At 45.1% G+C, this 144179-nt stretch overlaps 4 protein-coding genes across 4 annotated transcripts; 1 reads left to right on the top strand and 3 right to left on the bottom strand.

Annotated features, from left to right (window-relative positions):
- Window positions 1-38844: 38844 nt before the first annotated feature.
- LOC146185587 (MKI67 FHA domain-interacting nucleolar phosphoprotein-like) lies at window positions 38845-65466 on the bottom strand. The gene is made up of 6 exons (XM_084606509.1): window positions 65344-65466; window positions 64918-65052; window positions 62373-62481; window positions 58599-58810; window positions 55085-55420; window positions 38845-39020 (listed from the first exon to the last, which is right to left on the bottom strand). Exons 1-6 carry the CDS (start codon window positions 65386-65388, stop codon window positions 38940-38942), a joined length of 918 nt encoding a protein of 305 aa, XP_084462635.1. The 5' UTR covers window positions 65389-65466; the 3' UTR covers window positions 38845-38939.
- On the top strand, window positions 50915-52897 carry LOC146185588 (uncharacterized). Its single transcript, XM_084605808.1, has one exon. The coding sequence runs from the start codon at window positions 50915-50917 to the stop codon at window positions 52895-52897; it is 1983 nt and encodes a 660-aa protein (XP_084461934.1).
- Window positions 65467-76165: 10699 nt separating the features above from the next.
- On the bottom strand, window positions 76166-104934 carry LOC146185586 (aminopeptidase N-like). The gene is made up of 22 exons (XM_084607870.1): window positions 104602-104934; window positions 103784-104044; window positions 100360-100709; window positions 99076-99231; window positions 97522-97624; window positions 96751-96871; window positions 96184-96338; window positions 95622-95735; window positions 94154-94288; window positions 92947-93012; window positions 92373-92438; window positions 90783-90949; window positions 89752-89843; window positions 88514-88644; window positions 87928-87983; window positions 85676-85823; window positions 82607-82686; window positions 80939-81055; window positions 79769-79936; window positions 79060-79209; window positions 77645-77726; window positions 76166-76345 (listed from the first exon to the last, which is right to left on the bottom strand). Exons 1-22 carry the CDS (start codon window positions 104932-104934, stop codon window positions 76166-76168), a joined length of 3231 nt encoding a protein of 1076 aa, XP_084463996.1.
- A 21034-nt stretch (window positions 104935-125968) lies between these two features.
- LOC146185585 (uncharacterized) lies at window positions 125969-137199 on the bottom strand. The gene is made up of 7 exons (XM_084607868.1): window positions 137022-137199; window positions 134893-135032; window positions 134343-134416; window positions 133079-133182; window positions 132057-132110; window positions 130792-131224; window positions 125969-126138 (listed from the first exon to the last, which is right to left on the bottom strand). Exons 1-7 carry the CDS (start codon window positions 137197-137199, stop codon window positions 126030-126032), a joined length of 1092 nt encoding a protein of 363 aa, XP_084463994.1. The 3' UTR covers window positions 125969-126029.
- Window positions 137200-144179: the final 6980 nt, after the last annotated feature.

Below are 144179 nucleotides of genomic sequence, written 5' to 3'. Positions count from 1 at the left end.
GGGCTTCTTCACTACTGCTGAGTAAACTTTTCAGATATGACAGACTTTTTAATAACTTAAAGCTTTGTAGGCCACCACGAGTAATATTCATACCAGTGTTTATATTCTAAACTGCCATTCTCATCACTGCTGCCGCGCTAGAAATTTAGGCGTCGCAAATGAGAGTAAACGAGAACTCGATGGAGGCGTAGATGGGCTCAGCCTTGGTAAGTGTGAGGCTGGCATACACGAATACACATTCATTGAATCCGCATCTGCTCCGTGCAAGCACTGCACCAAGATCAGTACCACTGTAACCCGCGTACTTAATCCGGGGGGGGGGGGGGGGGGGCGCAGAGTTGAAATAGCACAAAACGAAAGTGACCGCGACGAAGTGGCACAAGGTGTAGGCGTCGTCGCATGCAGGTGAGCAAGCTTAAAAACTGACATTCATGGCAGGCTGTTGAGCCAAATGGTGCGCCAGTTGATGCAAAGTTGCGAGTAAAATTCCTAAAATAAGAGCAGAGCCTACAGGGATCTGCGTATAGTCTCTTGGTGGAGGAAGGTTTGGAAAACACAGTCGCGCACGAAACTTGGAGAAGTCGGGGCGCACGTCGTTTTTTAACTCAACGTGGCCTAACATCGTGAGCTCACGGACAGCAAATGTGAACTTTTTAAGTTTAACTGCAGAGTCGGCGTTGGTCAGAAAGGTCAAGACAGGCCCGAGGCGACACAGATGCGACTCGAAGTCGGGCGAAAAGATGACTATATCGTCCTGATAGCACAGGCACGCCATCCACTTGAGGCCACGTAAAAGTGTGCTCATCATTCGCTCGAAAATAGCAAGAAAATTGCATAAGCCGAATTGCGTGCCAGTAAACCCGTAGAGGCCGTCAGGGGTCACAAATGCGGCCCTGGCACAATCTGAAGTCAATAACCAGAGCGCAAATCGAGCGAAGAGAGCTCCGTTCCTTGGAGGCAGTCCAGAGCGTCATCAGTGAGGAGCAGAGAGAAGGTAGACGTCTTTTCTCACATTATCGTTAGTGCGACAGTCATCGACGGAAAATCGAACGGAGCCTTCCTTCTTTTGGAGCGAAAGCTTCACTGGGCTAGCTGCGGCGCGTTTCGCTTACGCCGGTGTTTGGCCTTCATCCGCGTGCCTATAGCTGCGTCTGCTCGCCACACGGTTCTTTTGCACGGAGCGGGCGGCGCCCCATTTTTCTCCGCTGCTTCATTTCTTCTACATCGCAAACTTGCTTCTTCTTTCTCACGCACCTTGAAAACTTCATTCGTACCGGTACGTATGGCCGGTCTCCGCGGAGCTCCACGCGTGACGTCATCACTTAGCTATATGCCTCTCACTGCGCATACGTGGTCCTCTTCTGCTGCTGCGCCGCAGCGGGGTACTATATAAGCCATGGAGCAGACGCTCACTTGCGAAGGCTTATACCTACGCTGAGAATTGCGGCGAGTCTGTAGTGCTATGCCATTGATGAGGCAACAAAGCGTAGTGCGAGTGTTCGCTACGGCTCACCTACAAGCCGAATCTATCAACATCATGCCAACATTGCTCGCCGTGAAGAAGTGGCACGCAGGAAAAATGAAGCTGAGAGAGCTAAACGAGCGACGGAAACTCCTGAAGAGCGAGAATAAAGACTTGCAAAATGACGACGCAAGGTGGCGGAAAAGAAGGTGCGACAAGAACAACACAATTAGGTCGCATCCACGTCTACTACAGCTTTCGCTTTTTATATTCTGACTTAACTGAGTTAAGCTACTACCATGTTTTTACGAGGTTGTAGAACCGGTGAGCTTAGTCCATGGGCTGTTAGAGGGCTACAAAACTCCGCTTTGAAATATTTGGACCACCTGTTCTTCAACACCTCGTCGTTCTGTGGGGGAGCACGATATGGACGCTGTCGAAGAGGCGCAACACTGGTGTCAATGTGGTGCTAGACAGTCGACGTGCGCCCCATACCTTGTTGGCGGCATTCGTATAGGTGGAGTGAAACTTTTCAATAAGCGCAGGAAGCTGTGTTCGCCGAGGTGAAAGAGTGGCGTTAATAGCGCAAAGGAATAGGTCGGTTGACAGCGGGACAGGCGCAGGAGTAGGCGGGCCGAATGTGTCAACGTCGAATGGCGGGTATTCTGCGGCGGCATCGTGGTTGAAAACAGAATCGAAATGCTGCACGCTGCCGACGCATGCGTCGCGGCGCAAAGCGAAAGGGCTTGCAAGAGGGGTCCAGAACCACAATGCGATGAGGCCTGTGGATATGGTGGGCAAAAAAGTATGAGGCGGCGTGAAGACGACACTTGCATCGCGAATAGAATCACAGAAGAGAGGCACAATCATGAAATAGCAGGCAGGACTATCGCTGCTATTGGCGGCAAGAGGTTTAGCAGAAAAAGAGGCATCGCAATGTTTAGCGTCAGGTCCAGAAATGGGAATCGTAGACAGAGCGCGAGAGCAATACAGAGGGCAGCATAGAGTGAGATCTCGCGGAACCTGCAAATGCAGCTCGCAGCCTTGACCGCCTAGTAAAGAGCAGAGACATTAGTCTGCCAACCAAGATCCGTATAACTCGTGGTATGGTCTCTCCAGTTGTGATGTATGGATGCGAGAGGAGCGCCGAAGAATTGACGCGTTTGAATTGTGGTGCTGGCGGAGACTCTTGAGAGTTCCTTGGACTGCCAGAAGATCAAATCAGCCGGTATTGTCGACCATAAACCCTGACTGCTCATTGGAGGGTCAAATTCTAAAGTTAAAGCTCAGCTACTTTGGTCATCTGATGAGAAGAGAGGAGTCGCTGGAGAAAGATTTGATGTTGGGAAAGGTTGAGGGTCGCCGGAGAAGGGGTAGGCAGCGAACGCGATGGTTAGATGGCATCCTCGAGGCACTGCAGATGAAATTATGTGATGTTAGGAAGATAGTGAGAGACCGGAAAGCGTGGCGTGATATGGTCCATAGGGTCACGAAGAGTCGGACACGACTGAACTGAACTGAACTGAACTTTAGACAAACTGACGCCATCTCCGCAGAGGAAGGACGGTCGTGTCCCAACCAATGCTGTGGTGGCGCCACAATGCTACTTAATATGCAATGTTACTTGATGGGCTGTTGCTGTCGCCTTGGCAAGCTTCACTGTCGGGCGCTGTTGGAGTTTCGCTACCATTCACTGAGTTGTCATGAGCGGTTGATAGATTGGTCGCATAGATTAGCAACATCGTGCAGATCGAGCTAGGGTGAAGGATGCCGAACGTGACTGAACAAGTGGCCAGGGCTCGCAGGTGGAGCAAAGGTCGTCACGTCTAGCTACAAGCGTCTACCCTGAGCGGTGGATAAACATATCGTAAGAAGCTAGCGATCACCGAGGTATGGGCGCGCTGATTGCAACTCGTTCGTGAAATATGACAAGATACTCAAGTACGGGTTTTACTAGCCTTAGTGGTGCATGCACCACACAAACACGCCAGGTGGACTAGCCTAATGAGAAACCCGGAAAGTATAAACCACAAAACAGTCATTATCGAAAGCGCGAGGGAAAAGCTACTAGCGCTCGATCATCCTCCGTTTTACAGCATTACACTTTTACCATTCAAAAGGAGTTTATCAGTTCTCGTCGTTTCCATAACGTTCATTCTAAAATTTTCAATGGGGTTAGAACAAACTTGAGAAGCATGAGACCTCACAACGTTTCATTTGTGCAGGAGATAAACTAAAACCGAAATTCAGCGTGAAAACTTGCTCGGTTATCTGTACAATTACATTAAAACAAAGAACGCGACTTCTCCCACTGAGCCTGCACAGGCCACAATTTTTGGCGGCACCAGCTGGCAGCATTCCCGTCTCCCAATACCAACTTCGTTGCAGTGCAAGAAATATACAGCTTCGATACAATGCGCTACAACTAAGCTTCCATAATCCCCAAAAAGCGCGCCCTCTGACGAATCTTTTTCAACACTGAGAAACTCGTACTGACCGTTGGATCTTGGATGTTGCATATAGGTTCGCTATTCCCTTCCCTCCTGCGATTTCCCTACATGTTCAATATCTTGCTTGTCTGAAAGCGCCACCTTAATGCAGAACGATTATTTTACACTACTGACTATATAATTAGGAATATCGCTTCTCACTACGCCCCCCAATCCTCCCTTTTAATTCCCGAGGAAACCCTTGCTTTCCGCTGTAAACAGAATGACGAAAAGAGTTTCGTAATCTTTTGAAGACGCTGCAGCATCCAGAAGGACAAGATTAACTTAATGATATCCGCACGAAACAAGAAATGATCCAGGATTCAGTTCTTCTTGCTTGCACTCCTTGTTTTGTTCGCGATCATATTCGCGCCAATTTCGTAAGCTCCCAGCCTTGGCTACGGGAACCTTCAGTTTTTTATCCCAAATCCTTGAAGCTGTGATGGAAGACTGAGTCAAAGGAAGACTGGCGGAACAAACAGATTCCTTCCTGTGAACCAATTATTTATTTATTTGAAAAGTGTAAGGGTATATATTAGCTTTACAAAGCATATTTTAAAAATACGTTGCAGAAACTTCTACGCTGCCTGTCTGTGAACTGCGAAGGCATTCGTTTTGATACGGCTCAAATCACTATGCACACAACCACGCAATTAGCTGATTTTAAAATGTTATCAAGTCCATGTTTTTGTTGTGGCGGTTTCGAGAGCGCGCCATTGTCGAGAGGCTTCCCACATCTGTTACTGGCGTCATGTTCCTTCCCGAGGAGATCCTCTACTGTGGGTGCTGGTCGCTTACGACTACCCACCTTGTCTAGCATGACACGTCATATCAGCATGGCAGCGGCACACCGACTATCTACGCGTGTTTCGCACTCAGTGGGCAAGGACCTTACATATATTGCAATCTGGCTGAGGCATAGCCAAACAATGCTTCCCATTAAAACGTATGTGTTCTTGAATTTCGGTGCACGATAAAGAGGCTCATATGGCCGAAATTATTTGGGAGGCCTTTGCTCAACGTCCACTCATGCCCCTGCACTGTTTCTTTGGAACTTAAAAAAAAAAGTGATGAGGTCTTCGTTAAGCCGAGTAGAAGTGCGAATTCATGTATCTCTAGACCATGTGACAACTGACGTCAATTATATGATCGTCTACAGGTGACATGTAGTTGCTGGCATTGATATTCAAAGGTAAAATGTCGCCCTGAGGTGGCCCTGGATAATAATACGCACGTTATTCTCTTTGCAGAGCTTGGGTATGGGTAGGCTGTTGCTATGCTATATATAGGTGACCCAACAACGCATCTCCAAGGTCAAGCAAGCCACAGCACGGTTGGTGCGGTTTGACCATGTGAAGTAGTCTTTGCACTAAAATCCATTGACTATTAACCCTCTGTTAGCAAACTCGCAGCTCTCATTAAGGGCCGCAAAGGCCAAAGGCAGAATTATAGTTAAGTTGGTGCTCGAGCTATATATTATCCCTTATCTCTGTGCCCGGCGTGAAAAAGTTATTTCTTAGATTATTTCTTCGCTTGCCACATCGTTACGGTCCATCGATCTGAGCCCGCTGTCAAATCATCTGGGGCCGCTGAGCAGATGTGATGGCAGCGGCACTTCCTTAATTTCCTTCTCACAGTTCTGATTTTATGCCTTTCATTTATTGTAATCGAACATTTGGTATTAAGCTATGCCACTATTTATTCTTGCTCATTATTCTTCGGTTGTGCGTTTTGTTATAAATGCACTGCTAAATTCGTCGGATGACGTCCTTATGCATCTTGCTCATCATCACTTTCTCTTCATCCGACAGTAAATGAGCAAAACGAAGATTAAATCTCTCGTCACAAGACCCGGGTCAATTTCCGGCCTGTCATCCTGCCTTGGTTATCGGTTTTCCTCACTCGCAGCTCGCACACATACGCGAGTAAAAGAGAGGTAAAAGAAATCGATGGATTGTGGAAATCAGCTAGGTAAAACTTGTGTCAGCACATCCATGGAACATCGATCCGGCAACGTCGAGTGCTGTGCGCAAAACGTTCGGATGGTGTTCGGCGCTGAGGGATTAGAACCCTAGAGTGCTATAGGCACCGATGCCTGCCCTATAAGCACCGGTGCCTGCACCAGCTTCTCACTCTTTTGATTGTACAGGAGTGCGCGGATAGTGCGTACGATAAAGAAGATCTTGCATGACTGTATGTTTTCTGAAAACGAATTCTTGAGAACCAATTGGGCGACATTGAAAGCTGGCCGACGAACGGGATATCCACGATAGATAAACTCGCGGACAAAATCGTGACATCATGATAAGTCAGTGGAAAATCGGCTGTCCAAAAGATTTCGCGCAATGAATTAAAACATTAAATCAGATGGAGGTCGAACTCTCTACATTAGGGTTGCAGGAGTCAGCATCATTTGCAGCACCATGTATGTATGTAAATTGTGGGATTAACGTTCCAAAACAACACATGTACTCTTAGGAAAGCAGGGGATGCTCCGGAATAGTTTAGGCTCCTGAGGTAGGTTATTTTACGTGCAATCTGCACTTTTCTGACTTTGGTCTGGCCGCAGGTACGAATTCATCTTCCTTGTGTGTGATGTGTTCATGACCATCTACATGCGTCTGCATAAAAACCCAGAAAGAACAACGCATTGGCTGTCGACAGCCGGCTCGTGTTTCTTTGTTATTCGTAATCCGCATTAGATTTTTTGCCAAATATAATCATCGCCCGACTTTTTTATAGCTGTCGGGGAATAGTGACACGGTATCACGTGCTACACGTGACTCGTAACTGTGTCAACAAAAAATTAAGTCTCAGATGGGACCATCCTTTGTTGGAGATACATCTGTGTATTCGCACTTTTCTATACTGGACAAAGCTTGCGGTAACGGGTTGACGGATATGTATAGCGACATGTTCCTTGCCTCTCCAGCCAGCTGCTGGAACAAACTTATACTAAACACGTACAATACTCATATCTCATACAAATATAATGTAACGTATGAGAAATATATGGCATTATAAAACATTTCTATGAGTTTGGTATGAAAAAATCTGTATAATGTTTTTGTGACTCATATACCTTATTCACTAGATTAAAATTGAACAAGAATACAAAATTGAGTAGAAAACATCAGGCGAGCAAAATAATGCAAGCGATAATACGGAAAAACTTTATAAAAATAAAAAAATAAACGACATGCTCTAAATGAACTACACTGAGCATAAGTGGCAAATAAACAAAAGGTGGAGAAAAACAGAAAGCAAAACGAATTACTGGGAGGCGAGCGCGTGGAAAAGTGGCTACTGCAGATTCAAATGGTCAGTTAGTAGCTACCTAAATTTGGAATAATTAGATTCTGAGAAAATGCTTTCGGAAAGACTGTTCCATCTTCTATGACAATGGGGAAGATTTGTTGATGGCGTTCGAAGAACCATGCAAACTCTAGCGATGGATCCGAGTCGGCGCTGGTGAGATGAAGAAAAAGCTTTATACACTATTTACAGGCATTTATACAACGAGTTCGGGTCTGGGGCTGAAAGCTAACATAGCCATACGCGACGCTCATCGCGCACTGACGGCCGGGGAGATTCCGCCGCGTCCGTTCTCTCAGGGGGCGAACTGCTCCCGATGGACGCTAGTGACGAACTCTCTCTCCAGTCTCGAGCGGAAGCACTTGAGTCTCTGTAAACCGAGAATCCGTTGACGCTCAAATGGTCCAATCCGACGGCAGCACTTTCGCAGGGCCAATGGGAGAGCTTGCTGCGCTCTTGATTCAAATATGCCGCGGAGCGAGAAGTGGTCACCGCCTGGGCCACGGCGCCGATCGAAGAAAGGAGCACGTAATAGTTTTCCCGCAGGGCAGCAAAGTTAAAGTATAATTTGTATAATTAAAACAGTGTAGGTTTCAGACGAAACGCTGAGGATTCGATACGGAGAGATTATTTCACATTATTAACACTGAGACGAGCTGTACGTTGGTAAGTTATGAAGCGTGCAGCACAATTCTGGATGGCTTCGAGCGTTTGAGTCAAGTAGGCCTGGTGGGAGTTTCATACTGCCAAGGAATATTCTTTTTTAGAGCGGACGTGTGTTTCATAAGCTAGCTTTTGTTGGGTGGAGAAAGGGAAGTGTTCTGCAAGTCCTGGCATAAAGTTTCGTGACGGGACCGACACAAGTTAATTTGTTCGTTATTTGGAAACCGCCTGTATGAGTTTGACAATGATAGCACCGCGGAGTTGAGGGAATAACGAAAATGAATAATGGAGCGTTCATGTGAAATGCGCAGGCATTTATATTTAGAAATGTTTAACTGCATGAGCCAGTCGGGGCCACCATTCCTGGATTCTCTTTAGATCGTCTTGTAAAACTTCTTGATCGGCATGTATTATTGGAAATGCAGCGATAAATGACGCAATCGTTTGCCAAGAGGCGGTCGAGTGACGAAATTCCAGAAAAAGTGTGTTGACGCAGAAGTATATGAATTAATTTTAGACAGGATGCTTCCTTCTAACAGCTCCAGTAAATGTTTACCAGCCAAAGAAAGAGTTTTTTTTTTTTAAGGCGAAAGCCTGTAGTGGCTCATACTGTCAGCGTCCGTCTGGTCACACTATATATCTGTCAATCAAATGACGTCATCAAACAAATAAAAATCATTTCTCCACCGGGAATCTAACTTCTGGCCCTCGGATCCTAAGCCGAGCGCTTTAACCCACAGCGCCACGCCCGGGATCGTGAAAAGCTTATCATACTTCTGCTTCTCTACTGTGAGGTTGATAGTAGCGATGGCAATGCCGCTGCAGATAGTGATGATTATGACGGTGCATTTAGTTGATAATGATAATGAGAACAAACGTGATGCACCCTGTGCACCAGCAATACTCAGGCTATCGCATTTCTGTAGTGTAGATTGAACAGTGCTCTCGGAATATATATATATATATATATATATATATATATATATATATATATATATATATATATATATATATATATATATATATATATATATATATAAGCAGATCAATTAAGGGGAAATGAGGGTGCTCGTGATAATACATGAAGGAAAGTAGCCAAGAGTCGGCGAGGCCAAGCAAAGCGTAGGGGATGTTACTTTATGTCCTTTTTTTTTAATGTTTACTTGGATATTCAAAGAAATTAGTAATGTAATCTTGTTTAGGGGAAGATAATTAAACACAAAGTAGCAGAAAAAACAACGTGCCGATGGTGGGAACCGAACCCACGACCTCCGAATATCGCGTCCGGTGCTATTCCAACTGAGCTACATCGGCCGCTGTCCTCCCTGCTACTTGCTTGGGTATTTATGTTGTCTGTATACGAACCTTGAGAGTGTTCACCAGCGCCACCCTCAACCATAGCGGCGGACGTAGAACGTCCTTTGTTACCGCCAGCGTCACGTAGAACGTGATCAAGAGCGAGGGCGAAAGCTGTGCTAGAACCCTCTTACGCTCCCTATGGCTTCAAGACTGCCAGAACCGAGACCCCCGTAAGCTACAAGCAGATCAATTAAGGGGAAATGAGGGTGCTCGTGATAATACATGAAGGAAAGAAGCCAACAGTCGGCGAGGCCAAGGAAAGCGTAGGGAATGTTTACTTGGATAATCAAAGAAATTAGTAATGTAATCTTGTTTAGGGGAAGATAATTAAACACAAAGTAGCAGAAAAAACAACGTGCCGATGGTGGGAACCGAACCCACGACCACCGAATATCGCGTCCGGTGCTCTTCCAACTGAGCTACATCGGCCGCTGTCCCCTCTGCTACTTGCTTGGGTATTTATGTTGTTTGTATACGAACCTTGAGAGTGTTCACCAGCGCCACCCTCAACCATAGCGGCGGACGTAGAACGTCCTTTGTTACCGCCAGCGTCACGTAGAACGTGATCAAGAGCGAGGGCGAAAGCTGTGCTAGAGCCCTCTTAAGCTACCTATGGCTTCAAGACTGCCAGAACCGAGACCCCCGTAAGCTACAAGCAGATCAATTAGGGGAAATGAGGGTGCTCGTGATAATACATGAAGGAAAGAAGCCAACAGTCGGCGACGCCAAGGAAAGTGTAGGGGATGTTACTTTATGTTCTTTTTTTTTAATGTTTACTTGGATAATCAAAGAAATTAGTAATGTTCTCTTGTTTAGGGGAAGATAATTAAACACAAAGTAGCAGAAAAAACAACGTGCCGATCGTGGGAACCGAACCCACGACCTCCGAATATCGCGTCCGGTGCTCTTCTAACTGAGCTACATCGGCCGCTGTCCCCCCTGCTACTTGCTTGGGTATTTATGTTGTCTGTATACGAACCTTGAGAGTGTTCACCAGCGCCCCTCATTTCCCCTTAATTGATCTGCTTGTAGCTTACGGGGGTCTCGGTTCTGGCAGTCTTGAAGCCATAGGTAGCGTAAGAGGGTTCTAGCACAGCTTTCGCCCTCGCTCTTGATCAGGTTCTAGGTGACGCTGGCGGTAACAAAGGACGTTCTACGTCCGCCGCTATGGTTGAGGGTGGCGCTGGTGAACACTCTCAAGGTTCGTATACAGACAACATAAATACCCAAGCAAGTAGCAGGGGGGACAGCGGCCGATGTAGCTCAGTTGGAAGAGCACCGGACGCGATATTCGGAGGTCGTGGGTTCGGTTCCCACCATCGGCACGTTGTTTTTTCTGCTACTTTGTGTTTATTTATCTTCCCCTAAACAAGATTACATTAATAATTTCTTTGATTATCCATGTAAACATTAAAAAAAAGAACGTAAAGTAACATCCCCTACGCTTTCCCTGGCCTCGCCGACTGTTGGCTTCTTTCCTTCATGTATTATCACGAGCACCCTCATTTCCCCTTAACTGATCTGCTTGTAGCTTACGGGGGTCTCGGTTCTGGCAGTCTTGAAGCCATAGGTAGCGTAAGAGGGTTCTAGCACAGCTTTCGCCCTCGCTCTTGATCACGTTCTACGTGACGCTGGCGGTAACAAAGGACGTTCTACGTCCGCCGCTATGGTTGAGGGTCGCGCTGGTGAACACTCTCAAGGCTCGTATACAGACAACATAAATACCCAAGGAAGTAGCAGGGGGGACAGCGGCCGATGTAGCTCAGTTGGAAGAGCACCGGACGCGATATTCGGAGGTCGTGGGTTCGGTTCCCACCATCACCACGTTGTTTTTTCTACTACTTTGTGTTTAATTATCTTCCCCTAAACAAGATTACATTACTAATTTCTTTGATTATCCAAGTAAACATTAAAAAAAAGAACATAAAGTAACATCCCCTACGCTTTCCCTGGCCTCGCCGACTGTTGGCTTCTTTCCTTCATCTATTATCACGAGCACCCTCATTTCCCCTTAATTGATCTGCTTGTAGCTTACGGGGGTCTCGGTTCTGGCAGTCTTGAAGCCATAGGTAGCGTAAGAGGGTTCTAGCACAGCTTTCGCCCTCGCTCTTGATCACGTTCTACGTGACGCTGGCGGTAACAAAGGACGTTCTACGTCCGCCGCTATGGTTGAGGGTGGCGCTGGTGAACACTTTCAAGGTTCGTATACAGACAACATAAATACCCAAGCAAGTAGCAGGGGGGACAGCGGCCGATGTAGCTCAGTTGGAAGAGCACCGGACGCGATATTCGGAGGTCGTGGGTTCGGTTCCCACCATCGGCACGTTGTTTTTTCTGCTACTTTGTGTTTAATTATCTTCCCCTAAACAAGATTACATTACTAATCTCTTTGATTATCCAAGTAAACATTAAAAAAAAAGAACATAAAGTAACATCCCCTACGCTTTCCTTGGCCTCGCCGACTGTTGGCTTCTTTCCTTCATGTATTATCACGAGCACCCTCATTTCCCCTTAATTGATCTGCTTGTAGCTTACGGGGGTCTCGGTCCTGGCAGTCTTGAAGCCATAGGTAGCGTAAGAGGGTTCTAGCACAGCTTTCGCCCTCGCTCTTGATCATGTTCTACGTGACGCTGGCGGTAACAAAGGACGTTCTACGTCCGCCGCTATGGTTGAGGGTGGCGCTGGTGAACACTCTCAAGGTTCGTATACAGACAACATAAATACCCAAGCAAGTAGCAGGGGGGACAGCGGCCGATGTAGCTCAGTTGGAAGAGCACCGGACGCGATATTCGGAGGTCGTGGGTTCGGTTCCCACCGTCGGCACGTTGTTTTTTCTGCTACTTTGTGTTTAATTATCTTCCCCTAAACAAGATTACATTACTAATTTCTTTAATTATCCAAGTAAACATTAAAAAAAGAACATAAAGTAACATCCCCTACGCTTTCCTTGGCCTCGCCGACTGTTGGCTTCTTTCCTTCATGTATTATCACGAGCACCCTCATTTCCCCTTAATTGATCTGCTTGTAGCTTACGGGGGTCTCGGTTCTGGCAGTCTTGAAGCCATAGGTAGCGTAAGAGGGTTCTAGCACAGCTTTCGCCCTCGCTCTTGATCACGTTCTACGTGACGCTGGCGGTAACAAAGGACGTTCTACGTCCGCCGCTATGGCTGAGGGTGGCGCTGGTGAACACTCTCAAGGTTCGTATACAGACAACATAAATACCCAAGCAAGTAGCAGGGGGGACAGCGGCCGATGTAGCTCAGTTGGAAGAGCACCGGACGCGATATTCGGAGGTCGTGGGTTCGGTTCCCACCATCGGCACGTTGTTTTTTCTTCTACTTTGTGTTTAATTATCTTTCCCCTAAACAGATTACATTACTAATTTCTGTGATTATTTAAGCAAACATTAAAGAAAAAAAAAAATAAAATACCTAAAAGTACCATCCCCAACGCTTTCCTTGGCCTCTTTCCTTCATATATATATATATATATATATATATATATATATATAGAAACAAATAATTACCGGTCCGTATCAGAATAGGAGCTAAATTCGCCAAGGAAAAACTATTTCTATATATATATATATATATATATATATATATATATATATATATATATATATATATATACAGAGATGGGCATTTGACCTCAAAAAGTGCAACCTCACCTCAACCTCAATAAAAATTTCCTGACCTCACTCAACCTCAACCTCATGCTTTGAGGTTGAGGTTTGACCAGGTGACCTCAGCTCAATTTTTCTGATGCCACCACCGACCTCACTCAACCTCACCTCAAACTCAAAGTGTGAGTTCGAGGTCGATTGCGCGACCTCAAAAAAAAAAAAAAATTTTTTCCTTGAGAACACTAACTATAAAACGTCAGGGCACAAGTTCTGCGCAGTGACACGCCAGAATGATGGCAGAAATTTTAAATAACATTGAATATGATGAGGCTTACTCGTAAAGTAAAAAAAAAAAAGAAAATTGAAATGAACATTTGCTGGCGAGGCTACTGATTTATAGCAGGCTGACTTAACGGCAGCATAATTGGTCAGTTTCAACTCTTTAAATTTTATTTTTATAAATTGTTTTGACATGGTGACTTTTGACCTAATTCCCGCTGTAATGCTTCTGCGTCCTTGGCGCGGCTGGATGCAAACATCCGAAGGTCTACAGTGAAACGCCGCACTGTGACCTCCTCTGTGACCGTGAAACAGTGTTGCCTCTATGACAAGCAAGTAATAATTTCTTGGTGAAGACATTTTTCTGCGATTTGAAATCGAATCGGATGACAACATCACAAGCAATCTAATGTTTCTTCAGTGTTACGTCTCTGTTACAAAAAAAAAAGTAGATCGACCACTTAAGTGTATATGGAAGTTGTAGTACCATAACATTCTTTTATAATAATAATAATAACTTTATCTCACCACCACAAAGTACATGGTGGCAGGATGCCTACAGTAAAAGCTGCCTCTTGGGCAGCTTGACAAGGCCACAGGAACCCAGCCGTTTACTTTGGCAGCAAAAGTAGTACATCATATTTAGAAAACGACAATCACAGAAAACTACATAAGCACATGACAAGTATTCGTCACAAAAACAAAAATAAAACCACATACATAATTATTCACATGCAAAATAAAATCACCATGTAGAATTTTTACTTTCATAATGGAGTGTCACTCAGTAGGAAATATTCAAGCAGTTTTTTGTATGGGGTATATTCTAGTGGCATATTATTGAAATGAAGGGAATTAAGGAGACGTGGCAGCGTATTTTCCAGTGTTTCACAGCCGTATGCTGTTCTGTATGTTTTAATATGCCACTTATCGATGTTTCTCATTTCGTATACTTTGTAGCTGAGTTCAGAGTTAGCCCGTTTATGAAAAAAAGATGTGTTATTAGTAATCTCGCGTTTTAAAGCGTATCGACATTCTCTTATCAAATTGACTTCTCACGTTGGACTGATCACAAGACGCGGACGGAACAAAATGTTGCCATATGCAGAGACGCTGCGCACGTAGTCTGAACGCGGCTTTTAGGAAAAGGTAAAGCGTGCTTAACTTTTGACTTTGCGATACTTTCGATAATCCTGACGAGTGGGTTGTGCTGCATGGAACAAACGCCGTGACAAATTATTGGAAAAATTACCCCCTCTTTTACATATAATTACTAACGGTGAATATGCAGCCCCAAAACAGTCCTTTTTTCATTGATGTAAATTAAAGAGAGATAATTCGCACATTACCTTGAGATGCTGAGAGAAGCTCAACCGCTCAACTGCTGGTTTGCTTGTCCACACAGCGTCATGTCGCACTGAATGCATTCCAAGTTTACAGTGCTTTTCGTTTCTTTTGCGTGGCTAATGCAACAGAAATGGCCTTCGATGTCTTTGCAATTTCGACAACTGCGCGCGTACACATCATTATCGGCATATTTAGATTTTTTCGCTATATCTGCCATAACCACATCTGCTATAACCGAAAACCATGTCATGCACCCCAGATGCTGAACGCAACAATGCGATAGACCTCGAAGAAGAAGGGCAGACCTGAGCTGGAAAGGGCGGAAACTTCCGTCATAAATTACAGCAAGTCGCCGACCACGGCCATGGCTGCGTCTCTTCGCTTGAAAAAGACGGCCACGGTAAATGGCGAAGAACATAGGATGTTGTTTAGATGCTGCCTTTTTTTTTTTTTTTTTTCCAATTTCGGGCGGCTAACCGACGCCGCTTGGGGGTGACTTCCAAGCAGACGTTCTAGGAACGATTGGTGTCGATGAGAACGTGGGGTAGAATCCTTTGCTATGGGCTGAGACACCAGCTTCTAGTCGCGGCGAGAGAAGCACGCCCACTGGAAGGATGAAGCGCGAACACTTAACCCATGCTATGGGAGTTGCTTCGTTTTTCTGCGACTGCATAACATCAGTCAAGAGAGGAAAGCCAGCGGGTGGTGAGCAGGGTGGCGACGAGTCTGCGAGGAAGAGCAGAGTTTGAACACTGACTGGCGTGTCCCCCCTGCGAAACGATGAGATGGCTGCATGGTCGACAAGCGACAGAAGTCCGCGCAGCCGCGTTCCGAGAAGCGAGAAGGGCCTGTCTTTACATTTCTTTAGACCAACAGGAATACGCCAGTCGGAGGAAGCGCACAACCAAAAGCCAAATAAGTAAAAAAAAAAAAAAAAGACTGTTGTGAAAGAAAGAATCGTTTTTTTTTTCCTTTTTTTTCTTAGGGGGAGGAGGGCAGGGGGGGGGGGGGGGTTACAATCGGCCGTACCGCAGAAAAGCGAATGGTTGTGATAAACGGGTGCACAAACGCGAGAGGGGGCACTGGTAAATGACCACACAAAACGAAAATAGGAAAGGAGGAAAAATAGGGGTGTGCAAGTGTACTGGAAAACTAAAGAGAAGGGGAGACGCAGATCTTCACTCGCGCATTCACACGCTCGAGCACCGCGTACGCATCTCGCTCTCTCGCCCACACTGCCACTGTCCTTGTAACTCTCAACCCCGTTGACAGAAACGCACTTAAAAATACCTAAAGCTCACAAACTCACAGAAGGAACCCCAAAACAGAGGCTGAGACGCGCGTATATGCAGTGGCTTACTTTCCAAGAAATGCCGAGGGGTTCCCGGGTCCGCGCTTCGTCCGCTATAGTTGAGATCGGACACCGGCTGCGGAGCCGAAAAAACGCAAGCCAGCTTACGAACAAAAGGCACGCCCGCCACTTTGGCTGCAAAAAGCTGTAAAACGGAGGGGAGGCCCTCGATAAACAAACATGTAAATGAAAAAGGCGCTAGCTCACATAGGGTATGAGAAAGGAATGACTGCAGGCAGTCGTCAGTCACTTGTTTGTTTCAAGTTTATATCATACATACATACATACAAAAAAATAATACAGTAAGAGTTGTACAGAAGAAGGTCCCGTAGTACAAGACTGTCGGGGGGACCTCCCAGAATAAAGCAAGATAGGTAGAAATGTAAAGCAAAAATGGGAAGCAGTGTAACAAGTAATTAGTATAAAAGTACAACATACAAAACAACGTTTAGAATATATACCAATAAAAATAAAGAAGATAAATATACAGATGATCAACTTCAGGGCATAGAACAAACAAAATAGCACATTCAATTGTGAACTATAACGGTTCTTCAATGATTTTGAGAGAAGGGCACATAAAATTCAGCTTTTTATGTGAGGGTTAGTTTAAAGTCTAGTGACTGAAATAATAATAATAATAATAATAATAATAATAATAATAATAATAATAATAATAATAATAATAATAATAATAATAATAATAATAATAATAATAATAATAATAATAATGGTAATAGTAATAATAATAATAATAATAATAATGAAAGAGTGGATTGCACAGATACAACCAGTCCTATTGCTGTCTTTCGCGTTAACTCGTACAATATACAATAGCAAAAGCAGATTTTATTTACTAATTCGTGGGGCGCCTTATCATCAAGCCATTCATCTCTCGTTTCTTCTGCATCCTTGATCTTTCCATATGCCTCTGTGAAACCTCCTCTCTCGGGCCGTCCTCCCCAAGCAATTCCTTGGTTGTTAGATCTTGCGCTTCCCTCTTTTCACTATTCTAGTTTTTGCAATTTTTTTTTTTTCCCAGAAGTCGGCACACCCAAGTATGTCTGGAAAGCCTTCGAGCTTGCGCAGACTTTCTTTACTTCCCAAACTCGCTCGAAATGGTGGCGGGATCTTGTTTCACTTTCTTTCGAGTTTGCAAGCATCGTCCGACCCCACTTGTTTGCCGCGCTGCACTTTACGCCCCCCCCCCCTTTTTTTTTTCGTGTCGAACACAAACGCACAGACGCAAACCGTTCGTTACGTGCGCGTTGGTAGAGCCAAAAGAGTGTACACGACAGATATTATGAAAGGTGTTTTGCTGGCTATTTTATCTCTGTGGGAAACAATAATTTCGACCTCACAAACCGACCTCACTAACTTACGACCTCACTCAACCTCAAACTCACGCATGAGGTTGAGGTTTCATTTGCTGACCTCACTCAAAAATATTTCAGGTGTGGCCGACCTCACCTCAACCTCACCTCACTGCGTGAGGTTGAGGTCATTTTGAGGTTGAGGTTGACCTCACGAGGTCGAAACCTCATGAGGTTGCCCACCTCTGTATATATATATATATATATATTCCTATTCTGATACGGACCGGTAATTATTTGTTTCTGAGCTCGCCGATGGTCAACGCCATTGTAAGTAAACAGTTGTTAGCGTGCTAGTGCTGTAGATTTATTTGAAATGTGGGGCACTGCGTTTCTTTCGTCTTCTGCACGTGAGGTTAGTACGAAGTCGTCTGCCTGCTCCCACTGGCCCATTCCCATCATTCGACGGCGGAGGTATAGCAATATTGGAAATCGCCTAGTCTCGCTCCGTTGATCACGGGTGCAGTCGCAAGGCGAGCTGTGGCCACTCGGCGCCCGAGATCGCGCGAGGGTCGCTTTTTCTGGTAATTATGCTTGCTCACTCTCCATATAAGCTGCAATCGCCAGGGAGTCGGCAGGCTGCAGTGGAGAGCAGATAAGGAGTATACAGGAGAAGATAGAACAAGGGGTCGAGGAGGGGTCTGTTGGCGACGTACAACGGAAGGGACGATGAGAACCCTGTGAAGTAGACCGTTTAGCGGACAACAGAATGTACGGCGTCGCGGGTAGGGAAGGCACGAGGCCTGGACTCACGAGGGCGTTATGTGCACCGCTGGATCGGGGCATTATCCGGCCAATGTTTGATCGGAGCCGAGTAAACGCTAGTGCTTTCCTCCTCGACGTGAGGCGCTCTTCTTCGGTCAGCGAGAGAATTCTACTCACCCCGGCTTGTGTGGTGTCAATGAATAATGTCACCAGGCGGGTTTTGGTATAGTTACCCCGATGACATGATCGTCAAGGCCAGTATACAGGAGGTTTCTCACAAACCCGGCCCAGTTGGTATTGCAAGAAGGAATGCCACCGGTAGTGTGCATGGCGTTCTTTGAAGCCGCTAACCTTTTAAACACTAGCGGATATTGAGTGTGCTAGCTGCAGAAAGGCGACGTGAAGAAGATTTTTCTTTTTTAAAAGTTGGGGGGAGGGGGGGAGTTAAGTTTGCGGGCTTCGCACAGAAGCGAGATTCCGAAGGGGCCACCAAGGTCAAGGGGCAGTTTGACGCGGGCAGATTTATGACGGTCGCGCGGGCGACCGCTTCTCGGAAGTGAGCCCAGAACACATGGCAGCGGGCGACGCCGCCGGCTCTCTCCGTCCCGTGCCGCGAGGGAGGCAGAACAGTGCAGTTAGAGCGCACAGCATAAGCGCGTGGTTGTGGGTTCGGCGCTAACTGCGGTGTCTCCCGGTTCGAGTGGAGAGGGCGCGGAGGCCATAAATCCCGAAACGCGGCGTAACACGGACCTTGGGAGAACGCGCTGTTGACACGTCTTCCCGGGAAGACGCCTGTGTGTCCCTTTGAATCCGCCGCCCGCGCGCAACCGACCAAGAGCAGGGATCGGAATGTTTAGGCCTGAGGTTTGCGCGTGTGTGTTTTTATGTATTTTCGGAACTGTAACCGTTGACGCCGTTTGTCTTTGCGACTGTTTGGCGCCTCTTGCGTAGGAGGATTTTGGAGAGGGAAAAGTTGCAGATGTATGTGTTTGTGTGCGCAACCACTCGCCGCTTAGTGCGTGCTTTGTGTGTGTTTTATTTGGCATGCGTAGGAGAGGGTATAGGTGGCACAATGATTGGCCAGCCCATTTTAAAGGACTGTATGTTATTGGCCACAGAGTGGCGTACGTTGATTGGTCAACGGACGAAACTGGAATTTTGAGCGCTAAGGAAGGAGCGCGGAGACAGTGGGGCTTGGAAGAGGGTTGGGCTCGGACGAGAGTGGAGAGCAGACGGGTTGTTCGAGAGGGAGGCTAGGCTGACGGAGGTCTCAAGGGACTCCGGCCTAAAGTGTAGCAGGAGGCCAAGGCCTGATTCTGCTAGCCTCTGACCTCAGATCGTTCACCAGTCGCAGTTAGCCCTCTGTTTGATGTCGCACCCGACGACAGTATTGTAAATACTAAGTTGTAAAAAGGTGTAAATAAACGTGTACAGTCCGAGAAGAGAAGTCGTCATCTCCGCACCGCAATGTGTCACTCAGCCACGGACGCAGCGGTGGTCACCAACACCACTCGGTACGAGCGAAGGCAGCAGAAGAAACAGCAAGAACACCTGCTGTGTAGGGAAGCCCATCGATTCACCAAGCTCTCGCACCTTTGAAAATAACTGGGGGGAGGGGGGGGGGGGGGGGGTCGTTCAGTGCGGTGTGATATGTTTGTAAAGAACAAACTAGCGCCCCAAATTAGGTTCAATTTTTCATGGTATAACAGCTAGCTTCGCATAATGGAGGGTGGAGTTTGCTTTCGGTGCTTTGGGAGCCCTTTCCATACCCCTATTTTGTGCATTTGAGGAAAATCGCAGACTAATCTATTTTTTACCCACCCACTAAACAAGAAAATAGTCTTTCTAGAAACTAAAAGTTTTGCTTGTTGGTTTACGTGATTGTTTCTCCCTCTAGCGTCCATCTACTTCTCTAGATTCTTTTTGTAAATTAGGCTGTTCCAGTTCGAAACACGCTTTTTTTTTCAGCACACCAGTGTCAGCGGTGATGTACATCGTGATACACGTGATGTGTTCATTAGCAAGCCGGTTAACTGATAATAAACAAAAACAATTATTGAGAGTTATGCCCATTCTTCGCTGGCAGGATTCTAGTCCATGGTATACGTGACATTCATGGGAATTTAAATGTCTTCGAAAATTTCATCCTCTTCGCCGCTGCAGCGCAAGCAACTTTGGCGTTGCGCATGCACGGAAATGAAACCATGCAGCAGGCGAAAGAGCGCTGGAATGCCTCACATAATGGCCCGCCTGTCACATACTCTGTTGCTGCTCACTGCTTTCAATTGGGCGATGCAAAAAGAACACGTGAAAGCCTCCCTGTTCTGTAACGCGGGGTGTAGTATATGAAGTTTCGACCTTACGTGCACGGTCGTCCTCTCGGTGTCGTTACGGACCACCACGCCCTTTGCTTTCTTCGTTACCTTCTGGCCACCTGGCCCGATGGGCCCTGCGTCTCCAAGAATATGACATCCACGTCGTTTATCTGTCAGGCGACAAGCATCGGTGCGCCGATGCCTTGTCTCGCTACCCACTACCTGCTTGAAAATTGCCAGCTTTTGACTATGAGAAACCGCGAAACTCCTGCGCCGTCTTCTGCGCGAATGCGCCAGTCACGTGACACACACACACACACACACACACACACACACACACACACACACACACACACACACACACACACACACACACACACACACACACACACACACACACACACACACACACACACACACACACACACATATATATATATATATATATATATATTCTATTTCGCGGGTTTTTTTTTTAGAGTTTGGAAAAAAAGGTACACGTGAGGCTTTCTTTATTGGAAATAAATGGAATGGGGGTTTCAGAGGGTGCTCTCCATCTTTGCAGTTCACATTCATTGCCTAAATGCGACAGTGAGTTAGAAAAATTATCTTAGTTATTAATTAGTTAATTGCAAAATAAAAGATGTCTGTGGTGCGCCAGATGGCCCGCAGCAGTATAAAAGAGGCTTCTCTGGTCTACCTCAAGTGTTTGATTTTTTAACCCTTTTCTGAAGTTAGCTTGCACACCCCGCATATCTCAACGTCATGTGTGTATATCTCAACGTCATGTCAATACGTCCTAGTGTTTCTGTTGTGTCAGGGCTGCTCCTGGCCCTACGGGGCTGGGACTGGTAGGTTACTGCCGCTTGCGTCGGGGGATAGCCTGCCACCATATTTTTATCTGGTGTAGGTCGTCATTGCACCCACTACCATTCCGGTGGTGGACGACGACTGTTGCGAAGCGCGTCTTTCTCTCCCTCTTCTTTCCCTTAAGTTAAAGTTAAATTGGTTCACAGGAAGGGAAAGGCGCAGTAACTGTCACACTTGCTCTGTGGACACCCGAACCGCGCCGTAAGGGAAGGGAGGAGGGTGGGAATGAAAGTGGAAAGAGAGAAAGAGGAGCCGTAGTGGAGGGCTACGGAGTAATTTCGACCACCTGGGGATCTTTAACGTGCGCTGACATCGCACAGCACACGACGCCTCTTCGTTTCTTTCCCTTCTCTATTTTTTCTTCTGTGCGCACGAGGCAGCGGTGGTGGCTCAGCTACAGAGCCAGTAGCAGGCCCGTGCATTTTTTTTTTCCCTCTTTCTTCAAACTCAAGAACAACTGTTGTGTCATGTAATGCCATTAAGGCTATGCGCAAAAAAAGACAACACAAAAAACAGAGGCAACGACAGGACGAGCGCAATGATTCAAGCCAACTAGCCCGACAACAACTGTTGTGTCGCATTGTTTAATCGGTTGCCATGCCGCCACGTAACAATATTGCGATATTGATTTCTCGCTTTTTCTCGCGGGGTTTGTCCGGAGCCATCCGGTGTTGTACTACTTGTTCTCTTCCATTCTTATCTCTCACTGAGCGTTTGAGGCACCCACCACTGAACGCGTGATGTTCGACAGCCACAACTGTGCGACAGAATATTGGCCTTAAGAGCTAGTTCTAGAAAAAAAAATTGACACTCTAAAGCTTCGATTGACTCTTCCAAGGACCCATAACAGAACAGGGACATGACTTTAAAACAAGATGGCTGAGCTAAACTGGTTGGTTCATGTTGGACGGAAGGACTAAACCGCGCTGACAGACGGGTACGGGAGAAAAGAAGCAGCGAATATGTATGTCTCCCCTTCTCTCTCGTCCCGTCTGTTAGAGCTGTTTCGTCGTTCCATCCAACTGGGCTTTCCATTGTTCTGTGCTTCGCTTGTCGAAACAAGAGGGAAAACTTTCCAAAACTTACATGTTCACTCCTGCGCCACTCGGTGGTAAAACAAATAACCGTAATTCCCCTATCCGGAATTACTGGTATAGCTGCAAAGTCTGTACTGTCTTGTTGGCCAACTCCGCGACAAACACGTGCCACACCCGACCATGTGATTACCTAAACTGCACACACCGCTTGCCCATATGGCTGTTCAATTACTCAGGCTTACCAGGAGAATATTCAGTTTCTACGTTATGTTTACGATGCACTACGCCCGCAGCGACATCGATTACCGCGAGAAAAGTTTCTCATACGCTGATCACTAGAAAGAAAAAAAAAAAAGAGAGACACAGAAGCTCCCACTTCGGACATTCGACATTGCCCGCCTTGTATCTTACTGTGCAGCGGCAAACCACAATAAAAAGTACCAACAAATTTGTGAAGAGCTTCCCGTCTTACCGAAGGAGAGCTACTTCAGCTTCCACTTCATTGGCTCGGCTTGGCTCGTTACGGGGCCTCGATACCGGCAGCGACTCTCGCCAAATGAACGATGCCAACAGGGCGTAATCGGATAGGACGCCGACGAACGCAGCAACCGCACGCAGCGAAAGAACATGACCAAGAGTAGGAGATCGCTAGCACACTCTTGTGTAAGGCGCCTAGCCACACAGGAAACGAAAGACGGCTAGCAATCAGCGACAGGTACACTTATATACAACCGGTCGGGGCGCGCAGGAAAGAAGCTTGATCCAATTACTTGGAGAGGCCCACCCGGCGAACAACGGGCCAACATCCCGGGATGCGGCAGAATGGGGAGGACACTGTAATGCGAGTAGCTCCTGGAAAAATAACACTGTAAGACCCTCATCGTCCTGCTGCCGGCGTGGATTACGCGGCATGCGATCTTGCCTGCTACGTGGATCCGTGCTCGTAGTTGCACGCATGCTGCAACAGATGGCGCCTGTTAATGAATTGGGCTAGGGATCCTACATGTTTCGCCGCGGCGCCGGGCGCTCCCTAAATTGGGCTGACTTCGCAAATCCATGTAGTGACCGACGCAATCTCGTTCTTGCCCCGCTTTATATGAACCCACTTTAATGGACCCCAGAAAAGCCTGCAAGGCACGCACGAGGCTGCAGACGAAACTGGACAGTTTTAAATATCATTCGATAGGTGGCTGGTCAACGTCATCGGCTGCCGAATATTTTCATATTAGACAGCCGAACTTAAAGCCAATGTAAGTTTCATCGAGGAACTTTTAAATACGAAAGCATTTCATGAACAGGATGTGTTCTCACGAGTGAGAAAGAAGATAAGCCAACTAAGTTAATCATGTCCACATCAGGACTCATACCCCCCCCCCCCCCCCTTACTCCCCTTCCTTGCCCCAGCCGAGCTTTTTTTTTTTTTTTTCAGAAAATAAAAAAAAAATCTACACCGACTTCCTGACAAGTCCGTAGTTCCTGTCTCCCATAAGGAAAGGGGGGGGGGGGGGGGGGGGTTACGGTAAGGGAAAAGACGACTGCGGTGCTGGAGAGGGGGAGGAGAAAATTGTCAACAGAGGCCGCAGGCTATAAATGAGAAGAAAATAAAAAGGCGAAGATAAAATAAATAATAAAAGGAGACAAGAAGCAGAACGAAGATAAAAATTGATAAAACTTATGAGAGCACCGCAGAATCTGCAGCAGAGAAATGCGCAAGCGTGAGCACTGCTGCTGAACACGGTATACATCGCGCGCCAGTGTCGAACACAACCAGCGTTCCGTTGAACGCACCAAACTTTACCGACGTTCTATAATTGATTTGCAGGAAAGGAAAGGAAAAGCATCTGTTAGTTGCGGAATTTTGCTGACACACGAGGCTGCTCACAACCTGGCTCGAGATCTTTACTACCGAGCAGGTCGGAATGAGCAGCCTGAGGAAGGCTACAACAGAGAAGGGCGTCTGCTGTCGTATTATGATGTGACGCAGTAATATAGAAAGCAACGTTTGAAACTACCCCATCCAGACAAGACTCGAGATGTTAAACAGATGATGGCATGGAGGCGTCTGCAAGCAGATGTTTATCCAAATCCGGTGTTAAATAAATATATATTCCCAGATTTTGAAGATGAGCGCTGCAGAATTTGCAAGCAGAGGGGCACCCTGAATCATATAATATGGGAGTGTTTGCATTCCCCAGGCAGGGCAAGCAAAATTGATAGTAGAGAAGCCTAGGAGGCTTTGATGGAAAGCCCAAACCCGGACCACCAGCTACTAGCGGTTCGACTGGCTGAACAGGCCGCCGAAATCCAGGGCCAGCATCTGAAGCGGATTCTCACCTGCCCCAAGGCGCCTGTCCTCTAGAGGGTAGGACCTGGGGTAGAAAAGAGCCTTTTCTGTCGGACAATAAAGTTGACTCATTCACTCACATATCTCGCGGACAAATCTGACAGGGGATTAGGAGGAGGGTGTTTGCTTCTGGCCCTACGGGGTTGGGAATGGTATAGCCCTCGCCGTTTGCGGCGGGGGCTCGCCTGCCACCGGCAGTTGTACCTGTTGTAGGCCGTCATTGCACCCGCGGACGAAGGCTGTTGCGACGCGCGACTTTCTCTCTACCTCTTCTTCTTTTTCTATCTTCTTTCTCTCTATTTTCTCCTCTGTCCGCACGAGGCAGCAGAGGTGGCTCTGCTACAGAGCCACTAGCAGACCTGTGCATTTTGTTTCCTTCTTCCTACAGTCGCAATAACAACAAATCTCGCCGATGCAATATTTTGACATTCATTACACACTTGTGATTACTATCACGCATTTGTTTGGCTGATTAAGTCAGAAACACACCCAGTTCCAGTCGGCGTGACGTCACATCTCTTGGACGTCGCCATAAGTTGTATGGTTATTCCGACGTCTGATTGATTTTACTTATACATTTCTGGCTCTAATTATTTAACTAATCGTCTTACTGACGTAACTTTCTTCTGCAGCATCCTCACGTCGTCATGTATTGATCACAACCATATGCTTGACTCTTATAAGAACGACACAATGGCTGCGGACACGTTCTGTACCCATATTCTGTACACGGGGCCTTGCCGATCCACTCTAGTAATGCTTTCACATTCATAAGAAGGATTCAAATGAACCAAAGTAAGGTAAAAGGTAACGTTGAGTAAAAGTAAAGTTGTGCACGTGGGAAAAGTAGCTTAACATAGAAGAGCTCATAACGGAACTAGGCACGGAATTAGCAATGTTTTCGCATTAGATAATGTAAAAAATGATCATTTCGGTATTCTGCCCCCATATTGTGTGCTATATTAAATTTGTAAGCACAAGCACGGCCACTCGATGGAAGCGCACTGTGCGCTTCCATCGAGCGGCCGTGGCACAAGAATTATGTTGCATGATATTTCTGGCGTAGCTGATGCCGCATGACCTTTTTTTACGAAGACTGGTCGCCCCAAATGCGGTTATAAATAACTTGGAATATATTGCGAGGATATGGTTGGATAGTTTAAAGGGAGTTGTATATTAACATTCAATTGCTTACTTTATTTTTATAATTATTGCAATGTTTATAGCTCTGCTTGGAGGTCTTTATCTTATAAAGAAAAAAAAAAAGCTATCGGAACATTCTTTTTTTTTTTTTTCGTTTAGAAAGTTTAATGACAAAACTAGAAAAGATACGTCTGTGCTGTGTGTTCAGGTGGTTTTTACATTAAGACGGAGGTCATGTAGGCGATAGAGCTTAAAGGGACACTAAAGACAGCCAAAGATGGTATGAAAATCTAATAAACTACATTTGGTGACACTATCGCCGCATATCCGGCAGCAAAAAATCGAATAATTGCTGAGATATTGCGATAAGAAGTTGAGGTTTTTTCTTGTTCCCGCCGGTCGAATTCAAACTGTGGCCTCCAACTACGTAGTTGGAGTTGAGTGACGCACACTATGACGTAAGCGGAGACTCCGTGATAGCTAGCGAGCCGGCGCGGCCCGCGGCGTCGCATCCCTCAAGGGCCAACTTGGCAACAGCGTACTCGCAATGACGGCCTCAGCCGAAATAAATAAAACGATGAAGAGAGTAATTTACCGAGCAATGGACCCATAAAGGAAGAAAAAAAAAACATAGAGCGCTTGTAATGCACAATACTTTACATGTTTCTAAAGCTTTTGCGCTCCTTCTTGCTGCATAAACAAACCGAGCCCTCGGTCATCGCAACGCTTCCTGACATGTTTACATACAAATAAGATTTAGTTACCAGCGAAATAGTGTCCTCGCTGCTGCGCTTGTCAGTTTTGAAGCTTCGTCGCACTTTTTTCCTTCAAGGTTTGTGCTACAGCTCCGTGTTCAGCGAAAATTACGTCCACGGTAGCAGAACATGACCGAAGTGCCGGCGCAACTACATTTGCCAGCGCTGTGAAATTCCACATGTTAAAATGGATCCAGTGCACAATATAGTGCGCATAAGCATCCAGAACATTAGTTGCAAGACGTGAGAGCAGGCAGCATGCGCCGATGATCAAGAAGTAACTTTTAGATCGGCAGCAGAAACACTTTATTGTAAATGAGGCCATGACATAAAAACTAGAAATATTTCCGAAGTGGCTGTGGCGCTGCGTAGCTGAACGGTTAACGCCGAACGTTACGGAACAAGCAGTATCGAGTTCGATTCTTGCCGCTTCTGGCGGTTTTTTTTTTTTTTTTTTTTTTTTTTTTACAAATCGATTTTTTTAACCTTATGTAGTGTATTTCTGGTGCTTCATTATTTTTAGTTTTTACTTTTTACCCGAGGCCCTTTATTTCACCGGGAGACGAGCACAACATATCGACGCTCTCCTTGGTATTAGCGGCAAGTATGCCCCTTTTGTTTACGACGCCTGCAAATAGCACGTTGAAGGTCTTGTTGACGCAGTATATTTTGGTCAGATGTGCCATGATTTAGTGAACAATTGAATGATAATGCGTTTTTCCTTCGGTACTTGGCCTATGTATGCTTTTCGTGGCGTACGTAGCTGCAGTCAAGCGGTCAGGTCGCAGTCGAAGCGGCAACGCCGGCGATTTGTTGGCGCAGAAGTGTGAACGAAGGAGTGTGTCGGCGGTAGCGGACTTCGCTCGCTTGTGCCTCCGAATGCTCAAATGGGAACCATCAAGGCGCATCTGCTGCTCCAAGCTCGTAATTCAGGCGCTGCAGGTTGAAACAAACTATCCGAGTGCGCACGAAATGCCCGAGCCGAAACATAACCAAAACTGAAGTGGGCGCCTGTGGCGCCTCCAAGTATATTTTTGTATTTGCCTTGCAACGTTTACGTTGTCTTTTCGCCGTCGTTTACGTATGATAAAAGCGTGTTATCATGTTTCAGAAAAAACGTACTACCGCATTCAAACATGCAACGTAATTCGCATTTGTCAGCCTCCGGGATCCCTAGCGCGTCACGTGATTTGTAGTTGCGAGCCTCGGCCGTTTGGCTGTGGTGGCGATACCTGTATTTCTGTTATTCTTCTTTACTACCTTATAACAGCTCTGTTTTCAATAAGAGTGGTCTTTTTGTAATCAGGAACTGGCATTCTATCGATGCAAACCCACTTCCTTTCTCTCTTTAGTGTCCCTTTAATGTTTAAACAATGATCTAAAATGAATTTATTTTCTTTTTATTTTCATTTAAAGAGGTACATTACATTGCAAAATTCAAGGCCGTGAGCATCAATGGCGAATCCCGTTTTTAAATATTCTTAGTCGGCTCCATATATTGCATGTCATACATACAGATTTTATCTCGTTGGCTTTCCCACATTGCATATTTATATAATGACGCCAGTACACGTGATAATGATGCTAAAACTATGTTAACATCTCTTACGTCATCAAATACACAAAGGCGTCTATATTTGATGCATTACACATTCAATAGACGCCATTTTCTCAACTACTCACTGCGGAAATGCCATCTTAACGAGCTTTAGATTGCACATCTTCTACATTAGGTATTTTGAACCAAGCTTCCGAATAAGAAAGCTTAAAAACAGGACTCACCTCTGGTGCTGACGGACTTCAACTTCACAGAAGAATATTGGCGCCTAAAATCAGAAATGAAATAAATAGGTAATTCTAGGCCACTGATTCAGGATCAGGAGTGGAAGCTTCGTTGTAGATGTTGCCTTGTTTGTACTGAACACAATTACACATGTGGACCACCTGAACGTCAGGTCGTTTCCCCCTCTTCCTTCGTCTTCCCTTGGAAGCGAGCAGCGTGTAACTGTCTCACTTGTTTTCAAGTGAGGCAGTTACCGCGCCTTTCCCTTGCTATAAATCATTTTTTTTTTTTTTTTTTTTCAAATGCGCAACGTAGAAAGACGCAGGTAGGCAGCACGGCCTCATTGTAGGCTTTCGCAAGTTATGCTGCATTACTTTATGATTTCCATGCCAGCCAAAGCCACCGCAAGCATTTTTGCTATGTCTTGTAGCTGAGAGCTTCCTCTACTGAGATTTACTGTACTGTAAGTCACGGGTCTGCAAATTATTCTTGAAGTGAGAGGAAGTACCTTAAGTAAAACAAGTTACCTTGGTGTAGATGGGAACGTTGTTCTGAAGGTGCGACTAGTATAGAGGCTGCCTTCTAAAAAGACTGGTGGAGGTTCTGAAGAAATATAACAAACCTTTTCGCTTAACAGGCTGCACGCCGTCAAGATTGCGGTTCTTTCGACGGCACGTTAGACTCGTGCATAAAAAAATAATAATAAAAAATGCCTGAACAAATTGGGGGTACAAAACGTTTGTTTCTTTTTGTGCCTGCCCATCAAAAGGGCTCTACCGCCACTGGTGTACGATTAAGGGAGCTCGAGTTTTACAGAATTTAACCTTAGTTACTCAATTCCTGTACCAGCGAGTATATCACGAAACAACGGTTTCTTTGGTAACACCCGCACCTCTCTACGACCACTGGTTCGCCCTTTACGGCCCTCGAACGTCGCACCCCATCACGGTTTCGAGGGCCAAAAGATCGTCTTCGCGAATCCGTTGCACATGTTAGGATTCAGATAGAAAAACAGTTATGTGCGCCGTATGATGTCAATTTGTTTTACGCTACCAAGACTCCTGTAACTCAAATGGTTGGAGCAAAATTTTTCCACCAAAGGTGATTGTAATTGGCGACGCAAACATATATTCCCGGAGGGGAGTAAGGTCGGTCGACTTCCTCTCCCTCTTCCTTATCTTCTTTATTTTCTCTTCTGTCCGCACAAGGCAGCGGACGTGGCTGAGCTACAGAGCACAAAAGCAGGCCTGTGCATTTTCTTTTCATTCTTCCTACAGTCGCAACCAACCAACCAACCTAGTATAATAGGTAATGCAGCGGTGTTTCGGGGGGTCCGGTGGCTTTGGCGAATCATGACGTCATGCATGGAGGTCCAGGTGGTGGAATCATCGTATGGGCGGTCCCGTTGTAGCTAAGAAATTATTTGCAATGCTGTAGTTATGGTCACGTGGCTTGGCCGCCATCTTGACTGTGAGAGCGACAGAGAAACCGGCAAACTAAGTAGTAAGAGCTAACGCTCTTAAAATATTCCAAATGTAGTTTCCGGGACAATGCCAGCTCACTACGCACTGTAGAAGTTGGCGTAAGTTTTTATTTCTGAGGTCTTCCTCTCGATGTCCAGGCCGCTTTAATGTTCAGCTGCTGTGTGTGTGGCGGCCCTGTGTGGAGGCCTTCTGGAAAATGGAGGCTCCTTTCGCCAAGGCTGAAATCTCCGCTAAATGCCACTGCCACTGTAGCCCTGATATGCAGCGAAAGCTTTTAGGCGTCGCGAACTAGCAATGTACTTCATGAATGTTGCATGAAGTTCAATGTGGTTACAAAACCGTGACCCCAATAAAGAGCCTTGAACAAACGCAGATGGCAACGTGACAGAATAGCGAAGCATGAGTGATTTGCCGGCGTCTATGATAACGGAACCGGAGCGCATCCGCAGATAAAGCTCAGCCTGAGCGACCACGAGAGCATCGGCGTGAGCGGCTTTCGGAGAGGCAAACAAATGCTTCGCGCGCCATATTATAAAGACGAGGCGTGGAGATACAATCGAATTGGGAGCGTGAGAAACGCGAATTCCGGGTGCAGTCCTCAGCGCACGTAATGAGAGGGCGCGGCCCTCTACGCTGGAGGAAGTCGTCTCCAATATGAAGTCGCGTCGCTCGTCACGGATATGACTTGACGGGCAACACATGTCGACGTAGCTATGTTCTTTTTTTTCTTTACTTTCTGAAGTTACAGTAGAAGGAAATTCTGGTGCTGCCCTACAACGACGCTGAGAAAACGAGGTCAGAAAGAAATAAGCATCAAATATAAAGCAGAGATTGCAGAAAGAATTCGCACCCACATAACCATCCTCGGCCACTGCTTCCTTATATAATTTTTCTGGCTGTGAAGAGCAAACATTCATTCGTCCCTCGCCGTCCAAGGAATGTATCTACATCAGTATTAGCGTACTAATGCAAAATTAATAGGGCTCGTGGGATATTGGAACATTTACCGAATATCGAAGAGAAAAATTAGCTGGGGTTTAACTCCGCCTAAACCAATCTAACCGTGCGAAAGCACTGTTTGCCATTGTTTTGCTAAGCGGATTAGTACTGAAAGATTGACCCGAGCTAGGCAAAGGGCTAGAAAGATTGAATGCACGGTATACAATTGGAGGAAGTACATATGTCGTCGATGTGTACATATATATGTATATACATACATTTTGCTGCGGACGAGGAAGACGAAGAACGAAGATGCGTGGTCAGGATCTTATGGCTTGCCGCCCTGTAACATAAAACCAGCCTTGCCTATGCGCCATAAAACCGAATACAATACAATACAATATATAAAACCAGCTCCGGTAAAAACATTCCCGGAAGAAAAGGCCCCATTTGCGAAGTAGGAAAAAATGTCCCCAAACGGGCACAATCAAATGTGCTCAACGTCGCGCTTCGCCTCCCCTACAGCACGGCTTATCAGTGATGAACTGCTTTTACCATCTTCGGATTTTACTTTACATCTATGGTTTCAGCTGGAACCTAGTCTGTATTTTGTTCCCACCGTTCCTTTTTTTTTTTTTTAATTTCCACGCGCTTCCCTGTGAAGTACTGCAATGTAGTCAAACGGCAAAACATCATATTGGTTCCTGAGCGTTCAAAACAAAAATAATGATGCTAGCAGAAAATTATTGGCAGAGAGAGGCAAGTATCTTTCTGGACCATTCTGTGTTTCAACAACATCACTGGTCGAAGTGTTCTTATTGCGATGTTTCATGCCATGACTTGCGCTGCACTGACGTGGAGTGATCTGGTACCCCAATAGCGGCCCCGTCGGCAGTTCTCTCGCCTTCGCTTTTCTTTTCCTTTTTTTGAGAGAGATAAAAGGTGCGCTGAACAACGCCTTCGCCGGGCAGGAAGCTGCGAACAGAGCTTGATGGGGCCGCAGTGTACGACCGGTTAGGGCTGGGCCTACTGTCCCTATAGTACAGCACACGTGTCACCACAGGAAGTGTGGCAGTAATTCTACACTGTCGCCATGAAAAGTGTTGACGCCCGTCACCAGAACATCTGCGAGGGTCTTCCAGTGGCCTTTCCTTAAAGAGGTGGGGTCCCCAATGTTTTTTGGGGAGTTAAAACGTTTCGTTATCTTATGGCAAATTGTTTGGCTTAGGGACGTTTTTTCCTAGCGGCGCTTCCTCGAGGGCCTTTTCTTCTGGATACGTCTTTTTTTTTTTTTTTTCGGGGCCTTATCTTCCGAAAACATTTGTTCCGGAGGTTGTTGCCTACACTCGGAGTTCGCGGGGTTCCTGGCGCGCATCGCCCAGCTGTTCACAGTCTGCCATATTCGACCCGACCGCGTCTTTTTTCCGTCCTGTCCTACGCTTTGACCACAAAACACGCCGAACTATACACCCAACCAAATGATCCCACCGACCGGAGGCGCCACCCACACAAAAGACCGCGACCACAAGAGACGACGGAGAGACCTGATCAGGACTCCACGGCCCCAAGATGCAGACCAGAGGACCTCACTGAGCCAAGAAACAGGTATACATGCGAGGACATTGTCCATGCCTTTCGATCCGTGCCTAGGCCTCAGCAGTCAGATCTTGACGACCTGTGTCCTGAAATATTCTTGGGTCAGGCTTCATGCGACTATGATCGTGGTGGCAAGCCGTTAGCTGCCTTCTCTCTTAAACCATCTATTCACGCCCATTGGCATGTCATGCACCTGTTGAAGTTCGAAATTACTCCTTGTCTACGATTGGGACGATCTCTCGGTGTTCCCGGGTAGTGCTACAGACGAGGACGACGAAGACGCGGGGAATGAACAGGAGCGCCCTTGCTTAACCAACTCTCATTATTAAAATCCCATCACCATCCGTAATGTTCCCTTGCACTGGCTTGTCTCCCTATAATAATATATGCTTGTAGCTGCCTTCAATTCGAGTAGCAGATGGATGCTAAATAGGAAGCGATATGGCATAACACCACCCTGAGCACTGCGCAGAGAACGGGTGCGGTGCAATTTTGATATGAAGGAGCGGAAATCTGCTTCCGTACGGCAAGTACGATAATAGAGAAATTTAGCAAACGGTGATCCGCCCCCGCGCGTTCCATTGCGCATGCCCAGATCACTTTGATGCCGATAGATGGCACCACATACTTGATGTCACTAAAACCCCTTGATGTTTTGAAAGTAGCGACACTCTCCTCCTTCGCGGCGCATTCCTCCTCGTTTCTCCTCGCCCGCCAGCCGCCCGCGCTGCACACGGCACTCTTTTTCACCCAAGCGCCCGCCGGCCAGCCGCGCCTTTGAACGCTGGCGTGCTTTTTAAGCACCGTTTACAGCTTCGGCAGTGAAAGTAATTCTCATAAACGGTTACCCAAGCGATTAGAATGCTGAGAAAAAATTCTGTGGATTTTTTTCTTTTTTTAAGGCACTTAATTTCTAAATATTTCCCAGAAGAAAACATTCTTCTGCGGGTGTCATTTACGAAAACCGTCTCTGAAAGGAGATGTGATGTTTTGCGGCGTGTAATCAACTAAGTAGTGCTCCAGGCATAAGTTAATGCGTATTAAGCTTATCAGTGCAAGACATCTAACGGTTTGCTAGTGTTTATGGCGGCGTACAATAAATTAGTTGTAAGTGCTGTGCAAGACGATGTGTTTAGTTTCCTGATGTGAAAGCAGGTGCATGCAGTGAGATGTGCAGCGCAGAAGTGATGGACTTAAAAAAAACTTACAAAACTGACAGTTCAAAACACAACACAAAAAGCAAGCACAATTGTACAAAAGCAATATCACGCTATGAATGAATCGGTTTTAGTGCGGCTGAAAAATGACCAACACGGTACCAAGCATGAACTGCTTACGATTTCCAGACATGTAATGAAGCCGATGCTACGTGGTGCAAGGGCCAGCACATTATTTGGAGCCGAAACTCTCCAGGAAAAGGAAATTCAACGCACGGAACGCAGTTTTCTTTAACGTTTAGTGTCTCTCCTTCACCCTTTGTCGACGTTCTGAAGTTTTTTTTTTTCTTGGTGCACTTTACCATTGAGCCCCTTCAGTTTTATGTTACAGTAAATTGAAAGCGGATTGAAATAAAAAAAAAAAGTCTTTTCTGTTGTGAACAAAATTTATTTCGACATGAAAAGCGAAATCCTCACGTTAGATATTAACTACACAGTGGCTGTAAAATTTTAAAATTTATCCCAGGCAGTGGCTTGCTGCTTATGAAAGATATTTGTTTTAAAAGTATCACATAAAGGTCCTTTGCTTCGCAAGCAATGAAGCGTCTACACATCATTTAATGCTTGAAACAGCAACGCGCATGCCAATGCTTTTACTGGCACATTTGGAACTCTCAATAGAAGATATTTTAGCCGCTTCACATTTCACTAAAATTTCCATGCGCAGTTTGCCGAATATTTTAACAATGTCTTCAAGTAAGTTATGGCAAGAAGGAAAGCATGTCTGCGAAGTTAGGCTTTGGGTAATGGCTTTTTGCACCTCCGACTCATGTACAGAATTACGGATTAGCTTTTTCTTATTAGTGCGGAAGTAGTTCTCTGCTATTTTTATCACTTCAATCACCCCTTGCGATGGAGTGGTCAAATACTGCTGGTGCTTTGAAAAGTTTTTGAGCTCTATCAGCGTCGTAGAGCTGTCTCGTTCAATCAGAGAATTATAGCAATTCTCACACTGTACTCGCTTCACAAGTTTTGAAGCAACGTAGCCTGCTAGGTACGTTAATGACTGCTCTATTTCAGGGCTCAGGTCAAGAATATCATCGGGCGCTTGAATAGCATCTGTGTCGCTTCTTGCTTCACTTGTGTCGCGTAAATGTAATAGTAAATAACCTTCCTCCTCGGAGTAGCTTCCTGATTTGCTAGGCTTCAAAAATTGACCTAGTGTTGCGTTCCTTAAGCTACATTTAAACACATATAGTCTCGGGATGGGGTTTTTGGCGCGTAATGTAGAGAAAGAAAGACAAGACGTAAAGAAAGACAACGGGCCGATGGCGGGATGGCGCCATCGGCCCGTTGTTTTTTCTTCCGCTTTACTTTTTTTTTCTTTCTCATTCAAATCATTACAAGACTGATTCAGCTCAATGTAAACTACTATAAAAATTACAAACAAAACATCCCCATGCGTCCACCTTGGAATCGTAGACTGCTCCCTCCTTTCGTTGTACCTAATTAAGGTGATTATACAATACCCGAACGTAGTTCACTGTCTACTTCAGCTCATATCTCGTGATTCCAGATTAAGGAACACTCCTTCCGTAAATTTACTAAAAGAATATTTCTGCATGGATTACACCTCGTCTAGTAAACCTGGGAAAATCGGGAAAGTGAGAGAGGTGCCTTACCTCGCACACAACGCTGCTTCTTGTCGGCACGAAGTTTTTTCTCCCGAAATAATGAAGCCATTGCTTCGTCTTCAAGCGATCCCGCTTTCTTTGAGGTACCATGAAAACTGCATAGCCATCCTCAGGCCGGTTTGAACAGTTATATGCGCAACACTGTGGCATTTGGCGAGCGCGCCGCAAAGGAAAAACAACGTGCGCAAGGTCTCCTTTGCTTGAGTGGGTGAAAAATGGCGCGCGAAGAACGAAAAGCTTCACAAAGAATGCGAAAAGCGCGCGTGTAACCATGGCGACCCCGGGGACAGCCAGAGTGACCAATTAGCGCGAAGCGGAACGCGCCGCGCGTCTGCGCGCGGCGTCGCGCAGAGGTGCTCGTCGCGCGGAGATCTGAATCCGAGTAGGTGGCGAGGAGGTGAGGAGAGGAGGTGATGCGGCGGCGGCAAAGTACAAAGCGTGGCGGTACTTTCTCTTTATCAAGAGACTTTAGATGTCACCACATTCACCTGCCGCATCGGAACCAATCAGCTCGTGCGCCCCGCCCACGAGCGGTAGAGGGTCACGGTGGTGGATCGCGGCATACTAAATCTCTCTAATAGGGAGATTGAGATTTAGCACACCTTGATCCGCAATCCGCTACCGTGATCCGCCCCCGCGCGTTCCATTGCGCATGCCCAGATCACTTTGATGCCGATAGATGGCACCACATACTTGATGTCACCACATTGACCTGCCGCATCGGAACCAATCAGCTCGTGCGCCCCGCCCACGAGCGGTATAGGGTCACGGTGGCGGATTGCGGTATGCTAAATCTAATACGCATTGCCGTTGCTACTGTTACCAGGCTTGCGTGCGGCAATACGGTAACGCATCGCCATTGTCAGGCTTGCCTATCCACATTTGTCGCACCGTAGTAGATTTCACAGTTACTGTTCCCCGTACGGCGGTGCAACTGCCTAATTAGCGCCAATCGTTCGTTATCTCCGCGACGCTTATCGTGGGTGCAAAGCAGTAATGCGATCATTCAGACATGAGGGTGGGGGGCGACAAAAGGAACCAGGACATAGGAGCTCCGTGAGCGTGATGAGCATAGGAAACGAGAACCGAAGAGTTCTAAGCCGCAGGGGTACTGACGGAAGGTCGCCGATCATGTGGTCACGCTGTCTAGACAGCTAGCATTTTTTTTTTTTCGTTGGTGTTTGCTTCGCGATTGATGTCAATTAGACTGATTCATTCGTATCGTGGATTGCTGCGGCGTGGTTCTAGCGGATTCTTTCGCGTTTTGACAATGCACCGACATGTTTCCAGGAAAGTGCAGAAGGTGCAGTGATATCGATAGCACGAAGAGAATGTGAGCTACGCTGCATTCGGATACAACTCAAGAAAACAACGGCAATACCCATCAAAGGAGGCCCTCCATCCGATAGCGTCGACCGCGATTGTTGCGGTTAATAATCTCGCGGGTGGCTTACTCTGTAGCGCTACAGCAGAAGCTAGGCAGAAAAGGGAACATGAGTCTTTGTTACAGCGCTGTGGCGTGTATTACTCGGAGTAGTGATGCAATAATGTGAAGGGGAGAGTTGGAGAGATGATCGGTAGGACCCATTCTCCACGGGATAGGGAAAAAAGCCTGTCACCTTTGTGGTATTTCAGTGTTTAGATTTTTCACGTTGCATGTTGGCAACCTATGTAACTCATTGAGTGTGCTAATAGGAGGAGGAGGAAAGGCAGGGAGGTTAACCAGTAAAAGCAACCGGTTTGCTACCCTGCACTGGGGGAAGGGGATGAGTGGACATAAAAGTTGTGAGAGAGGGATAGTTGAAGCTATTAGTCACATAACAGACACGCCACATCATGTTACAGTCATGTCATAGCAAACTCATAGTCTTTCGATTAGGCCTGTGCTTTTCATAAAGCAGAGCAGTGCCCGGGAGGCCTTCGCCGCAGACGATTGCCGTGGCCAGGGACCTAAAATCTTAGTTTCACTCAATCGGCGCCCATCTAGATGCTCCAGCGAACGGCACAGACACTGCCTTTCCTCACTGTATATTGGGCACTCACAAAACCATGTGCCGTAGGTAATATCATAGCCTCCTTTATGGCTTTATAACCTGCGGCACATGGTCATTAGCACACTCAGTTACATAGGTTGCCAACATTCAACGTAAAAAAGCTAAACAATGAAACACCACATCATCCCTTTGCAAAAAAAAAAAACAAACAAAACAAACAATCACAGGTAGAAGTCCTGAAAACGTAAGAGAATCCGTCGGTTCCTTTTAGATGGCACTCTTGAGCTCAATATCCTGTATCCGTCGTTTGCAGGGGATTGAAGTGAACTATGTGATGATCTCGCAGGCTTCGAAGGAGCTTTCGGAAATGGTTGGAAGGTGGCATCATCAGCCGGGTCTGGATCCTCCGCAGTAGGCAGGAGGCTCGACTTGATTTGTAACTCTTCTGGAACAGACACCAGCTTGGATGCATTCCAGGTCTTTCTATCCAGGCGGAACGTGTTTGGTCACAGCTACTTTAGCACCCTCAAAGGCTTCGAATAGGACAGTCTCGCCCTTCCTAAATTTGCTCTGCACCAGCTACTTTCCAATGATTTATCGACACCGTACTTGCAGATCTCAAGTGGCAGACATGTCTCGTTTAACCTTGACGACGTTGTTGTCTTCGCTCTAACGATCGAGGAGCACCTTCGCCGCCTTGAAACTGTTCTGGAAGCCATAATATCCTCTGGCCTTTAAAGAATGTGAAGTGTCACAAGGCGAAAACCTTTAATGGCTCATACTCATGGCCAATACCCTGTCCATCTGGCCATGAACATGTCACATCTTAACTAGCACTAGTACTAATTAGTGATAAGGTAATGAGAGATGACTGACTATGATGTCATCACATGGACATGTTATCATGACGTCACATCCGATCATGTCTAAAAGAAACTGACCTCATAATGATGTCGACTGGTCATGATGCTACCAGACAATTCACACATACACACACACATATATTATATATATATATATATATATATATGAAGCTAAACTCCCCGGCCGTCTGATCCAGGCATCAGTAGAGTTTCAAATTGCTTTACAGGAAAGAAAAGGCACAGCATCTGTCACAACTCTCCCTGGACATCTGAACTGAGCCAAGCCTAAGGAAAAGGAGGAAGGTGGGAGTGAAAGAAGAGTGAGAGGTGCCGTAGTGGACGGCTACGAACCGCTGCGCTATAAAGGCTTTCGCCTCATTGCACTTTAGTGGTTCAAATTGCCTTATATCAATTTTTGAATATATACTGATGGCAGTTAGGGTTCCTTGGGACAAAACCGTTTGAGAACTCATGCTGCATTGTCAAAACGCTTCTCAAGGTCGTGCCAGAGGATAGCTTTCACGTCCCCCTCTCTAGATTAATTATTTAAAAAGCGGCCGCTGCAATCAGAGCCTAATTCAAGGCCTTGAGTTCAGCGGTCGAGTGCCTAACCACTGAGCTACTATGGTGGGGCAGTATTGTCAAGGACAATGCATGATTAGATGCACAGACTTTTTCATGTGGAGGTTACCTGCACTTGTGCCAGCTCTACTATCTTTTGCATGTACCATCAACATGCCCTAAAATTCAGTCTTAACATGTTTGGGATCTAGCTTATGAAATACGCGACAACCTAATCATGCACAGGCCAAAAAAAAACCCCACCTTGGAGAAGCAGACCTTGGAGGAATGCAACAGTAATGAGTGACGCATCAGTATGCTTACTGGGTGTCCCTTTTCTCCTAATTACAACAAAGCTTGCTCAATCTGTCAGTTTTTTTTTTATTTTACTTTTCCTCAATAACTTCTTTATGCTGCTTAACAAGTGCAAAGCTCCCTATGTCTTTGCTGGTGTTTTCCTCCGTTTGGTTTTAGAGGCCGATGTAGACTTTGGAGTAACAGTCTTTTTCAATGCAACCTGCAATAAGAAAAAAAAGGGGAAGGTAAGTCTTTAAGTACAGCACCAACAACACGCACAAAAATGATGAAATGCCCCATAAATTCTTATTACCACGATACAATAACGAGTTTGAAATCTGCTTGTAAACGAAATATGCAAATTAGTGTATTCCAGTTTCACTGCAAAGATACCAAACTTGTTTTGGCTACACCGTTACTATAGAAGGGAGACAGTCAGGATAGCTAGACAGATAAACAAGAACTATGCAGTGGATATTCCATACTTGTCTAGGCCTGACCGTTAATCAGGGGTGGAAGCATACTCGAGCCTTTGGAGCATTTGAATTATGTTTTGGAGCAGGCTTCTAAGGTCAAATGCCTCTGATAATTGCAGTTTCTCTTTATGAAATACAAAATCTCCGATATGATTCCTTTTTATGCAAGTTCAATGCCTTTCCAACTTTGCAGTCATCTCTGACAAGACAAATGGCCAACAACCTGAAACAGACTAGCAGCAAAAGGAACGCTTGCTGGTGCACTTCATAACTTTACACATATGTGACCTAAAACATTAGCCTCTTTTGACTTGATAGGTTCAAATGTCGGAGTCTACCACTTCGATGCACTCAAGCAGCGCCACTAATTTGGAGGTCAGATTAATGGGCACGGCATTTCCGCTCTCTATCTTGCGCATATCCTTTTTGACCCTGCCTGTGCTGATAAATTCCTGAGCACTGGTCAGTAGTGCCTTCAGGAAATATAGATGGTACTGAAGGGCAATCTTTTCATCCTTCAGCATTTTACTTTACTTCCTCCTGCCAAAAGTTCTATCATTCTTTGCTTGAGCAATATTGGGGCTCATTTTTAACATCTTGGCGATAGCCCAGTATGGCTTCCCAACACTCTTGAGAGCCTTCCTATAGTGATTAACACCTTTGGCGTACCAATCCATAATGCTTCAAGTATAATTTTTTCTGCCATAGGCCTGACAAGCTTGTCACTGACAGAGGTTCGATGGTGAAGTGCCTGCTTGTTCTCACAGCAGAACCATTACAAAACCTCATGCAGGTTCTGCAATCTGACAAGTTTTTTAACGGCTTACAGTAGTTTGAGCTTGCTGCTCTTGCTTCTCTCTCCACTGGTGATTCAAAAGGCTGAGAGGAGGTGCTGTACCATATGCACAGTGCATTTTTTTTTTTTGCAATTAATTCCCTTCAATTGCCTGTGGCTCGCACTAAATTTACTTGAGAACAAATATTCATTATACTTCATGCTTTGCTCCCTTACAAAAATTTTATTGCATTAAGCCCCGTGCAAGATGAGTTACATCCTAGACCCCGGTGCTGTGACTTTGTTCCCGTGTTCTGCTAAATTTGATGGCAGAACATCAGGACAGCCAGAATGGAGCAAATGGAGCAGAACTTCCACCCCTGGTTAACGAGGAAGACAGGTAAGGAGCACAAGCGGCCACTAATAAAAAAGAAGAAAAAAAAATCATTTACTTCATTAGTTTTGCATACTTGCCTCATATTAATGGCAATTCATAATATTCAGCGGTGTCAAGAACTCCAGAACTTTAGCACGTCAGCGGTGTCAAGAACTCCAGAACTTTAGCACAGTGCAGAAAAGGGCTTACCCTCAACCAACCTAAGCATAAACCTTAGGGCAACCTAAAGGTATAAAACTTCCAAGAATGGCTCAATAAAATTTCGCCACTGCTGCAATGCAGAAGAGACACGACCAAGTAAATGAGCTGCAGGTCACAGAATGAGGCACTTTCTTCCTGATGTTGCAAGAACTCTTTGTTGGCCAGCATCAAAAGATTACTACCACATTCAAATAACACAGAAGCTACTTTCACTGAAAACGGAGCTTTCAGTAAAAGCAACAAAGAAAAGAAGGTCAATATTGTTATAACAGACTTGGACAATACCCAACAATTCGGTCTCTTGTTGAGGAACTCTGCCCACAGTTACAACAAACCTTGAAGTGTAACCATGCATGAGTCTATTATAATCAGCATGCATGAACTACAAACCATACATAGCTACACATGCATCAATACTTTTGAAAGAAGTTGCCACGCATTGCCTGAACTGTACAAAAAAAACTGGAAGGTATTTGTTTCTCCACCACCACAAGACGATTCACTGCCGACAGTGCACTGTTTGATTCAAAAAAAGCATCTCAAGCCTTGGATGTGCTTCAGTGCTTCAGCAGCGGAATCCTTCAACATCTTTTTGTTGCAAAAGCAACACTACGCTAGTCGTCGAGCTATTTTATGTGGCACAGCATGGGCCAAGCTGTGCATGTGCAAGGAGCCGCGTGACGTGAGAGGCAGCAGCTGGTGCGCCGGAGCCATGGTCAGAGCTGCCATTGCTGCCGCGCTTCATCGCGTGCTCCGCCGATGCTGGAGAAGTGACATGAACACAGCTGGCGCCAGATGCACATCACTCTCTCTGTCGGTTGTGCGGAGAAGAGGTGTGTGTGGCGTAAATATAACTACGGGCGCACGGTCTGAATCAACCCATTACGGAGAAAAAGAGCCTGACCGCTGCTCAGCACGTAGCCTAAGCCATTCTAAGCGTCATGCAGCCGCTGCTTTCGCAACTCAAATAGGTGTAACCGGAGCTAAACCACTGCCAATGTTTTGTCCAGTTCCTGCAGTGGCTATTATTTGCTCCATGCTAATTAAGGGGGGACACGGGTCTTAGAAACCAAAAAATCGATTTTTCTAAAACATTATTTTCGAAGTCTGCAGCCAGTTGTGCCCCTGACTGCAAAATCTTGTTCTAAGTTCAGTATTTTACCCGTACTTTTGACCAAATTTCAACCAAAATCGATGCCAAAATGGCAATTTTCCCGCGGCAAGCAGCTCTGGTTCCATGCATGCTACTGATGCCATCTTGGCCTCGACTGAAAGAGCAGCTTTCCCTCTTCAAATTCCTGCCACCGCCATTCTCGCCAGTTTATTGGCCAGAGAAAAAAAAACGCGCCAGAAAAAACATCTCAATGCGCAATCCTATTTGTTGCTTGTGGCATGTGACGTGGAGAAAAAAAAAACGCGCCAGAAAAAACATCTCAATGCGCAATCCTATTTGTTGCTTGTGGCATGTGACGTGAGGGTGTTGCCCGATGGCTGATTAGGCCTGCGTTGTCTGCATGATGGGCTCGGTCACAGCCCAGCACGAGAGGCTGCACCATTTTGTTCCTGTGTTGTGATCGAAACAATAAAAGATGCATCGGCCAATGGTGCCCAAGAAACAAGTTTGGCAAGAAAGCGAATAGTTCACGGATCGGAAAACTTCCCGAAGAAGACATCACGGGACGCACAATATGACGAATTTGCGTACGGTGACTGTGACGTCGAACCCACCGCGCTAGGCCCAACGTTCCCGGCGGCCAAAAGTATCTCCGGCGGCAGCTATGTAGGTCATGACACAGCGTTTCTGCAGCCCGGAGAAACTAAAAGCGGCAAAATACAGCGGCGGACAAGATATAACAGCAGCTCCAAATGCATTAATGGAAAGGAGGAATGATCTTCTCGCAGACAGTGCCGGCGTCCAACCAGACAACACAGCAGAACTTCGTTCTCTGTTGTGAATTTCAATTTCGCAAACTATTTACTTCCGTCACTTGTGGACTGCAAACTTTGCTGTGGTGCTCTGAAATTAATCGGAGATAAACGGGAATACGAACTTGCATTGAACTCTCTCGTGCACGAAGGCTGCGGCGCGATGTCATCAGTTCATCGCGCATCGAGGGCACTGAACGTTTTTCGCGACGTGTGCGATGCAGGCTATTATCAATCGTTAAACGGCTTTGAATGATGTATTTTCCGAAATGAATGCCACCGCAAACGTGGCAGGCTTATATGGGGAAAAAAAAAAAAACGCAGTCTGCTGCTAGTCGTGCAATCGAAAAACACAAGTGCGCGCAGCCGGTTCACAAGCTGTACGCCGAACTGAATGAGCAATTCGGGAAATATTGCAGTTTTCTATAAGAGAGAGAGACCATGAGACCTTGTCTAGGGCTTATTAGGCTTTTGAAATGTAACTGTGCAAATATTTCTTGCTTTCAATTATTAAAATTACTTTGGTGCGTATTCTGGCTTTTTCTCAGAACTGTGTTTTGAGTTGAACTACAAGTTTGCCCAAAGGATATCTAAGCAACTAGAGTAGCTGGAGCTATAATTCTTTTTGTATTAAGAAGGTGAAAGTATAATGCATGCAATGTTAGAAGCACATTTTTTATTTTCACTTTGAAATTTTTTTAATTTTCTCTTGAAATTCTGATGTAGTAGCCATGGCTGTGAATCCAAAGTTCGATAAGTTACTAAATCTTTAATATTAGTATTGTCTTCTGTTTTCATTTTTCTGCCGTGCAATAGAATTTAAAACCACCCTCACAGGAACGGGTAAGGTGACGTGTGGGTTGTTTATATTAAGGTGGTGGAACCGCACGCTTCTACCCTACGGAAATGACAAGTTTCTTCTCAGTCTCATGCATCCAAGTTTAAGCTTTTGGGTCATGACAGAAGCAGTGATGCAGAAGACAACTACGGTTAGACAAGAGTTCAGCACGGACCGTGAAACAGTGCCAAACCGACCAGGAACACCATCAAGCATCCGCCTATAAGTTTTACTTTCTTCTCTGGAATGTTTCGCAGCTGCCGCGAGCTGACCTAAAACTACAGTTGAATCCCGCCACAACGAATACCGCCACAACGAAATTTCCGCGACAACGAATAATTTTTTATTCCCCGCGAGTATCCTATAAGAATTAATGGCCTAAATTTCTCTGCACAACGAACCATTTTTGCAGAGCGTTTCCGCTTCAACGAAATTTTCGCGTTCAAAATCGAAACCGAAACTAGTTTTATTGGCGAGAAGTCCAAGTCAAATCCAAAGCCACATTAAGCATGAAATCACGTGATTGCAGTTCCGCCATTTTGGCTTTGTGTCGTGGTCGCGTTGTTCACTCGCTGCCTTTCTCTTCGACAACGACGAGTTTTCATCCGCAGGACACGATGGCAACGCAAGTGAAAAAACGCAAAACTCTTTCCCTTGAGCAAAAAGCTCAAATAATCGCCCAAGCAGAAAGCGGAAGGAAGAAAGCGGCAATTGCTGAAGACTTCGGAATTCCTGCAAGTTCGCTGTCAACGATTCTAGGCAATAAGGACAGCGTGAGAATGGCACTTGCTTCAGGCACATCCTCGAAGCACAAAAAGGTGACGCGGCCCCTCCATGAAGAGTTGGACAAAGCAGTGCATGCGTGGTTTGTGGAAGCACGAGCCAGCAACGTCCCCCTGTCCGGAAGCATCGTCCAGCAGAAAGCCTTGAACTATGCATGCCTACTTGGCATTGATGATTTTAAAGCCAGCATTGGCTGGCTAAACCGTTTCAAGGCCCGCCATAACATCGTTGGAAAAGTGTTGTGCGGCGAGTCAATGTCAGCAGACGTGGACGGAGCAGCTGCTTGGAAGGCGAGTAACATGGCCGGAATTTTAAGCAACTTCGCGCCTGCAGACATTTACAACGCCGACGAGACCGGGCTATTCTACGAGATGTTGCCGGCTAGGACGCTCGACTTCAAGGGGCAGCGCTGTCACGGCGGCAAACACAGCAAAAAACGCATCACAGTGCTGCTTTGCACAAACATGGATGGCTCGGACAAGCGTCCGCCGTTAGTCATAGGCAAAAGTGCCAAGCCGCGCTGTTTTAAGGGAACTCGTAGCCTACCTGTGCAGTACAAGGCGAACAACAAGTCATGGATGACCCGCGCTATTTTCACCGAGTGGATGATGGCATTCGACCGCGACATGAAGCGGCAGGGCCGTAAAGTTTGCTTGCTTTTGGACAATTGTTCAGCGCATCACTCCGACGAAGTCAAGCTCACTAACACGGAGCTGAGGTTTTTCCCTCCCAATTGCACGTCTGTCTTACAGCCTCTCGATCAGGGCGTGATTCTTAGCCTGAAGCGCGCTTACCGCGGGAGGTTAATTCAGCGGCTGCTTTTTAACACTGAAACCGGCCGAGACACGAAGGTGGACTTGTACGTGGCACTGCAGATTATGTCTGCTGCCTGGAGCACACTGGGGCGCTCAGTAATTGTGAACTGTTTCAGGCACGCCGGATTTGCCGAAGGTCGACCCGTACACTCTGCTGGCCTAACACCAGGCGTTACAGACGACGACGAAGAGGCGTCACCGGCTCCGGGGATCGCGGCCGCCTGGAAAACGCTGGGAGAAATAGGAACCGTGCCGCCTAATCTCGAGCTCGACGAATACATCGGCGCTGACGCTTGTGTTGTTGTTCACGAAGATGTGAGTGATGAGCAGATCATAAAAGCTGCCCGGAATGATAAGGACTCTTCCGATGAAGAAGACGACGACGTACAGGAAGCGCCGGCTGCGGCAACCGCCGTACAGGTGATGGACGCTTTTGATGTCATCAGGAATTTCGTTGCTGTCCGAGACGACGATGTTGCAATGGGTTTGCTGACCGAGTGCGAAAATCGCGTGACGGCGTTGCTCGCCGTGAAGCGTAAGCAAACCAAGCTTACAGATTTTTGGCATTAAACGCCTTTGCTGCTGCTTGGGCAATTCTTTCTGCGTTTCACGTCAAATTTTTGCGATAACGAAGTTCCGCGAGAACGAATTTTTTTTCGTGCACCGTGAATTTCGTTATAGCGGGATTCAACTGTATCCTACATGTCCTAAAGGTTACAGTTCTTATATGCAGGGTGTCAATGTCGTTCATGAGCCATCGCTTACCGATGGCCGTGCACGCGGCAAACAGCCGAGGGTATTGCGATCGTCTTTGGGGAAGGCGCACCTTCCAGTGCGTAGTGTGGAGTTCGATATATCGAACGACCGGTGAAATTGACTTCGGTATACGATGCAGCTTTCCTATACTTTTACATGAGATTTTCAAGGGGATATTCCGTGAGTTCGATATATCAAGGTTCGACTGTAGTATGAATAAACATAGTATAAATAGCTAAATTTAGCAACAGTAGTGCCAGCGTGTAGTTGCTATCACTGGTGCATTCCTGGCAAAAAATTGGCGAGGCTTAATTCTTCTAAACCTAGTTACAGAGTGAAAGCTCCGTTATCAACTATACACTTGAACCAAGTGAAGAGCAAGAGCCACTGGCCACTGCCCCAGCCACTGCTGCCACTTCGATCATGGCTCGCTTCCATGCTTGGTAAGCTTTATGGCAACTGGCTAGTCTCCGCCGAAGCAGTCACAGAAGCCTTCGCCGACGCAGGATCTCCCTCCCAATGCTGCCTCCTTCTTAAGAGCGACATGTTCCTTCTCCTTCTAAGCGAGCGGTAAGTCATTTGTCCCTTGGTCACAGCTGGCGAGACGGTTCGACACACAGCGCAGCACGTAGCAGCTGTGGCACGTTGTGCTGAGTGACGTCATGACACACCCCCCGGCGCTCTTCCAGCCTGAAAATCAAATTACTGTAAAAACCGCATATAATATGCAGTGTAATTTCGGGATAGCGAAAACAAGAAAAAAGTTTTAGTCCACATATAATGTGAGCGAAGAAAGATCAACAAAAGTATTTATTTGCACTACGTTTCGCGGTTCTGCGAGGCGTATGCTCTTTCAGATCCAATGTCACCCAGCGCCAGGAATCGCGAACAATGCCGTGCAGCTTCATGCGCCAGAGCTTTCCTTCTTGCAATGACACGTTTAATAGAAGATTTTCTTTCATCGTGGGGAGAACAGCAGCTCAAAGCTGCCCCGACAATCGTAGAAGCCACACGGTCCTGCTGCTGGTGTAAATCAGTAGGCCGCTTCCAGCCAAGACGCAGGACACCAGTGCAAGAGCTGCCGGATAGCATGTGCCATGCTTGCGCCTTTTTGCATCTAGCACCACGTGCACGCGCATGTCATGAGCATACCGCAAGTGTTTTCAGATTTGGTATTTTCGTGATTGTTGTCATCCACTGTATTATGTGCCAAGAATCCCTTGCCAGAGACATCGTTCCATAAAAACCTCATCTTGGGGTCTTCTAAACGCGTTTGTTATTCCGCATTTCTCGAAAGCACGACCGTGGGCCAGCATTGCTGGAAAAGCCCGTAAAAGACACGTGCAAAATGCCGACTGCTGCTTTTGCCATACCTTCATCGTGTGAGGTATGGTCGACCTGCTTCCGGCCACGTGTGCATTGCAAGCACTATGGTCATGCTGTGGCGGCGAGGGACAAGGAGTCAGCGTGTGGAAACCGTAACTGTCGAAACAGTCAACCGACACCATCGGTAGATGGCGCCTACTCTTGCTGGAAGTCTGATGCTGATATCATTGAATAATAGCCAGACCTGAACAACTAATTTAGACTGAAACTTGTTCCAATCATATATAACATGTGGCGGAAATCTGCCACGATAAAATCAAGAAAAAAAAAATCTCGTATTAAACACGGGTTTTTACGATATATCCATCGGTGACATTGGCGAAATATGGTGTGGTGGAGATTTATAACTCCAAAATTGCTGCCTCTCAATAAACGCTGAATAACGTACCGTTATCTCGAAACACTCACTTGGCAAGTTCATGAGATATTAGTAAGCAAGCAGCAGGAAAAGAGTGGAGAGCAGACATCGAAATTAATGTCATGAGAGCCAGGGTCGTTGTGACGTGTTATCTTCAGTGGGACCAGGTGAAAACGGCAATGACAATTGGTTGGCGTAGACAGCAAAGCATTCCAATCTCGATGAATGCCAAACAGTGTAAGCTGACCACCAACCACACCACTGCTGACATCATCATTACGTTAAAGAGGGCAAAGACAGTACAGAAAATGCCCTTGCACTCACAGCATGCCAACCAAGATCACCATAGTGTGACCCCGCTTTTAGCCTAGCGATCATGTGCCGAGTGCTAAATACCGAGTTGTAGTGCTATTCGCATTTGCACACTACTAGTTTTGCAGAGTTTACAGAGAAGACAAACAATGGCCTTGCGGCTCATCTAATAGGTGTCAGGCGCGTACTGTCACATGGTAAATTTCACTCTCGGCAGCCCTTATGCTTAAAGGGACACTAAAGAGAGAAAGGAAGTGGGTTTGCATCGATAGAATGCTAGTTCCCGATTACAAAAAGACCACTCTTACTGAAAACAGAGCTGTTATAAGGTAGTAAAGAAGAATAACAGAAATACAGGTATCGCCACCACAGCCAAACGGCCGAGGCTCGCAACTACAAATCATGTGACGCGCTAGGGATCCCGGAGGCTGACAAATGCGAATTACAGTGCATGTTTGAATGCGGTAGTACGTTTTTTCTCAAACATGATAACACGCTTTTATCATACGTAAACGACGGCGAAAAGAAAACGTAAACATTGCAAGGCAAATGCAAAAATATACTTGGAGGCGCCACAGGCGCCCACTTCAGTTTTGGTTATGTTTCGGCTCAGGCATTTCGTGCGCACTCGGATAGTTTGTTTGAACCTGCAGCGCCTGAATTAAGAGCTTGGAGCAGCAGATGCGCCTTGATGGTTCCCAGTTGAGCATTCGGGGGCACGAGCGAGCGAAATCCGCTACCGCCGACACGCTCCTTCGTTCACACTTCTGCGCCAACATATCTGCGCCGACTGCGACCTGACCGCTTCACTGCAGCTACGTACGCCACGAAAAGCATACATATGCTAAGTACCGAAGGAAAAACGCATTATCATTCAATTGTTCACTAAATCATGGCACATCTGACCAACATATACTGCGTCAACAAGACCTTCAACGTGCTATTTGCAGGCGTCGTAAACAAAAGGGGCATACTTGCCGCTCATACCAAGGAGAGCGTTGATATATTGCGCTCGCCGCCCGGCGAAAAAAAGGGCCTCGGGTAAAAAGTAAAAACTAAATAACGAAGCACCAGAAATACATTACAAAAGGTTAAAAAAAATCGATTTGTAAAAAAAAAAAAAAAAAAAAAAAAAAAAAAAAAAAAAAAAAAAAAAAAACGCCAGAGCAGTAAGACTTGCTACTGCTTGCTCCGTAACGTTCGGTGCTAACCGCTTGGCTAGGCCGCGCCACAGGAATCTTGGAAATATTTCTAGTTTTTATGTCATGGCCCCATTTACAATAAAGTGTTTCTGCTGCCGGTCTAAAACTTACAACTTCTTGATCATCGGCGCATGCTGCCTGCTCTCATACCTTGCAGCTAATGTTCTGGATGCCTATGCGCACTATATTGTGCACTGGATCAATTTTAACATTTGGAATTTCACAGCGCTGGCAAATGTAGTGGCGCCGGCACTTCGGTCATGTTCTGCTACCGTGGACGTAATTTTCGCTGAACACGGAGCTGTAGCACAAACCTTGAAGGAAAAAAGTGCGACGAAGCTCCAAAACTGACAAGCGCAGCAGCGAGGACGCTATTTTGCTGGTAACTAAATCTTATTTGTATGTAAACATGTCAGGAAGCGTTGCGATGACCGAGGGCTCGGTTTGTTTATACACAGTGCAAGAAGGAGCGCTAAAGCTTGAGAAACATGTAAAGTATTCTGCATTACAAGCGCTCTATGTTTTTTTTTCTTCCTTTATGGGCCCATCGCTCGGTAAATTACTCTCTTCATCATTTTATTTATTTCGGCTGAGGCCGTCATTGCGAGTACGCTGTTGCCATGTTGGCCCTTGAGGGATGCGACACCGCGGGCCGCGCCGGCTCGCTAGCTATTACGGAGTCTCCGCTTAGGTCATAGTGTGCGTCACTCAACTCCGACTACGTAGTCGGAGGGCACAGTTTGAATTCGACCGGCGGGAACAAGAAAAAACCTCAACTTCGTATCGCAATATCTCAGCAATTATTCGATTTTTTGCTGCCGGATATGCGGCGACAGTGTCACCAAATGTAGTTTATTAGATTTTCATACCATCTTTGGCTGTCTTTAGCGTCCCTTTAATGCCTGCTCCAGTGAGGCATTCGAATTAGACATCATAAATAATTACAACTGCCTTTGTCTTACTGCCTATTGCACAATGGAAGGTGTGAATTTCCTTTTGAGAAGTCGAAAGACCACATGACATGGCCGAGTGGGCAGGAGCTGCCTATCTGGGCAGCTCCTTTGAGATAGGAATTCTACTTGAGACCTGTGGATCTCGAGTCAGACACACTAGCCCTAGGCCATGCAAGCACATTCAAATGGTTTGGTGAAAAGGGGGGCCTTATACCTATGTAAGGTGGTCTTGCACGTAATGCGGTATCTAATCACTGTATTCTAATGAGCAAATGCGAGATAACAAAGGCACATACGCGCCCAAACTGCTCCGGATGGCAACCGCAGCCTCCACGGTTATTTTATTTTATTTGTTTGTTTGTTGTTGGAAACGAGCTACCAGCCCTCTAGCGGCGAAAATGTGCTGCATTTATGTCAATACGAAAAAGAAAAGATGATCAATTTCGAACATTGAAAATAAAGGATACTTGGCAAGTCCCTACAATATAGCACAATGCAACATTTATTAAGGGGGGACCCGGCTCTTTGGGATCGAAAATCGTCCCAAAAACCGAATTTTCAAAGTCTCCATTTTTGTGATCCCGACATGTTTCCGCACCTATCTGCAAATTTCGGTGCAAAAATACCACATATTTGTTGCCTTAGACGATTGTAAATAACTAAGTCTCCGAGCACGGCCCTTTAAATTGAGGACAAATTATGCTCGATTTCCGCCGCGTGTAACTCGGGAGCACAGGGCTCCCTCGACGCCATTTTGGTCTCGTTCGAAACTGCGCATTTTGGACTTTTTTTTGAGTCAAGCGGCAACACTGTGCATACGATGGTTGCGACAAAAAGCAACCACAAAAAAAAACACGCGACGCGCGATTTCATTGGCCAGTCAGGGCACGTGACCAGTACGGCGGGTGGTGATTGGCTCAAATGGAGTGGGTAGCCATGGGCATCTCGACAAAGACGCCATTTTGTCAAGGCTTCTCCGACGTGCAGTTCGCCATGCCTGGAGGCCCGACGAAGTTTCGCTCGAAAAACCGCTACGGACGTAAGCGAAGAAAAACGAAGAAGTGCACAAATATGTCAAGCCCACCGGAACGCGCAACGGATGCTCAGCAACCCGATATGGACTTGGAATCGCCGCAAGAACCTAACGCTTCGCCGGCTGTGCAGGACCACGTCGACAGTGCATCGTTTTGTGGCGGCTCCGGCCGCCTAAGAATGGATACAGCACTCGTGACAGCCAGCGAACTGGAAGAAGTAAGTGCCCGCGAAAAAGCTGCACTCGGAAAGCTAGATTCGACGCCTGCCACAGAAAGGAAGCTCCAGTGCTTTCAAGCTACTACCGCGGAAGCGTCGGTCGCGTCAGCTGCGCAGTATACTGTTGTGGACCTTGCCGCAGTGAACGTTCTCCTTCGTGTTGCGGCGTGCAAAGTGTGCCGAAGTGACTTGAAATTAGTGCGGGGCCACCGTGACTACGGCCTTGCTACTAAGTTGGCATTGGTTTGCGAGACCTGCGGTGAAGTTTCCTCGGAATGGAGCTCGCGGAGGGTGGAAACCGAGAAGCGGTGCAACCCTTTCGAAATTAATATACTTGCAGGACGAGCAATGCTCTCGACTGGCAATGGCCAAACAGCCATGAACGATATATTTGCCACTATGGGATTGTCCGGCCGCGGCATGCATAAAAAAACGTTTCAGCGCCACCTCAAAAACACGCTTAGGCCTGCTGCAGTGCGAGCGGCCGAGGCTGCTATGGAGCAGAGCGCACGCGAAGTGACTAAGCTGTATGAGGAACTGTGCTTTGGGCACCGCAACAACATCGCCGTGAGTTACGACGGAAGTTGGATGACGTGCGGCCACTCTTCACACATTGGTGTCGGTGCCGTCATCGAGCTATTTACGGGCTACGTGCTCGACTACATAGTCCTGAGCAATTTTTGTTTGGGATGCGAAGTTGGCCCGAAACCTGGCACAGAATGCTATGAGGAATGGAAAAATGAGCACCAGTGCCAAAAAAACACTGATTGTAAGGCAGGACAAATGGAAGTAGAGGCAGGCCTGATTTTATTTCAAAAGTCGATTGAGAAGCTCAACCTCCGGTACACAACTGTCCTTTGTGATGGGGATAGCCGGACTTATGATGCCATTACCCAGGCTGAAGTGTATGGTTTTGTGCAAGTTAAGAAGGAGGACTGCATAAATCATGTTCAGAAAAGGATGGGGACGGCACTCAGAAACCTGCTGCAAAAGCACAAGACTGAACATGGACGAAGCCTGGGAGGAAAAGGACGATTGACAGCAGACCTCATCACAAAGCTGAGTGCATATTATGGCCGTGCACTAAAATCCCATGAAGATGATGTGGAAGCCATGAAGAGGGCAGTAATGGCTACTTATTGCCATGTTACTTCGACTAATGAGGAGCCGAATCATTCATTGTGCCCAACTGGCGAAGAATCATGGTGCCGGCACAATGCTGCGAAAGCAAAGAAAGAGCCAGTCTCTAAGCACAAATATAATTTGCCGAAGGATGTCGCCATGGCCCTGTTGCCAGTTTATCAGCGGCTTTCCGAAAGAAAGCTGCTTGAAAGGTGTTGTCGAGGAAAGACTCAGAACTCCAATGAGAGTTTGCACTCTGTCATCTGGAGCCTTGTGCCCAAAGCACGACACTCTTCGCTTTTTGCTGTTGAAGCAGCTGTTGCTGAGGCAGTGTTGCGCTTCAATGCAGGGAGCCAACATGCAGTGGCAGCAATCTTAGGGGAACTAAGCATGAACGTGCCAAAAACTGGCCTCAAGAGGGGTCGAGAAAGAGATATACGCCGAAGCCGCATGTCCGGCAAGCAAGTTTCACATCTCCTGAAGAAGATAGTGAAGCACAGACACCAGGACTCCATGCACCCTGATTATTCTCCTGGGGCATATTGAGTGGTTTTGACTGTTTTTTTTTAACTTTCCAGTGAATAAACATGTTATAAAATGTTTTTCTTCGTTTTCTCAAAATCAAAATATTGGTAACGGTACATGTTTGGAGGTGCGATATCTCTGGTTCTACTTATGATATTGCTATAATTCCTTTTGCACCAGAAAGCTAAATTCATGTACAGTGCAAAAATACCAATGAATTTGTGGTATTTAATATGGAAAGTTTTCAAAAATTGCATGTTTTCTGGAGCGTCTAGGTGGTTATTTGGTCTCTGAACTTTGACAAGCTGTAAATTTGGTTAAAATGGGACCAGGACATTCAATCTTGATTTTTGCATTCTCTGTGTGTTCTAAATTGATTTCATGGGTCAATTTTTATTGTAACTCAAATATTTTTTTTGACAGCTCACCTCCAAACAAAGAACATAAAGTGCTCAATATTTTCAAAACTAAATGGCTCACACAAAATTTATGTGCATATTTGAAATCAGCACAAAAAACTGCATAAGTGGTGCAACTTTCGTCAGAATCTACCCGTAAATAAAAAAAGTTGTCTTAAGAGCAGGGTCCCCCCTTAAGAGGCAAGCGGGAAGTAAATTTAGGCCCGCCTAAATTTTATTTCTGAGATACGAGACTGTCACCACTCGACCACCCTGGCTCTTTCTGCTTGGTGATGCTGATAATCCTCTTGTGCCGATTATCCAAACGTGACCTGTGTCTTCCGAAGGAAAATAGTAACAGAACTTTGGCTGTGATTGAGTGCCATAGTTCACCATGTCGCGAAGTAGAAAACCGCTAATCCTCAGAGATAAGCTCCGAATTATCGAAGAAGCCGAAAAGAGAACGGGTGCAACAAAGGCCAGTATCGATCGTGACCTCAACATTCTGTAGTCATCGTTGAAAACCCAAAAAGGAAAGCATTTTACTAAATGCAAGTAAATTTGGCATCAAAAGGAAAGCTGTGTAGGAAGAAAAGTTCGCTGTCACGGAGGCGACTCTTGTGGAACGGGTGCGACAGGCATGCAGCTCGGGGATCTGTTTACCGCGCTTTGCTTGCGCGTGCGACTATGTTGGCGATCTGCTGGCAGACGTCGCAGCGCTCGGAAGAAAACTAATTTGTCGAAGCTGGGAAATAGCGCCGAAGAAAATTACTGATTTTTTTAAACGGTAATAAAGATTTTTTATTTCGAACCAGTTCAAAGCAATACCTGGTTTCTTTCTTTGTTAATTTGATTCGTGTTGGCTGCCACGGGCTTTCAAGGCACTCATTTGGCACAAGGCTGCGCGTCACTGCCGACATTCTTTGATTTTCAATTATACGACGGCATCACATAGTCCCCTGAAAGTGGTATAATCGAGGTTCCACTGTATTCACCATCAGCTTTTTATAGCAAGAAGATATGAAGCTCATGGCAAGAAAGTGGAAGTGATGTATGCAAAGGAGTGAAGTGCAAAAATTACAGGAGTGAAGAGGAAATGAGTAAAAGGGAAAGGAAAAGCAAGGGGCATGTGCATTCTAGATGTAGCCAATGACAGGGTGCACGTCGAAGAATCGAACAGCACAGAAAGAGGAGATACAAGAGGGAAAGGAAGTAGAAGGAGAAGGCCTGCACCAGCTTCCAGCGTGTGTTCGGCAGGGAGGGAAGGAGAGAGAACTAAAGAGCAACGAAATAGCAAATGATTCGTACTCTTGCATTCCTGTTGAATCAACCATCAATCACCGCATACATTTTTTTTTTTTTTTGCATCTCTGTCTCATGGTTATGTGTGTGTGGGGGGAGGGAGGGGGGGGGGGGAGGCAGCTGTCGTTTCACAGATTTTCGGTGAAATGGGATTAGGCATCCTTGCATAGAACCATCGAATTAAATGGGCTGGTGCAAACCACCACTTCAAATTATCTGGTCATATCAAAAACAGAAGAATAGAACCCCGCCTGTACGTATAGTTTTCCGTGTGTCGTCACAGTGCTTCCTTTCATTGCTTTACCAGCCATGCAGTTCAAATTATTGAGGTTTAAATGCACTTGACATAATAGCATTTAAAAGCGCCTGCCAGCCATAGCTGCTTTTCATTGCTCGGCATCTCACAGCTTATGGAAGCTCCGTGTTTAGTGAAAGTACTGTTCTATTCAGTATATGCTACTTCAGCTTTTAATAAGAGTCCAGGGGCGTTCCCAGGTTTAGCGCTTACCTTGGGGGTAGCAGTTAGAGTGGCAGCAGCAGCAGCAGCAGTGGTAGTAGTGCGAGGCGTCGATACCACGGGCCCCTTGCGCCTCGACTTGGAGCCAGACGAGGCCAGCAACTTAGCGGATTTCTTGGGTGATGCGGTCTGCCGGCTGGGTGTCAAGGTTTTCGTGGATGCCTTGCCATGCTTCCCTCTGTGCACTTTTCGTGCACCCGGAGGTGTCTTGAAGGTAAGGCTCTCATCGGCTGAGTCGACCACGATTGAAAAACCGGAGTTCTCAGCGGTGCTACTGGCTCTGCTCGCATCCTTGGTGGGCAGGGGCTCTAGCAGCTCACTGGGAACCTGCTCAGAGTGGAAAGTGGAAAAAAACAACACAGTGAGAGCTCGTTAGTTTGGACTCAATTCAAGCTCCTGGTTTATTATAACTAATGTCATTTCCTGTTGGAGTTTCCAGTTTTGAGAGTCAACAACGAGAGACAGAAGCATGAAAACCCACCCTATGGCCCCATGAATACACTAGTGATAAGTGCTGACCGACTTAGAGCTCACAGTAAGCTGGTGACACATAGGGGCTGGAGGAACAATCACCCTTGGCTGCTTGTTGCATTAGTCATGTTGCTGTAGACACTGTGCTTTAAGCAAATGCCTATTACATCAGCAAATCATAGGCACATCATTTTTAGTTACGAGCATGAATTAGGCATCGGCAATACATTTAATGGCCATTTTATACTGCCTACAAATGCCTATTTCGGGTGTTAGAGCCTACGTAAACCTCTTTCTGATGTTGCTGCCAAAATATACTCTATTTAGCTGGAAACACCTTCAGCAAGTAGTGCCAAACAAATATTTTCCTATTTTCTGTTATTTTATCACTGCAGCTTGTATAATTTGACTGGTAAAGCGGTAACCGACCAGATGGTGCCACATTTGGCGCCGTCTGGGCGGCAATATACAAGCAACATGCCACACTGGAAAGCAGGCAGTCGTGCATGCATGTGATTGCACATTCATGCCCTCAAATAAACGTCATCTAATAGGTCTACTGTTTATTGCTCGCATGAAGACGCCTCTTCCGCTGTCACTCATGCGCCATATTCCCTCGATCCTTCCATGGCAACAGTCGCCTTGCTCTTTATCGCATTATAAGCCAGCCAACTGGAAGGCAGCCCTGTGCAGCTCTCATCTGGATGCCCAGTGGGCCCTTGTCCAGAGAGCTTGGGCAGCTACGGCGAGGCCGACCCACATGGAGTGATTTTCCCACGGCAAACCTTGCGGACTGCCGCCCGGCAGCCGTTCGCCGCAAGATCAAGCCGGGCCAAATAGTTGCAGCGATGGCCAGGAAAACGGCCGCTCCTGCTGGCGACCATAGTGCGATGGCAGTACTTGGTGCCGCTCCGCGCCGGCTGCAGCTCCAAGTCGTGCGCGCCAACGAGACGAAAAACTTAGAAAAGTGTGCTAAATTTTGCTGTTCCCGTAAATAATAAGCCGAATGTTAATACTGAATCCTTCTTGAGGATCACTGAGCCGTACCGGATAGCTGGTATAGAAGTGACAGCTGTGATGCAAGCAAGTTTCTGCTCGCAGCCTACTGCCGCCGCTGCGGCACGGCTGCTCAGGTCTGCTTGCATGGCCCCTCCACTAAAAAGTGCTAACATATTTTTCTTTTATTATTAGATAATGGGATTGACCATTAGGCAGTTCTACAAGTAGACCATTTACTATAGCACAAAGAAATTGCATACCTTCGATGCGAAAAAAATAGGCCTACCGACGAATAGGAAGCAGCGCACGGTAGAGCACTGTCTCCGCCGTGCTAGCAGGCGGCACCCCTTGTAAAAGTCGCGTCTAAGGTACTGTAAGCGTTGCGATTTTGCCTACTTTGATGATGCAGCTGAAGCAGGACTTTTTCCGACATTCCGCACAAAAACACTTGCTCAAACCCTGCTTCAGAGAGATGTGCCTGCAATATGCTGTTGCCGTGGCATCAAATGTACTTGAAGGCTGTATACAAGCGCTGTTGGGTGCCATTACAGACGCTGCCTATTTTATGTGTTGCTCTTGAAATGCCATTTAGTGTGAAAAGTGCATTGTTGAAGCGGGCCAGCTCATGCGTTTTCTCAATCTGGCACCAACGCCACCAGCCACTAGTTTTCGCTGCATGTGGTACAGCATGGAGACGGTGCATCGCGTTCTGCCACGCCGCATTAAGCCCGCAGAGAAAGTTCACTCCATGTGGGTGGCCCTTTGGGCACCCGTACCTGGCTTAAGCAGCATCACCATCTGCGTAACTGGCAATCAGCTACACGATGGCCTGAGGCGCCGCCCCGTTACAGATCATCATCATCATCTTGACTACACCTAGTACAGGGCTAACATCCCTCCAATTATTGTGGCCTGCGTAACTGGCAATTAGCTACACGATGGCCTGAGGCGCCACCCCGTTACAGATCATCATCATCATCATCCTGACTACATCTAGTACAGGGCTAACATCCCTCCAATTATTGTGGCCGGGGGTCAATTGGCATCTTCATTAGAACCACAGTCCTTCTGCACATGAGGAGATGTTTGTCCCTATGCAACCCGAAGTGGAGTTATCACAGATGGCACTGGACAACTTGAGGCCCAAGATTCTGCTGAGCCTCCTGCAACCCACCGCGGCATCCGGGACACAGATGTCTTGGAGAGTCTGGTGAATGGCTGTGTTGGGATCCTGAGGTACCCCTCAGCCCTATAACGTCCTAAACTTCAAAGCGAAGTTCAAGTGTCCCCCTCAAATTCTGTTGCACGCCCAGAAAAGTATCCAATGGAGTAATATGCAAAAGGTCAGAAAAAAAAAAAAAAAAAACTCGACTCGAACCACAGCTTTACGTGTTCAAAGATGCAGCGCTAATATACTGTGCCACACACCATAGCGGTATAGTGCGCTTGATAGCGCTCTCATTCATTTTCATGAAACGTTCCAGCTTTGCCGCTAGCTGTCGCAGCTTGACCAGGTAGCTGCACATCATTTCAGACACTGACTGGTGTTGATATGCGTTTCCTTTGCTTTTATCACATGGTTCTTTCACTGCGCCATAACAGTTGCCACGTTCGGATCGGTTCACTCAATGAGTGGTAAAGCCTATGAGGGCTCCACCCGCCACTGCACCATGAAGGATGCCGAGGAGGCCCTTATCATTTTGGTGCACTTCTACTTCTATGCTTTCGACAGTGTGCACACAAATTGAGGGCATTGCACAAAATATAGTCATTTGCATAAAATAGAGCAACGTAATCATTTGATCCCATTCTCACTTCTAAGGTGGGTCACCAATGCCCAGTCCTTCCCCATGTCAATTTACTATCATGTATGCAGCCAATTTCAGTTTGATGGGGTCATTCGGTAATTCAAACTTTAGATTATTCAAACACTTTCTCAGGTCTCATGAAGTTTGTATTAGCGAACCTCTATCACACCCCTCCGGCAGACCGACGATTCAGCAGCCGGAAGATGTGAACTTGTGCCTTCTCTCACCTCTGGGTCAAAGTTGCAGCGCACACCCATCTTGCGTAGCCGGGCCTTGGTGCTTTCCAGCGTCGCCAGACGGCGCTGGGCACTCCGCTTCTCCGTGTCAGCCGTGCGGCGTCGGTTGTGGACAGTGCGCACCACCTCCTTGCGAAGGGGAAATGGGTAGCGGAAGTGGCGGAATAGTCCTTCGTGCACCTGCTCCTTGGGCACCACACTGCCTGCACAGTGGTTTAGAGGCTTCAGTATCATGGCTAAGCTGATACAGTGGGAACGGTGAAGACAAAGTGAGTCAGCCTGTATTGATGGATCAGTGAATTTTGATGGCAAAGAGGCTACTTTAACGAAAAAATGAAATGGCAAAAATGTGAAAGAAATGAAATTCAGGTACCACTGCCCCCGGCCGTTTTTATAAGAAAACTGAAATGATGTCATGATTACTGACACTCATCCCTGGGATTAGGCAACACCAATAACTTCCAAACACTGATGACGGAGTCAGCTCGAACAATGTGGCAGCAAAAAAAAAGAGAGAGAGAGAGAGGGAGTTCCTGTATTAATTTTCAGACACAAAAAAATGTTTTTCATTGCTGAACTAACATGCATACTGATAAAAAAAGCCACAAAATAGGTCTTTACTATGGAACAAAAATTGGGTCGAATTGCCTTCAAAGCTTCAGCATATCTTAATTCAGTTCAGGCTCAACAGAGTTTGAACTCCAGGTTTAGCAGAAGACAATTTCAGCAGCACTACAGTCAAAATTATGTTAAAAGGTGTAATTTTAAAATTCGGTTAGGCTTAGTTTACCTTAGGTTCAGTATTTAAAACACTGCATGTTCACATGCATATATATCTAGCTTCGCATCTGCTTAGCCTAACCAAGGGTCGAATGTTATTAGGTTACAGGTTCACAGTTCTTTGCATTGATTGCTTTTGTACAATGCGAGCTCTCACTTATTTCACATACCATAAACAGCTGAAGTGCTGGGAAGAGTAGTGGGTAACAAGAACTGAAACAGTGCAACATAAAAGCAGCAAAATACACCGTATGAAACACTGGTTTGGTTTGGTTTGTGGGGTTTAAAGTCCCAAAGCAACTCGGGCTATGAGAGACGCCGTAGTAGAGGATTCGAGAAATTTTGACTACCTGGGGTTCATTAACGTGCACTGACATCGCACAGCGCACGGACACCTTGCTTTTCGCAAAAAGCGACCACTGAGACTAGGATTCCATCCCACATCTTTGGGTAGAGTAGTCGTGTGCCGTAACCAATGCGCCACCCCGGTGGGGCCAAAAAAAATAAGTAGTGTTAGTTATATGGGGCTTTATGACGCATAAGCAACGGCGGCTATCATGCACCAAACACAGGGTTAGATGTCTGGATTACTTAGTTTCTATAAAAAAAAAAAAAGGCTTTCTTGAGAATTGTTAAAATTTGTGAAAAATGAATAAGCGCATGTTTTCCTAAAATCAGTGTTGGATGAAATGGGATGTAATGACTGTAAAACACAGGGATAGATGTCTAGATGCGTTGCGTATAAAATGAGGTAAAATATTTTTTTTTTGCATCTTCGAGTTATGTACATGCAATTAAAATGTGATTTACAGTGAGCTCCTCACCACAGAATTCACATAATGGTTTATCTTTATTTGTTAGTAAAAAATTGTGCGTTAGAAGTGTGTGCCCTATATGCAGACGACACAAGACTACTTCGATAAAGCGTTCCTGATGCTGACACGATTTCCATTCTCCTAATATTGGTTTAATAGAGTGCAGCTTATTGTTTGTTTCATTTCTCCAAGCAGCCTGCCACTTGGCTCTTAGTTTGCTGTGCACAAATTTCATGTAATTTGTATGTGGCATTTTGACTTGTTTTATTTTTATTGTTCTGGCTTGCGCAGCACACACGTCTGCTCTCTCATTGCCCCGAATGCCCACGTGAATGGGAACCCAGCAGAATTTTGTAGCATGTTTTTACGTCGTAACCTTGACTATGTTGTGTATGATGGTTGCTATCAGTGGCTGAACGGCACATTTGGAGTTTATTGCATTAAGGAAACTCAGTGAATCTGTATAAATTATGCTGTTTTTGATGTTTTCATTTAATATTTTTTGTACGGCACCACAAATAGCATAAGACTTGGCGGTGAAAACTGTTGCAAATGGAGGCAGCCGCATTGCATCTTCATTTTTGTCTTGTATTATGGAATAAGTAGTGTGATATACTAAAGTTCAACAGAAAGGAATATAACTTGGCAATAAAAAGTTACTGCAGAAGATGCAATATCAAAAAAAAAAGAAAGAGAGAGAGAGAGAGAGAGAGAAAGAAAGAACAAGAAAGAAAAGAAAGAAGACAACAGCCACCAAGGAATGTTCAGGTGATTTTGCAGAAAGGCACAAACAATGCAGGAAGCATGTAACTTGATGGTAGATGTGATATCTGCGAGAAGGTGGTTCCCATCTTTAAATGTATGTGGTAAGAATGAACAACATAAGGTGCTCATGTCACAGTGAGCATGAGCAACTTTGTAATCAATGCTCGGCTCAGCCGGGCTGCAGTCTGAGCAGCAATTACGCTTGACATCTATACTATGTCATTACACAGCCATGCCACGATGGAAACTGAGCCCGCAGTTCTGGAGAAGACAAACGTAAGACAAACGAAGAGGCTGTGTTCAATCACAAAGGTTTAAAATAGTTAGTAGGACAGGCAGTTACTGTTGGAAGAGCCTTCTTTGCTGAACAGGAAATAACCAATGCCCCAGCTTGCTGCAATGGTATTCCTGCTGTATTATTTCAGCCAAAAAAAGGCACTGCAACATCACACGAAAATGGCAATGAAACAGAATAAGTATGCTATAGGGCATATGGGATTTAACATCCCAAAGTAACATCAGCTAAGAGGAACGCGATATAACTGCAATAAGATCAAGCGGAATAAGACGCACACTTGGTTAAAATCTTTTTAAGCACAAAAAATATCTGGCTCAGCTGAGTGAGGGTCACTTCTGTTAAGACCTTGAGGAAAACGTCTATTATATGCACTTTGCGCAGCTCTCCTAAGTACAAGAGAACAAAATGACGGCCCTGCTGTGGACCTCTATTTATACATTTAGTTTGGAGCAAGATCTCGACTCCTGTCAAGAATGTTTATTCAAACAAAATAAACCTAGTCAAGTAGGCAGCGCACTAGGTGAAGTTGCAAAGAGCAGAGAGGTCCCATTTTTCTTATTCAAACTAAATGTATACCTTCAGTTTCCAGCAATTTTCCACGTTCTCAAGATTGAGGATGCTTAGAGAAAGCATAAAATTTTAAAGGGTTCGTCACATGACAAGTTTCTCCACGTCATCCTCCTTTTTGCAAGTGCTAGCAACCCGCCCGGAGGTTGACAAGTATAGATAACTATTTTTTTTGTACCTCATGCTTTCCTAGTTTCATTCAGTCAGTGAATGTAGTCGCCCTCATAGCTATACTGTTGCCGCCAACTAGAAACGGGAAAAAAAGCCAACACAGTGCTCCGTCCGGTAATTCCATCTGAGGAATAAACAAGTGCAGAACTACTCCCCACGCATCGGCAAAAAAAATTTCCAGGCACAAGCTACATGCAGGCTTCAAAATATTCCCATCTGTGAGCTGGTTGTGAAGGTACCACATCATGATGAAGCATAGGCATGCTGCGTTTTTGCCTACATCCTGTGTAGCTGCCGACAGCAGCGCCGCCATTGTTTACAAAAACCTGAAAATGAAAATCACATTAAGTTCAGCTTTCAACCACTCACATTTGAGGATTTTGTTGAAGAACAGGTAACCATCCATGGTGTCAGCAACAATCTTCGCTACATCTTCAGACAGAAATTCAATAAACGCATAGCCACGACTACCACCAGTCTGTAAAGTAAAATGCAATGAAGAATGAAGCACAATGACAATATCCATCGATCATAAGTGGAACAAAGCATGGTTTCACTGACAGTCAGGCTGGAGAAGAAATACTGAAAGAAAAAATAGGGCCCATCACCATAGAGATCTGGTGCAATTAACGAGTAATCTGCAATCTAGTGCATTTCATTATTTCTTTTTCTTAGTGTAATTTGATGGGTTTCTAACAAACACTCAAAACTCACATCACAGACTTCAAGCTCAGCTGCCTTTTCTTACAAGAATCATCAGCATATACTTGCCTTATATTAATAACAGGGACTCAAAATTCAACTGATAGTGTCCAATGTTTACAGTGAATCAGTTAACATGGTAACCAGTTACGCAAAGAACCAAAACTTCTCTTGAGCCACAGATCAAAGCAAGGTAACAACAATTTAAATCTGCCTGGCATGTATTTCTCTAGTGGGAAGTTCAGACTTGTATGTAATACAATACAGGTAACTGATTACTGCAATAAATTGCATTTCCTCCAAATTTGGTAGCATACTGATAACATTCTGTAAGGTATAACATTCTGCAATCCAATTATTCAATTCAGTAATAGATTAATAGTATTCAGTCCCATTTATTTTCTTTAGAAACAAGTTGTAACCTGTAGTACAACTTCAAAAATTTAAACTCAGCAGCAAACACTGGTGCAGCAAAGAATTCCCTTGCACTGAGCCATAGAAAAATGCGTAAACAGGGATATACACAAGTAAGCCTGAGTGGCCTGCGTTTGATTAGCCATGTTTCACGCTTTGCCTTTCTCATTGTAACATGACCGCATAACTTAAGAGTTCAGGCTCTGTCTCCTCAGACTTCAAACAACCGTGAAGTATGGTGTTTTGCCTAACCTTAAGGTTCTGCACAATGCCTCTGTATGATTAGACAATGCACTTTCATCTGGTGTACACACCAAGATACTTTTCAAGGTCTCTACTGATATGTTCACAAAGAAATGTGAAAAAAAAAAAAAAAAGCACAAGAAAACACTGATAAATAACTGAAGATGAAACTGATAATTTATGAGCAGTCATCATCATGCCAATCTGTGAGCTGAAACGCCACCCTGTAGCACAAAGAAAGTGAAAGATTTTAGCAGGTACTCTGTTGCAGATATAATGATTGTAGTATATCGAGAGCACTTAGGCACACTATTTGCCCTGACATCTACAGTACACTAGTAAAGAGCAGGTGAGCCAAAATTTCACTTTTGTTCCACAGCACACTGCTCCCATGCTCTGGAAATGCTTTCTGATGACTCTATTGCAACAGACTACAGACCAAGCAAGCCGAAACAGCTTATTCTTGCCCGCATATATTTGCGCCATGTTAATAAAGGATGGATTTTTTAAAAAGAACATAATGACAATTTGACCATTCATGCCTCTGCAATTATCCAGTTACTTCTCAGTTAAATGAGTTACATTTCAGATGAAGCAATTGTGTCTGTAACTGGTAACCTATTCTCTGTTGCTTGTACGAGACTGGAAGTGACAAATGCGATATGGAGTATCTGAGTTCTTTGCACAAACAGTACTGAAGCAGACACATCCCAAGAACAACACGCAAGATGCTCATGTAGACAAGCGAGGTCAAGATGACACAAAATAGAGAACACTCAGCCCTGGCACCTGCCCCTTTCAAACAATAACAAGAAAAAAACAATAACAAAGAATGAACATTTAGGCTACGGCTTCAACTATGGGTACGATGCAACAGCATTCAACTGTGGCTTCCTCGGAGGATCCTCATTTGCATATGTGCACTTTGCTACTTTCTTAATCACTGATCAGTTGTGTTGCGGCTCTATTATCTCACACATACTCCTTAGAATACAGTCATAGACACCTATATTATGTGGAAGACCACTTGACATAGATATAAATACACAACTGAGGCATACAAACATGTTTGCATAGCATAGGAGTATCTTGTGTGACTTGAGATCTAAGGATCCCCGAAGATTTGATTCCTACCCCAACCTCCCATCTCAAAGGCGACCATGGCATGTCATTTCATACTGTCACACAGCCTTACGGCCAATCAGTATCCAGCCATGTCACCTGCCAAAGGCATGCCTGTTATTTCTCACACATAACACTAACGCCGACATGCTGACGCCGGATTTTCTGGAGAAGAGGTCCTTTAACGCTATCGAGTTAACTGGATACACAATGCTGCCAGTCGATGTTTAACAAACGAGCAATGCATGCTATATTTTGAAAGAACTCACAAAAAGAGACGTGTCGTGGCGCTGTTAGAAAACCGAGCACATACTTATTTGCACAAGTACAAAACATACCCAAATCATGCGCCTATTTTAACTGTATAGCGGCAAAAAATGTCAAAGCGCAAAATACATTATGTTTTTATTTTCTACAACATCTCCTCACTTACCTTCCCACTACGCGACAGCCTCAGGTTTGTGACGGTACCGAACTGGGAGAAGTACTTCTTCATTTCTTCCTCATAAAAACCATGCGGGATATGCTTGACGTAGACGACACCGCGCCTCTGCACCTTCGGTTGTGGCTGTAACAGCAAGACGTTCGTTAAATGAGAAGCAATACATCACATGTCACGCTCACTTTTCTACATCAAGACACCAGCGGCAATATTTTGGTACCGAAATGGAGGAGTAGGACAGCTCATGTGGCAGATACTGTCATAAAATCTATTAATTTGCAATCACGTGTTGACAGCGAACACCGTCCGAAACCCCTTGATCGTAAGTTGATGCAACATGAAAAGCAAGTGAAGACTATCAAGAAGTCAGAGAGGAAGAAGAGAGCACACTTTTCAAAACTAATCATCAATACTCACTTTCTCATCCTGTTTTTTCTTTGAAATCACCTTCTTTTTGGCCATTGCCGTCTTGTAACGCTAAAATCCACGCCGCAAATGGACGCTAAAGATTGTTGCCAGACCAATCAGGCGTATCTGTCCTCTGCCTGGAAATGTCAAGACACGTCCCATAAATTTCTCATAACCTAAATTTAGGACTTATTTTAACAATATTTTACGCTTTTTGAAATTGTTGTTGCCAGGTTATGCAAAATTAAATGTATATAAGTTATTATAAAAACGGCTTCTTGGCCGGCAAGTTTTGGTTCGTTTCGTAGCAGACGACGTCTGCGCCAAGGTATTTTTTTTTTTTTTCTAACTTCATCTCGAAGGAATGAAGGAAGCAAAATTAGCATTGGCTTAGCTCTGGTTAAGCCTGAGTGATTGCGAAAGCAATACCTCCCTGGTTGCGCTTGGCTCTGCTGGTGGTTTGGCATGGCGTCGCCTTTTGTGCAACAAAAGGATTTACTCTGGACACAACATGGTTTCTACTGTTTCTTTATTCCAATGAACACGCTCTTCTACACGGCGCTGCACTACTCATAGACGATTTTTCGGCATTCAAAGAGTCCATGAAACTACTCTCGCTCACTGAACTAGAACGCCGCCGGGCTCGCGCTGATCCCCCTTTCATCCTCCCCAACAAGAACCTCTCTCTCTCTCTCTCTCTCTCTCTCTCTCTCTCTCTCTCTCTCTCTCTCTCTCTCTCTCTCTCTCTCTCTCCATTCTGCGGCATAACTGATTTATTTATAGCGCCCCGCCGGGGTGGTGCAGTGGTAAGACGCCCGACCACTGTGCCGGAGTACCCGGGTTCGAACCCGACCTCGGCGGCTGCGTTTCGATGGAGGCGAAACGAAGAGGCGTCCGTGTGCTGTGCGATGTCAGCGCACGTTAAAGATCCCGAGGTGGTTGAAATTACCCCGTAGCCCTCCACTACGGCTCCTCTTTCTATCTTTCCACTTTCACTCCCATCTTCCTCCCTTCCCTTACGGCGCGGTTGCGGTGTCCACAGAACACAAGTGAGACAGTTACCGTGCCTTTCCCTTCCTATAAATAAATCAGTTTTTTTATTTATAGGAAGGGAAAGGCGCGGTAACTGTATCACTTGTTTCTTGTGGACACCTCAACCGCACCGCAAGGGAAGGGAGGAAGGTGGGAGTGAAAGTGGAAAGAGAGAAAGAGGAGCCGTAGTGGAGGGCTACGAAGTCATTTCGGCCACCTGATGATAGGCGCGTTGCTTAGCCAACCGCTCTTGATCTGTTTCCTCGGCACGGCGGCGCCGGCGTTTGCGCGTAGCACGTCGCTCCAGCGACGCCTTGTACAACTCCTCAGACATGATTAAGCGGAGCGCGCCTGCGGCGCCCAGTTTATCCTCTCCACGGCCGGTCTCGAGGGAAAGCGCGCGCTCTTTCTTACGGCCTTCTCAATCGCCGCGGGAACAATGGGAACGTTTCTCCTTCAGTTACGCTCTCCGCCGCCGCAAGAGGCGCGACCTGCTCACTGTTCGCTCCGCGTCTGCTTCAGCGGCGGCGGGTGGCTTTTGCCTGGTTTCGAGCTGTCGCTCGCGAATTCCGTGATGAGTGCAGCCCCGAAATGAAAGAACACAGAAGGTAGATGCTGCAGCGGCATGTCGTCAACGTACTACACACGTGAACGGAGTCTTTATATAAAAAAACACTGTCGCTCAGCAAACGTTCGATAAGCGTATGACATACATTGCTGCATGGCAGCAACTTTTGTCCATTTTAGTATGAATTTTTCCCAAGCCTGTACAAGAATAGGAATAAAAAAAAACCTGAATGAGCAGTGATCACATCGAAGCTTCTGCAAGGCTAACATGACAGCATCTCGTCCGTAACAGCAAAACCGTCTTTCAGCGCTAGATGCGAAACCATCAATGTAGCACCGAAGATGAAAATAATTTCATAAAAATGTAATGCAAATTGCAAAATGCTTTCATGATATAAATTATTAGTATAACAGTCAAAGTAAACGTTGTAGGGTTGAGTTTTAAATGTTACTATAATTCATATATTAGCAAATGTGTTGTATTATAAACATCACTTTAATTTGGCAAATAAATATTGTTTTAATGAAAGTTTTACATGATATTAAGCTTATGAAAACAATCAAAAATAGTTTGATATTCATGACACCCCTTGTGCTGGAAGTGGTAAAAAAGAAGCCAATAAATGACGCAGGTGATACTCGATGCAGTGGCTTACAAATGAATTCACCTGCTATATAAGAAAGTATGCAAGAAACTTCTTAAGCGTTAAAGAATGACACTCACTGAAGACACATTTCAAGCCATATAGCGACCCTATTGAGGCTCTCTTTGGGAAAGTAAGGCTAATATGTGGAAGGGAACGACATTTGATGCGAATGCCGTAACAGCTAGCGGCACCTGACTTCATTGTAAGACGGGCGTTTCACCTGAGAGAAAAATCAAGGCACCTCGCGTCGATGCCAAAAAAAAAAAAAAAAAAATCATTTCTGCTGTGCCGCAATCAGTAACCTAGACCCTGAAGGAAGTGACATCTCCTGCCATCCCATTACCCACTGTCACATATTCCGGTTTACCTTTACGTCGCCAGATATACCGTTAAGTTAATCAACTTCGGGTGTGACGCTTGCGCTATTCCTGAAATAAGCAAAAGAAGCAGTCCCATGTGCATTCTTCTACGAGGACAATATTCTAGTGGTCTGCATTATCCGAAACCAGAGCTTGTTGTCCTATTGGACAAGTTTTATTTATTTTTTTTTTAAAGCTGACGTGCACCTACTACACACAAATGTTCTCGAAGTACTTAAGATTCTGATTCAATTAGCACTTGAGAATTCACCACTGATTTGCCCGGAAGCAATTGAGAACCGCCATGGTATAATTAAGGTCCGCTTCTTTGATATTTGAAAAATTTCTCAGAATCCTTCTTGGCAATTAATTATCCTAAGAAAGTGACAGACAGGGACGAGATGCCAATTCCTATGTGCGCAAGCCGTGCAGGAAGATATTGAGACTGAATTTTCTAGCCGCAGGTCGCATTTTGATGAATTGATAACTTTGAAGGACCATTTTTTTAGTGTTTGCCAATCTTTTAAATTATGTATAACTGTTCGTGCTCATTTCCATTATTAAAAGTTTTTTTATCTATGCATTAAACAGACTACGTACGTCTGTCATACATGTGCGTTTCGCGAGACTACATATGCATCTTCGGTCTTTCAACTAACTGATATGTTTTCAACGAAGCTAGAACAGCCCACTCCACCAGATAACTGAAATTTTAACTATATACGCAAATTTTTGTTGCTTACTCTGAATCTGAGACGCGCCATGAATTTTCGCCGGTCCTCTTTTGCTGTGAACGAAAACGGCAGCGGTTGACAAAATCTCCACCATCAGTTTGCCATGCACTTGCGTCAGGTCGCCCTACATGCACCTATTTACAGCTTTCAAAGGCACACTGCATAGCCTGGCACATTTATTTTGCTACAAAATTTAGGGGCAAAAAGTGTTGAGGTAAGTGTACCCGAAGCTTCATATTCGACCGTGCGCGGCCGCCCTGACGAAGGCGCGCGCGCGCGGATTGACTATTTTATTCCTCGTACAAGGTAAATGCTAGACGCTGAATGCGGCGTCTGTATAAACGATAAGGGGTGAAATGTCAGGACCTGCGGGTTGCAACTGATGCGGGCGGAGCGAAGAGCGAGCGCTCGTTTCCCTTGCGCGTGAGCGGCGGTAGCAGAGGCGCAGCAGTGGGGCGGTGGCGACCCCACCGAGACGCGGCGGGCGGTAGAAACAGAAGCGCGCACTCCTTCCTCCATGCGAGACCGGCCATACCCTCTTTAGTGGATGGATGGCTTTAGTGGATGGATGGATGGAATATAGGAGCGTCCCCTTTGAAACGGGGTGGTAGCAGTAGCTATCATGCTCATTTTTCTCCATATATCTTAATTATTGATTTAGAATGGTTAACTAAACCATCATTCTATTTATTAAATTTTGCTCCTACATTACTAACATTATGTCACTTCTCTGCTTTTAAGCCACCAATCTTCCAGCCGTTTTTTGCTAGTTTCCACCCCCAGTTTATTCACCCAGCCACTGTTATCTCTAAACCCCAGAGCTTCAGGAACAGTGATTGCGCCTGCATAAACTTCCGGATGGATACCATTGCATTCGAGTATAATATGGTCAATTGTTTCACTGGAGTTTCCACATACAGCACATGCGTCATCTCCATCGTTAAACTTCTTTTTGTAGCTGCGTGTTCTAAGGCACCCTGATCTAGCTTCAAAAAGTAGGGCACTGCCTCTTGAGTTATCAAAGAAATCTTCCTTCCTGATCTGCATTTTCCACTTTCGGTATAACTCCACACTCTGTTTTTTTTTTCCATCGAATTTATCCAATTTTTACATTCAGTGTTTTTCATCTGTTGCTTAATGCTCTTTATTTCTCCGCTCTTGTTACTAGTATACTTACTAGTTAGTTTCCTAGTTCTTTTCCTCCATTGTGAGTCAACGCTTTTAGGTACAGGTATTTAAATACCTTAGCTGCCCATCTGTTACTGTCCAATTTCCTCAGGCGTTCCTCATATAATATTTTACTCTGAGCTTCCCGTACTTCGAAAGATGCCCAGCCCATATCTCCCTGTACCGCCTCATTTGTAGTTTTGCCGTGGGCACCTAGTGCTAATCGTCCAACGGATCTCTGATTTGTTTATAATGTCGACTGTACCTCTGATTTTAGGCACAAAACCGCATTTCCGAAAGTAAGTCCGGGCACCATAATTCCTTTCCAAATACCCCTCAATACCTCATTCCTATTGTATCCCCACAATGCCTTATGCTTCATTATCCCGGCATTCCTTCGCCCTTTGGCCTTAAGTGATTGCTCATGCTTTCCAATGTATGCCAATCCTTCGTTTACCCATACCCCCAAATATTTATATTCTGCTACTCTAGGTATTTCAAGGCCTTGTATTTTAAGACCCTGATCAGTTGAGCCGTTGAAAATCATCAGCCCCGACTTAACTGCGCTGAAACTGAAGCCTAGAGCGTCCCCTTCGTCTCCGCAATACTTAACTAGAGTTTGCAATTCTTCCAGACTCTCAGCTAGCAGCACAATATCGTCTGCATACATCAAACCGGGGAGGCGCTGCTCTACCGCCTTTCCACCTAATCTATATGACAGGTTAAAACCTAGGTTACTGTCTTGTATCCTCCGTTCCAGGTTTATCATATAAAGCATGAACAGCACCGGTGATAGAGGACATCCTTGTCTTAATCCTTTGCATACTTTGACATCCTCCGTACTTCTTATCCCTTCCCACGTAATTTCTACTTTGTTATCTCGGTATATTTCCTGTAGGAACTCTATTATCTCATAACCGATACCTTCTTCTTTCAATATGTTCCACAGGAGTTCCCTGCTTACGTTGTCGTACGCCCCGTTTATGTCCAGGAAGGCCAAATACAAAGGTCTATTTTCCACTCTAGATATTTCGATGCATTGGGTAAGCACGAACAGGCTATAGTCTAAGCGCCTACCATTTCTAAAGCCGTGCTGAAGTTCTCCGAGTATCTTGTTACTTTCAACCCATGCTTGCACCTTTAATTTCACCGCCTGCATGGCTAACCTGTACATTACAGATGTTATGGTAATCGGCCTGTAGGATTTTATGTGCATCCTTTCTCCTTTCCCTTTATAAATCAAATTCATTTTACTCTGCCGCCAGCTGTCCGGAATTTGCTTATTCGTTATGACTGTTTCCAAAGCTTTTAACAACGTTTCCTTACTTTTTGGACCGAGTTCATTAATCAGCCTGATCGGAATTCCATCTATTCCTGTAGATGTGTTTTTAGGAATATTTTTTTCTGCCTTTTTCCAGTTTAGATTGGTCAGTTCTAAGGTGCTTTGTATTCTGCTACCTTGTGTTGCTTCCTGATTTGCGGAGATTACCCTATCGTCGCTCTTAAATGACTCGGCTATAACTGATGTAATGTAGTTCACTGCGTTGTCTCCCTTTAAACAATTTCCCTCGTTATCTTGAATCCGATCTTGCTTTCTTTGATTCTTCTTCCCTAGCCAGCTTATATGGTTCCAGAATTTTCTTGCTCCGCCTCTAGAGGCATCGTGTATATCAGCCATCCAGCGATCGGTGGACTGTCTCCTCTTCTAGCGAGCGCCCTCACGCGGCGGACCGAGGAGGCCGTCACGTGTTAGCCGCCGCGCCCAGCGAAGGAACAACTACGGCTGAAGAGACGATCGAGTTGGGGCCCCTGCTCTTCTCTGGTCGTGACGTCACGAAGCGAAGGAACGACCTCCACCGACGGCAGAAAAGTGCAAGCAATATTGCTTTCGCAATAAAACTTCATCATTGAAATAAAAGGTTGGCTTTCTCTATGAGGTAAGGGTTGGGAAGGCGGTCAGCACGTGCCTTCGAGACCAGGCGACAGCACGTGCCCAGGCGACACTGATCCATGCCACGGCTCGGGATTGAATTCTCGTCGCTGGACTTTACTTTATTCCGCGTGTCAAGACTTCAAGAGCATGAGTTCCCTGGGAGGTAGATGGGCCCAACAGTCCTAAATTATATGGTTTAATGATGCGACTTAACCGCAGAAGCGACAGGTCGTGCTAATTTCTTAATGAAGAAAGTTGGAAAATATCAATAATAATAATAATAATAATAATAATAATAATAATAATAATAGTAATAATAATAATAATAATAATAATAATAATAATAATAATAATAATAATAATAATAATAATAATAATAATAATTGGTTCACAGGAAGGGAAAGGCGCAGTATCTGTCACACTTGCTCTGTGGACACCTGAACCGCGCCGTAAGGGAAGGGAGGAAGATGGGAGTGAAAGTGGAAAGAGAGAAAGAGGAGCCGTAGTGGAGGGCTACGGAGTAATTTCGACCACCTGGGGATCTTTAACGTGCGCTGACATCGCACAGCACACGACGCCTCTTCGTTTCGCCTCCATCGAAACGCAGCCGCCGAGGTCGGGTTCGAACCTGGGTACTCCGGCACGCGCCGTAAGGGAAGAGATGAAGGTGGCAGTGAAAGTGGAAAGAGAGAAAAGGGAGCCGTAGTGGAGGGCTACGGAGTAATATCGACCAATGAATGATGTATGTCATTTTGATATTTTCTCAACACCCCAGCTGTTGCTCTCTGGAGAGTGAGCTGTGTGGTGGAGGGACGTATGTTATTCTCCCGAGCCTGTAGTGTGTGGTGTAAACTTGTGTAATCGTGATACGAGGTGAACGGCTCTCCTAAGGGCTCCAGGTCGGAGGCGACGTCCACAGTTCTGCCGGTTAATTTCTACCCGAGCGCGTATGAGTGGTATGTCTTGTTGCCTGGCTCCCCGCGTGCGCTGGCACCCAAGTGAGGTTGATTTCTCTTATTGTTCGGTTGTGTCAAGGTTGAGGAATATCTTTCGAGCAGTACTGGAGATTCTTCCTTTGATATAATTATATACCGTGCATGCCTAGAGTCGCTCACAACGGTAGTGGTTCTGATATGATCTTCGTCTCGAGAAGCAAACACGCAGACAAGAACTAAGAAACGGTTCCATCAAAAAACGAAGTAGCACGTGCCGTACACAGACGCTTTGCTGCTGATTGAGTGCAGAGGCTTTGTCGACTACGTTTCTATGTGGACGCATTGCGTGTACATATATAGCAAACAAATCTACGTGACTCCGAAAAAGATACCTCGTACTGACAAAATATACGTTGCAGTGTCATATATGCGCGGTATACGAGGTCATCTGTCACTTCGAGCAGCATCAAAACTGGTTTTGGTTTTGATGAAATACCTTAAAATACATGCTTTCGTGTTTGGGCAGTAACAATCGATCGACTCTATGCTACCTCAAGATCTTACAAGTTTGGTGCCCTATAGTTTTTCACAACTTTAACCAACTTTAACGTATAAGCAACACTGCAGTTTCTCTATTTGTACCTCACGTTAGCTACCCTACTCACCCGCCACGAAGAGCATTGTGGTGAATTATAAAGAAAAGGAAAGTTCGGAAATTAAGAACCACGCTGCCAGTGTAATTAAAACATCAAGTTGATCCAAAAAGGAAGGAATTCGGCGCATAACTCTACAATACGAGCCAATATCATTGAAAATAAAACGTGACGATACGAACAGATATTAACAGAGTAATACTAGAACAGTAATAGAACCAGTATAACGGTGAACAACACAAATGCACACAGAGGCGCTTTTAGAACTTATTCACGATGAGAAAAATAGATTATGGCATTTGCTGACCAAATCACAGTTTTTTTTTTTTTCAGCATAAAAGTAGAGGACGCATTTTCGCGGTGTACTGTGTCTGTGGAATGGTGCTAAGCCCGTTGCTAAACATAAATAGCAACGTGGATTGCACAAAAAAAAAAGAAAAAAAAAAACTGTACATAGGTTAAAATTGAATTTTTTCCTCCGCACAGTTTCGGTTTCAACTGCTGAGTGACGGCTTTGATGTCAACGACGCAATGATGTCATGTGATGCGTACAATTGCTGCTTTGTTCATTTTAATTCGCACCAACTAATGCAATCGCCCTAAATGTTGACAACAAAATAATTATCAAGCATAGATTGCATTGCAGTTTTTGCATGTCTCACGTGATATCAGTGCTGCTTATTACATCATAACAATTTTTTTAGGCTGGGCGGCTGGAACTAAAATTGAAACTGTCACCTAGCGCCTTCCGCTTTTCCAAAGAAGCGACCATCAAAAATTCTGGTGTCTATACTCCTCAGTACTTTAGTGCGCCCGTACGCTAACACTATTTCTCCGTCAGTGTTCTGCGCATGTTCACAAAGCATGCAATAACTAGAATAATTAAAAAAAAACACACAGAATAGACGCGATAGCGTGCGATAGTTTGCTTCTACTTTTTTAGCTACGACTGACTACGATGAAATGACTCAGCACATTTACTAGATTGCCTACGACGCGATGACTAATACCTTTCAGTTTTTTAATTATGACGGACTATGACGCAAATACACGACAAATTCTTCATTGTTTTATTTTGGTATCTTTTTATTTATACATTTCATTCATTTTATTTATCTTTAGTTATTGGTAAATAAATAATAAATCAAGCTGAGCTAAGGTGACGGCTTTCCCTCCGAACGAGCTGCAAACGCTTCGTGTAAAGCTATAATATTGTAGTAACATCGCTGTAACATGTAATGTCTCCGTAACGTTTTTTTATGCAACTTCGCCATGCATGACCGTCCTAATAAGGGTTGCTTCAGTTCTTCCACAGTGCATTTCATATCATTGCAACTCTCAGTCACAGTGATGGGAATTATAGCTACCGAAAGCGTTCAACAAGATAAAATTATGTCGTGAAAGGCTGAACTCTGTGAAGTGATATCTGCCAGAAAAAGATGATTAATGAGTCTCTCAGAGAGATTCATAAATGACTATGAAATGTTTGCATTCTGTAGAGCAACTACTACTGAGCGCTCGTACGGCGTATTAGTCATCAGATGTAAAGAGATAATTTATGACTGATTTTTTTCAAATTGCCAAGCGGCAAAAAATAACAATAGCACTACCCCGTTAATGGCTCGCATTTGCCGGCTTCCTCTTGCGTATCTTCGTCCGCGTACATGCCGTTTGCTGTTCGATTAATTACTGTTATTTTAATTTGTGCCGCTATTATTCCACACGTACTCATTAACTCGCTGTCGTAAGCTAGCTACTAGATCAAATCAAATACACCCGAAATAGGTAAAAAGCCAGCCGCACTAAGGAGTTTTTCGCCACCATGGTTCATGGAGGCGAAAAACTCCTGACGGAGCTGTCATGGAGGCGAAAATTTGACCCGTTTGACCCAGTGTGGACAATTTGTGGGAAATACAACCTACTAAGGGAAAAAAAGAAATTTACTTTCAATCCACTGAAAATGTGGGAAATTTCTGGTGTTGCTTGAAACTGCTGTTACATATATTTTTCCTGAGGAATATGTGTAGAGGGACAGTGAAAACGCTGAGCTGACTTTTGGTAAGCAGAATTTCGGCCCAACTTCACTTTCCTGCCTGGATTTGATTGCGAAGTCAATAGATAACGCGCGAGACACCGCACAATTACGCCCAGAGGGTGGCATGTCGGGTTCACTTTTAGGAAGGCCAGACCGGGACTTTATTTTCTCATAGTCATGTGTGTGATATCTTTTTACGTACGCACTGATTCCAGGGACGAATTCAGATACATTCCGAACAACTTTCTGTGGCATGGGAACTGTACGCAGCTTAGCAGCGAGTGCAGTTGCTTGGAACACTCCTGTTTTTGAAGGCTTGGACAACGCGACATGGAAAGCACGTTCGTCACTAGTATACTCACTTCCTGCATTGATAGAGTGTAGTGGGGAAGTAACTAGTGATGCAGCGCAACGGCACAAGACCAGAGGAAGAAAGGGACAAACACAGCGCTGCGTTTGTCCCTTTCTTCCTCTGGCCTTGTGCCGTTGCGCTGCTTCACTAGATATGTCAGACCAACTCGCCCACCAGTTCTTATTATGGGGAAGTAAGTCTACTTCGCGACACTGCACATAAGCAGCTTGTTACTTGTAATATTCAGTTTTGCATTTTGATTTTGCTGCTTTTCTAACGGTAGGTGGCGGATTTTGCAATCACCTGTTTCAAAGAAGTAATCCCAACAGCTGGCCTTGAGAAACGACCATTCGGTTTTCACTCGGGTCGACTCAGAACCGCAAAAAACGACTTAGGTTGGCACAAAGTAGACAAATTTTATTTCCCGTGCTCGACTTCCCGGTGGTCGAGGACGAAGCGCTTGTCGAGCCAGTTCTCTACGTCCCGGTAGAAGTACGTGGTCCAGCGGATGTGCTCGCGCGCGCTGTGGATCATGCGCAGCACCTTCTCTTCCTCGCTGGGTAACACGTCCCGGGTGCGCTCGTAGATAGAGTGCAGCTGCGCAAGAGGGAGCCGCCTTAGCATCCGGATTCATAAGTCCCTTGCGCTGATGAGGACCGCGGCACCATCATCGTCATCACCAGCCGCATTACTTTTATGGCAAGAAATGTGTGTTTCTTCACGTGATCGTTAGTTACATCTAAACGACCACCACGGTCTGCCAAATCGGATGTTTTCTATTCTAAGCTGCTCTGACTCCTGGCGTATATATTGTTCAAGTTATTTTCCTTTTGGGTGGGTGAATTACAGGCCTGTCCTCACTTCAAATAATTATTTTTCGACAGCTCCAGATATCGGACACATTGGGACATTATACATTTTCTTTAGGAGCCATCGGTGAGCAGCTGTTACACTGGAGTGTGTGCTTGCCGGAATGCAATCAACGCGTTCTCATTCTCCATGCAATTTCTTATAGCTCCTTTGTGTGGTCACAAGGTAAATGTATCTCCACTTTTTTGCAGTGCCTCATCATCTATGTTACAAATTGTTCAGAGCAGGTGTGGTTCAACATCTACATTTTTCGATATCCTTTCAGCCTTAATGCCCGCTGCGTCTAATGGCAGAATCGACGGCAGACGGATTCTGCGCTGATTAAGCGAAATAGCAACTACAAACGAATAAAAATAAAAGTTGGACATGAGTTTATACCTTATTTGCTAAAATGGCCATAATGTGCGATTGGTTGAAGCGGTTTACGTGTTAGGGGGATACGGTTATATCACCTGTTAATATGGATTGTTTTTCATGTGACTGATCACGATGGGGCGCAAAAAAATATAAAAACTTTTGCTTCGTTTTCCTACAGAAAATTTCTCGTAGGGTGGGGGACAAACGTTGTGTGTGCAGGTCACTAGACAGCTTTTTGTTCACATCGGCCAGCCTACAGACATGGGGAAGGTCACGATAGCAATAGCCAAAACCTGAAAATCATGCTGATTTTAATGAGTTTGCTGCAAGTGCAGATGTTGTGCTTCAAAGTTTTTCAATGTACATGGCACTAATCAAGTACTTAACAGGGCTGATTTGGACAAGGTGGTATTTCGAAGTAAAAATTATGAAGGAATGTGCAGCACAAGCAAAGAATATGATTTAAGCTAATAATCAGATGTATTTTTGTCAAACTCTTTGGCAAGCCTCGAAAATGATTTCCAGGTATGCCGTCCAGCCACCACGAAGCAAACCTGAGAACGTTGCAACAATTCGACGCATCGCGGGGAACGTTACATTCAACCGTAATTGATAGCTTAAAGCGGCTGACTTATACGGAGCAGAAACCGCAACATTTTCGCGACCCACCTTCTCTAACTCACTCTCGTGCCGTATATTGTCTACGATGGTCTGCAGGATGGAGTCGAATAATCCTTGTAGCGTGCCGTACCTGCGAGCAGGGTTAACCGCGAAGAAAGAGAACTCGAGTGAGAGCCCATTTTCTGCAATAGAATTGTCATGTCTGAAACCGGCATGGTAAGATATACATTCTGAAAACGACCGAGTTCTTCCATCAACCATCCAGCTAGCTCCATACTCTAGGCGAAAGTAAACCTCCAGGTGCCACCTATTTTTTAAATCTCTAAAAATTCTTATTCTACCTCCTCGTTCCACTGTAACCACACTCTGGGTCCGTCCGCTCTTATCATACTGTCCTTCCAGGCTAGACCACGTTCTTCCATGGTTCTGGATAATAGTTCCCATGACATCCCTACAAGTTGAGCTAGCTTACGCTATTACCATAGCCTCTTTCCATGGTAAACGACCTCCTTCTGGTTCTCGTGACAGCCATCTACTCCTGTAGATTTCTCCGCTACCGCTATACCAGCCCTCATCCACTGTAATTACCCTGCGGATAGATCGCAAAGTAACTACTCTTCCATTAGGCGCCTTCCAATGCTCTCTCGGCCTCCGTCTTATATACTCCGGTATAGCTCCTGAATCAGTCACCTTCCGGTCGCGACTGTTATCGCCACAACATCTGGAATAACCTTTTCCTCCGTCTTTCATGCATGGCAACTCCCCACCAGGCGGTCCCCATGGTAACCAAGTGGCTTTCGTCACAGCCACCGAACGGTTGCTCACTATTACGCTGCGAAGCGCTGGAAAGAAATTCTTGGCCTGGTTAGTGGTGTTAGTACGGTTTGGCTTGCCATGTGGTCATGGCTAACTAGTTACGTGTAACAGCGATTTACTTGACCTCGGCTAAAAGTTCCCGTGGAAATGAGCATAGAAGCTGCCGCTGTAAACAAATCGGGGAGGAGAAAATGTCAGTCAGTATTAAAAACCCCAGGCAGTTGAAATTTCTGGAGCCCTCCACTATAACATCTCTCATATCCCGAGACGCTTTGGGGCGTTCAATCCGATAAATTTAAGCATAAACATTATCCGGAAGACCAGGAGAAATAGGTGTAACGTCGCGCTTTAACCAAGCCGCTAAAGCATGGCGGCGTAGTTTTGGTGCACGCAGCTGCCAACTTCGCAGGCGTTGGCAACCAGCCAGTGCACGGCAATGTCCCTTGACAACTAAACCACCTGCCACAGTAATGGCTGACTTTTTGCCCACAGCGCCGACAACACGGCCGCCAAATTTTCTTAAGAGTGGAGCCTTTAGCGCTATACCGTCAAAACAGATGGTCAAATGTTGTTACTATCACTGGAGCCTTTTGCTGGAATGAATCGTACCGGCTCGCCAACGCGTTACACTATAGTTGTGACTATACCGGTTAAACATGGCGCCTTGGTGGCTGGTCATGAAGCGAATGACGCTCTTGCTTCCCGACACACTGGTACTTGAGATGGCGTTCAGCAGGTTGGCTGCCTTCTGCGTCGTCTCCACGCCGGAATTTTTGTTAACTAGCTGAAGAAGCAGTCTGTAATGAAGAATACAGGCATGCTGTTGTAGACAAGGACACGTGAACACGTGCTAGGCGCCATAATTTGTGACTCCTTTGTCAAACCCGAACTGAGTGGTTTCGTAGTTTCATAAGAGTATACTTGCAGCAATAAACATTAAAAAGCTATGAAAAGTAGCCTTCTGACTGACTCATTTCTTGAGTGATTGTCAGATTTTACAGACCCGCGGTTGTGGACAGTCAAACTAACCTTTATTTAATTTATTGAAAGCCTGCATAGCGAAAAACAAAGGGAACAAGGGTTGAGGAGAGCCTGTTGAGGAAATAGGTCCTCTTGTTCAAAAGTTGGTCAGTAGACTGATCCCCTCCTCTCTTCCCCTCAACCATTGCTCAGTTAGCTATGTGCGGAAAAAAATCTACCTTACTACCCTCTATCTAGCGGGACAGTGTGCATATTCCACTGATTGACGCAGCCCCTGACCATTCATTCATTCATTCATTCATTCATTCATTCATTCATTCATTCATTCATTCATTCATTCATTCATTCATTCATTCATTGCCAACAGTCGCATACCTCTCAAGTAGCTTGAGATTTGTAGTGCAGGAGAGCGCCTTCAACAGCACCACGCGTTCTTGGGTGTTGGCTGAGATGTCGTAGTGCTTCCACAAGAAGTTGAAGTCGTCCTCGTTGCCATGTTTGATGGCCTGGCAGAATACGATTGGCCGGTACGAGTACGGAACCCTGCGGAAAGTGTTATAGCCGACGGTTTTATGCATTGCGAAAGATTAAGCAACCCTCAAATCGCTCGTTTCTTCCACTTGGATTTATAGAGCACAAATCGAACCTTGGGCTGCCGAGAAGGTTAAGTCAAGATCTACGCGCTGACAACTGGTTTGGTTTGGTTTAGTAGGTTTAACTTCCCAAAGTGACACCGGTCATGAGGGACACCGTAGTCTGGGAGTTCTGAGGTTAACGTGTACTGACTTCGCATAGTATACGGGCGCCTTTCGTTTCGCGTCAATCGAAACGTGACCGCAGTGCCCGAGATTGAACCCGCGTCTTCATGCTGGGATCAGCAGCCTAGTGCCCTGAAGAATGAGCCACGGCGATGGGATGCACTGATGATTGCAGGGACAGGCTTCTTTTTTATCTGTATACGATGCTTCGTGTTTAGAATCCCAGTTTTTGCTCTAACTGCTAGCGCGGCAATGGTCTGCCCATCGGCTGGGTCCGACCCAGGAGAGAGGGCAGAATTGTGCCACCTTTGCATCGTTTTTCCACTAGATCACAGCAGACTGGAGCAAAAATAAAAAAAAAAACTGGTGTTAGATGGCACCGCAGGCGAGGTACGTAACATTCCGTAACGTAACGACGTAACGTAACATTCGAGGTACGTAACGGGAAAGCGATGGCATTGCCTGCAGTATCACTAAAGCTCAGCTTCCCTTTGTTCATGAGTTCAGGACAGTAGGGGGAGCACTCCCGTCATTGGCGCTAGCTGCGGCAATCTTTCGGTTTATCATATGGTTTCAAGTAAATCTTGATGACTGTAGCCAAAATGTTAAGATATTTCTTCGATACGACGAACTTAAACCTAAATTTGGTGCAAATATAATGCGGTTCTTACTGGCGGCATGCTGTCTAATCTCCTAACCTCCACCAAATTATTTTGTCCAAATAGTTGTTGAGCTGTTTTCCTGCGTTGAGAAAGAAAGAACGTACTATAGCGTTATTCAGACTTACATGTGGTAAGCGGCATCGTAGTTGCTCTTGAGGTTGTCGAACATCCTCCGGCAGAAGGACACGCACGGCGAGTGCTCGTAGTCGCAGCTCAACGTCAAGACCGAGGTTCGCAGTATTCTGAAATGAATAGCCCACGAAGTGTTGCTCGTTCATGTTTAAAAAGAAAGAAAATACATATGGGCGAACAAACCACACAAGCACGACAAGATGAGTGGCTCACGCTATCGGTGCGTTTTCCTTAATGCAATTTGCGCTGAACAAAGCAAAGACACGTGGTATGAAAAGCTACATTGTGGTGTTGCAGGAATCAGGTTAGTTATCTGTCAATGTTCAGACGACGCGTAGTCAATTTTGCCACAACTGTTGTCTGCGCGGTATGTGTATTTGTCCATCTGGCCTTCTAGGATATCTCTATGCACAACCTGTATTCGCATGAACCAAATGGTTGATTTTTCTCAAGTTCTAATGTTGATCCTTATGCGACTGACGGCCTTCGCTACGTACCCACAATCCTTGCTCAACTGGGGCCAAACACCGTTCGTGTATCAAGCTTTCTTCCATCGAACAATTTCTAAAGAATTCTCTTTAGCACTTTGCTATCACAGCTTCGGGTTTCTATACTCGTGTTTATATCCCCGAACTAATGTACAGAAGAATAACACGCCATAGACACGACACGATCATGACACATGAGAAACGGCTCTGCATAGGAGGGCCCACCGGTTTAGATTATTTTTTTTTAGGCCGCATCCTAGCGCCTTTGCTTACGTCTGTTGTTGCTGTATCGATGGCGGTACCAGGCTCGAAAATTTATAGGACACTCTATGTGGATTAAAATTTCCGCTCCATGCCTAAATGGTGCTTATTTCATCATAGCAGTGATATATTAACCGTCATCGAAGCCTAAAGGTAAATACTTATTGAAATAAAATTGCGAAAGTCATGCCATGAAGTGTGGTCTCATATGCCCTACAGATATTTTACCATTGAGGTGCACAACCATGACGCTTACCATAGGGTCACAGAAAGTTAAAAACCAATCAAATTAAGAGGATATTACAACACATGGTTCGTTATCAATCTCTAAGGCATGAAATAAACGTAATTATAAGTTGGTTCGAAGCCTTGTAAGGTCTTGCTTGCTGGTACGGGCCCGAAGAGGGGTTAGCAAACGAGTGTCGAGAACTTTTTAACTAAAATAAAAAAAAAATAAATAATACCGGCAAATCATTTTATAAACAATGAAATATATATAGTGGATTAAAAGTGTGAAAATGCAATCAGTTATTGCAAATAATCAGGCTGAGGGACGAGCTTGGATGAACTTGCTGCAATAGCATGGCTGTAGAGCAGTAGCCAAACAGGTCTGATTTGAGCTCATTGGGAAAGTCCATCTTCCTGCAGTGCCATCTTGCCGGCACACGATATTTATGATGACGATTTGAATGTTCAATGCCACTTTAGAGAACCAAATTTTCAGACCTCAGCAAGTGTATAAAGGAATTCTTCAAGATAGTTATTTTTGTGCGTGTGATAATCTTTTACAAAAGGTTGTGAGAACAGCACAAAGGTAACGTAAGGATGGCCAGCAACCGGAGCACTGCGGCACAGACAGACACTGTTTCGTCGCGCACGCTGGCAAAGCGAAGGTGCTCACATTAGACTTACGATATCTGCATGGATTCATCTTTGCTCTCCTCGGACATCAGCCGCTCGTACTGGTTCGTAAGAAGGTGATTCACGAACCTCTGCGAGGACACGCAAGAAGAGGGGGAAAAGAGAATGCAAGCGCTGTGGAGATAGTGACATCACTCGGTAGTAGTTACCGTGTGATTTTAACTCGATAGCGTTAAAGGTCTCATTTCCGTGAAAATACGGGTCGGCGTTGCGACCGAAAAATCCGGAGCATGCCTCTGACAGATGGCAGCCGGACGGTGGCACGATGACTACTTTTTGACGATAGTTTGTTCGTCACGATACCAAATAACATTACCGGGATTGGCATGAGTTGTCAAGTCAGCCTGCGCCTTTCAGACAGGAGGGCTAACTCGAAATCGAATCTTCTGGGATCATTAGATCCTGAGTCCGACATGCTGCCTCCCGGCTACGAAGGCACATTCGTAGGGATTGGTTAAAGCGTTTTTTTTTTTTTTTTTTTCTGCGTTGGTTCTGAATAACGGGGTCTTTAGCGACATCGCGTTAAAGATCCGTGACGCAATGGCGAATTCAGGAAAACGTTTGATCGCTCCTGGAAAAGCTTAAGCGAACTATTAATAAGCACGCATTTATTGACCTGACATCTCGTCAGTGAGCTGTAGTCACCTACTTATATTTCTCTGAAAGCAACAATAAGTACATTAATTCAAATGTAGCGCGCATCTTAGTCAGTGACAAAGTATCGAGTGACAAAGCTTAGTCACTCGATCTTCATTGTTGAGCAAAAAAAAAAAAAAAACAGCGCAAAAGGACGAAGGACAGATGCGCAAGGAAGCCATACAGGCGAATGCCCTGTCCTTTGTCCTTCTTTGCTGTTTTTCCTTAAAAATGAATTGCTACCAAATAGCCCAACTGACCACATAGCCACTCTTCCTCATTTCCTGACAATGCCTGTTGGTCAAGATAATCTCTTTCAGAAGCCTCGACGTGCTGTTCTCAAATTGTTTCCGGGAGTCCTCCAAGAAGGCCTGCGTACTATACAATTTCGGTGCGCCCCCACGTACGCACTCAGAAATGAGGGAGACACTTCAGCTGTGCGTTTAAGGGTATGATGTGGCAGCATTAATTGCTCCTGCGCTCCTTCGGATCACCTTGGGGGTCCTCGTACGGGTCCGTTCAGTTTGCTACTCGTTTCATGGTTAGTCTTTCATTTGTGCCTCTGTTATATCACATAATTATTAACAAAAGTCGTGATAAGCCATTATGGGAAAGGCCTAAAGGCGTATATTGAATACTGCCTGTTACCAAGCCGTACGAACGTGCCTGCGTGGCCTTGACGCAGCGTGTCTAACTCAAGATAGGATCATGGGAAATTTGGTTCCGATCACCAAGGTTGACGACTGGGCGAGTTGGTACTGATACATCTTAATCCAGCCGGAAGACAGTACATGACGAAGCCGGACTAACAAGGAAAATTTTATTTGGAGAAATCAGCAGAGGAACACCCGCAAGCGCAAAAAACCCAAAGTAATGAAAGGACAGAAAACAAAAATCGAAAGGAACCTTTGTACTGGTTAATAATCTTAAAAACCAAATTCCTTACAGTGAAGGTTCACCGACGGCCTAGGCACAGCGTGCTTTTAGCCTTAACGATTCTTTTTTTGCAAGTGGAGGCTCGATAAAACTGCAGGTAATCGTCTTGAGCGCACAGTGCCACATAAAACGAAGTTAACCACATGCAAAAGAATGCGGTTTATAGCGTTCCGCTGCTACGGGCAGACAAGCAGATGTCTAATGGCGATTTCTACTGGTCGATTGGTGCTGGGCCCCCGAATGGGAGCAGAGCGACCTAAACCACTACAGAAAAGGATCACCCTTGGTCAATCAGCGGAACAAGCAGAGCACGCGGTGGATGTAAAGGTGATCCGGTTCCGGAAGTTGAAGTCGTATTCTATCGCGCCAAAATGTGTTGCGATGGTTAAATAGTGCGGACCTCTGCAACTTAGTTTTGCACAACTTTAATGCTCTAGACGTTTTTCGATAGACGCACTTCGACAGAAATGCGTAAAAAATAAATAAATTAAAACAGTGATGCTCAGTGTCCTCTGCAAGTACCTATGAAACCACTAAAAACAACCAAGAAACCCCGCAACCTCCGGAAGTGACGACATCGCTAACTTGAACTTCCCTCGAGATCCGGCTCTGTTCGGCGTATCGAGCTAGGGCACTCCGAGCTACTTCAAACGATCAGCTGATTACACGCTATCGATCTTGGTGCAGCAGTGAAATTCGAAATCACCATCCCGGAAGCAGAAAGCCTGCTCCGGAGCTACCAGTATAAATTGCCATCTATATGCGCCTGACTGAGCGCTTTAATTGCTTAGGAGGGAAGGCGAATTTTAATCTAGCACTGCACGTTCAGTATCGTGAATGAGAATCGGAGGACGACCCATCTCTCTGTACGTCTGATTTCAACGAGACTTCAGTGGTTAATGAAAATGGTAAACAAATCTATCGGGATATAGTTGAGACTTATTACATCGCAAATGCTAAGGACAGGCTGAAGGTTCACTGACGGCTTAGACGTCACCTTCTTTACATGATTCACCAGTACGACGGTGACTTTCGATTTTTTTTTCTGTCCCTTCACTGCTTTGGCTTTTGTACAAGTGTATCTCTTTGAAACTCTTTTTTCGCTTCTTTCTGTCAATAAAATTTCAATTGATAATTCAGCCTCGTCGGGCGCTCTTCTCATCTCTACGTTCTGTCTTTCGGCTGGCTTTAAGATGATCCCGATCACCTTCCCATCTAAATGGCGAAGCCCGAGTTGGCAGCGCCTGCCAATTCGACCATGCCATGTAATCACGTGACGTCACAGAGATCGACGAAAAGTCAGCGCATGTCCGCCTCACCTGCCAACCGCCATTTGCTACAGCCATGCCGCTGATTTCACAACACCGGTAACGTCTACAGCAAATTTTCTGGGGAATGTATACCATTTGAAGCTTTCGCAAGTGACTACCCTGTTAGGGTTCGTTTCATTTCTGTATTGCGTGCCTGACGTGTTTGCGACGCACCGACCTTCCACTTCTCGTAGATCTTCGTGTGTCTCAGGACTGGGTCCAGCTTCTGGAAGTTGGTCAGAGCAGCATTCCACGGCACGTGGTGCCGTTCCTTGGGCAGGTATTCGAGAACATCGAACGCTAAGTCGTACTGCAGCTGCCCGGCGCTGCACGCAGGCGGGAAATGTTCATGTACAGGTTGCGCCAAACACAGATGAAACATGTATGTTATTTTGAACAGCGGTGAGTGAAATGTTGTGTTGGGCAGGTAGTTAGGGGTGGAATGCTGTAGGTCTTGCTCCCCTCAATATAGACATGGGCCGTGCGTCGGAGCGCATTTCACGCAGTCAGCAGTACGCTGACCAGAAAAAGGGCATTCTGTTGTACAGAGCATCGTAACATAGAAATAACATGAGAAATGAAAATCCTTGGCTTCATTTTCTTATTTCTTTGCGATAATGTTAGCTGCATTCGCTCCGCACTTGCTCGCACTGCTGTCTTGAGTCGCGACTGCATTTTCGCTTACCTCACAACATGAAAATTCCAATAAAAATTCTTTAGGTATTTGAGGTAACAGAAAGTGTAGCCGCGACATCAAATCAACAGCTCTGTCCTATGCGTCAGTGCTAATGGCTCCCGTTTGCGGTTTCCCTTGTGCATCCTCGCTCGCTGCACTTGCGCCTGCTACTGACTTGATCTTTTAACATGCGCCTAATATTATCTCCCACATACTCATGAGCACACATCAGTAAGTTGCTACGCTATAAACAAGGTCACTCGATATTAATATAAAGCCTGCCGTGAAAACGTGCCTGCGTGGCCTACAGGGGCAACGTGTCTGGCTGGGGATCCAAGGGTCCCGGAGGGTGCTATTCCCAACTCGCGGGCCTTACCCGAGTTTGCAGCTCATGCTAACTTGTTCTTGACATGGTCACACAAGCCGCTGCTAAAATCAGTGCCCGGTCGTATATCACCTCTGTACAACTATTTGGTGAAGCCATGCTTGTAATCCTCGCACACTGTACCGATGCTGGATTTTCTACACAATGCGATCTTTAGTTCTGTGGCGTTAATCGATATATATATATATATATATATATATATATATATATATATATATATATATATATATATGTCAAGGAAATTACCTCATTACATTACGAAACAATGGATAGTGACGTACACTGGAATAAGTGGAGGACGATTTTAAGCTATTTATTGCCAACTGCTCTTAACTTTGCATGTATGGTATTGGTCAAAAGCCATGAAGCCAAATGATTTTCGTCTCAACCGAAAAATGGAGCCGTGAAGGCACGATTAAAAACCAAGGGGCTTTGAAATTCTGAAAAAAAAAAATGGTTTATTATCCCAGCAAAAAACTATCAAAAACATTTTACGTCCCTTCAGCCTTCAACGGTGCCATGATGGCTGCACTTTGCGACTGAGAAGAAATCCTGCGGCTTCAGAAATTTTGACTAAGACTGTAACTACCTGTGATGAAAGACGTACTTTTCTGAGCTTCTCTACGCATTGTTGTAGGTTCCGTTAATTTAATTTTATATTCTCGAACTCATTGTCGGCGGCGCTCTGCTAAGCGTATAGCAGGACACAGGACCAGTGAAGCCTCCAAAAGGCTATTTGCTTGCCATCCTCGAAATTTTAGTTTCATAATAACAATTGAAAATATTTGTTTTAATTTTTATTACCGATATATGGTAGCACGGCACATGCATCGTGTAAGTAGCATGCACTGACATTGAGCTTTTACACAAGTCTTGCACAGGCTGTTCGTTCAGGCCTCTGGATTATATACAATTAATTCAATCCTCAACTATATTTCCGTGAAATACAGTTGAAGCGATTTTTCAACGAAACTTCGTGTCGTTTAAAACAAATATGCAAACCAATGAACTTGCCCGCAAATTCAAACCTCGTTCTTGAGCAAAAAAGGTAGCTTTCCACACTATATGTGAATACAAGAACCATTTATGTAATTGCTGGTGCTTCACAGCAGTAAAGGCACGCAGTTAATGCAATGAGTTGCTATTATTAATGACAATTTTTTTCAGGCTAGCCTATACTCACTATATCCATAACCAGTGCAACGGACGTGGGAGCTAGATTTCAGTATTATGAAGTGAGTTCAACAGATAAAGTAAAACGCATCTTAAAAAATGCTTCCTACGAGGAAAATTATGAATAATCGTGTAAAAAATGTCGTAGATTCAAAATAACTAGCATGAAACGAAGAAGGTCTATACCGAGACTTACCGGGCTAAATCTAGTGCATCGTCGATGAGTTGGGCGCGGTTGAACTCATGAATCACCTGAAAAAAATAAATAAATAAATAAAGCAAGGAAAAAAAACGCTAATAGTTGATAAAAGGAAAACCTTCATTGAAATGCATGTTTACCATCTATGTTACCTCGTAAATAAGATCACGTATGTTTTTGCAAGGTTTCGGACAAACCAAGATCTCATGCCTAACTTCCATAGATGTTGTAAAATATGTGAAAAACAAGTAAACAATCTGTTATCCCATCCATTTTAACCTATACCATCTTTTCAAAACCAAGCCTGAAATCTTGAAATCTGCATGCAGAGCTGGAGGACGCGCACAGCAAACGTCCTTGCTAGAGGAAATCATCAACTGATTATTGCTATAGCCGCATACAGTGTATCCAAAGCATTGTCTGGTAACAACGTATGCGGGCAATGTATCCGCTAACACATAATACAATCGCCGCACAATGTGAAAACGCTTTCCCATTTCTGATAGGCTGGTGAAATTGACGGTAAAATAAGGTGGGGGGATTTGTGTGTCGTTGTCGTGCGAGGAAAAATTGACACGCCCACCTTGTGGTCGGTTTCCAGTTGACCGATGAGAAGAAGCCAGTTGCCCTTGTCGTAGTTGACCTTGTAGTAGTAAGTTTCTTGAGTGTTGAGGAGGAGCCAATGGTGCTTACTTGGCCCGGCGATCAGCTGGGCTGCGAATGAGCATGCCTGAGCCATTGGAACGCTTTTCATAGCAACGTTACAGCACTCAGAGTTACACTGGTGTAATATTTGGCGATAGCGCCGAGATCAAACGCGCTGTGGCTGCAGGTAAAAAAATGATTAGGAATGCCACAAATTACTCAGCACTGAGTAGGCGCCCGCCTAGATGTCTACGCTCTATAGTTACCAGCGAGGCGAACTATGATGCGCTAGCATTGTATTACTCACTTAAAAGAATTTATATACCGCTTATAACGCAAGTACCAAACATAAAGCCCATTTCGCGTACCTGAAACAGTCACTCAAAACACGCTTGTAACGTTCGGGTAATTTTTCTGCTAAACGCAGGTTTAATGTGTTAGCGTGTTATTTTGGCTGTGACAACGAGAACGCATGACTCCGAACTAAGTGAAGATGTGACAGACGAATACAAAAACTCTTACAGTTATACATAGGATTACGCGATTGCGCGTACGAAGAGTCCGTCTAAAGGAATACATTTGGCGAGTTTTAGAGCAGGGGGATCCTATCGGTTTGGGGAATAGCGGTGCGTAAGTGCGCATGCCTGGAATAAAAGCAGCACCCCTTGCCCTTGTAGCGCAGCACAGCACGCATGCTTACTCGCGCCCCCTAACTTTTACCGATACGGTCCCCCTATTCTACAACTCGCAGCCTTAAAATATGCATTCATTGAAAGGCTAAGGCTCTGTGCAGCGTTGTGGGCGACTGTCGTAGTAGCTAAAGACTGACGAATGTACAGGCGCCGGCATAAGTCTCCTGGGCACGAATGCCACGAGCAAGCTTATATGATTCCTAACCAGTGTTTGGAGTTATCAGTTGAAAGCTGCGGTCTCGGTTTCTTAGCACGACCGGTACAGTGAAATGCGCATCGCCAGGCTGCGCCTGGAGTGACGCCTCTGTCTTCCCGAAACTTGCCGGTGTCTGCACGCCTTCACAAATCCTAAAAGCAAGCGACACAGAGCTGGTTGTAGTGACGACCTGTCGTCCGGCTTTTTCAACATCTGCCTTGACGTCCAAGGGCCTAAAGTAAAACCGTATTACTTGGACAATAGCACATGAAAGCAAGGGTGACTCACATTGCCTGGTGTTAAACCAGTGCTTGGGAGCTGTCGCTGTGAAGTCAGGCTTGTCTTCGGTAACGATTGAAATAGGAATCTGCCAAATGGTGCTGTCATAGAAATAGCATTACAATGTACGTTAAATGACAGCGCAAGTAAAATGAGATCATGAATACTTTTTCTGCATACGCACTCTTTGCGCTGCGGCGGATTCAATGCTGAGGTATACGAGTATGCGCCCTAAACAGCAAGTTTATTGGCAGCGGCAGGCTTTGTGTAATGGCGCTCGTACAAAGAACCTTGTGTTTTTATGCCACATCAACAATTAAAAGATGTATTATTTATAGGGCGCCATCTTGTCTCCATTATGATTATTTTTTTAGTACTTCTCCCCAGATCTTGCATAAGAACTGAAGTTAAAACGCTATGAGCTCGCCCATTAAATTTTGTCGTCTTTTTTCTTTTTTTTTCGTGAAGCCTGAAGGAAACTCTTCCTTTTTGTCTGTGAGAGAAAGTTAGTGCCCGCGAAAGCTGCACTGAGGTGAATGTGTAAGCCAGGTGTCATGTTTATTAAGAACGAGAACTCAGTGAACGGTGCCGGTGCGCATTACTGCTGCAATAAATTGCCCACTTTCATTTAATGCATTAGTAAAAGGCTGGCAGAGAAGCTAGGCGAAAATTTTCATTTAATTGTTATTAATTACTCTAAAGAGCATTACAGCTGTCATGTGGGGCAAAAAAGCCACTGTGACATATAGAAGCGCCCTGCTTCATAGCAGAATAAGATATTTGGACACCAGTTAATCGGCAACAGTAAGAACATTTCTACATGTAAACGTTTTTCGGCTGCAGGGCTCTTTTATGCAAGGGTAACCACATTATGCGGTACGATATTATTATATGGTAATTATTGAAGATAACCCAATTGTCGACTCGATCTAATGCCTGACTGAACCTAAGGCACCTGCCACTCGATTCAATGTTATGCCTGACTCGAAGCACTTGTTGGCAGAACAATTCAGCTTGTTTCAATTGAGAGCTACACTTACTTGTCGACGGGTCCACTCCCAAAGATGAAGCGCCGCTGGTAGAGCGAAAAGGTGTTGGTCTCGTAGGAGCGGTTCACGAACACGACGGGAAAGCCGGACTTGTGCACCCACTCGTCCATCACCTTGGTCAGGTTGACATCCACCCGATCGTACATGGCCTTCTGGGCCTACCCGCAGCGTACAAAGAAAACGAGCTATTGTCAGAGTCGGAGCCGTAGATGTCATGAAAATTGCAATGACCATGAACGAGTGGTAACAACGGCATTACTCTGTCATTTGGGACCACGCTTTCCTGCTTGCTTCGCTTGTGCTGCTGTAAACCGCGCTTTTGCGTTAAGGAGCCAGTCAACGTGTGAAATCGTCATCCCAATGCTTCATAAACAACAGCTCGTAATTTTTATGAAGTACTTGAAGCTTAACTAATAAACAGCCTCCTAGTAAAAAGAAATTCATAATCCTTCATTTATGATAGGTAAGAACATGGCAAAAAGCATACGGTCACAGTTGCATACAGAAAATGCAACTTGGTCATCCCGCTGGGGTGGCGCAATGGTTAGGGTGCTCGACCTGTGTCCAAGGATGCGGGATTGAATCCCAGCCTCGGTGGCCGCGATTTTCGCTGGGGGAGAAAAGCTAGGCACCCATGAGCTGTGCGATGTCAGTGCACGTTAAAGAACCCCAGGTGGTCGAAATCTCCACAGCCTTCCACTACGCCGTCTCTCACAGCCCGAGTCGCTTTGGAACGTTAAACCAGCCTAAACCAAACCAAGCAACATGGACGCCCGTTCAACGGTGCAACATATGTGGGACTATCCTGGTTACCACGTCATCTAAAGAAAACACCTTCTAGGCAGTTATCACATTCAGTGTTCGCACTACAGCGAGCAACGACGATGCTCTGACCCTAATTCCCCTGCTATCCCTCGGGGAGTTTGTACCTGTGGCAGGCACTGACGTCCATATGTGATCTCCCATTTCCTACTCCCACCTCCCATGAATACAGACATTTGTGACAGCTTCATGTAACAAGGTTACGTAATCGCTCAGGCTGCAACCCATAAGGAGACAGGAAATGTTAACTAGTGGTTTGGTTGTGATAGACATGGAAACAAGAAAATATTATCGTCTGTCTGGAGGGCGGAAAACTGGGCGAGTTGGTTTACACCGAAATTAGACAATTTAACAGCGCTAACAAAACGAAAAAAAAAAAAGAGAAGTGTGACAACACAGCGCTGCTAGCAACTTATTTTTATTCAAAAAGGGCTGTTTTTGCACATAAGTAATCACAAGAACCACATTAAAGCGGGAAAACTCGTACAAGAAAAAAAAATAAACACATACAACATGACATTATCCGCCTTCCTAGCCACAAGGAACGTACAACTTCTGCGTGCGAAAAACAATCAATTCTGCCTGATGTAACACCGATTCCAGTTACGCAACCTCAATTCTTGTGAAGGCTTACCGAAGGTTTTGCCAAACATGCCTCCCTCTTTTGACACATCAAAAATGCTTCAGCCACTTCACGCGATGCTCAGAAAAAATTAAGTCCTTCGATATATCAGATTTTCAACTCAACAATGAACGTACCGTATGTATCTCTTTGTAGAAATGTTGAGGGTGTATTGACTGGTAGCTGTACTTCTTGAAGACCTCCTGCAAGCAATATTTTCAAGAAACGACATCCACTATATTTGTATATTAAGGTGAGCAAAAAGTTCACATTTCTAATGCATTTTCTAAGATACCACTTTTTATAATAGATGAGAGCTTATTCCGCTTGTTCAACACACAATGTCACTTTATTTTTCAGCACAAAAATAGGCATCGTTTTTCAGTGAACAGTCTCGTTCGGTCACCCTCGACCGAGAATTGCAACACCATTTTTAGCGTCGCTTATTTAAAATGTCAGAAGGCGTTGATTAGTAGAGGCACTTTAAAACGGCCTTAGGGGGCAAAGTTTGCACACATAACGCCATCTCGTTACGATGGGCGCAAAAAAACATACTTCTTTTACAAATAGTGACTGGCTGTTCCAGTAACTGCGGATGTGCTTTTTGGGCGGCAGTTTAGTGGCCATTGGTCAAAGCATTGTACTGCCTGTCGATAAACTCCGCCTTCATGCACCGCTACCGCCAGCGGCCTATAAATCTGCCTCACTCACCGTCAAGGCCAGTCGAAACAAGTTGCTTGGAACCATATGCGCCATCATCCTCACAAGCGCGGAGCCCTGGAAGAGGAAACATTTTTTTTTTTCGCAGCTGTGCCAGAAAATACAGATGAAATATATACTGTTGATTCAGATGAACTATATGAGCAGATGGACAGGCGAACAGTATTCAGCTGTACAGATGAATTAATAACGAACAAACTTGTATGCAAAACGACGTGAGGGCCTCAAAAAACAATTTAAGTAAGAAAAATTTACACACACGAAAAAAAAAAAAAACTGAAAATAACGACTGCTCTGATTGCGACGAATCGGATTTTACTATAACGTGGCAAAGTGAAACCAGTCCGGTTATTGATCTGCGGAGGTTTTCCAATACTTTGTAAGCATAAAGTTTAGTTTAAGCATGTGTTACATTTGTTATGCTAAATGATTGTCGTAGGATTGCAAGAAATTGAAACGAGATACAAGCTTTATCGAATTCAAGCAAGAAGCTAATGTTTGCGTCGCGTATATAAGATTCAAGCACACTTTTCTGCGCTGTTCTTGTATGCGTGCGAAAGGAGCGAAAGGGTGACCGTACATGATATTAAAACGTTTGTTTTCTACTCGGTTATGAAGCTGTTGTGGAAATCAGAATTAAGTCGCAGCCTCGTGAGGCAGAATTCAATTGAAATTCGGCGAGACAACGTTAGCAGACTGGCAATTAATTCGAAAGCAGAATTTTTGAGCATTGCAGTAAGCCACTTCAGTCTGGTGGTAGATGTTGAAAACCATACTTTCCGTTGCACCATTGCAACTATAGGTACATTGCGTATAATCTCTTCTGTAATTGCCCTTATTATCCAAGTCGAACCGCAAATAACAGAACTTTCTTATTTGTATTGGAAGTTAATTAATATAATATATATTTCGGTTTCACAGCGTTCATTCAGTGGGTGCAGGGTTGGCCCCCAGAGGCCGTTTGTAGGTTGGATGCAGGCCTAGTCGGCCGAATTCGGTTGGATGCGGTATGTAAAAATACCTCGCAACTGAGGACTTGCTGCTTTTTAAAAATACCTAGCTGAGAATAGTCTGGAGTGCTACCCTGCAGCGTGTTTTTCTTTCCTGCGGTGTTGACTTCACAAGTACAATTTTATGAAGACGTAAACAAGACCTTACAGATAGTTTTAATCACGTGGAGGTGCTACAGCGTGCGTACCTTAGTTATAGTCAGCATGTTTATGTGCTTCCGGATGTCGGCAGATGAATTTAGCATTGTCGACACTGGCGCCGTGGAGTTGAATCCGTCCTGCTCCATGGCATAGTGTATATCTGACTCTAGGATCGTGAAGCTCTGCACGAACACAGGAAATGAAGAGTGAATAAGGATTATCTGTTTGAAGTCGCATGGAGGGGAAATATGCAGACACAAAATATTTTCTAGCAATTTGTTCCGAAGCCAGCCCAGCATAACCGAATCCGGCGAAAAAATGAATGCTACTGCCTCTCAACGCTTTTTCTGTATATAAGGATGTGGAATAGATGACGCACTTTTAAATTCATGTGAATGCATTATCCCAGGAGTGACCACAGCAGCCGCTTTGGTTCCAGCCGGGACATGTCATAAGCTACATTCACCGAATTGAATACTTAAAGCCTATCAACCAATACAGCATATATGGTAATAAAAAGTTAATTTCAGTAACAAGAAATATTAAACAAGTTGTAAATGACTGCCGCGTATCCGAACACGACGTTAAGTTTATGCTTCAGCAACGGTTCTGGGCGAAATGCGACGAAAACGTTTCTGGCCATAATTGTTGCAGGGAAATGTAGGCAAGACACAAACATGCATACGTATTTGAAGCTTATATACGATGCAGTGAATTTGTGAATTTTCAGACACGCGTAAATTCAATTCAAATCGACTGAATCCAAGTGACTTTAGGCGGGCGCGTTGAATCAGTGCCTCTTTAAATTGCCGGTTTTAAATTCGCAAGGCCGAACACAGCCGCGGTAACAGCGTCTCGATGGAGGCGAAATAATGAAAAAAAAAAAATGTAGTTCATTGTGCGATGTCCGCGCACGTCAAAGAACCACAGATGTTATAAATCAATCCAGAGCTTTTAGTTACATCATCGCTCAGAGCCTCACAGCCTTTCTTCAAATGACATTAAACCAAAAACTCAATATCTCGATTGGGTTTTATTTATTGCCTGAATTCATAACGCCGCTAAGAACGTTACATGCAAATTGTGGGAAGAATATCCGTCAACCAAGAATTCGGGGATAAATTCGCTAAGCCATTTTTACTCTAACGTTTAAGGCATACCATGGCGAGTTCTCCCTTGCCGAGTTCATAGCTGCAAAACAAATATATCGAAACGCACATACGTAACGAGAATTCCACGTGATGTGTAATTTCTTCCGCCATTTTTTCGATATTTAACGGCGCAGAGAACTATGGTGTACACGCGGTAAATACGTTTAGTCAATGAGTGATAACGAACGTAACAGCTATCGGGCTGCAGCGTTCACCTTGCCAAACTAATGCACGACACTCACGCCATAACACTGGATTCCCTACAGAAAAAAAATGTGCACTGGCGGGTACAAATTGACCTGCGAATCGATATTTTTTCCTACAAGAAACACGCGTGCTTTCCTAGGAGATGTGGGATACGTACCACGTCCGTCTGCGGATCTGCCCTGCCAGCAGCCGTGTAAGTGATGTAGCGGCTGATGCCCTCTTTTAGCCAGATGTCGTCCCACCAGGCCATGGTCACCAGGTTTCCCATCCACTACCAACAAACAAATGAGAATGCGGAACTTAATCACAGGAGGGTGATAGACGACGATGCGCTCGGTACGAGTCTCCGCATGGTTATGGCGAGATCTGAATTGCGGTCAAGCCAAAAGTATGAACAAGGGAATGGTTATGGAAGTAGCAACTGTTCTGCAATATTCGCTGTGGAGACGGAGGAAACACTGTACCAGTACAAGTCTTATTATTGTTGGCCCCACTCAGACCCTTTACTGTTGCCTGTTTTCCGAGCTTCAGTGATCACTGAATGTTGTCCTTTATACCCCAAAAATATTATCGACACATTTTGCAAGGGTGCATTGCAAAGCATATCACAGAAAAAAAGGGATCAAGAATACTGAATCAATGCGCTGTCAGAACCCCGGCCTAAATAGCATTCCTTTCAGGGTGAAAGCGCCCAAAAATCTTTCCTGGCTTTGGTGTACCTGCTGGGCGATCTTGTTGGCGATAACCCTGAGCGAATCCACCTTCATCTGGAAGGGTGTCTCGTCATTGCGGTAGGTCAGGTAGATGTCTTGGAAAGTGACTAGACCCCACTGCTCCACAGCTGGCGCCGGGAGAATCGGGGCGGCCACGAAGTCTGCGATGCAAAACTCGCTCTTCAGGCAATCTATTGAATACACTGGCGGGTAAATGCACCCGGCAACCAAGTATAAATAGAAGTACCTTTACATCCACGTCAGCAGCCAGAAATTACAATATTTGTGAGGAAAGACGCAAAGTGCTACAGCAGCCATGCTTCAGTGACTAGCTGCTTTGCTACAAGACTCAGTACATCGTATAACAAACATTACTTTGTTAAATGTCAGATGCAAAGGGAAGTCCGACACATTCTTCAAATTCCCCGCAAATTGTTCGCGGCGGCGACTAAATAGTGCAGTTAATGCGCTGCATCGACGCGATGCAAAGTATTTTGGTGCTAATTTTCGATGATAAAGTTCTTTATGTCGACACCATTGTACCGTTACCCTCGGCTGACTACCTGGCCTTACCGAGTTTGGGAATAGGGTAGTTGAGACCGAACGTGTCCTGGCAGTAGAGGAGTATCTTTGGCGCCACCTGCAGCGTGTAGTCAGCGTTGCGCACCTGTTGCGTCGTCCCGTGCACCTTTATCTGCAAGCAGTATAGGAGCACAGCTATACGCTTGCACTAACCATAGAAAGCACGATTGCAGGCAGTTTTTCTCGCATACACAGGGAGCTTTTATGTGACATCTGCGAGTAGTGTCTACTAAACGTCGTGGTTCCGCGGTATGAACGCCTCGACACGTCGGGTATGAAAATTTCCGTGGCTTAGTACGTTGGTAGGCAATTCTAGCCCTAAAACACGCTGTAGACAGGCACAGTGTACCTAAAATTTAGGCTTTTGCAATATTTGTACTCTTCGAGAAGACAGTATTACCGTGATTCATAAAGCACATGTTTAGGCCACAAATATGGCGAAATTTTCCCTTTAAGCCAGCTGATATCCACATCACCACGCATTTAATAATTATGGATAAACAAAGTTCCAGCTGCATCACACTGCTGGAGGTCAGAGGGCCTTCACCACAAAAAGTACAATTTTGATGGCGAGGTTAAAGGTCGTGCTTGGCAGTGAGACTAGTGGTTATTTTTTGGGCCAGCCAGTTGTTAATCGCAGTTTACATTTTTCTACGAGACGCTCAACGACCACAGCACAGTTGCCATTACATGCGGTATCGTAATCGCATTTATGAAAGCTTTGCTTATAGCATGCTTAAGCGCAGAATATGTGCCACTGACCAGGCCGTTTCCCGCTGTCACATAGGGCCCAATAACAAATGCCAAGTTATGGGTTGACATCAAGGGTGTCCTGTCAAAGTAGTCGGCAACGAAATCTTTTGACCTGGGGAAAAAAAAAGGAGTATTTCTTGAGTCAGAACGGGAAAGAAGACTGCGTAAGCAAATAGGTTAGAACACTGACGTGGAAAAATTAAATAACAGATTTAGGTAATGCAGGCTTGAACTACATAACATGTTTTTTTGACCATGCAGTGGAGCGTGCTGCAAGAATCAGGGCCGAACGTGCTATAGTTTTGGAAATCAATGATTCCTGTTTACGGAGTAGATATGAGGCCGGTTTTAGTCGCTTAAATTCGAGCTAGTTAAACAGGCAGCTTTACCCATCATCTAAGCTTGGATTGTCCGCGTAGAAGATTTCTGCATTAGCGAGAATTGCGTTGGGCTGTAGAAACATACTCCTACAACAAATAAAATTCATTTATATAATGCATTATTTATTCCCCACGTAAATTACCAGTCTTTTTGGAGGCCTACAACGAGCATAAGTTTTGGTCGGGCAACTGTGCTTCGCAAGGAAAAAAATTGCAAGACTGCGCTGAAGTCAGCTTCAGAGCGGAAATGGCGAACGCTACTTTACATAACTGTTTTCCCTATCTGTATTGTCATTGTCATCGCTACTATCATTATTACCATTATCACTGACAGCATCACCTTTGTCATCGCCACCCACGCTAGACAAGGAGAATTACGATCTCTTTCTCACAAGCCCGGCGTGCCCTATATAGTGGTTTGCGCGTTCGGCTGGGGATAGGAAAGATAGTGGTTCGATTCCTGGTAGAGATAATAGCTCTTGGACTTTCTTCAAATTGCCGAGTCCAGTTCATAGTTACAAGGGAAATATTCTTTTTATTTCATTTCATTTAATGTGTTTAGGGTACTTGCAACGAGAACCCCCCTAATTGGACCGTCTTAAGAAATAGATAAAACCAGAATGACAGTTCATGAGCTATTGTCATTTTTTTTTACATAATGAGCCTCCTAGAAGGTGACACAAAAAGCCTGAATTATGTAGGTGAACAATAATGACCTCGTCGCATATAAGGAGCTTTCTACTTCTAGTAGACATACTGCTCTAATTGACGAACCAGATGACTAAGGAATAAGGAACGTGGGTATTTTGGAGAAGGGTAGCGTGGAGTTCTCTCTTCCGCTTTAAGTGATTTGAAAAATATGTCCAGCCTTGTGACTAGCTCAAATGACCGGCTGAAATACTGAATACATAGCTTAGTTTCGAGAAATGGTTGGTACGTCCTTGGCGGCTTTACCAGTTACGACAAAATGGTTGACTCTGTTGCATTCCTTTTTGAGCACTAAGATATCATTTATTAAAAACGTCTATAAGGAATGTAGGTCTGCACTGACACAGACAAAGGCTTGAATGGTTGTGCAACATGATCCAGTTAGCGCGCTTTACATGAAATGGCGGAAGCAACAGGGGCGAAGGAAATTCGTTTGGCTCCGACTGGAAACGTGCATGCACCTGTAGGTGGTTACCTCTCCTCACTCTTGGAGAGCGGCATGTTGGAGAAGCTGCGGTAGTGGCTGGGCCTCACCACCACCAGGTCGAAGGTGGCCCGTAGGGAGGGCTCGTCAAAGCACGGGAACACACGGCGAGCATACGTTGGCGTGAACTGCGACGCCACCACAGTGCTGCAGAAAGAGAAAGATTACGCATTAGGGTGTCTACAAAAAGTTTACGGTTTGGTTTATGTGGTTTAACGTCCCAAAGAGATTTAGGCGCTATGAGACGCCGTAGTGGAGGGCTCGGGAAATTTTGAACACTTGGGCTTTTTTAAAGTGCACTGACATCGCACAGCATGGACGCCTAGCTTTTTACTTCCACTGAAAAGCGGCCGCCGAGTCCGGGATCGGATTCCGCATCCTTGGGCACTGTAGTCGAGCGCCCTAACCATTGCGCGACTCCGGCGAAGTGCAGAAAATTTATCGATCGTTGTGTTCTCACTTTTAGATTACGGAGCGGAGTTCTTAGCGACTTTGTGACATTCCAAATAGTTGGTTATAGGAGGTCTAGACTATTATTAACTTTCTACAGAGCATAGCTTAAGAGCTGAGGCCACAATTAGATCACCACCGCATGGCTTGGTAGCAATCATGACGGGCATAGAATATTTTGTAGTTCGACGCCTGAGCATGTCTGCAAATATTTCAGCCAGAATTCGTGCGACAGCTCAGACTCTAATGCCTCAAGGACATTTGTAAAGGATGTTTACTGTTCTTACGGCAATAGCAAATACGGATGTGCTGACTTTGAGCGTTATCCCGCGAAATTGAGGCGTTATATCTTAAGGATGCAAATATATGTTACTTCTTTGTCTGTAGTCGTATACTATATAACGGCCAGATATGAATAAATAGCGATGAGTGACTAAAGTTTGTGGCGACATGTCTATCGCCACAAGTCGTCTTTACTGAGTTGGTCACGAAGGCCTACCAGGAGATATTGCAGCAAAAAAGAATGACTAAGGCTCTTTGGCCGTAAAACGTTTTCGCCGTGTGTGCGCAGCTGAAATAATCACAGAACAGAAATTACAGGGGAAATTATTTCTCAGCTTTTTTGGTTTTTATGCGGGTATTCATGCACGTAGCGGAAGCACTGGCGACAACTTGCCTATACCAGAAACGTTTCCTGGTAATAGTCGTCTTCATTCAGTGGGTAGCACTGGGCTTAGGAATATTGTGCGTTCTGTGAAATATTAAACTAAACACCGCTGACAAGTACAAACGTTGCTCGTCCCTCAAGGGCAGGTGGACACTCACACGCGCTCGTTGTCGCTGGTGAAGTGAGCCTTGTAGATACCACGCGGCATGTTCTTTATGGGTCCGGCAAACTCGATGGACAGCGCGTACGTCTCGTTGAATTCCAGCGGCATGTCCGTCTCGATCTTGAGCATCTCTAGGTCATCGTTGATGGCCATCTTTACGATGCCGACGAACGTCTTGTCGGTCTCCCTGACCAAAGTCGTCTGCTGTTCCTTGATGGTGAAGCCGGCCGCGTGCAGATACACCGTCTGTGTGGGCCTCACGCAACGGAGCAGCACAATAGTCTTGCCCAAGTAGTAGGTTTCGCCGAACATGAAGCTCTGGTCCCGGTTTGCGTCCATCACCACCTGGATGGTGAAGCGATAGCCACGTTCAAGGTAAGAAGAGCGGGGGCCAGCGAGTCGCATTGTTTTGACACATAGCTGCTACACAGGTATAGTGAATACCAATAAAGGAACATGAATGGTTCGAGCATTTGGTGTCATCATTGATGCCTTGGCTGCCATTTCTTTCCTCACAATGCTGATCATTAAAAAAAGTGCAGACATTCACGAGTTGTTACACCTGATGTGTTGTTCTGCGAATTTTCCGGTGTTGTTTCCTTTATTGCCCCTCTGCCATGGGTTTACGCCTACCGAATAACAGAATTCACTAGACAAGTTCAGGTGCCTTAAATAGTACTTCAAACTCCGAGGAAAGTTTGCAAAATTATGAGGTACTCTTATGAAAATATTGATATTGGTGAACTAGCCTTCCGATAAGTTGCAGAATATTGCTTTCCTGTCTTGCAATCGCACCAAGTACCTAACTGAAATACAAAGCCACTGGGGCGCGTTTTTGACAGCAGTTAGTAGAAAAGCACTAGGGTAACGAGACCTGCAGGTATGTTGACTGTATTGTGCAACTTTATGATGTGTGAAAAAAGAAAGTCGTTCATAAATAATTTTGCGCAGACAAAATACACTTGCCCAGAATTTTCTGGCACGTCCAATTCCGAAGTCATCTGTGGAAATGCCATTGAGGAAAAGGGCAAAGTAAGTGATTGAGAAATGACATGTTACGAATTGGGGCTTGTTGTGCCCGACTAAAGCCGCCCAGAAATTCAGCCGGACGCCAAACTTCTCTGGCGAACGCCTCCTTCACGAAATTCGGATACTGCTCTGCAAAGCACTGGTGCACTGGAGGCGAGCCGTGCCAAGGGGAGAGAAACGACTTGTTTCGACATGAGGTGGTGGTGGTGGTGGTGACTATGGTTTATTTTTGGGGAGGGGGTACTGGTCACGTCTTATGTTGGCCATCTTTGTGGCATCACTCTTGGTGACCAGGGGGAAGGGGAAGTTGGGTTTAGGGGAATGTTGGGGAGGGGAAGGTTGCTGAGCGACGAGACAGCTCGGCGCCGTGGCCCAGGCGGTGGAACCCTTCTCGCTCCGCGGCATATTTGAAGCAAGAGCGCAGCAAGGTCTCCCATTGGCCATGCGAAAGTGCTGCCGTCAGAGTGGACCATTTGAGCGTCAACGGTTTTTCGGTTTACGGAGACTCAAGTGCTTCCGCTCGAGACTCCGAGAGTGAGTTCGTCACTAGCGTCCATCGGGTGCAGTTCGCCCCTGAGAGAGCGGACGCGGCTGAATTTTGTGTAACTGCCTGTAAATAGTGAATAAAGACTTTTCTTCATCTCATCAGCGCCAACTCGGATCCATCGCTACCGCCCAGGGAGCTGACAGCCCTCGTTCACGAAACGGGTGACGAGCGTTACGCAACCAACTCCTTGGCACAACCCTGTTGACGGTGGGATACCGTGTGATAACTCCATCGGTACAACAGGCTCTTGTTTTTTTTTACCAATACCTTCTGAACGGAATGGAAGCTACAAGGCTGTGTATGACCAAAATGTAAAGTTATGGTGTCGTTTAAATCTGTAATACTGATAATCCATGCACATGTACCTCACAGTGAAAATAAAGATGAAAGATGAAAGATGAAAGATGAAAGATGAAAGATGAAAAAGGCATCCGCAATAGTGGCAGTTTTTGAAAAAGTACACGGCAGCCAAATAGGAGCAGGCAAATATAATAGCACAATAGTGCCGCTCTCTGCGTATTTCAGAGCGTACGTATGAAGTACTGTTTATTTCATATGTGCTGCTTTTTTATATATATATCTTTTTGAGCAGCACAAATTAGCGACAGCGCGAAAGAAAATTTGTGCATCCCAAGCCGAAACTCAGTCACGTTCTCTTCACTCGCTAGCGGCGTTAGCGGCATCAGTCAGTCGCTGCTATCTGTTCGTCGCGCAACGTTCCTATGGGCCCACGCGCTGCCTCCCGCAATTTTCCGATAACTTGATTGCTCTCTTCATTTCTCCGACCACAAAGCTTCTTTCATGACAGTCAAGAACTGTTAGTGTAGTGTTTCTTGAAGAAATGCCTGTGAAGAATTACAAAAAGTTGTTGTAATTGTACATACTGTCTTGTTCGAAATCTTTGCCTCAATCTATCGAAAAGGTAAAACAGCTGATGAGCTGCACTCAAATTTCGCATTAGGAAGTAACGTAATCGTCGGCACTTTTTATTATTATTATTATTATTATTATTATTATTATTATTATTATTATTATTATTATTATTATTATTATTATTATTATTATTATTATTATTATTATTATTATTATTATTATTATTATTATTATTATTATTATTATTATTATTATTATTATTATTACATGGTAAAGAATTCCTGCTAGCCGAAAATTCCGGAGCCCTCCAAAGAGGTGTCCTTCGCAGGCGATTTCGCTTGAGGGTGTTAAACAGTTTAAACCAAACTAAACCTTTTTAGTGCGAAAAAATGCAGCAGATCTAGCCAAGTCGGCCGGTTGTGAAGTGTGTAAGAAAGTAGTACGTCACGTTTCACTTCACTTTCTGTTCGAGGCTAGGGTTTCAAGGAGAGGTTTCAGGCAAAGATCGGTAAATTGGTGACTGAGGATCTAAGTGGTAGAGCAATAGTTTTCAGGCCGCTTAAAGCCGCTTAAGAGTGATGTGATCTGATCTCTTGCGTATGGGTGGAAGTCGAAGATGACGAGATCCAATACACAGTGCAGTGGAGTGGCAGAGAGTAGCTACGGCGGTATCTATAAGGTTCAATACCCGCTTTCTAAGAGAGTCCTTGTTTCGAGTCCACTTCAACAGGTACCTTTTTATGAAAGGTCAAAGGGTGCGGTTTCCCAGATACTTCACGGTTTTCCGATTTACTGCGTGAAGCATCGTCTTCGCATCCAAAATTCCCGACGTCAGATAACTGCCTCTGATGCCCCTTTAATTTCATTCAGCCTGTCGTCCTCGTTTTGTGCCGGTGAACATGTCGCGACCTCCTCTTTTCCACAAACGTCTTCGAGTAAGCAGGAAGATTGATGATATCTTCACACTTACCTTAATCATGAGATCGTAGTGGACAGGAACTACGTAGAGCGGCAACTTTTCATCGAAGCCGGAGCGCGGCGGAGGCAGGTAGTCGTCTTCGGGCGTGTAGACGGGCTCGGACTGCACACTCGGAGCCTTGGTGCTCTCAGGCGTCGCTCTCGAGCTGGTGGGCCTATCTGTGGGTTTCCCGCTTATGGGCACGCGTGCTCCTGGCTGTGGAGGCTGAATAAGCGCTGGAGGGGCGGGATTTGCGCCTTGGGGTACCAGCGGCTGCGATAGAAGAACGACAAAAACAATACGGATAGTAGGTTGACGCCAGTCGAATCCTTTTCGGTCATGCTCCCAGTAGGGTAAGTCGTTCTACAGTCGGCTTAAGTGCTGCTCTCCGATCAGAGGAGAGAAAACCTACGCAAAAAGATGGGAAAAACATTATTCGCTACGTTGCATTAAACTGTCTTATAGCCTATACACTTTCGGAGCGAAAGGCTGTCGTAGCTGCCACTGGAACAAGAAACTCAAGTTACCGACATTCTAGTGGAAATTAAGAAAAAGAAATGGGCATGGGCGGGACATGTAGTGCGAAGAGAGGATAACCGATGGTCGCTGAGGGTAACAAACTGGATTCCAAGAGAAGGAAAGCGTAGCAGGGGGCGGCAGAAAGTTAGGTGGGCGGATGAGGTTAAGAAGTTCGCGGGGGTCAAGTGGATGCAGCTAGCACAGAACCGGGTTAAGTGGAGAAATATGGGAGAGGTCTTCGCCCTGCAGTGGGTATAGTCAGGCTTATGATGATGATGATAATGTTTCTCTTGAAAAGAAGATCAACGCACCTTTCGCAGCTCGGATCCGGGCATGGTGAATCCCCGGTCACTCCTTGTGGGCAGATGCGGCATGAAGGGCTTGCGTACCAAGGCGGGCGGCGGCGACGGAATGAGTGGAGCCTCAGTGTGCTTTCTGGAGCCCCCCGTGAGCATAAGCCAGAGGATGACAAACCCTCCCATGCACAGCACAACAGCTACGGTCACGCCCATCCTGGAGTACGATGTCGGCGGGTTAGCGCTGGCTGCCGAATCGGACGACACTCCGGGACCTCCGTTGCTGCGGTAGAAGCCGCGTTTGGTCGAGCTGCCGACCGGAGATCCATCGTCCGTGACGGAGGACATGGCGGCTGCGAAGAAACCGATTAGTAACAGATGCGAAATGGTAGCAGACGCCTGTTCAATTTCTGCTAAAAAATTCAAAGTAACTGCGAGATAATTGAAGGCAAGAAGGCAGTGAAGAAAGCTGTTTTGTTCATGTGCTGCTATTGTGTCGCATTCTCACGCTTGGGATGGGATGAGCGCTACAAGCTAACTCTAATAGACTTGTGCGCGTTTTACAGGGTTGTCCTGTGGAGGACATTGGGTACAATGACAAGAAAATACTCCGTTTGACTTGTCCCTTCATAGTTATAGTGTTGCGTACTGCGCGTTCACTAATAGGGTTCGTAAACGATATGCTTGACGAGCAGAAGTGGGGAATAGGACGATTAATTTCGTGGCCACGAATCAAGAATAAAGCATTTATTTAGAGCGTGGTATCATGATCAGAGAAACATAATTACCAGAGGACACTATAGTGCAGACCTACATTAGGTATTCGGATTCGCCAACTAGCCCAGCACCATGTTTTATTGAACTACATTTGGTATGTGATCGCCAGCGATTTTGTTATGACAGCTATATTCTCTTCTGACACTTAACTAAAGCCCGCCTGATGGAAATTAGTGGAAGCAGCGAGCTATCCACGTGGTTGGTGTCGTGTCCGATTTCGAAAAGTGATTTGAGCAATAATTAGGTTAACGAAAAAGTGAAGGATAGCCAAAATTTACCGGCCAGCTTTGAAAAGTAAAATGTGTAAATTAACGCGTTTGATGTGTGCAGCTCGTTGTCCTACCACTGCTAGTATAAAGGAATAATAGTACCTACGCAGAAAGCATTGTTTTTTGTTGTTTTTTTTTGAAAAGTAGGTTGTCCTTCACCAAAGGTTTGTGTGCAGCTATTTCAATGAAGACACGATGAAAAAGAGATAGAAATGTGAAGGGAACATTTGCCAGAATTAGTACATGGGTATTAGCAAATCGCAGCGTTCAGTATAATATTTTACATATATTACATTGATTATCCGTGAAGCAAAAACATCGAGTGAATGTGTCATCCTTTACAAACTATGTACACTGAGAGTTTGGTGTGTGTGTACTATCATGTGCTCACCAATCGTAGTCCGGCGTACCGAGAACGGGGCGAGCGTCAGCCGTGGTGCGCTTACGGCCGCCGTGGTTGAGCTCTCATGGCTCACTTTAGGACCTCATGATGGCTCCACCTCCGACGGACATGCCGCTGCGCGGAAGCGTATTCGGTGAATACCAATTTAATGATACATTTAAGTCCAAAAGTGTGTATTTCAGTAACATGATAAATTAAACCAAAGTTCGCTCGGCCTGAAACGACAGCTTACATGCAGCTTCTTTGATTTGATTCTCACGTACTAAGAAAAGTCAATTTAGCGGATAATTAAAACAACAACAACAACTAGCCAACGCTTGCGCTGGCTTCAGGACATCTTAGAAATTAAGGTCAAAATCCTTGGATATCTAGCACTAGCTCTGATGCGCTTGTACAGATGTGAGTTGCACAGAATAAGGTCGATTAGGCAAAATATTTTATTTAGCAGCCAATAATACCAGGCAGCATAACTTGATAGCGCAAACAGCGCATCTAGCGCAAGAGAAATGGTGGTAAGGCCCACGACACGATGAGGACAAATTTTCTGCCAGAATCTAAAAGTGTGCCATGCCCTTTTTGAATCACCCGCTATTTTGCCACTGATCGCTTCGAAGCCGAATAAGCATAAACAGCCGCTAATGCAATCACCGACATGCGAAGAAAAGTGGCCACGAGATTAACTGGGAAGAAGCGAAGATACTGACAACAGAAAAGAATGCATCAACTCGCCAAAACCTCGAGTCACTTATCATCCAGACAACGTCTAACACAATAAACAGGAACGATGAAACTTTGCATCCTATTTATGCCAAATCACTGAAAACACTTCTAAGTGCTACAAAAACACGGCGCCATCCGCCGGTTGCCTCATTGTGAACAAGGGAGCCGCGTAGCGTTCCCGAAACGTCTTTCGTTCTTTGACCTTGGTCAGTGACCATTGAATTTTCAGCCGCTAAGGCTCACAGTTATTTTTCATGCTTATTCATTTCGACAGCGTTCGAGCATATGTACAATGTTGACCATAATAATACAGAGTTCGCTGCAATGGACACCGTTTCTCAAGCATAACCTGACGAATATCAGGAAGTGCATCATTCATGTGGAAGCGCATGCCAATAATGCGCTCGCGTATAACGATCATATATTTTCTGCTTGCAAATTACGAGCGCTGCGACGGAGAACAACAACGAGAGAGTAATGACAAGGACAGGCGCTGTTCCTTGTCATTACTCTCTCGTTGTTGTTCTCCGTCGCAGCGCTCGTAATTTGCAATCATGTACCAACTAGCTCAACTTTCCGTATTACTGTATATTTTCTGCTGAACATTGAGAAGACTTCAAACACGAGAAGCATGCTCCGTAATATTTTGGCCGTGCCTGTACACTCCTTGCTGTCATTCCTTTGCAATCCACTAGTCCATTACAAGTAGGTGTAGCAATGTGCGGATATTAACTTGGAAGTGAGAAAACGCCAAAACGGGGCCTCGACAAAGCGCAGAGCGTTCCGTCGTTGGGGGATATTCGTATAGTCCAAGACAAGACCACGGTCCGGGAGCAACTTGATTATTGAACCCTGGTGACGGGGTACTTGAGGCCCCACTGTTGCCGGGGCAAACTACACATTCCACGTTAGCGTATGAACTGAACAGTCTTCCTCCCACGAAACCGGCCTTTCATCAATTTCTTCAGTGTGCTTTCGGTTGGCTGAACATACGCCTATATAATGCCGTGTCCCAAACAGCATCTATCGCTTTGGTCACATGCGTCTATAGTCCCCATATCAGGTTTCGCACTGCGTCGACGCTCCTTAAGTGATATTGCTGGTTTACGTAAGCCGTCGGAATGAACGCTTCTTTGTGCGCAGGCGCATGGTGGGCCAACGCATGTCGAGGTTACATGTTACAGGAAATTAGGCCTGCAGGTAGTGGTATGTTCGTGGCTTGGCCCACCATGCTTTCTGCTAGTACTCATTAGGCACTGTTATCAAGAAAGTGCATGAGAACAGGCGTTCTTTCGATGCTCTGCGCAGTAGAGGGATGTCCCGGCGTGGGAATGGTAAAAAGAATAAACGTACTTACGCCCGTGGCCTGCCGGAAGCGCTTCTTGCGCGGGGACGCCAGCGATAGCACGTGCCAGGTTTTTAACTTCACTGCCCTCTTCCTCGCAGTTTTTGCTGCAAAGAAACAAAGAAAATAGCCACATTCCTAAATTCCAGGCAAGATACGTTATGAGACGAAGATGCATCTGAGGTGCGAAATTCCTGATGGAGTCAAAACTGTATGTAGTACGTAAGGCATAAAAATATACTGCCTAGAAGCTTGACCTGTGGCAACCGACCGCTAACGAAAGTTCGAACACACGTAGCCTTTGTTGTCGACTGCACGACAGAAAAGTATCCCAAGAAGAAAACTGTTGCGCCACTCTTTGGTTTCAGTTTAGTTTTACGTGTACTCGCTAGGGCCTCGCCTATGTTTCTGCCTTCATCTGATAGCTGTGGGTTATGTCACCCGAGACGAAATAAATTTTCTTCTTCGTCGAAGCCGCAGAGTTTTGGCTTTTCGACTCTTGCTGGCCTCCTCGGCCTGCCGGCACGAAATAAAAAGAAAGAGCTTTAAGAACTTCCTCATTCTGACAGTATTCAAGGCAGCATGTGTCCCGGCTGATTTTCCTTCGCCAGCCGAAGGAATTCTTTAGGGGCAGTTGGTCTCGTCTTGCCACTCCTCAGGTCTGTTTTACTCACTCTTGCAGTGTGCCATTAAATTTTCGTATACATGAAACTCTTCCGTTGTGAACACTAATTTGATTTTTCACTAATTCGATTTTTCAAATTATCATTGATGATGTCCTCCTACAATGTGCCAAGATATTTCCGTTCCCTTTGCAAGACAACATTTTGCAGGATTGATTGATGGCGTTTACATTCCATGTAGAAATAGCAACTGCCTCAGTGTGCGAAGAAGAGATGAGAGGGAATTTTTTTTCACTACTTTGATATCTCAAATATAAATATCTCTGCACCCCAATTCTTGGCCGATCCTCTTTTGTGGGTATGTGCCATCAATTTAGAGGAGAATAATAACAACAACAACGGTTGATCTTTTTCTCTCCGCCTTCCATGTTTTACTCCTCTTTGTTTGACATAGTCTATAGTATTCTTTCTATGCGTGAGTTGGATATCTTTTTCAGAGGCAGTAAAACTAACAGACTGATTGTCCTTATGTTCTTCCTTATCAGCATCTTGTGAGTCGCACACATTTCGCATGCTTAAGTATCCGATACTTCAGCATGGGCCTAATCCGATACTTCAGCATGGGCCTATCACTATGTATCATTTGGGTTCCTTGACACAGCGGCCTATATTTCAACAAACTTGCTGATGCTTTAGCGAAAGCACCTCTGGGGGCCCAATAGCTGACCTCCACCCGAGCTATGCATACTCTACAGCGGCTGGGTCTCCAAGGTGCTATATAATGCGAGAATATCCTCTCTCTGGTTTTACTTCATCAGAGGATTTTCAACGCCTCTTGTTGCATTGAAAGAGTAAGGTTTGGTCCCATATAGGCCTGGTCTAACAATATTCGCATTGTGCACATATTCTGCTGAGGCTGAAATACATCATATACTTCTCTTTTGTCGCTGTTTTTCTTGGCAGAGACAGCGAATGTTAGAAATTCTAGTTCAACAATACAGTTTGCATCTATTACGTCTGGTTTTTCTACCTCTTGGTGCTGCCTATTCTCCGGCAAATAAATGGAAGTATATGCTCTACAGTTCAAGGTTTTCTGCATGATACAGAACACCTGCATACGTGACATGTGTACTCCTTCCTTTTTTATTAGCCCCAATGTAAAGTTCAGGAAGCCCGTTTAGTACCTTCAGCCACCTCTGTTACTGTATGCAACCTTTTGATAATTTAAACTTTCTTCTTACGGTCTGTTCTGTTTTTAATTTCGTTTTACTCAGTTTAAACAAGATGGAGTCAAACACTGGTTATGGCCAATCCCTATTAAGGGTATGCGCCATTAAATTGTAAGGGAGACACCAACTGCACATAGTTAACAAGCGATAATTAAAGCTATACTACTTCCTTTTGCAAGCGCCTCCTATCACAGGCCACCTGGACTGCGGGACCAGAAATGGTGCAGAATCGCAGCAACATCCACTTGCCCCTCGTGTCGTAGGGCGACCAGGGCCGTTTATTATCAGGGAGCGCGCAAATTTTCGGTAATGCTGTGCTACGCCAATGGCGAAATCATCTTCTCTTATACAGATATTAATGAAAAAAAAAAAAAAAAAGACCGCTATAGTTACAAAAGACACTTTATACAGGGTGACCAAAATTGAAATTTACTGATTTCTTAAATCCAGGTGATGAAAGATGCTTCAAAGCCACTATTACGTATAAATTATGCGACCGGAAAGATAAAAATTGAGGTGATAATTTTGTGATCAGACAATTAGGTGTAATCAAATACTGAACTTATTAATGGCTCCAGTTAGCGCGTATGTCTGCCTCGAAAATTTAGAGACATTCGTATCCCTTGTAATACTGCTTAAGAGAATTCCCTAGCACTAATGCGTTTCAAAATATTAGCATTTTAATTTTATATCGGTCAGCCCAATTGTGCATGCAAGGTGGTGAAGATCTGCGCAAGATGCGGTGTTCCCTTTGCCGACTTCGTCGATGTTAGCTATTTTCCTTCCACTTTCATCAACCAGACAGGAAGAAAAGCCCGACGTAAGAGCTGCGTCACATTAATGAGAAGTTTCACGTCGACTGACGCCTTCTTAAGTGAGTAATTATGCGAAATCAGCGGAAAATTTGGAGGCGAATAACCAAGAACATGCATGCTTTAGAATAATGTTAACAAATTGAGTAGCCTAGAAATGCGACCGCCTCTATAGGTTTATGATAGGAACATTCTCGCTAGCTGAAGGATCTACAGAGATCATTAATATAATTCAGTTAATTAGGTGCCTGACGATGTCAAATAGGACTTCTTATATTCTTCTGTTCGCAACCTTATGCTTTGAGATAAATTTTACGTACTTCTCTGCGCCGAATTTTTAAAAACTCTGCAAAACAACAATTTTTTTTTTCTCACCGTATAGTAAAGGCCACAGAAGGGAAGAACGTTTATTGGCGTTGAATGTCTAGAAAGCAGCCTTCCCAAGTACATGGCACTCCTTTTCTTCTTCCTCTTTATTGGGGAAAGGACGAAAGTTAAAGGCTGAATTGGCCGTGGTGGTTGTGAATAAGATTTGCGCTGTGTTATCGATGGAGGCCGTGACTGTTCGGGAAGCCCATGAGAGCATGCTCCTTCCTCACATCACGGTCGCACGGCCTGGGCAGGTTGTTCGGTTCGGGCGTTCGCCACTGCCAATAAGCGATTCGTCTCCCTGTAAGTCCGAGTCGACCCATTGTCCTCGGGCAACCGGAAACAATTATCGCGACCTTTATGTGCGCGTGCACGCAGGTACTTCACTTCCGGATTGTGGACGGCAATTCCGGTCGTGCACATCTCCTGTACAAATTGCTTGGCCCCAATTATCGGCCCAGACGCCGTTAGAGGTAGCCTTAATCCACCTCTATGACGCTGAGAGAGGGCATGTATTCTACGCGGCTGTAATGTCCTCTTTATCCACGTGTGCCAAAAAAAAAAAAAAAAGAGTTTGTAGAAACACGAACATAACAGCCCACATACAGCACCTCAAGACAAGGGATACCTTGCTGATGGCATGGGACAACAAAACAGCTAGAGTAATGGCTCTAAAAAATATGAGCCGAAAGCCGGGCACATGAAGGGGGAATTGAGTAAATGATAAAATAGCGTTTCGCGTTATCGCGTGCGTAAGGTAAATCAATCATTCATTCAGGCTGTACCGGAGAAAAGCAATTCTGAAAACAGCTAGGTCTTACGTGTTTCTCACGGAATTAGAAATAGCACGCCGTCCTCAAATCTACCCGGCCTCAAGTTGTGCAGACGCGTTCTGATGAAATCCGAATGTATCTGTAAAAGTGTACTGGGCAAAGAAATCTACGTCCTGAGTATTATTTGAAGTCACGTGATAGGAGACAGACGCCGCTCCATTCTAGCGCCTTTCTTTCTTTTTTTATTTCACACTAGGGCGCGGATATATATCCTGGAAAGAAAGAGTTTTGCCTATTATCCGGTCGCTTTCCGACGTCAAAGCGTGCTTATGATCTCTACGGCGTGCACAATCTGCGGTGAAATTCTTTATCATCCCTAAATGTCTGTACGTGGGCATGACCATTATAAATAAAATTCAACTAGTACTTACTGTAGGAAATAGAGGTACTTTAGAGCGATCATCGCTAATACCGGATTATGTAAAAAAAAAAAAAATATCAGTCAGGTAATGAAGCCCGGGAACTAATTTGAGCGACGTAGGTTAGTGGGAGGTTTTGGTTCGACACTCGGCTTCGGCCTGAAATTTCAACCGCATAAATAGAACGACCTTATCTATGTCGAGCTGCTTATCTATTAAAGAGAAATTAAAAGTATCGAATGAATATATAAATAAGCCTTGTCTTGATTCCTTCCAGTTTCACGCTAAGCAGATGACGTACATTTATGATGCAAAATGTGCGTTAATGCACGAACTCACTCGTTCTATGTTAACTTTTTTTGGGCAAAGCGAATGTCGGTACTCCTGTGTGCTTGAATTTTTTGCACAGACACGCACTCAGAGCAGCTTACGTGATGCATTTACTCGCGCATATTGCTGCACCACTGTTTCACCATTGAGGCCAGTATTTATTTGTTTGTAACACTCTATATTTACTTTCCCGAGCAGAATGGCACAACACAGGCGTGTTGCTCCGGTCCGTACTTTCCGTCTATTACTGTACCACAAAAGTTCTTATTGTTTTGTATTTTCTTTTTTAGAATTTTCAAACTGTATGCATTTGTATGTGCAGTGAGACGTCCTAAAGCCCCATCTGGTTTACGAGAGACCCAGTAGTTGAGGGCATCAGATTAATTGAAATATGGTGTTCTTTAGCAGAATTTGTATCAGGATATCTTCCGTGTTCACCTCAGCGGCAAGCTTTAGACGCTCAATGAGCATTGGAGGTCTGGAATTTGAAAATGCAGCATTTCTTCAATCCGGCTTCTACAATATGACGAGTCTTTGCCGCTCATCCCTTAAATGATTTAATTTATCATGGTGAATATGATGTCTCGTGCATCTGTGCCATCAGCGTCGTTGAATTATCCCCTTCCGGATCCTCGCTACCATTTATCGCACAAATACTAATTACCACACTGTTATAAGCCACCACGTTATGTAAAAGCCATCCCGACATAGACATAAAGCCTCCGCTTTAACCAAGCCGCATGCAAACGTACCTGCCTGCCCTACTGTTAAAAAAAAAAAAAAAAAAAAAAAAAAACCGTTCGTGGTACTGCCTACAGGCAAACCTAGTAAATCTTTGCCACATATGTCGTTAGGTTCTTAGTAACTGCAGGTAGTAAAAAGAATCGTAGTAGCCATTACTAAGTCGAAGAGTTAATATCTGTAACTAACCTATCTAGGGAAGCCTAGTAATAAGAACTAGCACTTGACATGCAACCACCCAAGCAACGCAAAATGTTGCTAAAACGGTGCCTGAATCGTCTACCAAGGCTAAGCATATATATATATATATATATATATATATATATATATATATATATATATATATATATATATATATATATATATATATATATATATATATATATATATATATATATATATATATATATATATATATATATATATATATATATATATATATATATATATATATATATATATATATATATATATATATATATATATATATATATATATATATATATATATATATATATATATATATAGTTATGTGTGCTTGTCCGTAGTGCTTGTTGCCCGACTGATACATTTGGTTATATATATATATATATATATATATATATATATATATATATAACCAAATGTATCAGTCGGGCAACAAGCACTACGGACAAGCACACATAACTGGAACTTTCAGCGAACTTATATCCCATCTCGAAGCCACCCTATTTCAGAGCCAATGACACTTGCAAGTTCAGAGATGACTTTTTATTCAATTTTGAGTCTTCAATGGCAAAAACAAAAATTACAAGAGTGTATGAGCATGTTGCTAATATTTTTTTAATTTTAAAACGTTCGCTCTGCCGTCTTGGTGCAGCCTTGTCCACATTATGTTACAAATCTCTGGTCATGTTTTTAGTTCTAGTAATCGCTGATAGTTTGGTTATAGTAGCTGTAGGAAACAACTATTAGAATGCAAGTAACTACCGCAGAACGGTGGTAACGACTGTTGTTATTAATTTCCTTAGTTACTCGCGCAAGTAGCTCGTCTGAATCGGAATCAAAGGGTTCCGGAGGGTTCAGTTTCAATTTCACCCTCTCACCACAATGAAGGCTGCCTGAGTCATGTGGCCCAGTCATTCATAGGCTATTGCGGGTGTATGTGACTGCACAGTCAAGTGTGCAGGAGCCATGCGGGGCGTCAACACCGTGCGAAAACCAACAACTACTGAGTCACCTGTCGTGCCTTGAATGTGAGCCGCTGTATTTTGCTTTTCATCTTTTCATCTGCCCTTTCTCGTAATGTCTAGAAACTGTCAAGAACTGGCACACCATGCAAAGACATCGGGACTCCCCTAATTCACTCGCGAACCGTGGCCACCTGGCGTGAAGGTGGTCACTTGGCGATTTCCACTGATTGCCCAGAAGGCTGTCAGCGTTCGCCCCTCCGGACACGTTTGTGGAACTGTTATGTCCGGCAGGCGACTGTCAGTGGCGGAGCCATGCCGAACCAACACTGCGTCAATTAACCACTTTTCTCAAAAGCGCATTCCTATGTTGTTAAGGAAATAAGCACCAAGCAAAAGAACCAGCGTTGCGGATCCTTCCGGTGTGTCTCTACGAAAGAGGCCGACAAGTTCGCAGCAAGCGCGCGTCATCTGTGTAAAGAATGCAGCCAAATCGTCCGCGCATAGTGTATATGTGTTTATGTGTGCCTAATTTCAACGACAGTACGAGGTAGCAAACACAGCAAAACGTAGAAGTGAGTTAAGCGTATCGATCCAGGCTACGAAGTGAAAATATACTTTAGAAACAGCAGCTCAAACACCGAGGACTGTGACAGCTGTCGCCGACTTCCGACAGATTTAAACAACCGCTCCAGGTGGCGAATGCGCTCAAGAGATTCAAAACGCGCGGCACGTACTTTTTTGTTGTATATTTACGCCTTTCGCTGCGGAGGAACCTCCAGGGCGCTCTGTCAGGAGAAGTGACACCCGAATCGACGGTTACAGCTCTGGGGTCGGATGCATTCAAAGTCACTATAGTTACCCCATGCATGCGACGCTGAGGTCTTACGACAAGAACAGAGACCCAGAGATGACCTACTACCGCCGAGGCTGCGCTTCCTTTTTTCCCCCCCGGCTGCTCTGGGAGTGAAAGCGGGTCGAAAAAAAAAAAAAAAGCGAAGGTTTATGGTTGCCTTACGAAGTGGGTCTTTCAATGTGCTACTTTAGTATGCCGGACTTCTGGCAAGTGACAAGGTTGCTTTGCCAGTGAGATGGCGCTTCCGTCCGCTGGGATGAAATGCCAGCTGTTAGGTTTTTGACTTGGGTCGAAGAGTTTAAAGTTATGCAAGCGGCGCTGCTGCATTAGAGCAATGTATGGTACCAGGCCACCATGAGCAACAATAGCATATCGTCTCTCTGGACGCGAAGGGCCATTTAAGAGCACACAAGTGCGATTGAAGCGACAAGATTAACTGCTCTTTAATGCGGCGAGCCTGGTTTTGCCGTCTTTCTTGTTTGTTTTTAGAAGCGTTGCCGGAAATTGAGGGAGAAGTCGCTGCTCCAGCAAAGGCGAGGATCCCTTACCTTCTGCCCTGGGAACGCAGGACGAATCGAGCGGCGCGACTTACGCGTGACCTGAATGTGCGACGCAGTTAGGCGACCTGTCGAAGGTGTCGGCAAATCGGCTGCGTGAAAGCGCGCTTGTGAAGAGTCTCGAGGGTTCGCATAACGCGTGCCACTGAACGGCTGACGAGTGGGACCCCCAATTGACTGTGAAGGCCCTCCGCCGAAGCACGTATTTGCTTCAACTGTCCGGTTACACGTGACTCTCTAGACGTCCTGCGACTGCTTTTTAAAGAATGTTGCTTCCAAGAAGTCCGTTGCAAAACGAGGTTGAGTGTGACTTTGGTTGTGGGTACGTATTTCCGGCAGCGACAACGCTCGTCTTGGGAGCCGGAAGTCCGTACATGTGTATTTGAGCGTTTGTGCACAAGTTTAGCGAGGTAGAAAGCTTCTGGTGAAGCTGACACAACACAGAGCGCAAGTGCCAGATTATTATAGATACCGATATATGATATTCGTATGGGGAAGCAAAACAGAGCACGGTTCCTCCTTGTTCAAAGAATTGATCTCTCTCCCTTTCTGATCACTTGGGCAATGCAATACATTTACCAATACAGTTAACCAACGCATGTGATACATATACCTTAATTCAAGTACGTAAAGCTATCGACATTATTAATCATCAGATTCCGCTCGGTAACCCAGAGAGTTGTGGTTTCAGAGAAAATATAAAAGTTTTTCAAGAACTAGCCAGCCGTTTAAAAACAAAGCCTAGTAATCTCTAACCACATTTGCCACGGCCGCTCGGCTTCCATCGAGCGGTCGTGACATTTGCTACTAAAGAGGCACATATTGATGTCCACAAACGGGTTGGTCCTTGGACCGATACGATGTTTTTTCTTTGTATGTTAAAAACCTTTTTAAAATCTTAAGTGTTTTGAAGCCTCTAACTTAAGAGAATGAACCCCCCCCCCCCCCCCCCCCCCCGCTGTTTTGTTTTTATCGGTGATACACTTGATGAATTATAACTGAAAATACGAGATAAACTTTCAAAAGCGTCGACATCTACCATGAATCAGCTTATATTAAAAACGTTAACAAAGTAAATGCAATAAAATATACTGTAATCTCTTCTAGTCGAAAAGAAAATAATTTTTGACTCCTTAGATATACGTATAAATGATACAAGGCAGAGGCAATTGTCATGGTTTATTCGTTCAGGCTTTAACTTTGAAACAGACATGGACAAAAATGCAGAAACGGAGGATGTGGTAAAAGCATGCTTATGCTTATTATGTTTTGCGAAATGCTCGTGCGTACTTTCGTCTCCATATCTGTGTGTTCTTTATTTTTCGCAGCCAGCTTGTCTACTGCATATATGTTTGGGGTAGCGCTTATGCTACGTATCAATATCTAATTATCTGAATTCACCACTGTTCTTCACTGTTCCATGCCAACATTACCAAGCTTCAAATAAGCCAACATAACACACCCATATGGCCACCAGGTCTAGTTGGTAGCATCCCTGGCTGGGGACCCAGAGGCCATGGGTTCGAATTGCGAATGAAACAAAAAATGTCTGTACATAACAAAATTGGTTTAAAGAGTTAATGTTTTCAGATATGATTCCATATTTAATTCGAATTACAAGACCGTTTTTTTTTTTAATTTCTTTCTAATTTGTGGCTTTTGGTGTCTCGATACGCTGACGCCATCCATACGAAGCCGGGGCTCTCTACCGAACGGTAGCCTTAACACTGTCATGCTGGCAATACAGTCTGGGCCCCGTGACTATCAACAGCCTTCTGTTGGCTTCGCTCGGCTAGGACACGCCGCCTTTCGAAAACGTTGGCGGTATTTAGCGGGGACAAACGGTACAGAGCAGCACCGTCTTTTGCTCACCGTAATACTGTTGGGCATAGTGCTGCCCTAAGGGCAAGTTAAAAGATTTCACCTGTTTGCCCCGGTCAGTAAATGGTCACAAGAGCACCCGCAAACACACTCCTGTCGCGTACACTCGCTCGCAGAGCGTTCTTTCTGTGTAACCTTTCGAAACACGCATCTCTCAATGTTTTCCGACGGGGGCACGCGCAGGAGATAACAAGATGGAAAGTTGGGCCGGGCAGAGGGCTAGCTGAAGCGTTTCCGCTGAGGAGAATGGTTGGCCAACAAAATCTCGCCGCATGTACTATAGCCTCTCGCGAACACCGCGCCGTAAGTCTTGTCGTGTCAAGGCCGTGCGGCATCGGTGGGTCGACGGGGATAATCAAACAAATCTTGCTGCGACGCCGCCAGACAGATTCGTGCAACGAGAGATGTGTTGCGACAGAGGAGATAATTTTCGCGTTCTCGCTCTAAACGACGAGGATGAAATATGAAGTGGCCGCTTATCCCGCAAAACGCTCAAGGGGTTTCATAACCACTGTGTTCATCCCGCTATACGTGATGAGGAAACTTAGCGGAGTGCAGTGTAGTCTTCCGTGTTCAACACACTGTCCTTGACTCGGCGATGTAGATGGTTGTAATGCTCTCTCGGCCGCTGACCTCCGTGCACCGGTCTCCTGTGGCAGTTGGGCGGGTGGTTTGTGTAGATGCGAGTTTTCTTTTTTTTCCTGCTGTAAAGAAAACACCCCAACGATAACATGGCACAGGCATTGCCGATATTAACAATGAAAGTTTTCAAGCGAGAAAAAGGGCAAAAAGGTTTGGACAAGCATAGATAGTTGTTAGCCTCACAAGCTTTAAAGCGAGTGAGAAAATTTGTGTGTTATTTCATTAGTGCCACTGTGAAAGCTTAGCGGGGGTAAAAATAAAAGAACAAGCCCCTATCATTGCGCCATGGCGGCCCGTCCCCCGTGCTAGCACGAGCAAAAAAAAAAAAAAAAATGTGAGTCGTACCGGCAAAAGACACAGCGGCTATTTATCCGTTGAAGTGAACTCAATTGCGTTATTCATCAAACCTAATTTTTGCGTAGAGCGCCGTACAAGAACCAGTGCTCAAGAACTTTTATGTTGAAGTCTTGCTGCAAAGATATCGCTGAACTTAGGAATCCACGCTCTAAACGGTTGACAGAGAGAGGGAGGTGGCATCATGTAAAGGTACATGGACAGGGGGCCCGTTGTGGTAGCTCAGTCGCTTTGACTTTCGGCTGCTATTATCAAGGTTGCATGCCTGAATCTCGGCTGCGGCGGATGCATTTCGACAAAGGCGAAATACAAAAACGTTGGTGTGCTGTGCGTTGTCAGCACATGGCAATGATCATGCTAGGTGATTAAATTAATCTCGAGTCTTTATCTGCCGCGTTAGCTAAAGCCCATGCTTCACTTCGGAACGTGAAATCCTGTAGTTTACAATTGAAATTCGACTTTTGCTTTCCTTAGACGAAGCCTTATCCCGGGCGTGAGTTTCAACCTCGCAGTCATGAATTATTATTTCGATTTAAGATATCGTCCCTCTTCTCTACCCAAAATGCCAGGGTCAAGAACAAAGTAATGGCCGGACAATGTTTTCGTTTTTTTTTTTTTGTTTTTTTTTTTCGGGCTTTTATACACGAATGTTACCTAAGAGTGGCCCATAGTTTTCCTGGTAGTTTGCTACCACAGCCGAACCTGGATTTCTCGAATTCGAAGTGGACAGGAAATTTGTTATGATTAGGTGCCGTTCAAATTATCGGAAACTTTATGTCGAGGTTAGTGGCACGGGCATAGGCAAAATATTTTATGTTTTTTTTTTTTGGAAGCTTCACCATATTATATGTCCTCAACTTGGTGTCTACAATTTTTATTATTTTTTTCATTTCCTAATGAAAGTAATCCTGCCAAAGCGTCAGTCCAAATAAACCAGAATTCGAATTATGAGACTTTGCATTATAGCGAGAGTCCGCTCTAAGCCTGAAAGGAGTTCTAGCATCAAAATAATTTTTTTTTTTCATTCAGTATATACTATTGCTGTTACTGATATAGTAAGGTTACGAAAAAAAAATAGGTGCTCGTAACGGTTATAAAATTCCGAAATCACAAATGCCTCAAAATGTAATATCCATCGGTCTTGGTGCGGAAGCATTGGCAGTAAGTCCGCATCGGCGAGGAGATTTGGGAGTAGCGCAGAATGGTCATTGCTCCTGTGCTGAGGGGTGCCGCGGAGGATGTGGCGCACATGGGCGGTCAGCGAAAAAACGCGCGTGTGACCCGTCAAGCGGCCGATGCTCGCTCACTCAGAAGCCCATGATCGAGACGTGGCCGAGAGAGAGAGAGAGACGCTTGTCCCTGCTCACCAAGGCTGCCGTACTGCGGACTTCTTCCGCACCCTGCGCCTGTCGTCACAATTTCGAGTTCCGCGCGCACACGAGAGGCGTCCGAGCGAAATTACTTCCGGCCTGGCAGCAACAGCTGCGTGTGAACAAACTCGGGGGCGCTTCCGCGGGAAGAAATGAATTACATTTAGGATATCCCCTTCTTCCACCGACTGAGGTCACTCCACAAAGGCCGCTTCGCAAATAGTAAAAGAAAAAAAGGAAAAAAAATAGAGGATGGATGGAAAAACGAAGAAAGAAAAGAGGCATGACAAGCCAGCTTTACGAAAAGACGGTCAGCCGAAGCGAGCGTGTTTCGGTCATTTCGTTTTCGCACCGGGCATGACAGCAGTACGTACGCTGGGAGAAGTAGTCCGTTGATCTAGCGCGTGTACGGACGGCGTTAAAACGAGACCACCAGTTCGTCGTCGTACGAGTTCGGGGAACGAAGCTTATCGAACAGGGGTAATCTTTCTGGACGCCAGGAATTAATTTCTAACAGGGCCAGACGAGTTGAGGCCTTCGAGGTCTCAACTGCAGCTGTCTTTTCAAAAAGAGAGAGAGAGAAAAAAAATGCAGAAAGGCACATTTCACGTACATAGTCGAAACAAAAAAGTGGAGATCGTACGATCCAGTCGTGCCCCGAAAATACACAAGTATTTTTGCCTGTTACTCAATATTCATCTATACCTTCATGGTTGAAATAACACAGAAGGGAGTGGGCTGAAATAACGGAAATAATGGAAACGTGAAAACAACACTTAAATGATCAGTGGGGTTTCCATTGTAAAGAATCTTAACGGTTAAAGAGAGCAAAATTACGGCAGTGAAGAATGAAAAATCACACAAGCGCTCACTCGCAGCTCAAAGTTTATCAAAAAACAAAACAAAACAAAACAAAAACCGTCATGCAGTATAAATGTCCGTAAAACCGAACAAACGAATAAAACAAAAATAGTGGTAGAAATGGCAAATTTCTTATCTACTTTGTTTCTTCATCATTTTTTGCAGATCTACTTTGTTTTATCTTAAACGTTCAGACTAATTGGTTGTAGTCTCGAACTCCATAGCAACGCATACGTATTAACCCTTCTTAAACTATGACATATAGATTATTATTATATTAATGCAAACGCCCTGATCTGGAGGTTAAGAGCCGTTATGGCACTTGTACGGCTTCAACTAAAAAGAAAAACAAACTTTGAGAGCACTGCAACCTGTAATGATGAAATGTGGGATCCTGCGAGTTGCTTCTGCTGTTTCGACACTAAACACGTCGGCATAATTTTTATTGCGATAACAGTACTGCGCCAGGTTTTGAGCCGTCGCGTGGTCCCGGCGGAGGCCACGTTTGACCTTGAACAGCCGAGGAGGAGGAGGAGGAGGAGGAGAAAAAGAACAAGACTGGTAACTTACATCTCGCGTCATACTTTTAAAGGATGAGCTTAAGTGTCCCCAATAATGTAGCACCTTACACTGATATATGGCGTGATAGGGGAATAATGTAGCAGGCAAAATAAGTTTCCGCCGTTGCTATCGCCATTCAACTAGGGTTAACCAGAGTTAAACCACAACTATATGTTTTTTTTTTTTTTTTTTTTTTTGTTCTGTCACGCTGCTCGATGCACTCGCCAGACACTACGTTTGCGGACCTCACTAACACTCGCCCAGATAGCGTATGTGTGTGGCGTAGGTTAACTGAAGGAGCGGCGTAGATGGAACTTTGTGAAGACAACGATGTTCAGTGTACAGCGTGAGTGTTTTACAATTGAAACTTGATAAAGATGACAATGTTTACTGCACAGTGAGAGAGTGCTGCAGTTTTAAAAGAAGCGTGATAGTAATAATAAGAAGAAAAAACGCGACAGCAAAGTGTTCCCGTGCGTGGACCAGCGAAACTGATCTGTTTGTTCTGGTGCTGTTCCAAAATTCGTTTACAGTAGTGTTTTTTTTTTCTTAAGGGTCAGTTTCTACGAACGAGCTCTACCGACACACTCTGATGACACCACTCTTGAGACAAGAAAGGCGTCCGGTTTAAAAATGAACTCTCAGAGCGAAGCGGATTCAAAATCAAAAATGTCTGGTGTGAAGCGAGTACGGGATGTCGTATACACTATCGCAGCAGCCGAGTGCCCAGAGCGCCCACTGTAACACACTCTGACGCTGTGCATTGCCCATCGTTGTCTCCACCAAATATCGTCTGTGCGAAAAAGCTATCGGTCGTCCTACTCGATTTAACTATGTTAAAACCCTACCATATGTTTCGCGCGATAGCCTATACAACTAGTTCCGGCGAAAAGTCGCCGCCGCTACAGACAGTGGTCGGGAAAAGTAGGGTGGACACTTAAATATAGGATAGACAGCTAATACTCCGCCTTTAAGAGCATTACGAGGCAGTGTTAGTCGTGCCCGTTTTACGTCTTCCCTTGCGGTTCCTTTCTCGCGTACGTACACTTTATTTTAAAATATGATGGACACTTAAGGCGAAGGTAAAGCAATCTCATATTTTGTTTACTGTGTAAACAAATCATATGCCCACGGCGATATGCAACAATACTGCACAATACTGCGGTTGTCTCTGCGTAGAAACATTTCAGAAAACAAAGTGTGATTAAGGCAAATAATAAAAATTCACAGACGATCAGTGAGATTAATGTAACATTTGCAAGAGCGTCAAGTTTGCAGCATGCTACATCATCATGTTATGCTATAGGTAAACAAACTAGAGGTATGCTGTTGGTCCTCTGAATCACCTGTTGTGTAGTATCGATTTTATTTTAGGTTACCTATAGACCACATGGGAAGTTCTGTACTCGTCGACATTTCTTCTAGTTTAAGGTCTTGAGCTCAACAGGATTATGATAGCCTTATGGTAAAAAAATGAACACTCCTATGCGGTCCGATATGCTGGAAAACTATATGAAAACATACAGGAAACATGTAGGAAAACTGGGTTCAACCAGCAATGAAACACAAGAACAACCTAGAGTAAGAGCTCAAGACATGACACGTGACACGGGCGACAGTTACCCATGACCATAACCTGCGCTCTGACGAAGGGCTTTTTTAGAGGACATGTATAAGTATTATGAATGCCGCCGCATGAATGAACCACGCAGCGGCATTGAACACTTCATACCGCTCATACTAATTGCTGCCGGGTGGTACGCGCCGTCATTGAGAGCCCATTTATGAAACAACTAAGAATAATACGGCGGGCCTCATTGAAGCCTTATGCCAATTATTAAAAAGTGGATAACATATTAAATTTGTTTCGAATATATTTAATATAATATTCGATTGATTCTTAAAATTGAATTATATGATATTGAATTCGTAATTATTAATTTTGGATACTTGAGTAGTACATATTCTTACAATAGAAACACGGCAATAAGCATACGACGCTGCTGACGTGATGTTTAGCGACAGGAGTGAAAACCCCCATCAGGCTGCATTGCATACGATGCTCGCTATCCAGGGGAACAGATAAACATGAAATTCAAAGTTGTAGAAATAAATCTCAAATCGGCCGAAGACAACAGCTGACCGATACCTGTTGTCGCAGTTGTCGCCGTTATTAAGCTTTAAATGTCGATTTTTTCGGGAATGGATTACCACACACAGATATACGGATATGTCAAATTACGTCTGGATTAACGACCAGCAAACCGTAGAGATGAAAGCAACAAATGTTAGCTCGCAGAATTGAAAAGTTATTAGCAAACCCTCTGGCAGATGGCATGACATGGCCGGACGCTGATAGGCCGGAAGTGCAACGGCGTGCCGGCGCTCATTTCTCTTTCGCTCGTGGTATTCGCCGGAAGTGAGACGGGTCGGCCGGGTATGTGACGTCACGAGACCAGATATGGCATAGTCGAGTTGGGAGAAGCTGGCATCCACCTTCATATAAATGGGTGAGATGAGGATCGAACAGACGGGATGTTCGCATTCCTGCGTTGGAAGAATCTGTACCTCGACAAATCACTAAAACGCCTCTGGAAGCTTGAATAAAAATGTTTTTGCCTAAAATTAAGTGTTTCGTCTCTTGATTAGTTATAGATTCATTAATATAGTAACCACCGCGTGAATAAAACTGAACCATGCTGAGGTCAGGATGCAATTGTGTGCGTGGCCAAAACTTCAATGGGAAAAAAGTTGTGCCTTCCGTGAACTGTCACCTGTGTGACGTATCTGAAAGCATTAAGCGTTGCTATAATATCGGCGATGACGCGATTTTGTTTTCAGAAACACTGAAAAGACCACTACAAAGAACGACTGCATTTAATTCCTTCCCGTGTACGCTGCCGTACACGGTTCAGTATGGGTCCGTAATCAGGTTACTAAACCTGATACGGACCTTGTGACACGCTTTAACTCAATACTCTAAAGCCCGTGGAACATTGGCACGTTGGAATGCAAATCAAATCTGAACATGTTTTCTCACCCAGAAATAATTTCAGACCAATGATACTCTGTCTAAGAGACATTAACGAGGAACATGAATTTCCATTGAACTGCTTCCCCCTGTTGATGATGCGTATGTCATTGCCGCCCCTTTAGACGTACTTTGAGTCTCTTTCACGCTGGTGCTTCTGCAGCCACTAGCTGACTACTTAGTACATTTTCTGCGTACATATTGTTACGGGGTGTTCCCGAGCGGTAAGGGTCCGAGTTAACTTCAGGAGCACCTCCGGAACACCAGAGCACAGAAACACAACAGATTCAGCCCCGGTGTCGTCGTCGTTCAACCCAGCATCCATAACATCCTCGTTGTCTTCCGACAACTCGGCTATCCATCCTGTGCGTAACAGTGAGTAGTAAATGTCCTATACAAGAAAGAAAAATGTTTTGTGGCGCAATGGATCCGTACACTGCTTTTAAACAATGTGAACTTGAATGCGAATTCCACTTTCCCTCAATGTAACAAGTTTAGCAATTCTCCCCTAAAACTTTTGCCCTTTATCTTTCGGCTTTAGTTTCAAGCTGAATTCCAAGATGCTCCTCGAATTTTAAACCAGGCATTAAAATCTATTTTATTTCGCAAATAAGTTCGCAAATAAGTTCGCAAATAAGTTCGCAAATAAGTTCATTTTCATCATGGTGTATGCTACTCTTTTGATTGCACCCTGTGGTGATTTAAGAGCGAAAATATCATTCTAAAAACCTTTCATTCGTATTTGGAGACGGTACCGCAAGTATGTGTGTTGGACACAGTGCTTTAGACGGAATGGAAATACCCTTGTGTCAATGCGCTCATTCCCGCTTCATACCGTGATCCGCGATCAGCCGCCGTGACTCTCTACCGCGGTGCGCACTAGCTGATTGGTCCCGACGCGGCAGATCTATGTGCTGATGGCTGAAATTATCCAGTATGTGGTGCCATCTATCTAAGTTAAGGGGATCTAGGCATAAGCAGTGGAACGCGTGTTGGCAAATCATGGTAGCAGATTGTGGATCACGAAGAACTAAACCTCTCTAATGCGACGACACGCTCGTACGCGATACGCTCGTGCGAATAATATGGCGTGGAAACATTGAAATGCATTACAGAGCTTTGTATCACGGGCGCAATGGTTTGGTGACCTTTCTGCCGAGGAAACCTTGCAAAGCGATGTCACGAGAAGGCTGATGACTTAAGCGACAATGTGGACCCCAGTTCACCGCGATGGTGAGAAAAACATGCTGAAGCAACCCCCATTAATGTTCTTGAAGGTTATTTCAGGCAAGGAACTGTGAGACGTAGCTTGCAGCGGCGATAGGCAACCATCCGAGAGAGTACGCAAGCATCAGTTTATTGGGAGAAGATACTCGGCGTATTGTGTTGGAGGATGGCTGCTCGAAGTCGTCGTGTCGTTGTCGTCGTAGACGTAGTAGTACTCGAACACCTCCTCGTACCTGCGATAAGAGACAGAATGCATGCACGATACGAATAAATATTTGGCGAAAAACAAGCGCCTACATAAAGTAATGGTTAGCTTCTAATCTAGATGGAACATGTTAGGAACAACATACGTCTACTGCAAATCTGACAGAAGAGGGAAATATACTAAAGTGATCTCACGCATAAAGACACTTATCTAGCCATGACACCCGAAGAGAATATAGTTTGCTCGTGCATGCTAGTACAAACTAGACGACATTTTAAATAGTTGTCATGAGTTATCAGTGTATAACGGATGAGAAAAGGATTAACCATCACCCAGGTTATCAAAGCAAAACCGATCAAAACCTACACGGAGAGTGACGAAATCATGTTAATTACACAGTACTGCAGCGAGAGCAAGGAAGAATGGAAAGGCATAGGAAGGATTTCGAGTGCATAACATTAAATGGAAACTTGAGTGCCAGTTAATAATGTACATACTACAACTTTTTTTGAAACCTCGGGAGCAGGATTCTGGTCACACACGGCAATACGAGATCTATTGTCAAGCCATCGCTTATTGTGAAAAAATGAAAAGAAAAGTCACGAGGCTCCTCTACCCTCCTGTTATCCCTTTTTTTCCTTGAGCAAGGACAACATGAACTGAATGAGCACTGCCTGTCTGAACAGATGTCTTCAATTTGCTGTGTGAAAAAAACAAAGTTAACTGTGCTATGTCTTACCAAACACCCAGCAGAGTTTCAATGAAAACATATACTCCACGTGTTGCCAGCGTAGAGCAGTATTTGCGACAGTGTATTGAGAATTCGTCTATGGGGAATCTAGAACCATTAAAAAGCTGCATTGGTTGCGTTATCCTTCAGCTGCAATAAGGACATTCCAGCTAGAGTGCCATGAATACATTTTGAGTGTTCATTCAATGCATATAATACTGGCAACTACCGCTAGAAAATGCACGACAAAGAAGCAATTCGCGCTGCGCAGAACGTTGCAAAAGTTCCATTGAGACGTTGGGAAACAATAAAAGAACCAGAAAGGCAAACAAGCAGGGCTTTCATCGACGCTATCGTCCACCTGTTCCATTTACGAAGCACGCTGCTAACACGGGGCAACGCCCAATCAACAGCCTTTGGAGCCGTGCGTTGTCTCTAGCGGCGAAGTATATCGTAGATCGGCGCGCATATTCACGTAAGCACGCGTATACGATGCCTCCAGCGGTGTCTCCGACGACGCGGCGATGCGGCTCCCGCACCCGCGGACCGGACGGGGCCCGAAGCAGCTCAAGGCCAGCCGTCTGACCCAGTGCCGGCAGGCAGCAGGCTAGACAGTAGATAATCGAGTTCCTCTGCCCGTGCGCCGACCCACACTGTCCTTACCTCTGCATACGCAGCGGTTAGCTAGTGGTAGAGCCAGTGTGCTCACACAGCATTCTCAAGTGCAGGTTGATTGCCTTGACAGATTATACAGATGGATAACAAAGAAGGACCTCAGAATATCGATTATATTATCAGTTACTCAAGTCTGCTTCTTCCTTTCAGGCCTCTCGTGGTATATAGCACTATAGCACTATTTGTATAGCGACTGCGAAACGCGAGACTCAGTTTTAAGGAGGAACCTATAGTATCAAGTAGCTATATTTTGCCATACAACCTAACGAAGAGGTAAAGTTCAAGTTACCTGCAAAACGCTTCTAGCCTTACTACAAGAACGAAGCAATCCAGCAGCATGAGAGTATATAGACGACTATGCACTCGTGGAGCAATGAAAGATGCATGCACGTTTGGCACTTTATAATCTTGCGATACCTTACATACGACCAAAAAAATATATATATATCACGAAACACGTGGTTGAAACAGCAGAGGCGTAAAGAAACAAAGATGTAGCAACATAATCGGCAGTAATAAAAGAAATGGTTTCGCACTACTGCACCTAAGCAGATTTATTTGCATTCCTGGAGTATTTTCCTATAATAGTCACATTCTGACTGGAGGACGCGCATACGTAAGCATACGTAAACAGGCAAGGCACCAACTTTGCTTCAATGAGCATTCAACAGCCTGCATTCAACTCGCAAAAAAAAAAACAAAAAAAAAAAACAAAAAAAACAAAAAAAAAAAATCATATTTGTGACTGCTGTCACTGGGCCCAGAAGCTTTCAAAAACATGCTCTAGATCCGATGGAACCAGCAGCAGTGGCCCTTGTGCCCCCATATCGAACTAGGCTGGGTACAAAAATGATCGTTTATTTCGAGATTGGTGTACGTTAACATTGTCGAAATTGATCCGTAGTTCTCCGCTATGACGTGCATAGCACACCCTCTCTCAGCTCTGAAATGCATAACTTTACTGGAAATAATTTCAGGAAGCTATAAGAAACCTTACTTCGTAATTGCTATCAGAGTTTTGCATTGTTTATAAGAGGTGAAGTCAAAAGGTCGACACTTTTCGTGCCACAATTTATTCCCACTTATGGAGGTGTGCTACCGTGTGTTCTATATACTACGCGCGTTGTTTTTTCTTCCGCTTTGCATTTCATGCTCTTTATTCCAATAATCAACACAAGACAACATTCCTGTCAATGTAAACAGTATGAATAAATAAAAAATAAAAGTTTTACTTGCACTCCGAGACTGTTCGCTCCTTTAAATGCTATATATATATATATATATATATATATATATATATCGAAAAGGAATGACAGGCTCGTTATGATACACGAAGGAAAAACCAAAAGTCGTCCAGCGGAGTAAAACGTTGTTGATTTTTTATATTAATTTTTGCAGTTGGCTTGAACTAGTACTATAATAATTCTAAGGAGAATTATAGTTAAATATAAAGCAGAAAGAAAAACAAAGCGCCGATGGTGCGTCGTTTTATATCTATCTAAAGCGCTATTTCCTTCAAACCGGGCTACAAGCGCACGTATTTCTTCCACAGCTAATGGACCAAGTGCATTGAAAAAAAAAAAAAGAAAACAACAAAGGACACTATTTAGAACTATGTACATGCTGTACGCGTACCTTTGTTTAAGTTTATTATGGTTGCAGTGTAGATATATTTCACTTACCCTTGTATATATGAATCACTGCATGTATTTTTCTTTTATTGCGAAAACATGCAGAATGTTCATGGTACCACTCAGTGGTCTGTGGCTGTCGAAACTATTTACATACAATATGGCGAAACATTGTGGGGGCTTGCCTGAAGGTTTCGTAATATATAAACCTCTTTTTAATTGTAACTAGAGAACTCTCGTTTCTTTCCAGGGATAAATAACTTATGCAAAACTGTCAGCACGGCGCAAGACATGTCTTCGCAGGCAATTACAATTAGGAATTAGGGGCGTTTATCTTCCTTTCTGTCGTGTGTAAGCTTGTAAACTAGAAATGCGAATGGAACAAAGCACGTGAAAACGTCATCTTACCGTGCGAACACTGTTGGCGTAATATCCGTATTCAAGGCGAAGTCGGGCAATTAGGGTCAATCACTGCGTTCCTTAGCTCGCAGAGCAGCACGCATCAGCAACGGCTTAAAACAAGTGCGTTTCTACGGGCTTCCGTGGAACCCACGTCGTAGCGCAGTGCGCGTGCTCGCGACACTGCTGGAGCTTCACGCGTACAAGCAGGCCTGCCGCATGCAGGCCACGAGTATATTTCGCCAGAGTTTGCGAGCGCTGCCTCCGCCTTCAGCGGACGTCCTTGACGTGTCGGGGCAAAGTACGAGTAGCGTTTTTGTGATCTGATCGGGCTGGCGCAACGCGGCCTCATTAAGACCATGCGCAGCACAAGTGCGGGGATTTGCTTTCCAAGGCTTCAGCGCGTCCCTGTTCGACACGCGACATTTCGTCCGTTGTATAGAAGTGAGGCTTGTTGAGCTATTTCGCGTTTGGCTTGTCGTTGAGCTTGTCTCAACTCTGTGTGTGGGTTGGCTTTCTTGCTCTGCTTCGTTTTCGCACTGTTAAACTGGTCGGCAATGAGACACCCTTTGAATTACGCAATGTAAGCATAACACACGCTTATTTTATAAAGTTATAGGGCGGGTTATGACGAACTCCGAACTGGACGGACAGCTGCGGATCTATTTCGGTCATTATTTCGGACTACCCTTTCGCAACAACAACAAAATCATATTAACGCGTACGTCTTCGTACAGGAAACGCTCACTAAAGCAACGAGTGCTCCTGAAATTTAAGACAAATAGCATTTGCTTTCACTCTTTACTACGAAAGTCGACGGCTCGTTCGCGATATGGGACATGTGAAAATGCGATGAACTGTGTAGTAGTAGAGGCGCTAGCAGGAGCGGAGCACACAGAGCCTTTCCCGAAACACTTGACACCAAGGTGCTGTGCGAGCGGAGTTATTCCCTTTCAATACCCCAAACGGTTGCACACATCACATGACAAAAAGCGGGGAAGGGGGGGGGGGGTAGGGAGAGAGAGATTGGCAACCTCCGTCCGAACTCCACGTTCGGTGGCACAGAGGTACTATTTCAGCGCGTTGGAGGGCTGAACAAATCCTCGTTCTAGCTTCATACCTGGATTCTCCCGATGACACTTGCCCCTGGTAAGCCTACACCCACCACATAGGTGGCATGGTTGACCAAAGCTTCGAGGGAGCAGGCAGCCTGTGAAAACAACAGAAGCCTGGTCACTCTACTTACTCGTTGAGGTTCACTGAAGAGTTGAACGTTCCGTTGTTCGTGGAGCCGCTATCCGACACCATGAGTGGTGGCGGCGGCGTTGTAGTGCTGGCGATGGTGGTAACCTTGGTGGTGGTGGTGGTGACCTTAGGGGTAGTGGTGGTCACCGGTTCCGGGGCGGCGGTGGGTGCTGCCACCGTGTCCGGCGGCTCCCATGGGGCCAGCGAAGCTAAGTCGGCCGCCAAGTCTTCCATCGTCTCCACTGTGGTGGCAGCGGTCGTGGCGGTCGTGCGCCGCTTGGACCTCTTGGTATGGCCCGAGTGCGGCGAGTGGCGGCGACGTCCTCCGCGGGGGCCGCTGGCAGCCACAGCTTGGGACTCTTCTGGCCACTGGGTGGCCGCCAGGTCCCCGCGCGTGGACGAGGGCAGCGAGGCCGGCACCTTGAGCAAGGAACCTGAGCGATGGACACGGTTAATAGGGCGGGCGAAAACGCTTGGTCCAGAAGACATTTATAAGAAATGTTCTGTAACAATCTTATTTTTTTTTTGCATAATGGATCGCTTTCAACCGAGTATTTACCGAGTATTTTGTCGAACCACTTGTTGCGCATATAACTATACTATTGCTTATGACGACAGGCTTGATAGCCATCAAGAGTTACTATTCGCTGTCTCGTGCCAATCTTAGATAAGATAATTGTGAATGAGCCGAAAGACTAGACGAATTTTATCCGAGGGCTCTGGTCTCGGGCGTAATAAGTTACCGGTAGTGTGTTTATTGTATAACTCGTGATTAGTTTCGCAAGAATAATTTTTTGTCGAGAGAACGATATATCATCGTCCAATATTTTTTTTTATTTTTGTAGAAATTTTGTGTGACATTAACATAAACCTAACATCCCGCGGTTAAATTAAAATCATTTTAGCTTCACGTGCACTAATATCATACCAACTAAAATGAGCATGAAAGGTCGCGGCTCATGCATTGTTTGAGGCCTTACATGCCGCCGTTACCATTCATAAAATCTCACACTATTTTACCCTACTCTTTTGTCGAGGGTAGTCGTCCAAATTAAAATTTAATCCTTGCTAGATTAAAAATAAATTTATTTAATCTACCAGCTTGATTCCCCAGATATCACACAAATCTCTCTATATATTTTTTTGTAAATTTCGTGCGTTACTTCTCCAGTGAACAATTGGAAGCCTCGAGTAAACACACTGTTAACTTATAGTCCAAAAATGAACATTGCCATGTTCATGAATGAAGAAAAGACGATCCCAAACCTGGCTTGCTCTTGTGGATACTGTGGGCTTGGCCCACGGTCTTGCTGCCGAACACTGCAACCACACCGACGGAGGAGGGCAAGGTTCAGGACAGCAACCACTAGGCATGTATCGCAGTGAGGCACACAGTTCGCTTCACGGACAGGCGACGGCTTTTGCAATGCGTGTCTCCGACAGGCATCAGAGCATCTCAGGTCATAACATCTTTGACAACCATAGCTTCAGAAAAACATCCAAAAAGTCGGTATCAAAGGACAAGAACTGCAATGAAAAAGATCCACTCATGCTGCTGAATAAAAACAAATGTTTCCTAGTATGAAAGAGGGTAATATGGGATCCTATTATTTTTTTTCGTGTTATATCAATGAATAAAGCTGCTCAACACACCTCATATCATCAAGACCTGTCAGTAAGAACGATGGAGGAGACGAGGATAGCGTGCAATGGAATTATAATAATCAAATTTACTGGCCCTGGAGCTCAACTGAGGAGCTTACTCGCATTTGAGGTAAATTTTGCAGCTCTAAGTAGAAATAAATATGCTAATTCCGCTTCGCCTAATTAAGTTCCCTTTTTATATGAGTGAGGCGAGTTCATTCTCCACCATGCTTGGCTTCAGCCGTTAACGAAGAGAGAAAAATAGTGTTGAAACAGCAGAACAGGATACTTGTACAATAAAAGTCAAAGCTCCGCGCCGTCCAGATAAAATCTGTTAGGATCGTAATATTTAGATTAAGCGCATTACCGCGGGCTTGGCTAATCATCGCGTAAGTGTACGACACATTGACTAAAGTTCCCATCAATTTTTGAACGATTCCTACAGTCTAGAAGCATTGAGAATTCGGCTTGTTATTGGGCCTATGCAACTACGGCCGACAAATATATAATTGCTTTAATATAATTACACTCATTCCGACAATCTGGTGCAGCCAAGGGCCTATGTTAAAGATACGCGAGGGCTGTTTTGCACTCACAGGTTTGCTACCCAAATGGGCTAGGATAGAAATAGAAGTTCAGCTCACTCGACTTGGATGCGAAGGTGTAAGAGAAGGCGCAAAGCGCCATGCTGCCCAACAGGAGGGCATAGTAGGTCAGCGGCACGCCCATGATGCGAGTATGGCGCATCCTGTGAACAAAAGGAACAATACTCGAATTCCTCCTCCTCCAGCGCTATTATGAGTGCGTCTCGTTGGCAACAAGAACCGATGAGGCGCTACTCGGTGTCAAATACTCCTATGCAAGAACGCAGACACCGAAAGCTGAACCATGAAACGGCATCGAGTGTTCCCGGGTTGACAAGGAAAATAACAATCATACAAAATACACCGTAATAACGTTTTTTCTTTTTTTTTTTCTGATCCTGCTCGTATTGAGCCTCGAAAGCTACGAGCAGACTTTCGACTGTCCAGTTCAATTCATTTTTAGATATTCCACGTCCATTGTTGCGCCTACTTGTAACGGAGTGTTATATCTGCTTTTCACATTGGTCGACGACCTGAAGCGCTCCAGACAGAATGTCCACAAGGTCTCCTGAGACTTAGGTGCTCTAAAAATAACCACCTCTCCTACTGCGGCCACAAAGGTGTAGCACTATGGCCGGTCACCGAGAAGCTTAGTTTGTGTGCAGCTTATGCTTAATATATATGTATATATATACCGGGTGTCCCAGCTAACTTGAACCAAGGGATACAAAATAATACATTTGAGGTAGGTCAGTGAAACCAATTGCATTCAACTGCCAGCCTGCTTGCGCACTACAGGTAATTTTTTGTTTTGCAATGACTTAATTAGCTAATTATGTTAATTTTTCTAATTTAATAAATATCGACCTTAGACCAAACATGTGAATTGGAAACTTGTAGAGCACCTTCCGAAACCCCTATTCCATTAATTGCGATAAAGAAAGTCTCACGTGTATCTTTTTTTCTGGGCTCAAAAGAAAGCCCGCGAAATACAAATAATACCACGTGACTAGCGCATTTGTGCGCCGCGATTGTGGTGCTTATATATATATATATATATATATATATATATATATATATATATATATATATATATATATATATATATATATATATGAGATGGCCTGTTTGTAAATTTTTAACAGCCATACATCCTCCTTTGGAGAATGCTTTGAACATGAACTGTCTTCTGTTAGCTTCCGGGCAATATTAAAACCACTGTTACCAGCAGGGAAGTAACACTCCGTTCCCTAAACATTTTAAAGAAAGCGAATTACTAAACTGTAATAGTCGAGTGATCGATCGTGCAGTCCATGGTTCTTACGTTGTCAAGGACTTGGCCGAGCTGTGGCTGGAGCCCGATTCCAAGCTGCCGGCCTGTGAATCCCTGGAGCGCCTCTGTAAACAAGAGGACAGTGTATGACACCTCAAAGCCCAGTGAAGGGTTCTTATTTATTTCTCCCTGACTTCCCTTGCTTTCAGGTTCCCATGCGTCTCAAATGCACAAACGTCGAGGACAGCCTCCCGGCTATACGCAAAGCCTCTGGAAATGCGAAATGTTCGTGTGTTGGCCACTTTCCATTAACAGCTTCCTTTGACGCTAACTCGCGTGATGCGCAGCGGAATTTGAACCTATTTGGTGTTCTTTTCCTTATGAATCACCAAAAAACAAATATGACCATCTAGAAAGAAGGCATTGCACATGCAGTATCGAGGGACTGAAGGATGGAGCCCGCAATTTATTCAGCATCATTGTACTCTGAGTCAGTTTGATGGCAGTTTGATGTGTACCTCTTAGATCCTCACTACGACAGCCACGAAAGACTGACGGTAGTTCATCTTTAGTATCATCGCTTTGAGGGCCGTTGGCATACCTTCAGCGGGCGTCTTCCGCCGGAGTTGGCAGCCTCGCCACCGGCCTCATCTCCTACCTCCAGCGAGGACTGGGACGTCAGCGTGGGCATGTAGATGCTGTATAGTTGCCTGCCGTGCCCAGACACCTGCACCGACGGCACTGTCTGCAGTGCGAAGAGAGGTGCACATGGTAAAAGAAATAGGCCCTACAAAAATATTTGTTTACTTATAGAGCCCCGGGAGGGAACATGATATAGTGCAGGCGTCTCCCTCTGTGATGCAGTTTTTTTCCTTTTGCGCTATTCCTATAGTGATTCCACTGAGTATTGAGATTATTATGTTAGGCTGCATATTTCAACGTTATTGCATTGTGTCTATACTGTGACCACTAATACTGTTTTCTTTTCTGTCCTGTCTTACCACATTACGTAATGTAAGGTCCTTCATTCAAGCGTAGACAATAAAGAAAGAACAAGGAGGCTTATCTGACTTGGCAGAAATCATACATTCCGAGGTGACCCAAGAGGAAATAATCAGTGCATATAGGGCCTTTACGCCTAGTGAGCTTCATTATTTTTTGTAGATGCATATCATTGAAACCCGTGCAGGAATAAGTTCCCGTTTTACGCTATGAATGTGAACACGGCAACCTCGTCATGAGAATTCAAGCGATGAAGGATGATTTCATGCATCAATTCAATATTGTGATGTGAACGGAACTCTTTCGGACCGAGTAAACGAAGGCGGGGGACGGTGACGAAGTCTGTCCATGCGTCTTGAACTCGTTTATTCACATAAATGAAACATTTGATGAGGCTTATATAGGTTCGTGCACACCGCTTCGTCCCTTGCATCAAGAGAGCCAGAAGAATATCCCATCCTCGATTATTGATTAAAGAGAATGCTGCTTTACAGCACCAAGGTACGACGAGAGCGTGCCGCTCTCACGTCGCACTCTCCTCTGTAATACATATGGGCCGCACTGTGCAAACCTCAAAGAGGCTGCTGTGAGTGTTTGAGTTGAAGAGAAATAAAAGTAGTTTATATTATGGGTCGTGCCATTTATAAGGTATAAATCGCACAGAAAACTGCCGCCATAATTTACAATGCCAACAAAAATGGCGGCCTTTCCTTGTGTTTTGAACGACAAGGTTTAAACAGCTCCAACTTCCTGAAAGAGAACTAAGTGTTTTGTTGTAACTGCGATTAAAAATAATTTTTGATGATGGTCATCAAAGAAAGCGGCACACACATTCCGTTGACGCTGTAATGGAGTGCAAACTATCGAAATTATTCGCACGTAGAAAAGGTGGCGCAATCGACATCGTCGTCTATGAGCTAGAATAGGTATGAGGCGCACCAAAGGGGAGAATGTTGGATTAATTTAAACCTGCTAGGGTCATAATTAAACCGCACTGAAAACGGACAGCCCATGGTCGTTTCACAAAGCTGTCTTATTAGCATGTCATCGTCGCTCCGCATGTCCAGCTCCCCCGGCTTAAGACCAAGGTGAATTCAAAAGACGGCTACAGGAACAGTAGCGGACAACAGCGTATCGGTTACCCGGGTTGGGGGAAAAAGAAGGAGGTCTGTGAAAATTATTGAAGCACGAGAAGAGTGGTATGCTCTATCCTTTGAATGGATGCCAGCTGACCTGACTGCTGAGGAAACACAGAAATAAAAAATTTGTTTTCGAACCGACACGTCGTATATTTTTGTCCATGACTATATATGTAAGAAGTTAAGCCGCCTCAGGGGCACTGATACGAGAACTAACTAGGGTGACCTAATTTAGAACAGATACCAACCCCGCCAGTGATACAGAGAACACATATCCCCGCATTATAAAATTTATCGGCTACTGCAGTTAGCTATATGTATCAATGACAGTTAAGTGGCAGTGGCTATCCTACGGGACGCCATCTTTGTGCTCGTCAATTCGCCAGGCTAGCGAGTATCACTCGTTTTTATAATAAGAGTATATCAAGTTGCTTTTTCTTTTTTTGTTTGTGTTTCACCCCCGTCTAAATGACCCAACGTGGCCGCACTTCGTGTGAGCTAGACTAAGTTGCCTTAAATGCTACACAAGCTTCCCTACGCGCACGTACTCAACAACCTGGTACACAAGCAGCGAAGCTATGATGTGCACTTGCCTCTGCAGAAGAAGGCTCCTGCGTCCGAGATCTTCCGGAAGCCTCTAGGCCCGGTAAGAAGCGCAGAAACTGCGCCGCAAACAGCTCGGGCAGCTGCTCCGAAGGGCTCTGAGGTCTCCGCAGTAGATCCTTGCGGGAGCGTCGCGGGGTCTCCTCCATCCTGTCGTAGTCCATCGTCGGCTACCCGGGCGTTAACGGGGCCAAACTCCTGCGTCGAACGAGATTCTAACACTGGGCGATCGCCTCGTGACCGCGCACGCCGTCGCAGGAGGCCGCCGCGCGCTTCGCCGCTCGCGCAGCGCACACCTTTTTATTGCTTTTGCTTCTTCGTGTTACATATTCACGAGTTTTCGTGCGAGTACAATATCGTTTGGTTTCTTTTACCGTATCTAACTGCGCACGCGAAATTTATACTTATACGCTTTGGTTTGCGTCACCTGTCCGAAAAGCTCTTAGACAGTTTACGATTTCTTTTATATATTATTTATTCATTATTTTCAATACTGACAGCCCCCTTAACGGGCCCTATATGGTACACATACAGAACATTTATATTGACGCTGGAAACACATCAGAATATACAAGGGAAGTTGACATGGCAGCCAAAACAACGAGTACAAATAAATCGAAACACACTAAGTGGTTTAAATACCTTATTGAATTCAAAAGATGGACAAGTGGGCATAAATGAATATAGCATATAAATACAGTGGTAAATAGGCTATAACTAAGGAGTGTTCAAGCACACCTGAGAGTGTATTACCTGTATATAGGTAACAAGAGGGATCCAAATGCGCGCAGTACAAGAGAAGGTACGCATCGTGATAAAAATACATAAATTAATGTGGATCACTCGAACCAAGAAGTTAACTGAGGGTGCCGTAAGGTCAAATGCACCGCATAAACAGCGAAAAAAAAAAAAAAAGAAACATGACTTTAGTATCCATTACGAATAAACATTCCCAGAGTGCGAATAGAGGATGATGAGTGATAGCACAATGAACTGATCTCAGTTGCAGGGGAGACCATGCACATATTGACTTGCAGTTGTCTCGCAAAGAGGCGACATGTAACACATACGGCGCGTGTCCTCCACACACACCTGTATTATGCATGTTGAAACCATTGGTCACCTTACTGCCTCCTGTCTATAATTGCTCCACGTTTCTTCTCAATAAAGTATTTTATCGGTCACTCTCTCTCCCCCCCCCCCCCCCCCCCCCTCAGACTCACTGACCTTGAATGACAGTTAAATTCGGTTCAAATATTCACCTCGATCCTTGTGTTGTGAACGTTGTTAAAGTCGTCGCAAGAAGAGTCAAGGTGTCTATCTTATTATATTCGTCACGAAAAAATTACGTCTGAAATGTAATCCTCTGATAGCTTAACTTCATTAATGGTTACGCACATACTCGTATATTCGTGATGTTCCGGCCGATACGGAGAAATGAAAATATATGTACAATATTTATAAATGCAGTTAAACATCACCGTAATTTCCTTGCACCACTCACAATCTCCTTAGACAGCATACCCTTCTTAGTACGCCACTAGCCTTTGTTAGGTTCAAAGCGGTTCAAATTGAGTGCCTATTTCAACCACTGTACTTCTTGATGCAGACTGCAGACATCGCCAGACAGCCCTTCAGTACTCTCACTAGAAACCCTCAATATTCCCCGCGCACCCTGCATAAGCTGCTGTAGCAGTCGAGATCACTGTCTAAAGACGATCCACAGAGACAATGCCAACAGCAAAGCTCTGCGCACGCAAGACGCATGCCCTTTGCTCAGTGAGACCAACGGGCTCGGGTAACTGCGCTTTCGCGGGAGCATTTCCAGAAAGTCTCCAAAGAGGAGAGAGCAGCAGGCCTTACATAAGCCGACCCAGACGACACGGTTGCCCGAAAGAGAAGGCGGCCTGGCGGTCGACCGCGCACAATGCCAATTACCGCTGGGAACACGGAAACGGTCATTTGCGAATTTTCGCAAACCGCTTCGTCTTCTCCGGTGCTCGGCGAGCACTTCCCGGACGTGCGCATGTCCTACACGTGCTGCGCGACTGTCTGCCTTCCTTCCGGTCCCAAATTACCAATACGGCACGAGAGGCCCCGAGTATCAGCACGCACGCCCCGCGAAAGGTACCAAACGGCGGTACAGCGTGAACTACTGCCTCGGGGAGAGATGGAGGGGGAGCGCGCCTTTAAATTCGCACCGTCGCTCGTTTGCAAGAGCGTAGCGCGCACACACACAGACACACATCTAGAAAGTCTCACGTATACGCAAACACTCATACAAAAATACTGCGCAAGAAACCACACAAACACAAACGTATGGCGGTCCAATACTATAGAACAAGCATGTATTTCACGCAGAATCAAGCTCATGGGCCTCTCAGCGCCCTAGATTGTTGTCCGGGCTAACGGATTTGGGCAAGGAGGTGAGAGGTCATCACTTTCTCTCCTCTTCCTCACCTCCACCTATGGAAGAGCACAGAGCCCATAGTCGCGTGCCACGTGTCTCCCATATACAAGAGTGCCGTTATAGATACAAGCGTGGCCGCTGCTGAGGGGAAGCCGATACCGAATCAAGAGAACGGGCTTCGCGGGCCAGCGTTCGTTCGTGACGGTCCCTGAATGCGCTTAGGGGCCCAGGGTTAGGGTGCAACCAGTTCTGCCTTCGTCTTATAGAAGACCGCACGCTCTTCTTCCCTTGGGGATTGGAGCCTTTCTCGAGAGTGCCTAAGAAGATTACTCATTGAAGTGGCGTCTTCGGCACGACCGTGGTGCGCGTATGGGGAGGTCGCAGATATGCAAGTGCTCCGAAAAGCGGCGTGAGTTCTGACGAGTTGTTTGTACTGCGATGCCGATATGATGCGGCAGCCGCTCTCGTCGCCGAAAGCTACATGCCTGTACACTTCCGGGGGGGGGGTGGGGGGGGGGGGGGGGGGATGAACAGCATCTTCATACACTTTCTTTTATAGGCTTGATGAGAGTTCGGTTCTTCCAACGAGCCATTGTTTTTGCAAAGGCTAACTCCTGGGGAGAATTTTGGGGGCTCGCGGTCACCGGTCACGCGATGTAGGTGCGAGAAGCGTTACGGTGACCTGCTCGCACTAGCACCTGGAAGAGTGAGGAGGCACGTCGAAGCAAGAGGAAGGTAAACTTTGTGGCACGCCGGTTCACGTGATCATCGCCAGATCGCCCTCTTTAGTAATGCGCTCCGTATTTCTGCTCTCATTCAGCTTTTAGTAATGTACCTGGATCCCCGTTCGATGCGACAATGGGATAAACCGCAGCGTGCACTCGTGGCACTCAAGTTCAAGCCACCTGTTTTACTCGCATGTATCTCGGCGCCTACACCTGCAGTTGACAGTTGCTCTCTTCGGTTCATGCCTCTATTCGGACAGCGTATAGGGAACTAAGAAAGGAATTAAGAAGAAGAAATGGGCATGGGCAGGACATGTAGTGCGAAGAGAGGATAACCGATGGTCGCTTAGGGTAACAAACTGGATTCCAAGAGAAGGAAAGCGTAGCAGGGGGCGGCAGAAAGTTAGGTGGGTTGATGAGGTTAAGAAGTTCGCGGGGATCAAGTGGATGCAGCTAGCACAGAACCGGGTTAAGTGGAGAAATATGGGAGAGGACTTCGCTTTGCAGTGGGCATAGTCAGGCTGATGATGATAGGGAACTGCCCTCACAATGTGCTAGCGTAGGATAAATTAAACAGTTCAGTGCTGAACCTAAATTGAATTAATTGTGAACGGCGATACCGAAACTCGGGTCGAGCACTTGTTCTGACGCGCATGAACATAATTGCATAGAATGGAAAATAAACGACGCTCCGCCCGAAGCGCTAACTTCGCTCCCGTGCAAAAGTTTTCAAAACTCTGTTGCGTGGAAACGCCTCGACAAGTGATCGGAGTATAAGCTTGTGTACCTACACCCCTTTGCGTTCTGGGTCGGCTGAGTTGCACTGATGACCGAAACAAGAGATGTAAGGTTCACAGCATTTTGTCGAAAAGTGTATATTCTGATCATCTGTTTGAGCACAAGGGCTCGTATCACCGACAAAACAGTAAGTGTCAGTGTGTAGGGCGTCATTGAGTTTCTTTCCTCCAGGGCTCTTTGGGAACACCCGATTCTTTCGTGCACTCTGTAATGAAGGCGGGAAGTATAGTTTTTCGCTCTGCCCCCAGGAATGGTACGCGTTGACACCATTCCGTGGAATAAAGGCGATCACTTTCGCTTCATTGCCTGCTCTTCAGTAATGAAGACAGTAATTATGTTTCACGCTTTTGCGATCGAAGAATAGCAGCTACCATCGTGCGTCAGAAATAGGGGCCTCAACATCACTTCAAACAGAAGATTTCGGACAATAGCAGAAGTACGCGCAATAGCAGAAGTACAGTCATTCGCATCAACAGCGTGAGCTTGAATTGTCCGTTTTGTTACACTGACCTCCATATTTACAGGAGCTCTGGGTTACACTTTGGTCCTTATAATACCCCCACGACGTGTACGACAGCAGACACCTGTGAAATGTAACACCGAAGGACGTCGGGCGTGAAGGAAAAAGTGCCAAGAAATGCGGGCATTTTGGTTTAATGCGTCCATCATAGGAGCACTACGGTTCATTCCATGGGTACGATAATGCGCAAGAGGCCATTACGGACCGCCGCGGATGGCGAACAATTGGTAAATAAATGTTATCTCTGGCGCATCAGGAGTTAATAGCGATGTCAAAAGAGCACCTTTTTAGTTTTCACTTGAGAAAAAATATAGTTTTCCTCCAGCACAGAACTTTCGACAAGAGATTACAGGAAACATACAAGAAAAAATAGTTCACAAAAGTGACAAGTACGCTTAACGTTCATACTTTGGTACTAGTAGTTGACAACACAATTAGAATGTTTTGTTTTACATCGCCCAGAAGTTTGACATTGCCTTAATACGAGCGTAAAGAAGGACGCAGATTCCTCACGGAAAGAAAATCAAAAGCAGTGGTCGTCTCTAAAAGCCCAGCCATATGCCATATCGAAAATTTCCTTACGAACGCTGCATTAAAGGTTTTCGTTTCCTGACATTCATATTTGCTTCGCCAGTAGTCCATAATTTAGCTTATATGTGTCTCCTAGAACGGTTCGGATATTCCAAGCAACGTGTCGCCCTGTGGTTGCCAAATGCTCGGTAGAGATTCCTGTACCTTCTCTTCATTCATTCTTGCTCACTAGGAAATCACTTAAAGGCGCCTTGTGGTAAGGTATTAAAGCATGTTTTTTTTTTTTTTTGAACACTTGCCATAAAGTATAACTTGAGTTGACTGTGTACTAAAAAAAAAATGGTGTAAGCTATTTCCTTGCAAGAGTTCCTTTTCTTAGTACTGTCCGCCAGGCACTTGGAAAAATATTCCTCCCTAGTGTCCTTTAGTCTCACTTTCTGCAAAAATTCCTGCCTTAGAAGCTCTTATCCCTGTGCAAATTTAAAGCAGATGGCAAACATCCACCTCTAAAGCCAGTGTGGAACACCTCCGGCAGGTGCTGGGCCGTGCGTCTTCTTGGGAGTCCTGTCGACAAGTCACCGATCCAGCTTTTATCCTTCTAAGGGATACCTCCTCCAATCTCGTTAAGTTATGAGGGAGGGGAAATGTGCACGGTGGAATAAGGACATGTGCACAACTGTGCGCAGGGTTCGTCATTACCGGGAGCAAATGGAGTCTGGTTTGGGACTTGGTGTGTGAGGTTGATTACTATACTTAAGTCAGTTTTCCCAACTTTGCTTGGGTCTTAATGAGTGCATGGATCTCCTGAGTTACATGTAGGGTATTTGACACCCTTTCAGATTTTTGTGGCCTCTAAAGTGTCTATATATATAGTTTTGTCAGAGTGGTCAGCTCTGCAAATCAACACAGCATCGGTACTGAGTAAATTTAGGTAAGGGAGTAATGGCGAGCGTTGGGTTTCTATTTCTTGTTTCTAATTCCACTTACTGTCCCTTCGCCGGATGTTAGAACGTGACCTGGTATATAGTATCCCGGGCTGTAGCATCAATCGTACAAGGCGTCTGGTCATCTCCGTTCGGGCTCCTCCTCCCATAGACAGAATGCGTTTGATAAAATTGCCACTATATTTTAATCCTATAGAGCCACTGTGTTCTTTTACCAGATTTATGAATGTCTAGTTCGAGCACTGTCAGCTCGTCAACTTCCTATAATGCCGGATTCCCGTCCTTCAGCGTGACTTTTTTAGTTGTCCTTCGCCTTCTTCTATTCTTTTTTTCCTCACAAACATAGCTGGACATGGGGACAGTTTCAGGCCTGCATCGGGGACGTATCTCACCCACGTTTGTAATGCCTTTTGCAGATGGCAGTACCGTATTTCTAGTCGTTCACGGCCGACGAAATCGTGGCATTGACTACGTAAGCAAGGTATTTCTGTGGTATTAGAGCCAATTTGTTCGCCAGTATTAATAGCAAAGGTGCTATTTCTCTTTCTCAAGCTGCAAAGAAGAGGAGGGAAAGGACAGGTTTAGAATTACGCAGCAAATATCAATAACAAATTGATTGCGACTAGATATAAGCCATCAATAAAATCATAATTGGAGGACGTATCGGCACTGCATGCCTTAGAGTTGACGCGATAGGATGGGTGATTTCCAGACACTTTTATCGGCCGTTGGCGCGACGCTAGGTCACGTAACGAGCTGTATATGCTACCGCGTAAAATTAGCCGGGTCAACCACGGCTTAAACATATTAAGACGTGCGAAGGCACTGTCTCGCACGGTATGGCATGGATTTGCTTTTCGGTTTGGCATTGAAAGACTGCCACAGAATTTGTCAAAGTATTAAAAGTCTTTAGTTAGTTTGGTTTCGGCTGAAGGAAGTTGGCCGCCTGTTTGGCGGTGTGCACAATTCTGAGAGTCATGTCAAGCGCCTAGGCACAATCCCGCGCTCCGAAGCGCTTCTCCCGTTCACCTGTTGTCCTTCGTTCCTTTTTCTGCTGAGCGACAAACATTCCCAGGGGCAAAATGAACCAATTTGGAGCAGAATGGTTTGCCGAACTGCGTTGATGATATAAGCCGACCTTGTATTACGGCGCACATTATGTGATTCGTGTCTCGCAGCGCGAGAATCAGCGCGACGAGTGCCTGCTCCTGACAAG

Source organism: Amblyomma maculatum, chromosome 6 (assembly GCF_055883805.1).
Source record: "Amblyomma maculatum isolate TAMU_Amacu chromosome 6, ASM5588380v1, whole genome shotgun sequence".
Lineage (NCBI taxonomy): Eukaryota > Metazoa > Arthropoda > Arachnida > Ixodida > Ixodidae > Amblyomma > Amblyomma maculatum.
This window is presented reverse-complemented; position numbering and strand designations above follow the sequence as displayed.

What these genes read in the sequence shown, in the direction of transcription:
- LOC146185588 (XM_084605808.1), top strand. Translation starts at nt 50,915, where the DNA reads ATGGGCATCTCGACAAAGACGCCATTTTGTCAAGGCTTCTCCGACGTG.
- LOC146185587 (XM_084606509.1), bottom strand. Translation starts at nt 65,388, where the DNA reads ATGGCCAAAAAGAAGGTGATTTCAAAGAAAAAACAGGATGAGAAA. An exon ending in AGAAAAAACAGGATGAGAAA is followed by an intron (nt 65,053 to 65,343) that starts GTGAGTATTGAT and finishes TTGCTGTTACAG; the next exon opens with CCACAACCGAAGGTGCAGAG. An exon ending in GGCTGTCGCGTAGTGGGAAG is followed by an intron (nt 62,482 to 64,917) that starts GTAAGTGAGGAG and finishes TTTACTTTACAG; the next exon opens with ACTGGTGGTAGTCGTGGCTA.
- LOC146185586 (XM_084607870.1), bottom strand. Translation starts at nt 104,934, where the DNA reads ATGTCCTCCGTCACGGACGATGGATCTCCGGTCGGCAGCTCGACCAAA. An exon ending in ACTACGATCTCATGATTAAG is followed by an intron (nt 100,710 to 103,783) that starts GTAAGTGTGAAG and finishes TTCACCATCCAG; the next exon opens with GTGGTGATGGACGCAAACCG. An exon ending in CAGATCCGCAGACGGACGTG is followed by an intron (nt 94,289 to 95,621) that starts GTACGTATCCCA and finishes GTGTTCGTGCAG; the next exon opens with AGCTTCACGATCCTAGAGTC.
- LOC146185585 (XM_084607868.1), bottom strand. Translation starts at nt 137,199, where the DNA reads ATGGACTACGACAGGATGGAGGAGACCCCGCGACGCTCCCGCAAGGAT. An exon ending in GCCTTCTTCTGCAGAGGCAA is followed by an intron (nt 135,033 to 137,021) that starts GTGCACATCATA and finishes CACTGCAGACAG; the next exon opens with TGCCGTCGGTGCAGGTGTCT. An exon ending in TATCCACAAGAGCAAGCCAG is followed by an intron (nt 131,225 to 132,056) that starts GTTTGGGATCGT and finishes TCCATCGCTCAG; the next exon opens with GTTCCTTGCTCAAGGTGCCG.